The 144179-nt window shown below is 37.9% G+C and overlaps 3 protein-coding genes across 7 annotated transcripts in view; 2 read left to right on the plus strand and 1 right to left on the minus strand.

Annotated features, from left to right (window-relative positions):
- The window catches only part of ASB15 (ankyrin repeat and SOCS box containing 15), a 19868-nt gene extending 6379 nt beyond the window's left edge, over window positions 1-13489 (plus strand). Inside the window, exons 5-9 of the mRNA XM_028104845.2 lie at window positions 2512-2757; window positions 4674-4845; window positions 6435-7005; window positions 7523-7676; window positions 13317-13489. Coding sequence (XP_027960646.1) covers window positions 2512-2757; window positions 4674-4845; window positions 6435-7005; window positions 7523-7676; window positions 13317-13489 — 1316 coding nt within the window. The remainder of the gene's footprint in view (window positions 1-2511; window positions 2758-4673; window positions 4846-6434; window positions 7006-7522; window positions 7677-13316) is intronic.
- A 15666-nt stretch (window positions 13490-29155) lies between these two features.
- LMOD2 (leiomodin 2) lies at window positions 29156-36248 on the plus strand. Its single transcript, XM_028104846.2, has 3 exons — window positions 29156-29428; window positions 34371-35696; window positions 36222-36248. The coding sequence occupies exons 1-3, from the start codon at window positions 29156-29158 to the stop codon at window positions 36246-36248; spliced, it is 1626 nt and encodes a 541-aa protein (XP_027960647.1).
- On the minus strand, window positions 32439-119280 carry WASL (WASP like actin nucleation promoting factor). Of its 5 annotated transcripts, none has more exons than XR_015766807.1 (14): window positions 118805-119280; window positions 84498-84632; window positions 82291-82377; window positions 80781-80877; window positions 76537-76560; window positions 69689-69857; window positions 68391-68433; window positions 66983-67136; window positions 61420-61940; window positions 57916-58024; window positions 55301-55391; window positions 48262-50575; window positions 32939-32995; window positions 32439-32651 (listed from the first exon to the last, which is right to left on the minus strand). XR_015766807.1 is itself a non-coding variant. In XM_088018685.1 (12 exons), the coding sequence occupies exons 1-11, from the start codon at window positions 118919-118921 to the stop codon at window positions 55330-55332; spliced, it is 1518 nt and encodes a 505-aa protein (XP_087874811.1). In that variant the 5' UTR covers window positions 118922-119280; the 3' UTR covers window positions 48261-50575; window positions 55301-55329. The 5 variants fall into 5 exon arrangements, 1 of the variants encoding a protein (XP_087874811.1); XR_015766808.1 differs by adding an exon at window positions 95451-95552 and having other exon boundaries at window positions 32439-32995; window positions 118805-118891; XR_003609544.2 differs by having other exon boundaries at window positions 32439-32995; window positions 48262-48367.
- Between the last annotated feature and the right edge of the window lie 24899 nt (window positions 119281-144179).

Here is a 144179-nt window from a genome sequence, read left to right on the forward strand (position 1 = left end):
AGGAAATGTGCCAGCAAACTATAAAGTGTTCAAAAGTGCCTATAAACTATGAAAAGTCTCTAATTCCCTAACTCTTCAATTGAAGTTTGGTTTTCTTTTTAAGCGTTATTGTTAAGATATGTAGATATATATTTATTTTTACTATGTAAGTTATTTAAGTTTTATTTTACTTAGTTATGTTACACAAATACTGTATCTGTGCGTTATTAGTTTTCATTATGTCAGCCATTTATTGATTAAGAATGTCTTCACAGGTTAGGTTGGGAGGGATTCCCCATGATTTGCATTATTATTTCTAGTTCCAAAGCAGTTAAATTGCATGTAAGGTTTTATTTTTAAACTTATTTTAAGTTGTGGCCTATATGTGATATTATTTTCACGAAGAAAGACTAATATCTCTAATCAACATGTTTTCTGAGTCAGACAAAAGGAAAATAGATCATGATGGAAGAGATTCATTATTTTAATATGTTTTTTCTAGAAAAAAATGCAATAGGAGCAAGAAGATAAATGAGGATATGTATCTCTTAGTTCATTTCACTTATTGATGTTTTTCTCTGCAATGACACCACCTAGGATGAGGTCATTCACTATAATTAGAGCTGCCAGTGGCCGGTGGGCGATTCAGAGGAAGGCATTTGTCAACGGACTACTTAGTGAGCAGGAGAAAAACTGAAATCTCACCACGGTGATGGCTTGCCTGCCTCCAAATGAAGTAGGCAGAGTTTGTCTTCGTCCTCCTGTGGGAGCCCTTTCCCTCACCTTGGCCTTTGATGCTTTCTGTGTTCTGCCTCCTGCTCCCCAGGATGTTCTATGTGGCCCCGCATCTTCTGCCCTTCCCAGCAAAGACCTGGCCTCGGAGTCTCTCTTCAAATAGAAAACATTATAGGCTTCTTCCCTAGACTATAGATTCCACGAGTGAGAACCAAGTCTGCCTTTTTCCTGTTGTGCACAGTGTAAGACAGTGCCTTTCATACAGCCAGAGGGCATGAACTGAATGAGTGAATGAATGAATGAAACTGTATTTACCTCCATTAGCAGGGAGTAGCCCTCGTCCTTCTGTTTCTTACTAAGATTTTACTTACTGGGACACCTGGGTGGCTCAGTCGGTTGAGCGTCTGACTCTTGGTTTCGGTTCAGGTCATTCCTCATCTCAGGTTCGTGAGACTGAGCCCTGCATCAGCAGGGAGTCTGCTTGAAGTGTCTCTCCCTCTGACCCTCCCCTCATCCCTCACCCGTGCACGTGCATGCGCGTACTCTCTCTCTCTAAAATAAATAAATCTTAAAAAAAAAAGATTTTACTTACTGATAAGAGAAAAAGACATTACATCTTCCAGAATTATTTATATCTAAACTGGGACAATCTCTTAATAACTCAAAGTCGGGGGAAGGGGGTGCTTTTAACTGTAATTTTATCTATTAGAAACAGCAGAGGGGGGGTGAGACCTCTGATCTAGTGGATCTCTTACATTGTAGTACATTATCTGTCATATACTTCACCTGTTTACAACAGCAGACCTACCTAGATTCTAAACATTCTCATTGCTGGGGTGCCTAGGGAGCTCAGTTGGTTAAGCCACTGATTCTTAATTTCGGCTCAGGTCCTGATCTCAGGGTCATGAGATTGAGCCCCGAGTGGGGTTCTGCACTGGGCATGGGGCCTGCTTAGGAGTCTCCCCCTGCTCGTGCACTTTCTTTCTCGCTCTCTCTTGCTCTCCAAAAAACCTAAAAACAGGGGCGCCTGGGTGGCTCAGTCGTTAAGCATCTGCCTTTGGCTCAGGTCCTGATCCCAGGTTACTGGGATTGAGCCCCGCATCGGGCTCCCTGCTCTGCAGGAAGCCTGCTTCTCCCTCTCCCATTCCCCCTGCTTGTGTTCCCTCTCTTACTGTGTCTCTCTCTGTCAAATAAATAAATTTTAAAAATCTTAAAAAAAAACAAACCTAAAAACACTCTCATTGCTAACCTCCCATTAAGATCGCAGAAAAGAGAAGTTCATTTAATACTCGATGCTTTGTTTGGTGGAGGAAAACAAAAAAATCTTTCCTGGGGGTGGGGAGGGGGCTTGATAAACATTATTTACACATGTAGCCCCAGGATCCTAGAAGTGATGAAATTAGATTAATAACGGTTATAATTTATTGAGCTCCTAGTATACACTAAGCATTTCCATACATTATTTAATTTATACAACCCAATAGTGGAGTCTATTTTCATTTCATTTATTTTCATTTTCTAAAGTTTAGAAAGAGTATACACAACATCCTATTTTAGGGAAGAGCCCTGTATTCCATGAAACTCTTGCCCCGCCTCAGGCCAGGGTCTTAAAGAGAAGGCAACATCAGTTGGGTATGAGAAATACAAGGGAATGAAAACTACAATATCCTCCTGTAGAAGAAAAGCGAATAGTAAATATCTATTTTCATAATAAATGTCATAATTCGTTTCATACCATCTGAAGGATCCAGGTTCATAAGCCTACCGTTGATATTCTTTTTTAAAATCACCTTCCAGCTGTGAAAAAGGGCTCCTATGACATGGTGTTCACTCTGCTTAAACACAACACCAGCCTTGACCAGCCCTGCGTCAAGCGATGGTCGGCAATGCACGAAGCGGCCAAACAGGGCCGCAACGACATCATAGCCCTGCTGCTGACCCACGGAGGCAACGTGCACCTGAGAGACGGATTTGGCGTCACACCGCTCGGTGTTGCTGCCGAGTACGGTCACTGCGATGTGCTGGAACACCTCATCCACAGAGGTACATGCAAAGGAATCGCACGTTCTGGATGGTTCTCCCGTCTCTCCGTTTCCTTTTCTCCAGCCCTCCTTGGCTCCCCTTCCTCTCCTGGGTGTAACTGGGCATCGGGCTTTTGTACCCGGCTCCCCCAGAGCCCCCTTGAAAGCCCCCTCTTCCGTGACTCAGTGACACCCTCTACGTCACGGCCTACACGTCTGCACGGTCACCCCCTGGCTGCTCTCTCTAGAGGCGGCCCGGCCTCTCAGAGACGGCTCGCCAGGGCCTCACACTTAGCTTCTCAAAGCGGAATTTCTCTTCTTTCACACTTTTGACAACATAATCGCTCTCAACCGAGACGGAACGCCTAGACTTACTTCTACGCCCTCCATTGCCTTCCTTTCCAAATCCAGTCAACTGCCGAGTCCCGCGGGGTCTCTCCCACCTGTTGGCACGGGGACAGCCCCGTTGGTTTGCATCCCGGGCGGGCTCCTCACGTCTTCCCTGGACCAGGGCTGTTGTTCCTAACCGTTCGGCCCGTTTCCGGGCTCCCGGGCTCCCGGGCTCCCTGTCAGAGAATCCAGAGGACGTGCTGCAATCAGCTGCTCTCCCCGAAGGGACAGCTCCAGGGGCTCCAACGGTGTACTCGGAAAACGCTCAGCAGCTCCCCACTGCCTCTGAGTCACGCACAGGGCCCCACTGCATCATCCCGAACTGGTTTTCCGGGTCTGTCCCTCACTACTCTCAACATGTGTCCTGTACCCCGGCTGCACGACACCAGCAGGATTCCGGAGTATACCCGCATGCCGTCTGTCGGCACATGCGCCAGGCCCTTCCCCTCATCTGGAATATTCGCCAACATAACTCACTCTCTTGAGACACCTCCCCCCTAAAGCCTTTCTTGATTCTCCCAACAGGTTGTGACCTTGCCTTCCTTTGAGCCCTCCAAGGGCTGAACCACGAATTAAGAGACCAAATTCTTCAATTGGCTTCTATCACCTCCTTGCAGTCGGACCCTAGACTTGCTACAACTTCCGGTCCTCAGTTTCCCCATGTGTAAATAAAGGCTAGGACCCCATGCTCCCTCAAGGATCCTCTATGGGGAAAAGACTAACATTTTGGCAGCCGCCCACCATGAAACCTCATTTAATTGTCGTCTGAGCCCTATGAAATAAGCAGCATCCCTCTAGTTTACAGACGAGGAGATGGATATTCGTAGAAGTAGCTTGCCCAGGCTCTCCCAGTCGCGCAGAGCCAGAACTCAAACACAGACCACCTTCTACATCATGACTCCTACTTAGTCTTGATGTCACATGAATGTCAAACGGTTTGTGTTCTTTGATATTTTGTTTCATTTCCCCTCTGAGCTGCTTCAGGTAGTCGTATCTATTCATTTTAGGACCTTCTGCTGGGTCACACACAGCACCTAGAGGGCAGTTGTTGAAACGAAAGAGAGGGTTAACATTGTCTTTTAATTTGAAAAGCTGGGGCACCTGGGTGGCTCAGTCGGTTAAGCGTTTGCCTTTGGCTCAGGTCCTGGGATCGATCTCCATGTCCGGCTCCCTGCTCAGTAGGGAGTCTGCTTCTCCCTCTCCCACTCCCCCTGCTTGCATTCCCTCTCTCCACGTCTCTGTCATAAATAAATAAAATCTTTAAAAAAAATTTTGAAAAGCTAACTACCCCTTTCCCTGGGAGCATTTGTCTACAGCGTAAACTGACTTGTTGATTTCTCAGACGTTGTTGTGATGCAAAGATTCTCTAATAAAACAAAACATGCACTCATAATTGTTTATTGAAAATACCGAGAACACAGATGTTCTTAATCCTATATTTTTAAGTCCTAGCCAGAAACGAAAACAACAGGTTATTTTTAAGGGGACTATCTTGACAATTTCACGATAACTCCAGTTATCACTATGCCATATGTTTTACATTGCCAGGTGGTGATGTGTTTGCTTTGGCGGATGATGGGGCGTCAGTGTTGTTCGAGGCAGCAGGAGGGGGCAATCCCGACTGCATTTCCCTCCTGCTGGAATATGGAGGAAGTGGAAATGTACCCAACAGAGCAGGCCATCTTCCAATACACCGAGCTGCCTATGAGGGACACTACCTGTGAGTAATAAACCATAAGATGATTGTTTTCAGTTGAAAAATACAAAATTGTTTATATAGTAGAGTCTCAAGTCTATCTATGTAATACTTCCCAAAATCTGAAAAGAAAAAGACAAGTATAAATATTTGTTTGATTTTTTCCCTTTCTTTTTATTTTCACCTACCTCATGAAAATTCCATATTGAACTTATACTACTTTTATGATAAAAATTTTTTCTTTCAGAAGCAAGTAAGTTACAACTGAGCATTCTGCACAAGCCACCCAAATAAGACTTTCTGTTTTGTTTTGTTTTGTTTTTCAATGTGTTTAACAAAAGGCTACAGGGTTTCTAAAACTTTTGCCTCTGGCAAAGGATCTTGTGATAATATTACCAGTATTACTCCAATTTTTACTAATACCTACAGATATTATGATATGATGTCAAATTCATCCTTGACTAGAAAAGTTTCATAAGTTCAGGTTTCTTTATTCAAAAAAAAAAAAAAACATTGGATAGATTTTAAATCACAATACGTGCCACAATCAGTGCATCAATTGAAGTCTATAATCACTATATTAAGCTACCCACCATAAGAGGACGGCTTTAGGCAATTAAATATATTTTATAAGTTCAAAAACTTTGAAATCATTAGGCTTTATCATTTTCAGTGGCCACATTGGCTAAGTGGCCAATGACACATAATTGACGCTAAGTGACATGTTGTTAGAGTTTACCTGGATTTACTCCCAGCATTCATAAATTCACACATGGTAGCTCTGAATTAGGCACAAGAGATCAAGTTATCCTTGCCTGTGGATAGTTGTTCGGTCAAGTGTGAAATTCACAACTGTTTATCACAGGTTCTTAGAAACATAAGCTGTAGTTAGTTATCCCCATTGGACTGATAAAGATTGATGGAATTATAAAGACTCTTTTTGTGACTGATAATTCAATTGCAAGTTTATGGAAGCAGGCAGGACATGCATGGCCACTCCTGAAACATAGACTACTCAGGAAGCAGTGAAAGAGAAGTAAGGAATGAGAATTCAAAAGGCCTAAACCCTCGTCCTTGCTCCACATCCAACTGTGTGACCTAGGACAAGTCATTTCACCCCTGCAGACTTCCTGTTGCCCCTCTGTTAAATGAGGGGTTGGATTGAGCAATGTCCAAGGTCACTTCCTGTGACTCCATGATTCTCATGGTCAAGATTATGAAGCATTCTTCTATGGCATCAGATGCTCCTATCTTTCTTTTATATTTTTTCCACTAAATAGCTTTGGTTGTTTATAAGTATCATGTTGTTCCGAAAAGAATTGGAAGTTGGGGAGAGTTCCTGAGGAACCACAATTCTAGGACCAAACATAGGACCTCCAGCATGTTCCCCGGGAATATTTAGAATGGGAAACTAAAAACAAAACTAGATTACACTAAACTAAGTAGTCACCCAATGGACAGAGGTTAAATGTTACATGTTTTTGTATGAGGTTATCTAGAGAAAATAAAAGTAAACAAACTGCATTCACTTGTCTAGTGAGGAAGCTGGTTTATTTAAATTCTTCATTTTCTTCAGGTCATGTGGGTATTTGATTTTTTTTTTTTTTTTTTAGTGCGCTGAAGTATCTTATCCCAGTAACATCCAAAAATGCAATCCAGAAAAGTGGGCTAACACCAGTCCACTCCGCAGCAGATGGACAAAACGTGCAGTGTCTCCAACTGCTCATTGAAAATGGCTTTGATGTCAATGCCCTGCTCGCGGACCACATTTCTGGGAGCTATGATGACGAGCGGAAGACGGCGCTGTATTTTGCCGTCTCTAACAATGACATCCAGTGCACAGAAGTCCTTCTGGCTGCAGGTGCAGACCCAAACCTAGACCCCCTCAACTGTCTGCTTGTGGCAGTGAGGGCCAATAACCATGAAATTGTCCGGCTGCTTCTCTCCCACGGAGCAAACGTCAATTGTTATTTTATGCACGTAAATGACACGCGTTTCCCCAGTGCCATTCAGTATGCCCTAAATGACGAGGTGATGCTGCGCCTGTTGCTGAATAATGGCTACCAAGTGGAGATGTGCTTTGAGTGCATGCATGGGAACATCTTTGGAAATTCATTTGTGTGGTCAGAGATAGAAGAAGAGGTACTACCGGGGTGGACATCTTGTGTAATAAAAGATAACCCGGTGAGTTACATCCTTTTCTTCTTCCTGTTGGGTCAGCATCCTAACGTTTGCTCATTTAGGGATGTTACAAGGAAAGAAAAATCAACTCTCATATTTTTCTTATTCTTGAATTTGGGTTGGCAATAATATGGGGATATAAGCATAAAACTAGGCAAACAAGATTACTTCTTTTTCTTGAGCTGGAAACTGAACGTGGAAGCATGTGAAAATGTATGCAATTAATAATTTATGCTTCTTTGGTGGAATATTGGGGATGGAAACATGGAGAGAGAAATACTGGAAAGAAACATGATTCTTCCAGGTTATGTTGACTGCTGTAACAGCAGAGTCCTGCATATAGCTTCAGGGCTCATAGTTTCACAGATACAAGCAATTTATTTTTCTTTTTCGTTCACTGCAAGAAGCGTACTTTATTTTCTGTAAAAAGACAGACAGTAATTTTTCATAACAAAATTGAGTGCTTATGTACATAGTATAGTAAATGTATTACTAAATTAAATTTTATCAATTCTCTCAGTTCTGTGAGTTTATTACAGTTCCTTGGATGAAACACTTGGTAGGCAGCGTTATTCGTGTGTTAATCGATTACATGGATTATATTCCTCTGTGCGCTAAGCTGAAGTCTGCATTAGAAGTACAGAGAGAATGGCCAGAAATCCGTCAAATACTAGGTAAAAAAAAAAAAAAAAGTTTTGCCTATGAATTTTTTTTCCTGAAGAATGTATATAGGTGAGGTCTCTCAATGTCATCCTTGATACTTTTTCAGTGCTACTTCATTTTCAGAATTACCTGGGTTTTTAAATCATCCTTAATACTTCCTCTGATATAAGATGCTAATTTTTTGCTTTTCTTGATACTTTCCAACTCTTTAATTGTGTAATGAGTACTCCTAAAACTATATCAACATTTTGGCTAGAACTTATTTTTTAAAAGGTTACTCTTATACCACCCTAAGATACCTGGACTGTAGTCTCCATGTGAACAGGCAACTATTTTGTTTATTTTTGTATTCTCAAGGCTTTGCATGATACCTAGTGAGTAATAAATAATAAACACTGAGTAAATGAGTGAATGGAATGAATTCGAGTTATCCTTTTTGATATGCTCTCTCTCAGGTGTTTATTGACAAATTCCTATCAAAAGTTTGTCTTATAGGCAGGCCATTTTCTATTCTCTAGTTTAAAGTTCAGTTATAGTCATAAAAGTGATTCATATTATAAATACAAAACTAAGGCTGAAGGGCGCCTGGGTGGCTCAGTCGTTCAGCATCTGCCTTCGGCTCAGGTCATGATCCCAGGGTCCTGGGATTGAGCCCCGCATTGGGCTCCTTGCTCAGCGGGAAGTCTGCTTCTCCCTCTCCCACTCCCTCTGCTTGTGTTCCCTCTCTCGCTGTGTCTCTCTCTGTCAAATAAATAAACAAAATCTTTAAAAAAAAAAAACAACTAAGGCTGAAGGCAAGTACCAAACAATCTGGGCCCTATAACTTTTTTTTTTTTTTTAAGATGTTAAGTGATTCTGAAGCTCACTAATGTTTGGGAACCAATCTTTATTTTATTTTTTTATTAAGCAAGCTTTATGCCCAACGTGGTGCTTGAACTTATGATCCCAAGATCAAGAGTCGCGTGCTCTACTGACTGAGCCAGCCAGGTGCCCCTGGACCCTATAAAATCTTGAAACTGACCTGTCAAGCCTCCCTTTCTGAGCCACGGCCTGCAATGGGAATAAAATTGAAACCATAGGACAATAGAGTCATGAGAAAGTCCACATAAAAAGAGAGGCAGCAAAGAGAACAAGGCAACTTCAGGCAGCAAGCCACTATTTTGGATCATTACTAGAAGATAACAGAATAGGGAGTTCTGTAAAGTCAGAAGACCTGTCTTGGACCAAGTATTCTTCTAAAACTTCAGGACAACTAACATCACATCAAAATGAGCAACAGAAAATTATCACAGTCAAGTTTCATATAAATTTATTATAGAAAGAGGAACAGTGATGGACATTGGGGAAGATATGTGCTACGGTGAGCGCTGTGAATTGTGTAAGACTGTTGAATCACAGATCTGTACTTCTGAAACAAATAACGCAACATATGTTAAGAAAAAAGAAAAAGAAGAAGATAGCAGGAGAGGAAGAATGAAGGGGAGTAAGTCAGAGGGGGAGACGAACCAGGAGAGATAATGGACTCTGAAAAACAAACTGAGGTTTCTGGAGGGGAGGAGGGTGGGGGGATGGGTTGGCCTGGTGATGGGTATTGAGGAGGGCACGTTCTGCATGGAGCACTGGGTGTTATGAACAAACAATGAATCATGGAACAGTACACCAAAACAAATTATGTAATATATGGTGATTAACATAACAATAAAAATTAAAAAAAAGAGGAACAGAATAATATCCCCACAGACCAGAAAGCACACCAGAAATCATACCCTTAGAACAGATGAAAACTAAAAATTTCGTTTCAAAACAAGCTAAACGGCATAAGAAAGATGATCCAAGATATGAAAAAATGCAAGTTCAGAATTACAAAGATTCAGAAATGAGGTAACAGAACTGAGGGAAGAATTAGAAATAAAAAGAAAAAAATAATTTCAAATTTAAAGACTGAACTAGAATGAAAGCAAGAACTAATAATGCAATAGATAACATCTTCAGAGAACCAGAAGCTGAAATGGAAGGAAAATGTTTAAATAAAATAGAAATGAAGGAATAGATCAAAGGATTTGAAAGACAGTGGCAGATATTGAAGACAAGCAATAAAGAGTGAAGAAATGAACAATAGGATTCCTTAAAAAGGAAAACCAAATTGAGGGAACAAAACAAATACAAAAACCTATATTACAAAAAATATCTGTGATAAAAAGAAAAGGCAAAGCTACAAATTACAAATTAACATGTCCTTTGGTCATGTAGGCAAAAAGGAAAAAATCAGATTCCCTCAGACAATATTGTTCCTCTGATTGCCTTCTGAAGAATCCACTAGAAAATGAACTTCAGACAGCCAAAATAACTGGAGAAGTAATGACATAAGGACTAGTACTGAGCATTAGACAGAAGACCAAGACCAAGTGTGAGCTAAAAGGGAGGAGATACAGTATGTAGGGTTGCATGGTCAGATAATGTGGATACGACACAAATATTTTAAAATGGGGAGAGCACACACAAAAAAATTTTTTTAAAGATACCAAATTATATGGTGTTGGCATCATATTAATATTGTTATCTGAGAATGAGAGGCATTCAGTAAGCGAGTGATTGTGGGATATTCTAACTCTATTATTCTTTGTATCCTTGAGAATACAAAGGATTGTCAGTGTGGAAGAAAGAAAATACAGATGTAATAGGTTAAAGAAAAATCTTGTAGTCCTGAACTTGAATTGGAAGTATCAATATGAACTCAAGCTATTTTACCTGGGTGTGTCTGTCTGTCTACAGTAAAGTCTTAGAAATAATGGCAAACTGAGCAGCAATGAACATCCCCAGACTGTGGTCTTCAATGACCATTTCCTAGGAAAAAAAAGAAAGCATGATTTCAGGTCTCAGGAAGGAATGTGCAAGATGAGCCTGGAATATCTGTCATTCTACATTGCAAAGAAACTGTCAAAGACTACCAGAGCATGCCAATAGAATTTAGGACCCAACTTGAAGAAGCTCCTACTGGCCAAAGATGGAACAATTCAGCTTCCAAAGGGTAATTATTTTAGTGAATTGAAACCAACTAAATATGCTTAAATATGATATTTAAAAAATCAGTCTGCTCTAGAGAGTAAGAAAATCAATTCATTATCTTGAAAATTGATAAAGGAAAAGATTTGAGCATTTATTCTGCCTTACCTATATGATTTGTGCCACTAGTAACCAAAGAGTAGATGAGCACAGATGTCTCTTTATAAAAGTATTCCAAATAATAAATGAAAAAGAAATAGATGTCACCACTTTGCAGCCCCCAGTCAGCTAATGGACATAATCATTGAACACCAGCTGCTCCTAATATCTCATTATGTGGCCCTGATGAAAGAACACAGCACCATATATAGTTTTGCCAGAGGAATCAAACCTGAGTCTGCTCAAGTCTCTGGATCCAGCCATCAGTTTGTGAGAAATAGAAATGGCAGTGAAACATGGAGCTACACCATGAAAAGGCAATCAATCAGCAAAATTTAGGCTGTGGGAAACTGCAGGGCTTTTTGGTTCTTCAAAGATGAATTGAAAGAAAGACAAAGGGATGGAGAAAAGAACCTGTGGATTAAGAGACTTAAAGGTCTTAACAATTTTTTTAAAAAATATTGTCAATACAACCGCATAGGGATAGCACACTTAGATGTTAGAGCTCTAAAGGAAGTGATTACCTGGGGCGCTGGGCTGGCTCAGTCGGTAGAGCATGCAACTCTCGATCTGGGGTTGTAAGTTTGAGCCCCGTGTTGGGTGTAGAGATTACTTTTAAAAAAACAAAATCTTAAAAAAATAAATAAAAAATAGAAATGACCATAAAAGTCTGAATAGTGGTAACTTATAGGGGAGGAAGGAATGAAGATTGCAATGGATTATGGAGGGAATTCTGGGATGACTGGGGAAATTCTTCTATTCATGGCCTGGGAGGTGATTAAAGGTGTTCATCTCATAATCACTAATAATAATTCATGAAGCTATGCATGTATGTAGTTACTTTATATTTTATTTTGCAATAAAAAGGTTAAAACATTTTGGAGATTGTAAGAGGAAAAAAAAAAACAACAACCCAGAAGTCTTAAATACGTGAATTACCCAAAGTTACAGACCTAGAAAACAACAAAGCAAAGATTTGAACCCTTGTCTGTCTTACTTCAAAACACTCTCTCCAACAGCACTGTGCTTCCTGTCATAGGCAGAACAGAGTTTGCTTCTAACTGGTAATTAATTGTCCATGTGTTTTTATTACAAAAGAATAACCAATTCTGATGACTGTAGAAAGGCGATCTAAGGAAGAAGACCAGGAAGTTGTGATATTGTTTCAGTCATCCATTAATGCAACTGGAGTGGAAGTCAGTTGAATGCTGTGAGTGTGATTAACCACTGGATGTCAGGATTCCTCCAGACATATGTAAGACCATGTATTTGTTAAAGAAGAAAATAAAATGTATTTTTTTTTTAAAAGATGGGCTTATTTTGCCTATTTCAGTAACAATAATTTTGCCTCCATAGGTTTTGAAAAACATTGTTTTAATTTTTTTTAAGATTTTATTTATTTATTTGACACAGAGAGAGTTAGCGAGAGAGGGAACACAAGCAGGGGAGTGGGAGAGGGAGAAGAAGGCTTCCTGCTGAGCAGGGAGCCAGATGTGGGGCTTGATCCCAGGACCCTGGGATCATGACCTGAGCCAAAGGCACACGCTTAACGACTGAGCCACCCAGGCGCCCCATTGTTTTAACTTTTTAAGAAGATAATTTGTTTATAATCACAAAGGCAATGGAAATGTGATGTCTTTTATTACTGAATTGAGTGATAGTTCACATTATTGAGTGGTTACAAAGTGCCAGGCAGTTTTTCACTAGCTCATAGTGCTGGGATAATATGTCAGTGTTGTAATATAGATAAAGTAAGAGTTGAGAATAAAGACTAATATCAAATATTTAAATAACGTTAGATTTTTTTTTTAAAGATTTATTTATTTATTTTGAGAGAGTGAGAATGAGAGAGAGAGAGAGTACATGAGAGGGGGGAGGGTTAGAGGGAGAAGCAGGCTCCTCGCTGAGCAGGGAGCCCGATGCGGGACTCGATCCCGGGACTCCAGGATCATGACCTGAGCCGAAGGCAGACGCTCAACCGACTGAGCCACCCAGGCGCCCCGTTAGATTTTTTTTTAAATATAAAATATTTAGGTGTCAGACACTGAAACAAACCTAAGATTGAATCATTTCTATCACGTTTCCTGGATAATTATGCATTAGAAAGATTGGTAGACAAGAGAGGAAGTAAATAAATAAAACTCTACAGTACTCAATTCTAAAACATAAATAGGAGATGTGAGCATTTGCTTTCTTAAGTCAATTCCATTCATTCATTTAACATATCCTGGTTGAACACCCACTATGAGACAGGCTCTTCCTGACACTGGAAGAAACTAAATGCTTGTCTTCACGGAGACTGCATTCTGGGGAGGGGTCTGCGAAGCTTAATTACACTTTGAATTTCTTTTAAAATCGCCAGTTGCCAATGGGTACATACCTGTTTTTCAGAATGACACTATTAATGTTATTCTAAAACAGTCTGTATCTTACAGGTCAATCTACTAATATTGTTTTTATTTTTTGCTTATTTTTTCCCAACATTTTAGAGAATCCTTGCTCATTAAAGCATTTGTGTCGGTTAAAAATTCGAAGGCTTATGGGACTCCAGCGACTCTGTCAGCCAGCCTCAATGAAGAAGCTCTCTCTACCACCAACCATCCAAAGATATATATTATTTAAAGAGTATGATCTCTATGGACAAGAGCTAAAATTGCCATGATTTAAAAGATAATATTTTAAATGTGATTTAAAAAATATTTTAAAATGGGGTTCATTCAGAATTTCTTGGAATCATTTTACATCCTTAAGTGTATTTAAATCCATTCACGATTTTATAACGATTGTGTGTTCTTATGGGGACACCATATTTTACATCTTTAAAGACTTTACATTGTGATGTAAAGTAAAAAGATTTACATTTTTAAAGCTGGTCAGTATTTTGTATGTGAATTTCTAATAATTATCTTCACTTCCAACAAGTCTTCAAATTATCCATCTCTCCTGTGTTTATAAAACAAAGAACCACTTTCTCAAACCCCCATCTCCAGCCAGTTGCTGGCTCTTTCCTTTCTTTTATACCCACACTGAGCTCCTTCCAGCCTGCAGATGCACACATGGTCCCCGGGCTTGGGCTCCCTCCACCGCCTTGCTCAAGGTCTTTAATAATTGCCTTGTCGCTAATTTCAGTGAGCATTCTTAGTCCTTTCAGCTGAGTCCTGCGCATCTGTCACTGCTGTCTGCTCCCTCCTTGAAATGCTTTTCCCTTTGTTTTCAGGACACCTTGATCTCTTGTCTCTCCTCTCACCTCCGCGACCAAGCGTTCTTGTCTCTGGCTTCTTTCTGTGTTGCTTATCTCCTGCCAACCCATTAGTATGTCTTAAGCCCTGTTTTCTTCTTATGCTATGTTCTCTGGGAGAAATGTCATCCACGTCTATGGTTTCAATAACTAACTGTATGCTATTGGCTAGACAATTTATATCAGAAGTTCAACTCTTTCTCTCGTCCTATGTAAACAAGTGTTCTAATGGACTGTTTTTTTCTAAAGATTTTATTTATTTGAGACAGAGAGAGAGAGCACAAGCAGGGAGGAGAGTCACAGGGAGAGGGAGAAGCAGACTCTCCACTGAGCAAGGAGCCCAATGAGGGGCTCCATCCCAGGACCCTGAGATCACAACCTGGGCCGAAGGCAGGTGCTTAACCCACTGAGCCACCCAGGCGCCCCTCTAATGGACTTTTAAACACAAAGTCACCTTAAACTCAACATGTCCCCAAATGAACCCACTACCTTCCTCCACAAAAAGGCTCCTTTCCTGCATTCTCTAGCTCACTAGTTAAGCCCAATTATGGTCAGTTCAGTTTCCTAAGAAAAAAGCTGGACGTCAGCTCTAACCATCCCATTTTTCTTACCCAGTACAGCAAATCACCAAATCCTAGTAAGTTTGTCTCTTGAAGACATCTTCTTCCCCTCAGTCTTACTGATTTGGCCCTAATTCTACCTCTCTATTATCTTCTTTTTCCCAGGATACTATAGTGCTGCCTAACTGGCCTTCCTTCCTGTTGTCTTGCTCCATCCAACACACAGTCTACCCACAACATCCCAGAGTGATCTTTTACAACTCGAAGTAGAGTGTGACTTCCCTGCTTAAGATCATTCCCGTTGCTCTTAGGACAAAGTCCAAAGTTCTTCCCGGCCCTTCCCTATCCAAATCGTTGCCTTCCTCCTTAGCTTTATCTCTTGACTTCTCCGTTATCCCTCTCCTTTAACCGTATTAGACACCGGTTAGAAGTCTGTTCTTTGAACAGTGATTCCCAGATTTTCAGATTTTATACACCTGTAGTTTTTGTTTTGCTCATTTCAAAAATAGGGTCATCTATTTTTTAAAAAATCTATCATCTACTATCATTGTCATTTTATAAAAGAGGGACCATCTTAATGCCAGAAAGCCAGTTGGTCTTAAACCCAGTAATTAAAATTGAGTGACTTTAGGTTTAAAAAGACTTACCACACTGTCTTCATTTACCCATTGATGGGTGAAAATTTCATTCTGCCCCAACAAATATCTGAGGTCCTTTGGGAACCACTGTTGTAGAAATAGACCATGCTCTCTTATACTTCGGGGTCTTTGCATTTTTTTCTCTCTGTGCCTGGAATCCTCTTTCATCTCCTTCTTCCCCTGTCACCCCTTCTCCTCCAGGTCTCAGCTTAGATGATCCCTCCCATGGGAGGGGAGGCCCCAGCACAGCACTTCTCAGGCTGAACCGGAACGCCCGTTCTCATCCGCCTGCCCCACTAGACTAGAAGCTCTACGAGGGTGGGCTCTGTGTCTGTTGTTTTCCAGTGTTTTCTTAGAGCTGAACACATTTCCTAGAGTACAAAGCTCAGTAATTATTTGTTGAATATAAAGAATGAGTACATTTTGTATAATACCCAAAAATAATCAGTGACCTCCTCACTATCATGGTAAATTGATAGTTCTGAATCTGTGAATTGGCTATGTAACCTTAATCGTTTTAATTATTTAGATTTGGTTTTCTTAGATTTTAATAATGTGTTTTTCTTATATTTATTTTTATCTTTAGAGTTACGGTATTTTTCCAATGGCTGATTGGTTTGTGAATTTTTCAAATTGTATTTAGCTTCAGTTATCTCTAAAAGATAAATAAGCATAAAAAAAAACCCTGTGCAATTAAAGCTATAATGTAAACTTACTGTGTTCCCTAGAGATATATTTTTATATAAATTGTAATGTATTGTATTCATAACCATAATGTTTTGTGTATAGTATTGCATGATTCCTCTATTGTTCTCCTAGTTGTGGCTAAAGACATTGTTACCTATAAGTAGTGCTCTAAGTAAATAAAAACTAATACTGCGGATATAAATCTGCTATCTGAAATTTCAGATATTAAATAAACCAAAGCACTGACACTTTCTTTAATGTAGTTTTGTGTAGGTACATTCAAGCTGCTTCAGATAGTAAATAAAGTCTACTACACTAAAGCTGTGACATTTTTCTTTAATGCGGTTTATGTAAATATATTCATGAAACATTTGAATGTAAAGATAGAAGCTCCTGGCATATGTTAGCGGTTTTGCAAGTGGGTCTTCTGTTACTTGTGAAGCAGGAGAGAGATGTTTTCTATGAACCTGACACAATTGCTGTATCTGAAATGCATTTGATCTTTTTTTCTTATATTTTGAAGTTTCCTAATCGTGCTTTTGTTTGTGTGTGGGCTGGGTGGTAAGGGGAACTAATTATCACATCAGGGCTGTCTCTCCCAGAATATGTCACTTTATCTGGGAGAGGACAACAGCTACTTCTCCCCACTGAGCCGGAGGAGAAGCCAAACATAGTACCGTGGTGCCCGTTGAACCACTGTGGGATCGACGTGCTAGAGTTTTGATGACATCGTCCCATGCTGCCAAGATGTGCATGGTTGTTTGGGTCACTGGGAATTTTGTTTTATATCGGACAGACAGCCTGCATGCAAAGAAGCAGTTCTGACCTCTCATTTGAGTGTGTTTTGTTTAGTTTTTCAGGAGGCAATCTTGAAAGAGTATTTCCATTTCTGACTTAAAATAATTTTATAAGCACATTGGAACAAAGTGCCTCCTAAAGAATGTGGTTCGGTCATTTCAGTTGGTCACAGGACATGTTTCTAGGCAATAGGATGACAGTGCAAAAGATGGGAGAAGGAGTGTGTTAGGCAATGTCATACAGCAAACTTTCATAGGTAACGCTCCCTTTGAGGCAGGTTTTTGACAAATCTGAACATATGGGTCAGACAGCATGGAAACTACAAAAAAGATGGAGTTTTTTATGACCCAGAGAACACACTTAAGCCTTGTCATTGACTTTTGCCACACATTCCTATCCAAATTTTGGTTTCAAGTCACATTATTCTCATGTATATAGTCACCTTCCAAGTCAGAAATTATGTAGGACATATAAAAACTCTCAGCTGCTTCAAGTTTTTAGTGGGTCAAAAATGAAACACTATATGCCCATGTCCATACTTTCAACACACACACAGTACATCTATGTGACAAATACACATATATTCTACATACATACACGAGAGCATTGTAGTGTGGTATTTTAGTGCCATATAGTGCAGGAGGTGAAAATATGCACCTTGTCATCAAACAGACCTGAGTTTGAACCAGGCTCCACAAATGATCAGCTCCTTGATTTTGAACAAGACATGACATAAGTATACAAACACCAGATCTAACCTAGAGTGAGTGTATGTGAAATTTGAGTTCTCACCATTATTACTACAGAGCGGCGGCGCCAGTGCCGGACTTGCAAAAGCCAAGAATCTTGGCCTTAGGATATGTCTGCCAATTGTCGTGCTTGCATGTGAAAATATGAAAAATAATGTTAGAGATGTACATGGCATCTCACTATCATCTATAAATACTTTAAGAAAAATCACAGAATGAAAACTGCAGAGGATTGTCCCAAGCACATAACACCCCACCTCTGCTTTTACTAGGAAACTCCTGGTCATCAATTGTTGAAACAGAAAGAAAGGTTTCTCAGGGGAGAAGATGTGTAGAAGGAATACTTATCTGACCTCAGTGGCCCATGTTTTGCAACCTCAGGGAGTGCTAGAGATGTCTGGGGATTTGCTGTTTTTGGAAGGGGACAGTCTAGTAATTTGAATCTGGGCACTGGGAACGCCTGAATTCTAATATCAGATTGGCTCATGATGCCATCCGAGGCACTTGACGGGTACTCACATTCTGTGCTTGAGATTCCAGTAAACTGGGGACAACCATTTCTCTGGCCTTGGAAGTCTTCCATCCCAGATCTCCCAATGAGATTTAAGATAAAACTCCTTGGAAGCAGCCCATAGTGTTGAATAAGGTAGAAGGTGTGGAGGGCGCTAAATGTGGTACTTACCTTGGGTTTGAGTGGGTGTGAGATACCAGTATCTGGTTCTTTCTGTCTGAAGTGAAGTCGGCACTGGCTTCTCAAGAGAAGTTTTTTTTTAATGCTTTGTAGAAGTCAAGTAACTAGACAGGACATTCAGTGGTCAACAATCTACGTTCCCGAATGTCTGAATACCCCTGATCTAGTTACCCCAACTGGTTTAATATTGTTTCAGTGAAGTGACAATTTTAATCCCCTTTGACTGGAGGATGATAACATTTGCTTAAGTTTGACTCATGGGAAGACCTTCAGCCTGGCTCAGCTCTGCTCCCAGACCTTTCATCAGGGCTCTGCTCTGCACTGTCACCAGAAGTACCCAAGAGGCTATGTTGAATTGTGGATTGGAGCATTCCCTGATCAAATCTGACCTTCTACTTTACTGAGTCCGATTTCCTACAGGGATTCTAGGAGATCTGAAAACCCTCCCTTCAACAGGAAACACAACCTTTTGTTTGACAATAAAAAGTAAGGTTTAGAATGCAAGTAAATTTAAGAGAAGTGGAATGATATTAAAAGCCTTTCTAAGTAACAGGCTTTAGTGAAGAAAAGATGGTGAGACCCCCAAGTCTATAGAAGGAAACAGGTAAATATTTTCTACAGATCAAAAGTTTAATCATTTGTTCTATGAATGTGGAAAGACTCTTGAGAAACAGCTAATTTATTTTAATACATTCTCGAAAGACGACTTCAAAATCAGTGACTTTCATTTGTTCGGTGTTTTACAGCTCACAAAGCATTCCACAGACCTCATCTTACTTGATTCTTAAAACTCTTGGAAGAGCAGTGCAGGGAAGGTGTTAACTATCTGCACTAAGGAAAACAATCTTAGAGTTAACTAAGGTAGTAAATACCAGAGCTAGAACTCAACCTGAAACTCGTGACTCCAAATCCCAAGCTCTTACCATCCCATCATTTTTAGTTCAGATTAGGAGGGTATTGTTCATAATAGCCAAAAAGTGCAAACAATCTAAATGTCCATAAACTGATGAATGAATACATTCAACATGGTGTATCTATACAATGGAATACTATTTAGCAACATGCTACAAACATGGATGAATCTGAAAAACATTAGGTTAGGTGAAAGAAGTCAGACACAAAAGAACACTATTGTATGATTCCGTGTATTTAAAATGTCCAGACAAAACAAATATATTGAGACAGAAAACAGATTCGTGGTTGCCTGGGGTTGGGGGTGAGAACAAAGGTTGACAGCAGAGGGGATCTTTGCGGGGTACTGGAAATGTTCTAAATTTACAACTTGGTAAATTTACTGAAAATAATCACTGAACTTTAGGCTTACAGTGAGTGCATTTTATAGAATATAAATTAATCTGAATAAATTGCTTTTAAAAAACAGGAGGCACATGTCTCTCACTGACAGGTGATGCCATGTTTACAACCTCACTGAGGTAGCTCAGCTAAACAATGGAATCATCTGGCTCAGACAGAAGCACTTGGTTCTTGCGCTAGCAGCACGTGATTTATTAGTTTTGCTCTGCTGATAAGACCATTAAAAGCCGATGACACAGCATTCAAGGGCAGCCCCATGCTTGCCGCCTTCACCAGTCTTCCTGGCCCTCAACCCAGGCAAATGTAGCCTTTCTGCCAACCTCGGAGATTTCGTGCTGATTGTAATACGACTTTCCCATCTTTTATTATTGTTGTCGTTGTTGTTATTGCTATTACAAAACATCGAGAAACATACAAATTGGAGAGCTAAAAATGAAGGTTTCCTGTTCTATTGAGGGCATGAATTGGCAAGGAATCATGTTACCGGTGGGTTGGGGCTTTTGTAACACCCCTGAAAAACAGCTCCAATTCCCTGGGGACACCATGGAATGGGCAACAAGCAGAAGGGGGGGGATGGCATTCTGAAATGAGGGCCAGGGGAAAATGAGACAAGGCAATCATTCAAGATCTCAAAAACACAGGGGAGCTCTGAAGGTAAAAGTCAGTGAGGATCTGTGAGTCTGGGAAAAGACAGTGCCTTTGATTTGATACAATTGCAAATGAAAAAGCTCAGTAGCTAGATAGCAGCTCTCAAGCAGGAACTGTCCCGTCATTGGGTACACCAAGTCGCCATACTCCTGTACTCTCACTCTGAATTTACCTTTCGAGACAATCTTCAGAGCAGGATGCCAGCTTTTCTGCCCTTTAAGATACCACTTCCCTGCAGGACTTGTCATGAACCTGACAGGGGAGCCATCCCAAGGGAAAGATCCATGTCTTGGGAGCTGGCCCTCCATCTACATCATTCTTTCTGATACCACAGTGAGCAAATCTGTCCAGAAGGGTAATATCAACACTCAAGGTAACAAATAACAAGTTGCTGAAATGAGTGGAAGCTTCAGACCTTCCAGGACACCCCAGGGAAAATTTCCTTTATTAGAACTTCATATGACATATATCAAATATATCAAATCTGCTCTTGCTTTGCAAGTGCAATTCCATACCCATGATCTGCAGCTTCAAATGAAAGACCTGACTGATGAAGTTCAGCTGTTCATTCCTCACTTTGGAATTTTTTCTGGAGATGGGTTTTTTGCCTTCACGGTTTTCACATTATCAGTGTGTCTGTCCATCTGCTTGCATGGGACTCATTTCTACATGTTCAAATTAGTTCAACAAACGAAAATTGCACCAGATGCTCTATTAAAAATTCCTGTCTTTCATTCCATCTGTCTTTTATTTCGGTACATTTTGAAATGACACACGAGTAAATATCAATATGAGAAGCAGCTTGGACTTCTGATACATAACCACAGTTATCTCTTACTAGCTGGGTATGATTAAAGAAGTTTTTGGAACCTCTCAGAGCCTCAGAACCCATTTCCGTCCTTCATGAAGTAGAAGTAATAATACCTCTTTCACCAAGGGCTGCCTTACCCGTGGTAAGTGGGAGCAACACACAATGACTCCGCGGAGATTGTATTAGTACATAAGACTGGCTGGCACATTGTATGCAAAAGCATGTTGTGAACTGCAGATGTTATACAATTGCAAGGTATTATTTTTATAGATAGCTCTAATAATTTTAAATTTGACTCATGCTCACTACCGTAAGCTGGCATCGCTTGGAGATTTGCTTGCCCGCCAGGCCTCAGAGCGAAGACTTGATAAGGGTATTGCCAGTTCTCAGCTGAACCCCGTGGCCTGTTGGGTTGTTGTTGTACAAAGCCTGACCTTTGCCTGACGTTCCCCCCCCCCCCCCCGCCCGGGGAGCTAATCTGAGACACTCCGGCAGACAGGGAAGTCGGAAGCTTCACTTCCTTAGGGGTCATTACACTAGTCCAGCACCCTTGTGACACACCGTCTGTAGGAAATGTTGAAAACCCAAATCCTTCTGTGTAAGTATAAAATATGTTAGACCGAGTTCAGAAAGCGAGCTTGCACCTGTACATTGAAAGGGGTTAGATAAGCCTTAAGGCGGGGTGGTGGGGGTGGGGGGCAAGGGTGGAGGGAGGGTAGAAGTGAGGAACAACTTGTTAAAGAGTGGAGAGACCCTTGACATTTGTGAGACTAAGAGAATTGCCAGTTTCCCAGTTTTGCAAATGACACGATCATGTATGATTTCTGTGTTTCCTCACTGGCAAATTGAGGACAATTTAAATAAGAAAGGTCTCCATGAAATGAGCAGGAATGCCATTCTGAGATACGACCATTTCTGTGGCTAGCTGGGCTCGTTCATTAGTTGGGGACCACACTCAGAGGCAAACTGGCCATAAAGCAGGAGCTTCTGTGCCCCTGTGAGTATTGGGGTTCACAGGAGGAGTAGGGTGTTGTGGGGGGCCGGGGAGCCGAGAAGCCGGGTTACAATTAGGCAGCCCTCTTCTATAAGCCTTTTTGGTAAACTGCTAAAAGAGTCCTCAGAAGAAAGCAGCTCAAATCATCTAAGACCTAGTAGTTCGTCACGATTCTATTATGGTTTCAAATATAGCTTTACTTTCATAACTAATTTTGTATTTATAATTTTATATTATTATTCTTAAAGAAGGCGTTAACACTGGATAATCTTCAGACTCTATAAGACTTGGATCCACTCCTGCCTATACAGTAATTCATCTGGTTTGTTTTTTTAAACATACTTCTTGAACACCTAATAACTATGCAAAGCCTTGGGGACAGTGAGTGGGGCAGGTGTGGCCCCTCCCCTTGGAGAAAATGCCTTTAGGGCAAAGACCAATTTGAAATAAGCCATCCTAAGTGGGATGCTGCGGAATGCAGTCTGTGGGAGCTGGGAAAACTAAACTGGCCTCCGGCATCAGGAGAAGCCTCTCCTTGGGAGACACACTTAAGCCCTGAGCCCTGCAGAAGAGGCAAAGGCATTCCGGGCACAGGGTGGAGCATGGACAATAGCCTGGGGATGATTCAGCAGATGTGGGGAGTTCAGAAGCCCAGTGTGAGAGTTGCAGGAAGTGACCCCAGCTGAGAGTTGTGATGTCAGCAAGGCCTGGTGCTGGAGGGGCCAGAGGGCGCAGTAAAGATTCTGTCCCGAGGACAATGGGAGCCATTCAAGGATTTTAAGCAGACAATGACCCAAGGAGATTTCTGTTTTTTAAAAAAGTTACTCTGTTAAGAGTACACTTATCTTGATGAGCACTGAGTAATGTACAGAATTATATTGAATCACTATATTGTACTAATATAATGATTGAAACTAATATAGTGATTGAAACTAATGTAACACTGTATGTGAACTATCCTGGAATTAAAAAAGAAAGTTACTCTGTCTATACTGTGGAAAAGGGAAAATGTCAGTCTTCCAAGAAAATGAGGACAGCAGCTTACACTCAAGTCAGACAAAGAGGAATAGTCAGAAACGAAGCAGGAATTCAAGGGTGGTTTAAAATCCAGTAGTCCAGACCTTGTGATTGAATACGCCCAGGTTGATGAGAGAGGGAGCCAAAGGTCACACACCGGCTCCAGCAACTGGGGAGGGGGGGAGGGATGGAGGGGGGATGGGGCCAAAGGTCACACACGGGCTCCAGCAACTGGGGGGGGGGCGATGGGCGGGGGGGGGGGGGATGCCATGAGGATGCCACTTCCAGAAATGAGGAAGTCTGCGTATGGGGTAGGGGAAGCAGAAAGAGGGAATTCAAGATACTGGTTTGGGATAAGTTGAGTTTTAGGTGCCAGAGAGACACCCAGATGCAGATAAATTTTAGCTCAGTAAAATAAAATAACACCTCACTGTAAATCTAGATTTTTGAAGTCCTTTCACATCACTGAAACTGCTCATATGAAATCTGTGACTGATAAGGTCCAATTGCAGAATAAAACAGAGGACCTGTGGAAATGAGATTTTTATTAAAGAGATTCCTACCATGCATTCATTTCACTCTGTTATGTGGTTGTAAATAGAAATGCGTATATATTTTGAAATACAAACAATTCCTAAAATGACCAAATTCTTCCAGCAATTTGAAGGTTATTAAAGAAAACACAGAAACAATCGGTAGGGCCTCACAACACTTCCAAACATTGAGAGCCAAAAGTACATAACCCACAAGCAAAGTAATTCGCCTTCAGGCAGAGGGTCTCCTGCCTCGTAGAGTGTTAGGCTGACGTACTTATTACTTACAAGAGGAGGTAGGAGGTCTCCGATGACTGCCTACAAATAGTATTTACTGAAATACCAGATCTGCTGGCAGGACGGGTATTGCTGAGTTTTGAAGGTGCTGATGAATTTTGCTCCTGTTGAGTTTCCATTAATATTAAGACACTTGCTGGGATTAACAGTTGCCTGTATTTAAGAGGGCAAACTATAGCTTGGGCAAAATGTCAAAGACTTCCATTTAACAGTAGATGATATTGAAGTCCAAAACTCCTTGACATGGCCTTTCAAGTAAAAAGTATCCAACATCTTTATGCATCTACCATGATGCTGGTGGCTGTTAAAAAAAAAAAAATAAGAAGGGACGTCTGGGTGGCCTAGTCGGTTAAGCATCTGCTTTCTGCTCAGGTCATGGTCCCAGGGTCCTGGGATGGAGCCCCGTGTTGGGCTCCCTGTTCAGCAGAAGCCTGCTTCTCCCTCTCCCACTCCCCTTGCTTGTGTTCTCTCTCTTGCTGTGTCTCTCTCTGTCAAACAAATAAGTAAAACCTTAAAAAAAAAAAAAGTAAGGTTGGGGGGCAAGATACCAAGGCATTTCTATTGGAAATAGTCCATGAGCCAGGGTCAGTTTCTGCCCATCCCCACCCCGATGCGGAAGAATGTCCTGGGTTTTGTTTTTATTTTTGCTTTCATACTCCTATGCGTTTGCTCAGAGGCTGCTATCTCTGCCTGGAAAGCTCCTTATCAGCTTCTGTGCCTTCTCCAACTCCCCCCGACGTGGGCTGCTTTGCTTCTTCCTCTACTCCACGTCTCTCCTTTTGCTGGCACCTTGGCAGAGCTGTCCCTGCACTGTGTTACTGTCAGCTGTCTGCCTCTCTCCCAGGAGTGTGAGCTCCTGAGGGCAGGGACCAGATCAATTTCTATTTTTCTGTTTGTAATCCTAGCTTCCAGCACAGTACCTGTCCACACAGCCGGCGCTTGGTAAATGTGTGTTGAATAAACAAACAGATGATAGCATTTTCAAGAGGATACCAAAAGAGAAAAAAGATTGAAAGGGCAAACTCTGTTCTTACTAAAAAGGAAATTGCTGATATAATGTGAAATTGTGTGTATCTGATTGTGAATCAAGAACTGTGAAAATAATTCTCCCCAAGATAGATATTTTTTAAGCAAAAGATGCTAATCATCAAAAGGCTTGTATATTATTGACTCTAAAAACAATTCAACCCCAAAAACAATGTAATCAAGTGAAAAAAACTCCTGAAATAGAAAGTGCCGATGCCTGGAAGACATTTCATCGGATTTTTTTCCTCAGGGAAAAAGGGTTTTTTTTTTTTCTCAAGGTAGACAAAGTTGCAAAGAAATCTAAATTATTCATTATACTTAAGTCTGGCCAGGCTCAGGTAGTCATGTTTAATTGCTCAGCACAATTTCATCCAATGGATTTAATGTTTGTGGAGAATACTTAGAGGGGGATCCAGTGAACTAAGATCATCCATGAATTATAATTATTATGGTAATCAGAGTAATTTGTAACATATATACTAGGATATCTAAGGACCACTGTTCTGAAAGTCCTGTCCTTGTGAGGCCATATTTTTTTTTCCTCTGTTATGCTGTCACAGAGCAAAACTCTTCCAGATTCATTTCCAAAGTCGTTCATCAGCCATCCAAGATTTGAGAGAAGAAAGTCACGTAAGACTACATTTATTCTGGGTTGTTCCAGTGAGAAAACTGAACTATATGGGGTGATTTTCAGGAGATCGGTTTCAACACAATAGAAAAAAAATTTTTTTTAATGATTTGAGCTATCCAAATAATGAAATGGATTTTTGCTAATATATAATTTTCACTGGAAGTATTCAAACAAACCCTAGATGACCACTTACAGAAGTGGTAGAAGATTAATGTACTTCAAAGTCCCTTTGAATGCTGAGAGTCTGTGATTCCAGGAGTATCTGAGTAATTGTTTGATAGTCAAACTAAATGTGTCTTATAATCTGCATGCATCAAGCCAGGTGTGTGCTCAAACGTCACCTTATTACAGAGATCTTACCTACATGAAATATTACCCCACAGTCTTCTTTCTTCTCTCTTACCCTGCTCTATTTCTCTCATATGTTTTGTTTTTGTTTATTTATATATTGTTTCCCGCCGACTAAAGAATGTAGGGACACCTGGGTGGCTCAGTCGGTTAAGCGTCTGCCTTCAGCTCAGGTCCTGGGATCTGTCCTGCATTGGGCTCCCCGTTCAGCGGGAAGCCTGCTTCTCCCTCTGCCTGCCGCTCCCCTTCTCCCCGACAAATAAATAAATAAAATCTTAAAAAAAAGAAGAAGAAGAAGAAGAAAGAAAGAAAGAATGTAAGCTCCATGAAGGAAGGGATTTTGTTGGTTTTCTTCACTGCTCTAACCCCAGCACCTAAATTGGAACCTGGCATAAAGTGTGTGTTTAATCGATTATCCAATAAAAATAATATTAAAATGTTACAGAAAAATTACAAACATGAGAGAGAGAACAAGAGGAAGGAAGGGAGAGAGAGAAAAACACAATTCTACTACTTCTTGGTATTTAATTATATACTCCTTGTATTTTCTTCTCATCTCTTTGCTTTCAAAGAGGTTTTTATATAGTTGTAATCATCATTCATCTCTTTACCTAAAATGTTTTATACAGCTGAATAATTCTCATCTCATTCACCAAATCTGGCTATAATGATTTGATGTCATTTCTAAAAATCAAACTCATTTTCATATAAAAAAAGGTGTGACCAGTAAAAAGGTGACCAGTAAGGCTACACAAGAGGTGTATGCCACAGCCCAAAGAAAACCAACAAACTCACCATTTCTAATTTCATAATCATCTCTCTCATCAGTATCATTGAAAAGAGTCATAGTTATTTTTGGAGGCAGAATACCATCCTGAGTGAAGATCATAATAGCCAAAACATTCTTGCAAAAAAAAAAAAAAGTTGGAGGACTTACACCTGATTTCAACAGGCACTACAAAGCTATAGCAATTAAAGCAATGTAGTATTGGCATAAAAAATAGACCTGTAGATCTACAGAACAGAAGTGACTCTCTTGAAACAAGCCCTTACATGTATGGCCAGTTAATTTTCCACAAAGGCACCGACAAAATTCAATAGAGGAAAGTATATAGTCTTTTCCCAAAGACAGGCTAAGCCAATCAGATATCTGTATGCAAAAAGATTAATTTAGACCCTTATGTTACACATACGCAAATATAAGTTGAAGTGGGTAACAAACCTAAAATACAAACACCTAAAACTGTAGAACTCTCAGAAAGAAGACACAGGAATGATAATCTCTGATCTTGGGTAAGGAAAAGATTTCTTAGCTGTAACACCAAGAGTTCAAGCAGTAAATGAAAAAAAAATTGATAAATTGGACTTCACTAAAATTAAAAGCATCCACATTTCAAAAGACACCAATAGACAATTCACAGAATGGAAGAAAATACCTGCAAATCATATACTTGCTAAAGTCCAGAATATATTCTAGAACTCTTACAGGCCACTAATAAGAAGATGACTCAATTTTAAATGAGTGTAAGATTCCTTTCAAAAAACATTTTATCAAAGTAGAAATGAACACATGAAATTATGCTCAACATCACTAGTTATGAGAGGAATGAAATTAAAACTGCAGGGAGATCTATTTCACACCCACTAAAATGGCTATAACCAGAAAGACAAGCAGGAACAAATTAGGATGTGGAGACACTGGAACTCACATCATTGCTGATGGGAACATAAAGGGGGGGCAGCCATTTTGGAAAATAGTTTGGCAATTTCTTGAAAAGTTAACTGTAAATATACCATATAACTCAGCAATTCCTCTGTCATGTATCTCCCCAAGAGAAATGAAAACATATGGCTACACAAAGACTTGCACATAAATGTTCACAGCATTATCTGTAACAACCCAAACCTGGAAACAACCCAAATATTCACCAACTGCTGAATGTAATAAACAAAATATGGTCTATTACACATGTATTAAGATGTGTATATTTCTATGCATACACATTTTACCAGCTCTTTATCTATCTGTATGTTAAAATGATCTATTGATAAAGTCCTGCAAACCGTGTATATATTTTTCACACTCATAAGAATATGGACACAGGGGCGCCTGGGTGGCTCAGTCGTTAAGTGTCTGCCTTCGGCTCCGGTCATGATCCCAGGGTCCTGGGATCGAGCCCCTGCATCGGGCTCCTTGCTCGGCGGGAAGCCTGCTTCTCCCTCACCCACTCCCCCAGCTGTGTTCCCTCTCTCGCTGTCTCTTTGTCAAGTAAATAAATAAAATCTTTAAAAAAAAAAAAAGAATATGGATATATATATATATATATAATTTCATGTTAGCATCTCTTCAGTTTTTGGCCCAGACACAAATCTGGAACTTCAAAAGTAGTTCACCACTTTTTTAGCTCTGTGGCTGTGGGCTTGTTACTTAACCTCTCTGGGGCTGTACTAGTAAAATCTGGAGGATAATATACCCCTGACAGGACCTTGGGATTAAATGAGATAAAATGTATAAACTGCTTCGCACTGATAAGCCAGACCCAGTATTGTTATCTGTCTTTCTGGAGTTTTATTTGCAAGTCTAGTTGTTGACCAATACTCTTGGTTGAGGAGAAGGAAACCATGCCGTGCAGTGGAGAAAGCCACTTCTGTCCTTCTAGCTGTCTGACTTCAACGTTTTCATGTAAACTCTCAGAGCTTCCATTGCCAAAATCTGTAAACGAGGATAATCATCTCACAGGACTTGTTACCATTAGTGCCTTGTAAACTGCGAAATACAATAAAAGTTTAAGGTGCTGTATCAGCATAGCCTTCTGTTAACCATCAATACCACCCACAGTATGTTTTTAGAAGAACCCGAATAACCACTCATAGAGTGATGTGTAGTCATTTCTCAGCCTCTGAGATTATCATCAAAGAATCTCTTCATGGCCATGGTGGTGGAAGCGAGTCATTTTCAAAATAAATTTTATTCTCCTGTTGCTTGAATATAAAGTGAGAACTGTGTTACTGCCTATCTGAAACACTCTCTGCCTGTCCTCATGAGCTATCAGGCTCAGCTAAATATGTCCCTGGCCAGTGTGTTCATAATCCCCACTGGTTCTGAGACCTTCCTCCACCACCGATGTGACATTCTTTGTGTTCAAATGTCTAGCTGACGTCTGCTGCTTAAAACAGCCCATGCTTTCACCCCCTCTCTGCATTGTCACGGCCCTGTATCACCGCTCTTAAAAGGCCACTCCTCGCTCTGGTTGCTGACCAGCCTGCCCACTTGCCTCCCTGCCTGTTTCTGGCCGCCTTGAATGCCTGCTTCTTCAAGCTCCTTGTGGCTCTGACAAAGCAGGGACCATGTCTACCTTTGGCTACAGGAGAGGACTTAGCAAATATGAATCCATCGATGAGGATGAACTTCTCGCTTCCCTGTCAGCTGAGGAGCTGAAGGAGCTAGAGAGGGAGTTGGAAGACATTGAACCTGATCACAGCCTTCCCGTGGGGCTAAGGCAAAAGAGTCTGACCGAAAAAACCCCCACGGGGACATTCAGCAGAGAGGCACTGATGGCCTATTGGGAAAAGGAGTCCCAAAAACTCTTGGAGAAGGAGAGGCTGGGGGAGTGTGGAAAGGTAGGCTCTCGGGTTTTTCCTTAGCTACTCCCACCCTCGGCCCCCCACCCCCAACCTGGGAAACCTGTTTTCCCTAACTTTTCAGTCCGCTTCACTTGTCTTTTCTCATAACCCATTTGCACCTGCTACAGAACAATTCCTCAGGCCACCCAGTGGATCATAATATGTAATATTTTTAGCTGGGACCCTTTGATTGACTTTAGTCAATCAAGACGGGATTTTCTAGAGGAAAAAAACCCACAAGCAAGGCATGGGTTTAGATATATTGCCAAACATAAGTCTAATTTGAGCTGTGAGTTACTAATGAGGCATGATATCTGTGACTATATATATATATATAGCAGTTGAGTAAATTTATTTCCTTTTATAAAGACAGAAGTGGGTACTCTGGTTGCTTTGACTGTGATGGTGGCTACAGTAAAAAAAATTCCTTTTTTCCAACACCAAGAAGTGAGCAGAGGTGGAAAGTCTGTGGGACTGAGAGCCAGGGGGCCTTATTTTGAGTCCCTCTGCTGTCCCTAAGTTGTTAGACTTTGAACAGGTAGTCATCTCTGCAGGGTTCTTTTTTCTATCTGTCCCTCGAGGGAGTTGAATCAGGGTTTCTTTTGTAAATCAAGAACCCCTTTGAGATTTTGATAAATTACAGATCTTCTCCTTAAGATAATGCATGTGTGCTTGTACATACGTACACAAACTTTTACATCGAATTTCAAAATGATAACACACATCCTGAAGCCCACCTGAGGACCCAGGTTAAGCACGCTTGCGTAGATGACCCCTAAGATTCCTTCCAACTTTATAATGTTGATCCTGAGCCCTGGAAATGTTCTTCTATTAGAGCTCACGTTAGAGCTTTTGTTTTCTGCCCAGTAAACACTTACTTTGAATTTTAAGTTATTTTAAGTTACTCTATTTGCCTAATAAGTCATTAACAGAAGAAAGTTCAAAAGTCTACGCCCTGGGAAAATAATAATGGCAATAACAATGTTAATGCAGTATAACAAAGTCCTGAATTTGTGGGAGAACACAGGTCAGGAGCAACAGTTTCAAACCTCTGGGCTCCACTAGAATCACCTAAAATCAAAAGGGCCTGAAGCCAATGGCAAGACTTCCACAGTACTAATCTAGGCACTGTTAGATGATCTTGATGATAGGGTGTGTGGGCCACATTTGTAGCAAGGTATGTGTGAGCCTTGTTCATGTCAATCATCTCGGGAAGGGCCACTGGGATCAGGCCAGGGTCTGCCAAGGCCGCGGTGGCTTCCTGCGCAGAGGGGCAGAAGGGGGGCGGTGCAGAGTTGGGCTGGTCATTTCCTCTACAACCTTGATTTTCAGAGGTCTTCCCCCCCCCCCCGATGTGGGAATGTGTGTCAAAAATCTGATAAGATATATAAAATATAACATTTCTATTATAGTCCTTAAAGAATTTCCTTGGGTCAAAAGATGAAAATTGCCACCGAATATCCAGGACAGATAGCCATTGTAGCAGTAACCCAACAAAAGCATTTTCATGTCATGGTGCCTTGAGATCAGTGGGAAACCAAGGGCAAAGGCTGTTATCAGTTATGAGGGAACCCATCCTGATTCTGCCAAAGGTTTTGCTGATCCCTGCCAACAGCTTATCAGCTCAATTAGAGAGGCTGCGTGTTGATGAACTTTGGTTCCTTTCTCGGGAGTTAACTTTTCTCCCACTATACTCCCCCAGCTGACCAGCCGTCTCTGTAGTCACACGGAGTGCTGAGCAGAAGCCTGTGGGTAGAGGGTGTAAACCCATCCCCACCACAGGACAAAGCTCCAGGCAGCGGGCAAGTGGGTGGGGGCGGGAGTGGCCGTGTAAGTGAAGAGCAGTGCAGAATGGACCAGAAGGAAATGGGAGGCTTGGTTATCAGGCTGTTGGCTCTGTAAAGGCTTAGGAAATTCATGTTCAGTGCCTGTTGAATGACAGCCTCCGTTCACTCGGGTCCACACAAATTATGCTGCCTTAAGCTCCAAGGGGCCTTGGAGACCAGAGGGTCTATAGCTCCCCCAACTTGAGTATCTGCTGGGTGTCAGGCATAGGTGCCAGTAAGTTTACTCACATTATTTCATTGAATTCTCACCTTCTGCCCATGAGAACTGAGACCAGGAGAGCTTAAGAAATTCAGTTGAAATGAATAGCTTATAAGGTCTGCTGGTGCCAAGACCACAATGCTCAAAATGTGGGTGCCCAACCCTTCAGCATCACCTGGGAATTTCTCAGAAGTGCTCATTCTAGGGCTCCCCCAGATCTCCTGGGAGTGGGGCCCAGCATTCTGTGGTCTCACAAGCCCCCCAGGTGATTATGACACACACTGCAGTTGAGGACCACTCAACTAATACCGTAGTTTCCCTGAGACCTCTCAGAGCTTTACTGATTTGACTAAAGTCAACCAGCTCTTCAGGGATAGACCCAGACCCAGAACCAAAAGCCAAGCCTCTTGCCTCCTTGTTTATGTAATGATGCCAGGGAGGTGATCAGGAGACACAGTTGGCCCCTTCTTGTTGCCTTATTTATTCCCTAAGAGTGCCAACATTTGCCTTCTCTAGACTCACCCCTCAGGCTTCACCCCATCGCACCTTCCCACCCCCATTCTCACAATGTCCAGATAATACAGGAAGGAGGCAAAGATTGTTTTTTCGCATCCTCTTACCTCCCTCTCCAGACCCTTTTCTCCCTTCTGGTGTCCTTCTAGATGTCCCCCACCTAGGGCAGCTAACCATCTCAGATTGTCTGGGGCTATCTAGGCTTAAGAACTGGAAATCCTTCATCCTGGGAAACCCCTCAGCCCCAGGCGAGCCAGGACAGTCACCCACCCAGCCCAGGCCCTGTCCTGATCCTCAGTGGCTGGTAGCCAATTGTCAGTGTAGATCCATTCAGTCAACAAATCTTTATGGAGCCCCTAGTACGTGCTAAGCACTGTGCTAGGTGAACAAACCAGACATGATCCCTGTTCACCCAGCTAACAGTCTTTTGGGAAAAATGACAAATAAGTAATTAAAATAGGTACTTTATTGGGGGCACTACAATGCCATACATGGCAAGGATAATATAAGGGGACAACACAAGGAGGTGTCAAAGAAGGCTTCCTGGAAGAAGTGTCATGTAGATATTACACGACGACTCACTGCTGGATAACAGTTTCAGATTTTGTCTCTCAGACGCATTTTGAGGGGAAAACATCTCTTGAAGATAGAGCCTAAAGGTCTTTTAAAAACCAAAGGGGATAAAATTTAATGGTGGCATGAAAGGCAGTATACCTTAGATTTTGAGACAGATCCCTTTCCTCCAAATACTGAAACAGCTAAAGCTTCACACAAACACACAGCACACAGCATCCCCCTTCCTTCTGCTCCTAAAGAAGGGAGTAAATAAAGACCAGACAACCATCCCAGGAGTGGCTGACCCCTTCCCCAGGCCATCACTTGGTGCCTGCCACTCCAAACAAGTGGATAACTGGAGGCTATTTTGTGGTAGCAACTGGGCAAACAAACCTGGAGACAGGCAGTGTTTTCCAAAGCTCATTCCACATGCCTCAGGCAGCAGGAGCCCTGGGGGTGAAAAAAAAGAAAGTTGCCAATGTAGAGGGAGTACCCAAGGTTCTGGGGACAGAGGAGGGCTTGGGGCTTCAGAAGAGACAAAAGAAAGGACTAAAAAGATTGCATCAGGAGAAACTGGACTATGTCAGCAATTTCCAGAAAAAAAAAATTTTTTTTTTTTTTAAATCAGAAAAGATAGTAAGAAAAAAGAAAGAAGGGGTCACTTGGCTTCTTAGTATAAAGTCTGGTAAGCAGGAAAGACAAAGATAGAATTGAGACTGTATTTGCCTGAAAGTCTTTCATAACTGATACATGGTAAATAATTTAAGACCATCAGGCTGGGGCAATGGCTTGCTTCAAGATTTTCTACTGTCCTCTGCTGTTTCATGTTATGGTTAGACTCTAGTTGGTGCCAGGGGTGATTATCTTTCCCACCCTGTGTCTTCTGCAGTCCATCTCCTTTAACCCTGCGCTAGCATGAGATTTCAAGTTGATTTGCAGCAAAGGGTGACCTGGATGCTTTTCTGCAGAGCTAGGTTTTGACCTGCTGCTTGCCATGAACAAGCAGCCCTGCCCCCTCGGCTTCCCTTCCCCACAGCAGCCAGGGACAGCCGCAGGTATCGCGTGGTGTGGGGTCTCTGAGACCCTGTGCCGGGCTCTACCCCAGAGGTAGATGAATGTTGGAAAAACGAAGGACCCCCCTGCCTCTGTCTGCACGTATACAAACCAGGGCATAGAGCACCTGGCAACTGTCGCAGCTGCTACTGGAGGCAAATGGGATGAAGACTTTTTGAACATTAAAAAAGGGAATCCATTAACATGTTGTGTATTTTTGTTGTCATTTCTTTATTTGAGGTGGCAAAATAAGGAAGGATAGAGGAGTGATTCTAGAAGGGAGGGTTGAATTTGCTACATTTGAAATAGATAGGGAGTCAAGAAGTTCAGAACAAGTAGTTCAGAGAATGAAAAATGTACCAAGGGTTTTCCAAAGCTGAAGTTCCAACCCATTTGTTCAAATTGGCAAAATGATAGTAAATTTTCTTAATATAATAAATAGAATTCTGGATATTTATTCCACAGAAAACAAAAGAAATGTTTGTTTAAAAAAAAACTGTTGGAAGTTATGCAATGAAATGTTAACGCTGGTTGCCCCAACTAGAGAGGTCAGAAGCAAGCGATGGACTTTTTCCTTACACGCTTTTGTATTATTTGCCATGTGTTATTTCCCTTCTTTAGTTACTGAGATATAATTGACATATAACATTGTTTGGGTTTTAGATGTACAACATAATGATTTCATATATTGCAAAACCATGTGTGACTTTTGTAAATTAAAAAAAAAAGTGCTTAAAGATGACCAACTTCATGATGATACCGTGCTCTTCAGGTTGCTGAAGAAGACAAAGAGGAGAGTGAGGAAGAGCTCATCTTCACCGAAACGAACAGTGAGGTTTCTGAGGAGGTGTATACGGAAGAGGAGGAGGAGGAGGAAGGGGAGGAGGAAGAGGAGGAAGAGGAAGGAACTGAAAACGAGAAAGGTATTAATGGAACTGTAAATTATGATGGCATCGATTCTGATAACTCTAAGCCAAAGACATTTAAAAGTCAAATAGAAAACATAAATTTGACCAATGGCCACAGTGGAAGGAACACAGAGTCGCCGGCTGCCATTCACCCTTGCGGAAACCCTACGGTGATCGAGGATGCCTTGGAAAAGATTAGGAACAACCACCCTGACACCACAGAGGTCAACTTGAACAACATCGAGAACATCACGTCGCAGACCCTTGCCCGCTTCGCTGAGGCCCTCAAGGGCAACACGGCAGTGAAGACCTTCAGTCTGGCCAACACGCGTGCGGACGACAGCGTGGCCATGGCCATTGCGGAAATGCTCAAAGTCAACGAGCACATCACCAGCATCAACGTGGAGTCCAACTTTATCACGGGCAAGGGGATCCTGGCCATCATGAGAGCTCTGCAGCACAACACGGTGCTCACGGAGCTGCGCTTCCACAACCAGAGGCACATCATGGGCAGCCAGGTGGAGATGGAGATCGTCAAGCTGCTCAGGGAGAACACCACGCTGCTGAGGTTGGGCTACCATTTTGAGCTCCCAGGACCAAGAATGAGCATGACAAGCCTCCTGACGAGAAACATGGATAAACAGAGGCAGAAGCGGATGCAGGAGCAAAAACAGCAAGAGGGCTATGACGGAGGAGCCAATCTTAGGACCAAAGTCTGGCAAAGAGGAACACCGGGCTCTTCACCTTATGCATCTCCCAGGCATTCTCCCTGGTCATCCCCCAAACTCCCCAAGAAAGTCCAAACTGTGAGGAGCCGTCCACCATCTCCTGTGGCTCCACCTGCTCCTCCTCCGCCGCCACCCCCACCGCTTCCCCCACAAAGGCTGCCGCCTCCTCCTCCGCCACCACCTCCTCCACTCCCAGAGAAAAAACTAATCACCCGAAACATCGCAGAAGTCATCAAACAACAGGAGAGTGCCCAGCGGGCATTACAAAATGGACAGAAAAAGAAAAAAGGGAAAAAGGTGAAGAAACAACCAAACAATGTCCTAAAGGAAATTAAAAATTCCCTGAGGTCAGTGCAAGAAAAGAAAATGGAAGACAGTTCCCGACCTTCTACCCCACTGAGATCAGCTCATGAGAATCTCATGGAAGCTATTCGGGGAAGCAGCATAAAACAGCTAAGGCGGGTAAGTAACCCAAGAGCAGATTTGGGGCACGGATATAGTACGTGAGTGAGCCTCCACTGCACGATGGTACCGAAGTCACCTCTAAAAATGTTTATTAATGTTTAAAATGTTTTAGTATGCAAGAGCAAGCCTCCAAATTTTGAACACCAGGAGCAGGTCACCAGTGAGCACATTTCCATTTGAGACGTGTGCCGGGACCACCTTCTTAGGATCTCCGTTCTGGACGGACCAGGACTATTTTAAGACACTCCAACACTTAAAAATCCTGATTTCCTTAATAAGAAAATGGGGGAATATAATTTACATTCCAAAAAAGTTTCATCACTTGTCAACATTTTTACCTGAGTTGCAAGTGATTTACAACCTCATTTATAATATAAAATTTGAATATCGAATAGCACACAGGAATAATCAATCTATATCCGAGTTTGTCTCCAAGAATACTGCTTAGAGACTTACGCTACAAATATTTTTCACTTTATCATTTGTGTTGTTTTATTGAAAGAAAATCCCCTATTTTTATAGGTGGAAGTTCCAGAAGCTCTGCGATAAAAACATGATCTTTAGAAGAGGATGCAGAATCATTCAGTGGTATTAAATAAGACACATTGTGAGATGTTTCTAAAATACCTTCTTCAGTTTGAAATGTTTCCTGACTTTAAAAATAGCCTCACCCATTAATTCCAAAAAGAATTTTAAGAAACAATCGGCATGTTTCTTCTGTAAATATGAAAATAAACTACTTTTTTTTTATGTTACGAGATTTGTATTGGCAAGAAGCAGGTTATTTAAAGATGCTCTTTTATCTCTGGATGTGTTGATAACTCTGAGCTGTAATGAGTTAATGAAATGTGCTATTTTTGTAATCCCAATAAATTTGGATTGAAAAAAAATTTTTTTTAAACAATTTTTATGTGTGTGAGTTGATACATCTGCCAGGTATGTATGTAACATTGCCAAATATTAAAAATATGGCATTCTCACCCAAAAAGGGCTTGGGTCCTTAGCATTTTCCTTTCTTTGTTTTTTCATGTCCAAGAAAATTCGATCAGAGCTCTTTCTAAAAAGCCTGAAATCAAAAATTTTCTTTTTAAAATTTTTTTTTAAAAGATCTTATTTATTTGATAGAGAGAGAGAGCTCACAAGCAGTGGGGAGGGGTAGAGACAGAGGGAGAAGCAGACTCCCCACTAAGCAGGGAGCCCAATGCAGGACTCCATCCTAGGACCCTGGGATCATGACCTGAGCTGAAGGCAGCCACCCAACAGACTGAGCTACCCAGGTGTCCTGAAATCAAAAATTTGCTTAAAAGTCTTCTTGGTAGTGAGATAAAAGCTCTAGAAAAGACCCCAAAGTGGCCGTTATCATAGTGGGTGCATTGACCTTAGATCCAGAATGTCAGCTGACATTCCCACATTCCCAAAAGGCTGATAGGTATCAAGGAGTCAACTCAATATTTACAACTCTTTCTGGAAGAAAAAAAAAATGAAGGAAAGCTTCTTGGTAGAGGAAATGGTGTCAGGGGAATTCCTGGAAAATAAGCCCTGAATTCAGAGCTATGTTGTGGCTGATACTAAAGATTCACAACTCTCAAGTAGATGAGCCTTAGTCCAGTGGGCCTCAGCCTTTTTGTGCCCTACACGGATGGTAACATGGACGTCCTTGACACTCATCCCAGGACAAAGGCACATGTATTTCTGATCCCCAAATATCATTCAATCCCACTTCCCTCTTACTCAAGGAAGGTCTGAATTAAAAAAAGGGAAAGACATTTCCGAGATTATCTTCATCCCACTCCAGTGCTCCACTCCAACTTATGAAAGCTATAAATCTCTTCTAAAGTCCTTTGTATTAACTATGATTAGCAATGTTTCCTCTGTATCCTGCAGAGTCTAACAGTGGTCCTGCCAAGCTCTCTGGGCCACTCATTCAATGATTGTTTGCTCTATGTACAAAGCTTTGGATTATCTCCAATCAAGAGGATTATGTTTCACTAGGAAATTTATCCAATAGTTCTTGGGTCTGTTTCTTTTAGTCTGTTTCTATTGTTCTCTTACTTGGTGAGGACCACCTATATGATCTCTGAAGGAGGGGGCCAAAGGCCTGTGAGCTCAGTCAGTGCCCTGGCTCCATGTGGGGAGTGACTGACGCTTTCTGAACTATCTGAATTGTCTCAGGTATACTTTTCCCAAAAAAACATTAAAAGGGGCAAAACAAACAAAATATTATAAAGCCCATCATAAGACAGGTATGATGTGATCAGAGACTGAGCGGGGACATTTATCATTGAGGAAAGACACTGCTAGAAGGTTATTTCAGAATATAGTGCTTAAACATTCAAGGTGCTATGACTCTATTCAGCACAGGACAGGGATGAGTTCATCCTGCCTGCAAACTCATAGAGTTTGTATGGAAACTAATTAGTTCATCCTCTATAAAGAGCTTTCAGCTCACAGGGAGAGGAGTGTCCAAGACCAGATGAAGTTTTGGGCTGTGATTTATACTTGCACATTAATCTCTTTAAGTACACATCATCCGGGTTTGAAACGGGGCCAGTATCCTGAGTCTTACTGCGTGTCAGGAACCCGGCTGCCCCAGGCATTTATAACTCAGTGTCAGCAGAATGTTGATTTAATACCTGCCCTGATGTAGTTGCTCCAAGCGAGAGAAGGGTAGAGGTACTAACAGGCTGCTGAGATGCACTGAGGAGTAGGGCAAATCCATAGATTCTTGAAAAGATTCCTTTCATGACAGAGTTAACACTATCTTTTCTTTATTTCTCTGAGGCTTGAAAGGTGGAGGCTTATTTTCATTAATCATCCAATAGCATGGTCTAAAAGACTAAGACTTGACCTAAGAATTACAGAACTCAGAAATACAGTACAGTGTTAATGCCCTTGACAATGTCCACAAAGATTTTCTAAGGGCCTACCATGTTCAAGGCACTTTTCTGGATGCTGAGGATACACAGTGAACGAAGGAGATACAATCCCTGTCTTCGTGTAACTGACATTCTCATGGAGGGAGCTCATCATGCATTTACTTACCAAGTGTCTCTGCTCAGTGCTGGGGAGACCAGGTTAAGTTAGAAAGTGTCCCCCACCTCAGAGCAGCGGGAATCCTGAGAAAACCATCCCTTCCCAAATATGTGGTAAGAACTGACTTACAGACAGGTGTAGGGTCCTATGTGGGCACTGAGGAAGCCTCATCATCTAAAGTTAGTGTTAGCAAACTTTTTCTGTAAAGAATTAAGGAGTAAATATTTTAGACTTTGTGGGCCATTTGGTCTCTGCCAAAACTATTCAACTTTGCACCTGCAGGGCAAAAACAGCCACAAGCAATATGTAACTGAGAGAGCATGTGTGTGTTCTAATAAATTTTATTTATAGACATTCAAATTTCAATTTTATATAACCTTCCTGAGTTGTTAACTTTCTTCTTTCAATTTTTTCAACCATTTAAAAATGTAAATGCTCTTCTTAGTTCACAGGCTGTTGGATGTAGTTGACTTGTGAGCCACAGTTTACCATAGACCCTTGACCAAAAGCAGATAAGTGGTCAAGAAAAGCTTCTCAGTGGAGTGCCTGGGTGGCTCAGTGGGTTAAGCATCTGACTTGATTTTGGCTCAGGTCATGATCTCAGGGTTGTCAGATTGAGCCCCGAATCGGGCTCCACACTGGGTGTGGAGCCTGCTTGGGATTCTCTCTCTGCCCCTCCCCCACTCTCTCTCTCTCTCTCTCTCTCTCTCTCTCCCCCTCTCTCTTAAAAAAAAAAAGGCAAGAAAAGAAAGGCTTCTCAGGGACAGTAACACATGATTTTTTAGCCAGGCTAAAAAAAAGGAGTCAAATGATGGGACTAGGGAATAGGAAGGATATTTAAGTTTGAGGAAACAGGGCAATACAGAGAGTAGTTGAAAATCAGGGTTTAATGTAATTCTGTAAAAACAAAGATTTGGTAGAGTTACTGAAGTAGTAACTTTGGTGAATTAAAATTAGAACTATTGTATATTTTCTCTATGGGCTTCTTTTTTACAAAAATAGCATGTGATCATTAAGAAAAATCAAAATGTACAGGAAGCAAAAGAACCTAATGAATCCCCATATTCCCACCCACACAGAGCACCCACTGATGACCCTTTAGTGTATATCCTTTTAGAGTCTCCCTAACATATTTAAATGTACATATTGCTATGTTTTCTACAAAAAGGGGAAGATAGCATACATACCATATAATGGTATGTATGCTATCCATATTTTATGTAAGAAAGTTCAATAACTGTTGGATATTTAGGTTATTTTGATTAGTCCTCTGATGTTGGATATATAGTTTGTGTCAACCTATCCCTTTGAGTTATTCTGACTTGAAACTCTTCCAGAAAGCCCTTAGAAGAACTGACTGATGAATGATTGATAGCTAAAAAGCCATTTCCCAGATACACAAGAGTTGGGAGCCAACATTGGGGTACACCAAAACTGGAAATTAGGTCTCAACCAAATTCTCATGTTTACCTACTTTCTCACAGCCAAATTATATGCCCATCTGAACCGTAGAGATATGCATTAGTAAGATGCTTTCAAAAAGTTCATACAATTGTCTACTTCTGAATAAAAAGGCTGGGATGAATTGAGAGTTACAGAAGCCCAACCTGAACAACTTAGTGCAAACTAAGGAATGTGGACTTAATTATGAAAGTCCCGGGAGCATCAAAGAATTTCAAGAGGAGGAGTGACATGATGTTTATATAGGTTTTGAAAATATGACCTGTGTAACCAAGAGAAGGATGGATTCTGTGAGGTCCAGGCTGGTGGCAGGAAGACCAGTTGGGAGACCATTATAATCATTTAAGAATGAAGTGATACAAATTTGAACTGTGAATGCTGCATAAGTGTAAAGGGGTCCAAACAGAGCAGAGACTAAGAAAGCACCTACTCCACAGAATTTAGTAACTGACTAGGTGTAGGGGGTAGAAGGCAACGAAAGAGAGGAGTCTATGTTGACACCTGTGCTCCTGGCTGGGCCATTTGGGTGCATAGTGGTGCCAAAAGTGGGACAGGAGCAGGTGTTGGAGGAAGAAGATGACTTCAGTTTTAAGTACATTGTGTCTGAGGTGCTGGTCCATTTGAATGTGTGGGTGGGTCTAGAATGATGGGGGTGTGATTCCTGCTGCAAATAGGGGCTTGGGGGTCACATGCCATGAGTGGCATTTAAAGATGGGGGTTTGGGTGAGGTCACTCAGGGAGTGTGGAGAATGCAGAGGCAGACTATAACCAGACAGAAGGAGAGGAGAATCGTGTGGCAGAGCAGAGAGTTGCACTAAGGAAGGAGCTGTCGGTGCCATAAAGTGTCTCAGCAAGTTCTGGAGCCTGATGTTGTTCACTTGAACTGGTGGTCAGGTGTGAGCAAGTCTGTGGGAGTGGTGGAAATGGACATCGACTGTAGGGCTAGGGTGGGACACTCACCAGGAGGAAGACAATAGTGCAATGCTTCGTTAGAAGGTATGCTGCTGGTGTCCCCAAATCTCGGAATAAAAGAGGCACATCCTTCTGGTATGTCATTTTTACTTGACATGAGAAACAAAAGTTACATTTTATACACACACATATACACATATAATTATTTTTACTTGACATGAGAAAAAATTATATTATTTATATATTTATATATAAATTTATACATATATTTTATGTCAAGCAAAAATATTATATACTTATATATAAATTTATATATATTTTTTATGTCAAGCATATGTGTGTGCATAAATATATGTATCTCCTGATTTTTTAAAGTTTGCATTATGCTACTTTGTTTTTATGGAAGATGTATATTAGTACTTGTTTTCACTGACCAAAAGGAATCCAAAGAGGATTGTCACCTTTACAAAAAAGTGAGAATAACCATTCAGTGTTTGTTTGGCAGCGAGCTGTTGCAGAGGTAGCATGCACCCCAAGCAGCGAGAGGGCCCCCCAAGTCCCCTCCCCAGGACCTGCACTTGGCATCTCAGCATCAAGCCTCCATAGCTTTGAACCATGTCTGTGAGCATCTGTGCTTTATCTCAATTTATTCTGTACATCTCTTAGGAAGATGTGTATTAGAAAAGCCTAAGAAAGGTTATTTTTGGGGTCTGGGAATACTCACAAGTTTTTCCACATAAATTAAGTCACTGCTTCTTTGCTTTAGGCCATTTCTGCATGTGGAAGTTTTTATAGGAATACTACTTTAGGATAGTGGGGGAAACCTGTGTGTATGTTCTAGATAAAGTCAACTGGAAATCTCATCCCTTCTCTGTGACAGGCCATGGTCTTCTGCAAGATTTCTGAGAATTCCTGGGATGGAGGAGAATTCCTGCTCAGAGTTGTCTCCGCATCCCTGGTTCCAAGCCCGCACCTTGCCAACCTATAATTTAATGGCCCTGTTCCAAATTATATTGACCTAATATGGCAATTAGCCCTCTTTCTCCATTTCCACAGCTTCAACATTGCATGACAATTTAGGAAACGAAGGAAGGGCTGACATTACAGCAACACAAAAGACTTCAAACCAAACACGAGATGTTTCTGTTGTGAGAAGTCCTCTGTCTCACTGACCATCACAGATTTTTTCCCCACTGGCTATTTCACCCCACTTAATAGTCTGTATTTTCTTGCTAGTGTATCACTTCCTTCCTCTCCCCTCAAGCTTCTGCATCACTACTGTCCTCCTATGTTACCCTTGGGAATTCCAGATCCATTTCACTCTATTAGGCACAGCAAATTCAGCTGTTTCTGGTCCCCTCCCAAGGTGCAGTTCCTGTCTACCTTTGCACCTCCAAACTCATTAGTGGGGTGCAGATGCCAGGAGCCTTTTATTTAACAGAAGCCACCCCTAGACTTACGGCTCTGAAGAGAATTTCTTCCCCCCTGGAAGATGGTATACGCTCTTTGAACACCACAAAAACCCTCAGAGTCACTCACAATCTGTTAGCTGGACTGTTGCTTCTGAGCTGGTTTCTTCCAAACTGGCTCCTCCACTTCCATTCTCACTCCTCCCAACTTGTCTTTAACATGCTATAGTGGGATATTTTTTTCCAAAATGCAATTCCGATCACAGCAGTCACCTGCTTGAAATTCTCCATGGGTAGCCCATATTCTCCAGAATGAAGTTCAAATCCCTTAGCATGGCAAACATGGCCCTGATTATGTTTCTGTACCACTTGTCCTCATGTATCCTGTGCTTAAGCAGGACTGAGCGACCTGCAGCTCATTGGACAAGTGGTGCCCCCTCTTGACACACCACCTTTCACATACCTTCTTACCTGCCTGGAGATCCCCTCCCACCCTTTAAATCTGGTTAGCGCCTAATTCCTCCTTCCAAAGAGGCCTTGAAAGACAAGTAGCTTATTGACCCAAGTTGATGTAGACAAGAGCATCCTTCCAAAGAGCCTCTGTTCTTCTCCACATTCTCCTGGATGATCTCATCCAAAGTGCTATCTTTAAACACTACTCATACTACATGACCCCCAAATCCAGCACAAATAAATGCCCCCCCCCTGTGATTCTGAACGCACCCATTCAGACACCATGTATTGAAAACTGAACTCATCTTCCTCCTTCAACACCTGCCCTTGTTATAATCAATTTTCCACAGTCTCACAATACATTTTGCCTTGCGTTATATAGTATTTGTGTACATGTCTTAGTCTCCCCACTATCTTTACTGAACTATATATCCTGGAGATCAGGGACTGTATCTTATCTTTGTGCCTAATAAACACCAAGCACTCCATACCCATATTTGAATAGACGGATATATTAGCTACTCAGCAACAATGAAGAGACAATATGACAGTATCTTTTCATCATTCTTCCTGGAGCGGCCAACAGTGGTCTGGGATCAAAAAGGAACATGGTTGAGAAATGAAGTTCTAGACGCAAGACTTGTCCTAGGTCCTACACATGGAGCTAAAGGGCTCCAGTGAGCACCCAATGGTACCATTTCCTTTGTGCATGTTGTAGGCCAGAGTTCTAAGAATATTAGAATCCACTCTTGCTGCTCCTTCTCCCTCAAAGCGCCCACGCCTTTTCTATGTGTGATCTGGAAGCAGTGGTCAGGCTATCGTCAGGAGTGGCTATGCAATCTACCGTCAGAAGAGCATTTGATCAAGCCAGGAAAAATGGGAAAATGAAAGTCCTATTCTCTAAATGAATGATCCTGAGGTAAACTTAGTCTGATCTTTAAAACCCTAACGACAAATTTGCATTCTAAAGTGGAAGTTTTGTTTTGTTTTGTTTTAAGATTTTATTTATTCATTTGAGACACAGAGATACAGAGAGAGAGAGAGCATGAGCAGGGGGGGAGACAGAGGGAGAGGGAGAAGCAGGCTCCCCGCCGAGCCAGGAGCCCGACGCAGGGCTTAATCACAGGATGCTGGAATCATGACCTGAGCCGAAGGCAGACGCCCAACCATCTGAGCCACCCAGGCACCCCTAAAGTGGAAGTTTTTACTTGGATACATTATCTATTTGTATATTAGCTATGCTGCACTAATTTTCAGATGACTAATCACTTGTTCCAGACTGAAACACTGTGTAATTAGCTATATAACCTTTATTATAAACTAAACAGTTTCTTAGCAACACAACTTTTGTGGGGTTACATATTTGAAATTTTAAAAATTAGACATGTAATTGAAAAGCATAGTGATCTGTGGTCAAAATAGTGTTGACACTAGCACAAACTGCTAAATTTTCTCTCTTCCTGAATGGAATCTCAGCTGATCCATCTGAGTGATCACTGTCACATAAACACAAAAACAGATGATCAAAAGTCAGCCTCAGGTTACAATTTGCAAGTTGCCCTCCCCGAATTTATCCTGTATTAATTCCTTTTCAAGCCAGTGGCCAGGTGGTGGCAGCACCCCAGATTAAAAACCAGTACATCCATCTGAACATAATCCAACAAATAGCGGCTCAGAGGAACTCTTTACAAACTCTTCAGCAAAAGTGGGAAAATTAAAGGACATTTTTTTGGATATTGTTTTTGGCCTTTGGAAGGAAGAATCGGAGGGAAAAATATATGTCTTTATATATATTTATGATTGTCTTTTTAGAAGTTATAGTCTTCTGCAGCTTTACTTTTTATCCACATGGTACCATCTGGGAGTTGTGGAGCCTACCCAGGAGACCAGCAGAAAGCTGAAAATATCACATTCAGGAGAAGCAAGGTAATACTAACACCCTCATTTATTTTTCTCTAAATGCTGCCAAGAATTTTTCTGTGACTCTTTTCAGAGACACTCATAGGAAGTTTAACAGGAATCTTGATTTGTTAGAAAGGATAATTATGCTTTTACCCCAGAAGCTATTAGTGGTGAATGCAGTTTTTAAAGAAATGTGAATTTTTTTAACATAAGCAAAAAAAAAAAAAAAAGGCAAAACAAATCCAATTTTGTCTCCACATATGATATTCTTAAATTAAAAGTCACCATTGGGGTGATAAAAATATGAAATAAATGGAAAATGCTTAAGGAAAGGAGACACACTGGCAGAGATTACTTGGAGTTCAGAGAGAGGACTCTGAGGTAATTCCAAATAAATTCTTGTGTCATCATTTATTAAGCATTTGGGATTACTCAAACATGTTAGTTACCTAATCTAATATTTCAAATGGAAAAAAATATTTTAATGCTGACGGAAAGGGGAACGGGGGCTGGGGATGAGCAAAACAAAGACAGATTATAAAAATACTATATTCTATTCACTGAATACTCCCAAATATGAGCCTGTACTAATCTCACAACTTGCCTTGTGCCTTGGCTTGCTTCAGTTGCTGCTGGATTAGCTGCGTGATTATAACATATTTTCCTTTCTGTTGATTTTTTTTTTTTTTTCCTGGAAAACAGAGAATGACAGCGTTTCCCTTTGGGCTTTGCATGTGCATAGCCAGAACAATCCCAAGCCTTCTACATTTGAAGTAAAGCTTCTGGAGTAATATTTTTATTTTTTACTCAGACTATCACTGATGACTTAATGTACCTGCAAGGCAGGGAACCGTAGTGGTAAAGGCACAACTTGTGCATTAAGACAGACCTAAGTCTGAGCTTAGGCTCAGCTCTGCCAGGTACCACCTATTTAACTTTGTGCAAATTGTTTAACCTGTTTTGTTTGCCTTGGCTGAAAAATTGTGACAAGTTCCTCATGTAAAATATTTTGTGCAGTGTCCAACTGCATGTTAATAAGTGCTCTAATAAATACTGGATAGTATTAAAATGGATACTTTTAAATATGACTTTCCTCAAAGGAAAAATATCTCAAAGGAAAAATAAATGGGCACAGAGTAAGCACGGCCATGGGGCTTTTGGAAGGCCCCTTAAATGGCTTCATCATTATCATCAAAAAGTAGCCCAGTCTGAAACTGGATGAGTGTCCACTTTACAGTTCACCCTGCAGAAGGGAGACAGGGTTGAGGATGTCTCCGCGAGGAAGTCAGAGAGAGCAGTGGACACTGGGGATCGTAAACTAAGTGGGCAGGTGTTGACTATGCCCTCTGGGAAAAGTGTTTATTAGAAAAACACTTGTAGCTATACTGGAATTAAAATTAAAACTAAATTTGGGGTGCCTGGGTGGCTCAGGTGGTTAAGCAACTGCCTTCGGCTCAAGTCATAATCCTGGAGTCCTTGGATCGAGTCCTGCATCTGGCTCCCTGTTCAGCAGGGAGTGTGCTTCTCCCTCTGACCCTCCTTCCTCTCATGCTCTCTGTCTCTCATTCTCTCTCTCTCAAATAAATAAAATCTTAAAAAAAATTAAAACTTAATTAAAAAAAAAAGTGAAAGCAAAAAAAACCCCAAAACACTTGTACGGGTTAGTAAATGTATTGCCGATATTTCTTCCTCTTACATGAAGTCCATGGGATCTTCACTGTGCTACTTCCCAATATCAGCTCACAAGTTTCAAGAACACACACATGCAAACCCAATCCTCTTCTGTGCATTTTATATTCCTAGCCCTCTTAATTACCTGACAATTACTGTTCATTTCTGTGATGGGGGAAGGAAGTAGAAGGGAATGACAGGAACCATACAATAAAAAATTGTATTAGATAATTTCTAGGAGGGGTAAGCACCAAGGGAGGTTATTGCTACCATATTAAGAGAAAGAGTAATGCTGGAGAGTGATTTAAAGGGACAATGCTTTCAAGAGAAACAGTAACTCAGGAAGGCAATCCCCATAATTTTCTGAAACCTGTTGTTTCTTCTGGTTTCCTATTCAACATAGTGCAATAGTTTCTATCTTTGAGGGAGATGCTGTGAAAAATTGCCAATGGGAATTTAAATCTGGAAACCAAACAACTTGGGAAAAAATTTTCTGTATTTTGAAATTTACACAGCATCATTTTTGTTCCTCCAAAAGATTTGCCAGAACAGCTCTGGAAAGTCAATTAATACCATTGTCAAGGTCACATTAATCCAGGCCACTGATTTTAGAAGAAATAGATTACAGTCTACATGTTGTCAGCATCTACATTTTGCGGAACGGTATGTTGGCTATTGACAGCCTGCATGCCCAAAATGCCATGCCTAATGGTTGGTCCTTTTCCCCAATTACAAAAGAAAAACAAGCCATGGAGAAATCCTGACTTAGCACTGACGACTCTTAAAGGATATACATGTATTTCCTATGTTATATCAATGACTTATTTAAACTCTAGCCATATTTATAAATTATACAGTAGACTGATATTAACAATCCTGTTTTCAGTAGCCAGTAATCGGCGAACCTTGAAACTAGCCTAAGTCTTCACCATTTAATGCGTTGCCAGTCTTGTGGGTAATGATTACAAATATAAATCTTTTCCTTATCATTTTGTTTCCCCCCAAATTTTCTCATTAGAGGCTGAGTGCATTAATGTAAACTTTCTACTAATCCTGACCTATGGCTCAAATGCTAGTTCTCAATCTAAATGGAGCCAGTCAAGTCCTTGTGCACTAATTCCTCCTTCTCCTACCTGGGCAAGCTAATTTCTGCAGGTCAGGTGGTTCCATGAATACATTTTGTATACATCAATATACATAAATGTTCCTGCTCATGCCCACTAACACAAAGACAGTTTCTTAAATAACCTTAAATGGCTCTAAGGTTGCATCTCCAGTGACCTGCTAGAGCAGACCTTGTATTTTGAGACAGGTTTGGAAGGGGCTCACATGCATTGGTAGCCACACAAGAGAATCTCCAGCATCCAGTGTCAAGGTTTTTCCAGCCTCCTTTCCTGTTTTACTGGTGCATGCCTGTCGGCCATTCTTTCATGTTCGATCATGAGCACACCTTCTATTCCTAAACTATATCAAGGTGATTTAATAAACTACCTGTTACAAAGCTGGCAGGGGAGGTGGGGAGCCTGATTTCTCAGTGGGTCTTAGCATTATGTGGCCACATGAATTTCTATTTTCCTGATCTAGAGATATATTAGTACAGAACAACAGATTTGTTTTATTCTGGGGCCTACTTCCAATTTACAGTAACAATAATTCATTTTAAGTAGTTTGGCTAAGTATAGGACATCAGGATAATAACACTTGCATTCAAGTGCACTCACCCAGTAGCTCCGAAAATAAGATGTCGGAATTTTTGAAGACTCGGGAACTTGATACAGGAGAACATTTCCTTATGTTCCTGTTCCTTCTTGCTTTAGCCACCAGTTCCTATTAATATTTAAAAAAAAAACTTGTGTATTTGGAAGCTTTTTGGGGAAAAACTCTCAAAAAACTCCTGCATAGTTTTTACACTGCCCATCCCTATCCTCAGTTTTGTGGTATATCTTGTCACCGTGAAGATACAGCAGTGGTTCCCCAGTGTTGAGAGATACTTGCTTTGGCACCTGGGTGGCTCAGTTGGTTAAGCGACTGCCTTCGGCTCAGGTCATGATCCTGGAGTCCCGGGATCGAGTCCCGCATCGGGCTCCCTGCTCAGCAGGGAGTCTGCTTCTCCCCTCTGACCCTTTTCCCTCTTGTGCTCTCTCTCTCTCTCATTCTCTCTCTCTCAAATAAAGAAAATCTTTAAAAAAAAAATATACTTGCTTTATTATATCAAGTAGTTTGTGTGTGGAGTCATTACTGCAATTCTAACTTACCATGCATCGCAAACCAAGACCCAGATACGAAGAAAATGCTACACCTGTGTTAACCAGCCATGTGGTGGAAAAAATACATTCCCCACCCCCCAAGTTATCCTATCTTTTCCAATGACCCGCCAAATCCCATCTGAGTTCAACTGTGCATAATGATTAGAGAAGTAAGCTTGACAAAGTCAAGACTGAACTCAAATGCCCAACGTACTTGTTTCTCCCTGCCTTTTCTCTTGGTGGCATGATGCTTGGCTTCATATTTAGAGTTGGGAAAGGAAGAAACATCTATGAAAAATAATACAGCGACTTGCTATCAAACCAGGTTTTCTGTTGTTCTGGAAAACCAAGTGATGCAAGTGGAAAATAACAGGAGGATGTTGAGAGGGCTCCGTGGCACACGGAGCTCTCCACACCCAGTCTCATGGCTTAAACCACATCAGACTGACCCAGACATGGTGGCTGTAAACGTCTGGGCTCTGGTGATGCAAACCTAAAGCAATTGTCTGGCTCAGGATCAACTCAAACTTTCAGAACATTTTTAGGCATCAGGTCCTTACAAACATGTTCTATAGCATCCAAGCATTCAACCAGGGACAAAACAAGGTCACTTAAATTTTAGCAGAATATGCAATTTAAAAAAAGATGGCTTTTCTACATTTATAGCCTTGCTTTTTAGTTTTTTTAGAATTTAAAAAAAATTTTTAAAGATTTTATCTTAGGAAGAGACAGCCAGAGAAAGAGAGGGGATGCGTGAGTGGGAGGAGCAGAGGGAAAGAGAGAGAGAATCTCAGACTCCATGCTGAGAGCCCGAGGCAGGACTCGATCCCAAGACCCTAAGATCATGACCTGAGGCAAAATCAAGAGTCCAATGCTTAACCAGAGCCACCCAGGCACCCCTATATCCTTGCTTAATAAGCAAACATAAACCAAATACCCGATTTCATTAGCTTAACTAATTATCACCCTTCAAAATGGAGATTTTAACACTTAATTTTACTTGCTAAATGTTTTCCCAATCCCAATCTTTAAATAAAATCTGCTTGCAAACAAATTCTCTTTTCTATTCTCTGCTTCCTTAGACTCCCACACTAACTAAAAAAATAAAGTTGTTTCTTTTTAGGCTTAGAAGCTGATTTAAGGAACTAATTAGAGTTCTCTTAACAGATCTCTACAGAATTGAGACATTATGAACAGCTTTATGTCTTCCTATAGTTAACTGGACCTGATGATGCCTTTTCCTTTCACTTAGTTTCTTTCAACACTACCAACACTGGAATACAAGCTTTATTTTCCTGCGTTTTTTTCACTAAGGATGAAATACATGCTACTAAATTAGAATCTCCCCTCTCACTAATAAGAAAACCAGGAAGCTGGATTTAAAGTGTTCGGTTTGTCCCTGTCCTCTTGGAAGAACTCCTGGTCTTTAAATTGACAGTGCAGTTGTTGACTGAAAATTATACAGAAAGATTAATACATTCTCAAACCGATTTTCTGTCAGGCAAGTTGAGTGTTAAGGGTTTACAAAATACTTACGTCTAAATAAAGGCAATGCTCTTTACATCCATAGGAAATAAACAAAAATAATTTCAATGTAGAATATAAAGCTCAATTTTATTAACCCAGCACTAAATGACAAGAGTGTCCTGTGATGACCGAATGCTTGAACAATGTAGGGTGTCCGCCATCACTGAGCCAAAATACGATCACATGCTTCAGAGTCAGAGGCCGGTTCCTCAAAGCAAGCCAGCTTTCCTCGGCAGAGACGAGAACAGGATGCCAGTGGCTTCTATCAACACCCAGATGACAAGTGCGAAAGAGTGAAATTTATAGCCATAAATCTTTCAGAAGCAAAGTAAATCTGCAACTTATTGGTAATTTAAGAAAAATACAGAAAACAAGGATAAAAGTATGGTGCACAGAAAAAAGCAACTGAACTAGTAGTCAAAGCTGAATTCTAATATTAGCTCCTTCTAACAGAACGCAGGCGAGCCCCTCTACCAGTCTGATGAGTTGGCCTGATGGAACTTGATGGTCTGCAGCTGTCTTTCAGCTGTGAAGTATGCATTTTAGATGTAAGGAGGGAGGGGATCTACCTGACTGCAATTATATTTTAATGTCCATCACCTATTCAGTCTTAATAAGTAATTGGGTAATATGGCGATATTGATGCTTAAAAATTCTTAGACTTGGGCTTGGATGAAAATCCTCACACATCTAGCCATAACCAAGATAAAACTGAACTCAGGTCAAGACATGCCAACCAGTCCAAGACAGAAAGTGACATCAATATGACACCTGGAAATGCCAGTTCCATAACATAATTTGATAGTGTTAAAATGGAACTTCCTCTTGAATAGAGAATTTAAAGAAAATCATTACTAAAGTAAGTATAAAAAATGTTTGTGGGGGCACCTGGGTGGCTCAGTTGGTTAAGCAACTGCCTTCAGCTCAGGACATGATCCTGGAGTCCCGGGATCAAGTCCCGCATCAGGCTCCTTGCTCAGCAGGGAGTCTGCTTCTCCCTCTGATCCTCCTCCCTCTCATGCTGTCTCTCATTCTTTCTCTCTCAAATAAATAAATAAAATCTTAAAAAAAAGTTTGTGGTTGTTAAAAAATTAAGGGACTTCAAATTTACTAGAAATTCTCCAATACACAAATACCTCACTAACCTAAAAACCACCTATAAGCTTCTTAACTGTTAAATTTTACTTAAAAAAATTGTGTGCTGTTCATATATATTGATTTGTCAATCTTGATGGTGGTACAGACCAGTTTAGATTTACACTGGACTTGTGTGAAATTAAATACTGCATCAATAGTTAGGATGACCACTGATATAGACTAAAAAAAAAAAAGATATGGCTGATTTATGTAGACATGTTTTGTTATAAAGCCAAAATTTTCAACGCGCTCCTTCATGCAAAGGAGGATACGTGTATCACATGTAGACGTAAAGGCAGTCTTAGCATTAACTGCAAAGTATGCTCCCCATCATATCCATAACACCCAATTTATTACACCTTTTTCCAGGGGCTTCACTAAAAAGCAAAGGTTAAAAAAAAAAATCCATCAATGAAAGACCAAGAGATTATAAGAGAATACTGTATTTTGGAGGTAAAATCTAACAATGTCAGTAAAATAAGTGTGCAAAGTGAAATTTCTCTTTTCCATAAAGAATTTTCTATTGTATATAAATAGACCTTATTTCTATACTTGTCCTTTAAGAACTCCATTTCTAAAGGACAGTAAGTTATTTCAGGAATTTCTCCTTTGATTAGATAAATATAATGTGACAAGTGCAATTCTGAGGCATTTGTCTCTCAAAAAAAATTTTTTTTTAAAGTTTGGTTAATACATTCTTAAGTGTTCACATTTGTACAACAGAAACGAATTTTTAATAGAACATATTATTGAAATGTTTAAATTTGGCTAAAGTTCTTAGAAGGCATTTTGTAGCATCCTACACACTAGATTCCATAACTCAGTTTAATCTTCAGACACCCACTTGTGCCAAAGTCAGCAGCACAGAAAATTCTATTTATCAAAACTGAGGTTCCTGTTTAATGTACCGTCTTTGATACCATTGATTAAGAGCTATTTAAGTCCCACATGAACTGCTGTATTTAGCTTTTACTGAAATGACCAGTAAAGTGCAGTATCATTCTGATTTTAGGGAACTGCAACATTTTCAGTATGCTAAACAGCTCCAGTTTGACCTTGCAATGTGAATGCTCTGTATACCACAGCAGGGGCTTCCAGGGAGCTGAGCAGCTGTCCCATTTCCCAGCAGAACAGGGTGTAACATTCTTTTTGCTCACCGTGTTTATTTAATGGCACACTCTCTCAGGGCATGCAGTCTGCTGAAAACTTCAACCATCATCATTCACTGCTGTGTACCCTTTACTATAATCTACAGTTAAAAAAATGTTTTTATCCATTTTAATCTCTTCATAATAAAGAAAAACACAGCATTTTAGCCTATTTGGGTCAAATTAATTTTATTATGCTCCATGATGAATTGCCACCAGTGCAACATCCTATCACTATACATTTCAAAAAAATTCACATACTAAACAAAATTTCAGTTGATAAATGGAAATGAATGATTGAAAAGTCTTTATGAATCTCACACATACAATATGTGGCTAGCTGAAATTGTCTATCACGTAGCATATAAAAAGCCTCATGCTAAGTTTGTTAAATGCGAAGGCTATCAGACAATCATTTAGCTGCAGAATATATGGGAGGCTTTCAGACAACGCACAGGTATAGTGCTGCCCACAGTGCAAGGTGGTGGAGGACCGAAACATGCAACCTTTACATCTACAGTGGATCTAGTCTTTATGCCTGGACTGAACTCCACAGCTGCTGTGTTTCAACCAATAGTAATTTAGACTTTGTGCAACAACAATAACAGAAAGCCTTTTTTTCCTCAAGAAGAATAAACTCAATTACCTTTGGCAAATTTTATACCCATCTTACATGTTTAAAATTGTTTCCAACTCAAAGAATTGATATCCTTTTATTCAGAGCAGCTCCTGATAAATATTTATCACACCGAAGTTAGCTGGAAAACCCTGAATTCCTTGGCCAAAAGATAACAGAGATCTTAAACTGGCATTACCTTAAAGACATTTCTAGGATATTCAAAATGTTTTTTATAATGTCAAATGAAAAAAAAGGAGGATGCTTAATATTACTTAAAATAATTATAATGTTCTATTTACCATTTGCACAAATTCCTAACTCCATTGGTTAGTAGTTGTCCAGCCTCATCCACACCAGACTCTGTCACTGAGCTCAAGCCACGATAAAAATGAGAGTAAGCAGAAAAAGGTTTCTAGCAGCAGAGGGCACTGTTTTTGCAAGAAACAAAAAGTCTAGAATCTTTCCCATGTATTTAAATTACTCTTGCAAGAAAGGTAACATTCTTTGAATAACTTAACTATCTTACTGCACCACTTACTGCTTTCAGCAACAAAACCTTTTAAATTATTTATGATAACTAGATGATCATTAGAGATTATATGATAACTGGTTAAAATTCAAGCCATATCTTGCAGGTCCAGCCTGTCAAGATCATGCCAAATACTAGATTTTGGTCGGTACAATTCTAGAGAGCTTAATTTTTAGTTGGATACTGTGATTATAGTACTGAAATACATTTGGAACTACATTCTGCGTATGACTCAATGTGAGAAAAATACGTGTCTGTATTTAAATCAGATCGTTTTCCTACCTAAAATTTAAAGTAGGTAGGTATGATAATTAGCACTATAAATATGAAAACAACCACCTTTAGGCAGATTAGTGTATTGTAGAGAGGCAAGGAAACCCTAATTTTAACACATCATTTAGTATACATAACAAATGTGCAGGTTGTAAAGTTTTATTTAAAAAAAAGAATCTATCATTCAGTTATGTGTTTCAAGAAATATGACACTGGGACCACCAATCTTTTAAGAAAAATGTAACCCTTCACCTGACATTTGACAAAAACCTTGACAAATTATAAAAAAAATTTTAAATAGCGTTAATAGGTTCACCATTACAGCGTTGACCTTTGCCAGCTAGACTCGATTTGTATGGCTGGTATTTCTGAATACCTCAATCCACACAGACTACACAATAAAAATAATTCCACATCATTTTTATAATGTTCTAATTTTTATAGTGTATTTAACCAGATACTGAAGTAACCATAATGTACAGCCTCCTTCAGTTCAAGTAGAATATTAGCCCTAGAATCCCCCAAACTGCAAAAACTTAAAACTGTTTAAGAGTAATACCAAAAATATTTTTAAATTTTTGCTAAAAAGAGCCTGACACATTTGCTATAGCATAAAAATAATCTCAGACAAGTACAGGTATGCAAGGTCTCCTTATGATTCCAGCCTCCAAATACCACTTCTGTACAAGAACAGGCAATATTGTTCTAAGAGGTGTGTTACTGATTTTCCCAACTAGCGTCTCTGTAGTGACATTATGCAGAGCATACTGCTACAACTTGAGAAAATGCATCAGTGTAGTGATGTCTAGAGAACTGTGCAATGTGTCAGCTTCAACATTCATGTAGCATGGTGTTCAAAATGAAGGGGCTAAATAAACTAAGGTCTGTATCACTTAAAAAAGAATGTAGTGCTACACTAGATTTTAATAAGAAAATTTAGGTACAGAAAAAGTAGGGTATGAAAATAGTGTTTTTCCTTCTGGCATTATAACTAAATTACATTAAGGTTTTTGTCAGTCTCACAAATAATATTTAAACTCCCTTGTTGATGGAATGAAAAATATTCACAAATTAAGTGAGCATCCTGGTGTAAACTTGCACACAATAACAGGGAGTAGCTTTGTAGAGGATTTTGACAAACCTTTACAGATTAAATGAGGTATTGCACAGATTAATAAAAAAAAAGCAAAAAAGGCAACAAAAATATACAGCAAATTGGTAGAACATTTACATGATAATTTTACAGAATCCATAGACAGAAAGTAGTGTTTAGTATTTCACCTTAAAAATATATATATATAATATATAGATCAGTCTTCCCATTCATCATCATCCTCAAAATCTTCTTCGTCATCTTCATCTTCATCTTCATCTGGAAAAAAATCACCAAGGCAAACAATCAAAACATATGTATAAATAAAATAACATTACATGATTCTTGGATGATTCCTCCAATTATTTAACTTCTGAAACAAAACCATTCGATTCTGGAGGAATCTGGTTACTAGGACAATTTAAAATGAATCAAATAAAATACATCTAAAGAGTAGGATGGTCAGTTGAAGATTAGAACAGGAGTCAGAAGACTTGGGTTCTAGTTCCGTAGTATCTATGTAGTGAATTTCAACCAGTGTTTCTTTATATGAAAACCCACATTTGTGTTGGCCTCTCTGAATTTTCACACATCTCAAATCCAAGAGTGGCCCCTTTAATGACTATTTTTGAAGAAAAGTTGTAAAAAATTACACCTGATTGTTCAGCTACCAATTCCAGTTATAATTCTAGTGACAGGCAGGAAACTCATTGATACTGAGGACACTGAGCCACTAACGAACAGAGCAGGCAGTCCAAATACCCAGCCTTCCCTTCCTACCCTCCTATTCTCTCCTGAGCCCAACGACATTGCTCTTTCCAGGTCCCCAATAACCTACTGTTGCTAAAGCTAAAGCTCAAGTTCCTGTTCTCGCTTTCTTGTCCAATCACATACATTTGACCCAGATCGTCACTCCATCCTCCTTCAAACACTTCATGTGGCTTCTAAGACACTGCACTCTCCAGCCTTCAGACCTTATTACACCTTCTCTTTTCACATCCACTTCTTTAATGATCCCATCCCATTCTGTAACTTTAAATACCACGCCTATTTTAATGACATGCAAAATTTATTTTAACAGTCCAGACCTCACCCCTCAACTCCAGGCTCATAACCAAATGCCTGCATAACATCTACGTTTGAATTTTTAGTAAGTATCTCAAATTTAATATTTACAAAAACCAATCTCCTGATCTTTCCTCTCAAACCTGCTCCTCCTAAATCTTATCCCACTCTGTTAATGAAAATTTCTCCCCTTTCATGCTCAAGTCAAAAATCTTGGGAGTCATCCTTCACTCCTTTCTTTTTCCAAACCTCACTTCCAACCCATCAGCAAACTCAAGGATCTCCACAGTCAAAATATACCTAGTACCCAATCCCAGCTCACTGGTGCTACCAGTCTGATTCAAACCTTTGCTATCTCTTGCTTGGATTATTGCCATTCCAGTGGCTTCCCATCACATTCATGGCCTCCAAGGCCTTACTACTGGCCTCCTACCATCTCTCTTACTTCATTACCTTCCTATTCTTTCCTCAGCCACACCAGCCTCATTGATGTTCCTCAACCTCAGGGACTTTGCATTTGCTGTTCTTTCCATCTGAATGAACACATTTTCCCCAGTTTTCTGTATGGCTTACTCCCTAAACTCCTGGTCTTTTTTCAAATGTCACCTCAGTTAGGCCTCATCCTATTTCAAAATGAACTTCCCTCCCATATCCTATAAGTCCTTATATCTCCCTTTCTGCTTAATTTTTGTCCTTAGTACATATCACCATTTAACATATATTTTTCTAACTTTGTTTACTGTTTGTCTCCAATGCATCCATTCATGCTCCATGAAGGCAGGGATTTTTTTTTTATTATTATTATTCCATGATAAATATTTGCAGAATGAAATAGCCTATTCTCTCTTTATCACACAGTATGAAAATAAATATGTCTATTTAAGGAAAATAAATATTGGTAATAGATCCTAGATATCCACATTCTTACAGAAAAACACAGAGAAGAAAAATGACATTTACTGAGCACTTACTATGTGCTAAGTAATCTGCTGGTTAGTTACATATTATTTTATTTATTCTTCATATCAATCATGATTCATGAATTCTTTCCACATAACAAATAAGAAAACTGAGGTTGATAGAGAGTAAATAATAGATTTAATAAGAACAGAGATCTGATTCTGGTACATCATGCTGGGAAGCTCTTTAGTAAACCTCAAGTGTTATATCAAGACCCACTGCTTTCTCTTTTGAAAGTAATATCCACTTATATGGTGGTATACATATGCTTAATAATGGCCTCAGAATAGGGACAAGTTTATTCAAATAAACCTCTTAGGAAATCACAAGAGGACACAAAAAACTTCAAAATACTTTAGCAAATCCCAGAAAACCCAGTTTCTCAGCCCTGATTCTCACAAATCAGGGAAACCGGAATTTCTCATGTCACAAGAATGTCACAGGAATGAGATCCAGAGTCTCAAGCCTAATTTAGAGATTTGCCAGGCATTCTATTAGTATTTCCAGTATAGGAAATGAAACTGCTATTTCTCTGAAGTTGTTCTTCCAATTTATGGTTATGGCTATGGTGTCCTGGAATCCATTAAGCTTCAGACAGACTAGTCACAGTGGCAGTAACTTTTAAAAAATTTGTCCTAAATTTAAAAAAATTTGTCCTAAAATCCACATCAGTGTTACTCAACAGCAGGGGAAAAGCTAGCAAAGACTATCATAAAATCAAAAGAAAATAGAACTTCAAATATTAAAATTAAATATACATATGTACATGTAAATATACCTGAAGAATGAATGGCTTTGCTCCTTTTCTGCATCACTTCCATTAATGCACCCACAATTCCTGAAGTGGGTGCAGGTGTTGGTGGTGTAGACTCTTGGCCATCAGATACCTTGGAAAAAAAGTTAGCAAAATTTAGAAATAAATTCTTAGCAAAAAATTTTTGTCTCCAGAAAGTCTGACATTTTTAGAATCACTACCTATTTAAAAAAAGGAAAGGGATTAAAAAAAAGCACACAAACCCAGGACAGGATTAACTAAGTTAGGAAGAAATAAACTGCTGCCTTAAAATAATTATTCATATACTCCTTAATGTATAAAGCCAACAACACATTTGTTATTAGAATAACAAACCCTTCCCTAAATAATACTTGTCCTTGCAGATGGATTACTTCTGTTCATTTTCATTCTAGTACACAAAGCCTTAGCTGATGAAACTTTAAAACTATTATCAAGGAACATCATTTCAACAAAACTAAGGTAATGTCCAGATTCCTGGAGTTGTTAGGTGAGGACACTTAAGATATCTAAGAGCAAATGAAGAGACTTCTGCTCTCCTAGAAAAACTCAGCTTTACTAACAAGCTTTATCACCTTATATACTATATTTATACCTATATAATTTTAACTCAAAATGAATTTTCTTTCTCATAGCATTATGAGAAGTTAATCTCTTTAAGGAGATCAGTTATGTAGCTTTCAAAATATACCTACCTCACGAGGCAACCAACTATACCTAACTAAAGTACTTCTATCTAGTATAAACTACATTCAAGGGGGGAAAAAAAAATCAACCTCAAGGGGTCTCATTAAAATCTAATTTCTATACAAAATACTCCCTGATTCCAACTCTCATTAAAAAAGAGAGAATACAGGAAATCTGTTGAGATTCAGGGAAAAAAATTTAGAAAGTACTCCTCTAAGTGTACTTTGACTAAAATGAACAGTCATTTATACAAAATAGTCACTGTGTTAATTTTGTCTCTGGAATTATATTACCTTTGTAAAGCTAGAATACTGGTATAATTAAAAATGAAATCACACAGCTGTTTCATTTCAATTCTAAGTCATCCCCCCACCCCCACCAAAAATTACTTTGTTATGGCAAACTTCTTATTTTGGTCTTCACAGCTCTTCTCCTAATACTATTTGTCTTTCTGGATTTACAGATCTTTTTCTTTTAAAAATAGTCGAAGTAATTCCCCATAAAATACTGACTCATTCATTAGTATTTAGGTTTTTAGAGACCAGATGTTAACTATTACTGGTATAGAAATGCCACAAATGAAAAAGACAACAGAAATAGTTTCAGAGCTCTGAATGTCAGCATGAGGCTCTCAAAGAAGTATAGCAGCAATAAGGAGAAACAGACTCCCCTTAAGCAAGCTGGTAATACGGGGCAGGGAGCAATGCAGGAGCACGACACTGCCTTAAACACGTTTTCTAAAGCACTGACTTAGACATGGTGCTGTCCGAGGTACTATGAACATGGAATTCAAAATATATACAAGTGAATACTTACACCTTTCCTGCCAGCTCTTTAAAGTAAATCTGTGATCTTATGTTAGTAATTTTCATCACTTAATAAATGATTTATATAGACTGTTTAAAGAAACAGAGAAACTTCAACCACAGAATGGTTTCTTAAAAAGGAAATAACATTATGGACTCAGATCACATATATAACATGCTAATCATTCACTGATTTATGCCCTCTAGGATATTACTCAGCAGTTAAAAAAAAAAAAGGTGATTATTTAGGGTAAGGATGGCCTACACTTAGAATGGAACACACATTTCTTTTTCTAAAAGAAATGCAGATATCAATTTACAGGGTTTTTTTGGACAGAGAGAGAGTTGGGATGGGAAGAAATGATGATGGGGAAAATAAATAGGGAATTTAATTTAGCAACTTTTTAAATTAAAAAAAGAGGACAACTTAATTCATTAAACTTAACACCTTATTAGTATCAGCAAATGAGAGAAAGAAACAAAGTTGACTGTGGAAGAGAGGAAAGAGAAACAAAAGGTAAGTTAAGAGTGGCAGATGTGGGAATGAGTGACACATAAGTGGCACAGATTCTAAGCTACAAGTTTAAAAATGACTCCATTAAAACCTGTTATTCACCGTGGCTGTGGGCATTTTGACACTAATTCTTCCCACTAACAACTGTTCAAAATTCTTCAACTGTTCCTGAGAAACCTTTAGTCTAAACTAAAGGGGGAGAGGGAGCAGACAGCTTAATCACGTGGTAAGAAAAAGCTCTAGATACATTTAAAAGATCAGAGTTTTTTAAATCTGTGCTATGCCAATGTTTAAATGTTTTCATTCAATTAGCTGTGTTCCCTATCCACCATTCTCTTCCTAGCTAAAGTTTTGGTGATTGAGAAAGTTACCATAATTCCCTAGATCACAAAATAATTTTCAATCAAAATCCCCTTCTTTCATCTTTATTTACTGCATAGAAAAATCTACCGTCCGTTACCTGTCTGAAGCCCCGCAGAGCAAATGTTCCTGTTGGAACTGACAGACTACATGTACTCTCAGAAGGAAGTATCTCAATGCAGGCAGTTTAGGTTCTAGAAAAGCAGTGAGCAAACTATTGCCCATGGGCCAAACCTAGTGTGTCCTATTTTTTGTAGAACTTTTTAAAGTGAAAAATGAGTTTTACATTTTTAAATGGCTGGAAGAAAATCAAAATAATAATATTTGTGACATGTGAGAATTATATGAAATTCAAATTTCAGTGTCCCTAAATAAAGCTTTATAGAACACAACCATGCCCATTCAATTATGCATCGTCAATGCTGCTGCTTTTATGGCACAACACCAGAACTGAGTAGTTGTGACAGAGACCACATACCCTGCAAGCCTAAGATATTTACTATGTGGTCCTTTCAAAAAAACCAGTTTGCCCACTTCTGCCTCATCCAGTACAGAGATTTCTTTCCTTTTTCTGCAGAGTCGGATTTTCTACTAATCTAATTTTCAGAACACAGGAACTTTAGAATACAGTTTAGTTTTTCATAAAGGTAATGGTCTGAACTTACCAAGGTGATTACAATTAGTTATAAGTAGGGTTTACTTTTCTATAGTTTGAAGATTTTTCTTTAAATTTTAAAGTAAATTTTATTCAGAAGTGAAGTCTAGAACAACAGCAAACATGTTGGAATATTCCACTTACATGAGGTTCTAGAACAGGCAAAACTAATCTACGGTGACAGAAATCAGATTGGTGATCTTTTTGAAAGGGGGACTAACTGGAAAGAGGCATGAGGGAACTTTCTGGGGTGATATTTCGATTACAGAAGTATGGGTTACACTGGTATAGGTATAAATGTGTGTGTTTTACCGTATGTAAAAATATCAGAAATTCAAAGGGTTAAAAATATGAATACCAAGAGAAAGAGCAAAAAGTGAAATAAAGACTTTCCAAGTTGTCTTATAAATTACTTTAAAAATTCCATTAGGACAGAAAGTCTAAACTGAAAAGAAGAGATTACTTACAGATTTCAGCTGAATACCCTGTCGTATCTGGTCTAAAAGTGCATCCCTTCCAGAGCAGGATACCGGTCGACTGTTTTGTTCCACTTTTTTTAGCTGAGCACCCTCTCTAATTTGATCTAAAAGAGCTGCTTTGTTTCCTGCAGGAGTTGGAACTTGATGGTCACCATCAGAAGGGAGGCCAGGGGGAGGTGGTGGCCCCGGTGGAGGGGGTGGGGGTGGGGGCGGGGGCGGTGCTGCTGACCCCGCCAACGACAGAGGCGGAGGTGGTGGCGGAGGCCCTGCCGGTGCTGAAGAGGGCAGGGCTGGAGGTGGAGGAGGGTACATCCTATTTGGCGGCGGTGGAGGGACTCCTACACCTGGCCTGGATGGAGGCGGTGGTGGAGGTGCAGCTGTGGGAGCTCTAGACGGTGGTGGAGGAGGCGCGCCTCTCCCCCTGGCAGGAGGGGGGGGAGGGCCTGAGCTATGCGGAGGGGGCGGAGGGGGAGGCGGCCCTCCCCTAGATGGTGGTGGAGGAGGTGGTGCTGAAATAAAAACAGAAAAAAAGAAAGCATACTTTCTCCCCCACAAACATCATACTGGAAAAAAAAACTTACTTCAACATATATAAAAAAAATTATACGAGGGAAAAAAAGGCCTCATCTTTGTATCTTATTTTACAAAGATATGTGAACACAGATGATATCATTCTATTTGGGAATACTCAACTTAAGAGCACCTTCTTGTCGTTTCTTGAAAAATATTAGCTAAAACTGTAGAATTTAGTTTTTAGGAATCAGCATCACTTCTGAAGGTAAGGGAATAAGCACCTTCTTAAATAACAAAAATATCACAACAAAATTAAACACTTTGGTCAATTAGCATTATTTAACATTTTCATAAAAATTAATGGATACCTTCCCTCTTTAAAGAACTGAGTGTTAGTTATTTTATAAAATTAATTTACATTCAGAATTAAATAGCTGATGTAGCATAACATACCAGAGTTTATTCAAGTTAATCTGAGCTAAACCCAAACTGAATACTTTTTCTTTTAAAATTTTAAACCTTTGCCACCTTATGTTTATATTTTATGTCTTCTATTTTCTATACAAGATGGTCAGTAATTCTAGTGATGGCAGTAAGGGAGGCTTACTCAGGTGAAATATTCAACTACTTATTCAGAAGACACAACTAACTATTAAAAAATTAACAGAATTTCTACACACTGAAAAACCGAACTAAAGTTATTAATAAAATATTAAGACTATTCTGGTATTAATGATATTCACATTCTTTTTCTCCTTAAGTAAAAATGTAAGATATAACAAGGAAAAAATTCAAGGTACACATTTATTATATTTCTGGAGGCATGATTTTACCAACAGTATACACAAATTTACATAATAATGAACTTCATTACTTCTCCATTCATTTAAACACTAGAGAGAAAAATTGACTATTTTTAGGAGTAGAGAAATCCTAGAATTCATAAAAACCATCTGTATTTACTGATATAAACTATATCATTGAGGGATAGTTCTACAATCTTACAAAATACTAATGCCAACCCTAACTACAAATAACAAGTACCTTTAGATGTTCAATAATACAATGATACCAGAGAAGGGGAAAAAGCCCTCATTTCAAAGGAAATAGAAGGTATCTTCTAATTTAACTTGGGGCAATCATGGGAAATATGCTACCAAATATAAACATTAGATAAAATATGCAGAAAGACCAATACTCACAGGGTATTGTCTCCCTGCATACAAACTTTTAAAAGTAGAAATAATATATATCTGCAAACAGGAGAGTTACCCCACTTAGATGTCAGCCATCACAGAGGGAAGTTCCTATGATTTACATTCAAGGCACACTGGAGGTCTGAGTGTTGCAGCTAAGGTCCACCCAATTCTCTCACTGGATCCAAAGTGAGGAGACTTATTAAACTTGCTAAAAGCAAAGTCCTTTTCTAACATATTTTCTAGTAAAAGAGCAAAACCAGGAGGATATGACATAAATGTATTACATACACTCTGAATAGGGTCAGTACATCAAATCCTTCCAGCAATTTTTTTTTTTAAGATTTTTATTGGGGCGCCTGGGTGGCTCAGTCGTTAAGCATCTGCCTTCGGCTCAGGTCATGATCCTGGGGTCCTGGGATCGAGCCCCGCAATGGGCTCCCTGCTCAGCGGAAAGCCTGCTTCTCCCTCTCCCACTCCCCCTGCTTGTGTTCCCTCTCTCACTGTGGCTCTCTCTGTCAAATAAATAAAAATCTTTTTTTTTTTTTAAGATTTTTTATTTATTTGACAGAGAGACAGCAAGAGCAGGAACACAGGTAGGGGGAGTGGGAGAGGAAGAAGCAGGGTTCCTGCCGAGCAGGGAGCCCAATGTGGGGCTCGATCCCAGGACCCCAAGGATCATGACCTGAGCCGAAGGCAGATGCTTAATGACTGAGCCACCCAGGCGCCCCTCCTTCCAGCATTTTTAATCAGTCTAAGGTTTATATTTCAAATAGTTATGATTTACTTGTTTGTTAATTAAGAGGAAAATACCCACCGTATCCTACTATAAAAAGTATTAGTAAATCATTTCTCATAGTCTCATTGAGGACTCTGAACCCACAATCTTTTTTATATGTAAAATAATCTATTTCTTCAGTAGAGAGAATAAAAGTTCTTTCGAACTTGTAGTAAGTACCTTTATTGGAATACTTTGCACTCTAATTATTATTCATTGGAATGGACATTAAAACCATTGCCTAGGGGAAAGGAAGCCTTAACTGACTGTGTGTAAATTATTAACTGCATCCAGTTTGGGTACAGCACAAGTTCAGCATTTCTATGATCTTGAAAAGTGACTGGAAACATCTCTTTATTTTTATGAGGAAAATCTATTACCAACTTTCTATTTCTTTATAGTCTGTATTACTTCTACGTAAAAATAAATATGCAAAAAACATGCCTTATCCCAATGTAAAAATGTGAAAGAATTAAAAAAGGAGAGGAAAGGGCACAATGGGTGTTAGATGTTTCCATGCACAAATATGCCTGCTAAGCAGATACCACACAGACCAAGAGAAAATCTGATGGCCTAGAGACTTGCAAAACTCTATGAGTCACCACAAACACCAGAATCAGAATGACAATACTTCTTAGATTTCTAAAAAAGAAATAAAGTGAAAAATATGAAACAAAAGTTACAACCAATAAAACTTCTTACTATCAAAATTTAGTTAAAAAGGAAGACTGACACTTACAGAAAACCTTGTCTTGAGGTTATACTACAAAAAAAGCTCATATAGTTAAAAATTATTATTATTGCAGATCAACATTAAGAATAATAGATAACTCTCTAGATATTTGACATTTACAGGTATTTTAACAGAAATTATAAAGCAATATAAATATAACTAATATTTAAAAGAAATGTAGTATTATAGAATTCAGGAACCATTAAAGAACTGCTCTCATGTACTCTCATCAAAGTAAAGCAAACAGAAAAATGCTACTCAACACAAATTTAAATTTATGGGAATACTGACAACTCCCTGAGTAGAACCGTATTTATTTATATTAAGTACCCCCTCCCTAACCCAAATTAATGTAAAAATCTAAGTATATCTTATTCAGGTTACTGAAATAACGCCAAGTGTGAAAAGCAATCACTAGGAATAAGTATAATAAGCAACAATAAAAACAATGGTGCTGTGGGTAAGAGGTGTTTTTAAAATATCCACATAATTTCATTACAATTATCTAAAGTACAGATGAAATATGAGCTCAGACTCATACAGAAATAAATTTGTTTGAGTAGAGGACAAATAATCTCCCTGGATGTTTGGAAGCAAGATAAATGAACTCTAGCTTCTTTGAAAGTAAACATATCAAAGCATGCATAATTTAGAGCACTGGGTCAAATAACATCCCACATACATACCACTCCACTATGGTGGACCTACACAGATGATTGAGTTAATGGCCTTCATTTTTTTTTTTTTTAAGATTTTATTTATTTATTTTGGCAAGAGAGGGAGAGAGAGAGAGAGCGAGAGAGTGGGCACGAGCAGGGGGTGGGCAGACAGAGGAGCAGACTCTCCACTGAGCAGGGAGCCCGATGTGGGACTCAATCCCAGGACCCTGGGATCATGACCTGAGCCGAAGGCAGATGCTTAACGACTGAGCCACCCAGGCACCAGAGTTAATGGCCTTCAAAAAACTGCACAGACACACAAAAAATATGTTGGAAATCACAAGTCTACTACTTTTATAAACCTGATTACATAACTTTACAAAACAAGTTTCAAGAGATTTGATCAGTAGATTTTACTACATATATATTATATATTTTTTTTACAAAATATATTTTTAAGGCAACTTCATAAACTTCTCTAATTTTTTTTATACTTTGAACACATTATATGTTCTGCCTGGAAAACATTTCCTTAATAAATCATTAGTCTTTTTACTCTTCCTTTGAAAAAATTTACCTTCTATAAAATAATTCTTTGGTGTCTAAAAGATTCCACATTGGGAGTTAGGTTCTTGAGTATGACAAGAATTTAACTTTGTTTCCAAAGCATGTTTTTTTAATGCCTGTATATTTTTTTGTTTTAGGTAATTCAACTGAGGAGAGACTTTGCCTAATTTGATGCTTTAAAAGCAGCTAAAATAAAAAGCAATCACAATAAAGTTTAAAAAACAAACCCAATCAGGGTAATATAATCAACTCTTAGTCACCGGAATTCAGGTTTGAGGGCAGATGTACGGATGGTCTAGTAAACGTCAAGAGTGACTTATAAACTTAAAAATTCAGAGAGCTCAGAGAGATGCCAGGCGACATCTAGTAGAGTAACGCCAAAGTGTGTGGTAACAGTGGACAAAAAGAGAGTCAAGGAACACACTAATAGTAAAAGTGACTCACTCTGGGAGCATTTAAAAACAACAATGGTGCTATGCCCAAGGTGTTTTTATTAAAAATCTATTCTGGAGATGTAATTTTTTCAAAAAATAAGAAATTAGCATCACACTAGTTTCATTAAAACTAACAGTGTGTTTCCACAATAGCAGTTATTGACTATATGTTTAAGTATCTGTTTCCACACTAGACTGTAAGATTTCTGAGGACAGAAAATGTTTATTTACATCTAAATATCCTGAGTGAAGACAAGTGCTAACATAATAATGTTTACTGAATATATGAATGAATGAAAGACCGAATGAACATCAGTAGTGAAAAAGATACAGGTAAGTCAAACCCCTAATTTAAAATGACAGTTAAATTCTTCAGAAGAATGCTTTAACTAGAGCTTTTGTTCCAGTACACAAAAACTAGGAAGAAGAAAAGCATGCCCAAATGAATAAGGTGGCAAAGAAGAGTTTTTAATAAGAAAAACCTTATCAAAATTTAAGTTATATCAAAATAATGCAAAGCAGCCAGGCCAAGCTACTTATCTATAAATTCAAATATTCTGCTTAAGGAAAGTTCACATGAATGTGTGTAGCTGTCTTCCATGAAACTGACCTCAAAAGATTCACAAGGGAAAAAAGATTTGAATGCCTGAATAGAAAAAAAAAAAAGTTACCTTGCCTTCTTAGTTCATTTTTAACAGCTTCTACACCTCCTGTTTTTTCAATGAAGTCATATATAACTTTTGATGTTTCTCGGTCTTTAAGTTGTGCCTCTGAGATTCCACACATATCAAAAAGATTCTTCAATTCTGGATCCAAATTATTCAGCTACAACAGATAAAGTAACTGTTAACTATAAAATCTATCCCAATTTTTAAAAATAAGCATGATCAAATTCAAATTTAGTTCTCACCTGTGCCCTTTATGAAATTATTTTAAATTTATACAATTTTAACATGGTTAGATTATTTATAAGCCAACTAAACTTTCTTATTTAAAAAACAGAAAAGATAAGAACAAAGAATAAATTTTTCTTTTTTTGTTCCCTATCTTCAAAAAGAAGGCATCTCATTTAGAGTTTTACTAACCCATTCCTGATTCAGACATCTCCAGTGTTCACCTGTTAACTAAATAAGATTTAGGTATAATCACAAATAAACAAAAAAAAGTAAGTCAATTTGAAAATTTGAAGAAAGGACCTCCTTATAACTTCAGCATCCTGTACAGAGCCCAACATAAAGAAGCATCCAATAAATGTTGTGGAGTTAACATTGTAGTTAATAACAAAAAAACCCAGAAGGATTTCTGACCCACAATCACAAATAATATTTCTCTTCAAAATAATTTTTCCAAATCCTGATTATCTGTCAAATGTGAAATACATATTACTTAAGCAACCAAAATAGATTAAAAATGTTAAAAATGCTTATTTTTGCCAGCAGTTGCCTACCTTGCTCATAGTGCTAAAAATTAAATGACAAAACTGCCCAAAAGAATAGAATGAAAAGATTTAGATAATTTAACAACTGGATATTCAGAATTTGGTTATAGTACTTTCCAGTAATTTGGTATACATTCCTCTAAAATGATCAGTTAGCAGAAATAATTTTCTTCTCTTGGCTGGCAACACACAAGAATTTTATATTACAGTATATAAGATTTTATCTATCTACCTATCTATCTATGAGAGAGAGAGAGCAAGCAGGGGAGCAGCAGAGGGAAAGGGAGAGAGAGAATCCTGAGCAGACTCTGGCTGAGTGCAGAGCTGACACGGGGTTCGATCTCACGACCCTTAGATCATGACCTGAGCCGAAACCAAGAGTCAGGCTGAGCCATTCAGGCACCCCTGTATTACAGTACATAAGTACTGTATACTCCAAGGAGTATAAAACCTTTGTCTTTACAGACATAGCCATAAATGACAGAACAATACTAAGGTTTCCAACCTCAGTGGTATATATACATAAATACATTCAAATAAATGCTAGAATTCACAAAAATGAATAATAAAAATCTATCCATAGGGCACAGCATTACCACATATTTAGAGCAATAATATTTATGGCTTGAAAAGACACTTACATCAAAGCCAGTATTCGGATCCCAACCAACATGTCCAATGTGCCTAAAGAAGTAGACCAAAAATACATATAAATAAAAAATAGAAAATACATAAAAAGCATTTAAAACATAAAATGTATGAACTCCAATCCAACCAATAAATTTTGGGCCTGAACTAATAGTTCTCACAGACATACCCATATTCAGGGAAAAAACTGTGTGAGGAGTCAGGAGGCCAGGATTAAAACCGAGTTTTAACATTTTTGCACAATCTTTCTGAGCATCCATTTCCTCAACTGTCAAACTAGGAGAAGAATATAAGCATATATACATGAGAGGATACGAACTTTGTAATGAGCTAATAAATGATGTATATGAAAATGCTTAAAATATGTCAAATAAATACCAAAAGTTTGATGCCTACTACAGACTAAATGTTTGTGTCCCCTGAAAATTCCTATATTGAGACTTAATCCCCAATGTGATGGTATTTGGAGGTAAGGATTTGGGGAGGTGATTAGGTTTTGAGGGTGGATTCCTCAAGAATGGGATTAGTGCCCTTTAAAAAAAGGCCCCCAGAGAGTTCTCTTACCCTCTTCCTCTTTTTTTTTTTTAAAGATTTTATTTATTTGATAGAGAGAGCACAAGCAGAGAGAGAGGGAAAAGCAGGCTCCCTGCTGAGCAAGGAGCCCAATGAGGGACTTGATCCCAGGACCCTGGGATCATGACCCGAGCCGAAGGCAGCCGTTTAATCAACTGAGCCACCCAAACGTCCCTCTTGCCCTCTTCCAACATGTGAGGAAGACAGCTAGAAGACAGCTGTCTATTAATCAGGCAGTGGAACCTCACTAAATTTTGCCTGCCTCTTCCCAATCTCCAGAACTATAGAAATAAGTTTCTGTTGTTTATAAGCCACTCAGTCTATGGTATTCTGTTATAGCAGCCCAAATGGACTAACACAGTGCATCTAGGCAATTTCCAAATACCATTTATAGGGAAAAAGTGAGAAATCATTATGTCCAACAGTTATTTAAAGAAACAACTTAATGTGATTTTTCTTTCCTGATGAGTAGAAGGGTAAATAAACTGTAAGATGCACAGGAAGTCTACTGAGCAATAGCCTTAAAAAAAAAAAAAAAAACAAAAACACATACACACACAAAAAAACCCAAGTCCAACAAAATCTATAGCAAAAAAAGTATGCAAGTGATAAATGTAAGGGTCCTCCCAAAAAAGAAAACAAAATTTTCTAACAAGGTAAAAACCAAGAGCAGCAGTGAGTAAATGAAAAGATAAGAAAAACAAAAGAACTCTCTTACTGGAAATTGCTTGGTGTTCCAATATCTGCCTTGGTTAATCTCTTCTTTTTAGCTTTTCCTTTTTTCTTTTCTTTGGTATGGGAGATATTGTTGACTTGTGGACCATAAAATCTATTGGTTGTGATTTCTGGATTTTTTATGTCAACTGTTGCCATGGGTAGATTAGGACCTGCAAAACAATATGAAAAGGATATAATTTAAGATAACAATTACGTTCATAATTTATAATTTAAATATCTTTCTCTGAAGTAGGACCACTTCACTAATTTAAATTTTAAAGTTGCATGTTAATTTTTTATAAAATAATGGATAAAGTACTGCCAAAATTTCAAAAGCCTATAATAAATTCTTAAACACATTAGCATAGATGGTATTTCAAAGAGAACGTATATTTTTGTAACATTAAATCTCATGGAAAATAAAAATTTTCAGTAAGAATTTAAATTTAATTGGTCCAAATCCCTTAAATTTTGACTATAATAGCCTTACACACATCCCATTACTTGTTGGTAAAGTGGTATATATGACATAACAAGCATAATAAAACTTAAAAAGAGCATATACTTTTTTTTTTTAATCTGACACAGAAATGTAGTCTTACTTCTTTGTTTCAACTTTATTAGTCCATAAGGGAAAAAAAGTACTTATACAATTATTACTACTATTTTTTCCAAAACTACCATATGTAAGTCCAATAATATTTTCCCTATCAGTATATATACTTTGACTTTGGAAGTACAGGGCTCAAAAATGAGATGGAAAAATTCTCAAAACACTCATCTTCCACAAGAATCAATAGTGAAAATCTCCAGCATCTTCAGATATTAATAATAGCACCTTTGGGAGTGACACTAAATATAATATGCAAAACCTGTTTCATAATTCACAAAAATATCCTTGGCTTTAAAAGCATGACAATCTAAATGAAATGTATTCAATTTAAAAATTCCTTATAAATTTAACTAAATGGCATCACATGTTCCTTAGAGAGTCCATTTTAATATAGGATTCTCTGACAAAACCTCTTACTAGAAAATTCCTCTGAGATGAGTACATTAATGACAACTTTCAAAATGGTGTATAAAATGCAACCACTATTGCGCAGAGAAACAGTTAACACAGCAGGCCCGAGACTGCCATCCTTAGAAAGGGCTGCTTGTAAGATTTCCTCTGAGCCGGCATCTGGAAACTGGGATTGCAAGAGGGTTTTTATCATTCCCTGATAAGATGGGCTCATTGTGCCTCAACTATTTGTGCTAACAGTGTGCTTAATGCTAAACACCTGCTTTCCTTCTGGGAGTCTCGTATCTTGGTATGTGCTAGAAAGAGGAGGACTACGTGAGTAACCCCCAATAAACTCTGGGCACTGAGTCCCTAATGAGTTTCTCTTTTAGACAACATTTACCATGTGTTTTAACAACTTACTACTGGAGGAATTATGTGCATTCCCCACGACTCCAATGGGAGAAGACTACGGCAAAGTTGTATGTGGTTTCCCTCAGACTAACCCAATATGCCTTTCCCTTTGTTGATTTTGTTTTATATCCTTTCACTGTTGTAAATCTTTGCCATGAGTATCCCACTATATGCCTGGTCCTGTTGAGTCCTTCTAGCAAATCAGCTGTGGGGTGGTCTTGAGGACCCCTGACACAATCATAGAATGGAAAACAGAAATCCCAAGAAATTACAGGCTAATGTATATTAGGTGATAACTAAATGCTATTTTGACTGTATTTCTTCAACTGCATTAAAAACCTCAAATGTAGTCTATTCATTAAAGTTATATGAAAGAACAATGTTTATCTAAATGGGTAAATTATATATAACCCATGTTCTCTCTTTCAACTCTACTATTCAAGATGATATAGAGCTAAAATAAATTTACAAAAGCCACCTACCACTTTATCGGACAAGTAAACAATTTGGAAAGATTTGTATTTTTAATATCACCAAAATTCAGCTATTTTCCCTCCATATTCAAAGTCTACTTACATGTAAGTGTCTAAAAGTTCTATTTGTATTTTCATATAAAATTCCATGGGAAGTTGCTCATATCGGCAAGAAATAAAGAAACTGTTATTTGAAAAAAATGGAAGCTAGTGAATAACATGGATAAGACCATTAAAATACGCTGATTCAGTGTCAAGGAATAATAAAAATGACTGGATCAAAAGTTAAAGGTTAGTTATGCAATACAGAAGGCTTATGAAATAGTAGATAAAGGCTGGATTTTCAAATTTGTTCAGGTATCAGATTTCAGTGTTTACTAGTTTCACAAAGTAAGGGACTTATTGAGAATACCCAGAACTCAAGTATTGGAGGGTTAAATTGGTGCCACACTCAAAGGCTTATCTACTGATCTGTTTTTACTTCTCTTCCTTTCTTTTCTGCCTTCCCTCTTATTATTTAGCTTTACAAATCAGTATCAGCAACACCATCCATGGTAAGATGCCGCAAAACACTACTTACTCTTATCTTTATACTTAATAGAATTTAAGAATTAGCTTAAGACAGATTTAGGAGTATCAGAATGAGGCACTCTCCTTATACATTACCACCCCTCCAGAAACAGGTGTTCAAAGAGCAACTATAAAGAAGCAACCAGATTCACCATTTAAAAAATAACAAAACTATTATTAGTTTTTAGAAAAAAACAAAGATGAAAATATTTTTATGCTGCTTTAGGTTATATAAAAGTTATTATTATACCATGGATTTTTAAATGGTAATAGAATTGGGTAAAGTGAAGTTTAATAGTTTAAATTATCCAAGCTAATAAATTCTTTTCTGGGAAATTTAATAAAGTTAAGATTCTTGTAAGCCTGATTCATAACTCACTAGAGAAAATAATTCAGCCATCTCTGAAGAAAGTTTAAGGATAAAGACAGGAACAAGATATAAGTGGTATGTGGAATGAATAACAAAGTTTAACTCATACTGCAGTCAGACTGTTTTCCCTCCTCCCTCTACCCCAAAAGGAGGTGTGGATATATTGTTACTGCCACGCAGTTTATAAAGCCTTTGAATTAGCTATTTAGTGTCATTACACATGAATTTCATTAGTACTGGTTAAAACATTATTTAAGTCTATACAGGAAAATTCAAATTATACAGATATACAGAAAATTAGTATTAGCTGAGATATCAGAGTGTTTTTCTACACTTTTCATCTTATAGATAAAAACTAAGGATGAGAAGAGTCAGGTGACCTGTCTAAAGTCACACAATTAGTGACAAAAGCAAAGGTGAACTCTGCTATCTTGGTTCCTAGTCTACTACCCTATTAACTACTACTGTACTTTTTACACTAAAGTCAAACCATAAAGTGATTGATAATGCTAATGTTACCAATGTTATCATATATCATTTCCTTACCAATCAGTTCTCTCAATTTGTATAGTTCAACAGTTCATCATTCAATAAATATATCAAAATTTAGAAAAAAAATTCCTACATAATCATGGGATTTAGGTACTTGGTTATTTCTGTTGACAATAGTCATTTACCTTAGAGTTTGAAGATGTTTGGAACTAAGTTTAAAACGGTGTACTAAAGCCCAATTAAATATTTGTTTCAAAAGTGACAACCTGTGTAAGGCACAGGGTCATTTTTTAATAAGGTTTATGGAAGATCTGGTAATACAGATACTCTTAAATCACTTCTAGTAAAAATTAATTTAATTATTCCATTTATGAAATTGTACTCTTCCTAAGAACATATACTAAGTAAATATATAATGGAAGGGGCTGTTTCCCTTCTTTAAAAAAAAAACAAAAAACAGTCAAATGACAAATCACCATTTTCTGATTAAAGACAACTGTCACAGAAAAGGCTTTTTAATATTCTCACTGAACAGCACTTCTAGTTAATCTTTAGAACTAAAAGAACAAACTAAAGTCTTCCCCTTAATTACATAAAAAGCAGAGAACTCTCACCAAGGTAAAATAGTTGAGAAACAGGTGGCCCAGAGGCCTCTGATGTCAAGCAGTCATGAAGCTGAGAACAAATCATTGGAAAGCGTCTAAGCTAAAAGGTGAGACTGACCGATAAAGAAAAAAGAAAGATGTATGGATTAGGAGTTAGTGAGGAAGACACTGAATTGCATTTCAGGAATATATGTTACTTCTACATAAAGTGTCTTTTTAATAGTTACAATTTGACAAAGTCTACTAAACTGATAATCCAAATGCGGATTTAAGACAAAGCACCTGCATGGACACAGCAAGATGGTTAAGCTGTCCACTGTGCCTGATAGTGTACCAAGTGCAGAAAAGTAATATGCTGCCCTCAAAACAGTAGTCTCCACATAGTGGGGAGAGCAAGACAAATGACTGCACTGCAGGAAAAAAATATGAAAACTTCTATTAATTATTTCATCCTTTATTGTGTACGTAGTATGTTAATACCATATTATATGTATATTTTATAAGGAAATACACAAATGCTGGCAATACATGCCATATAATTTTGCCTTTTAATGATACTATTTTTTTAAACTCTAATTTAATGAAAAGAAGTTTGGGATCACTGTGCTGAAGGGTTAAAACTACAGATCTAAAGATTTAAAACCAAGAGCAATCACAGAGAAAGAAACTCTAATTACAAGTACCTCTCCTACTAGGAGTAATAAAATTGCAAGACACTACTGTCACATAAAGAATATCCAAATTCAGGGCGCCTGGGTGGCTCAGTTGGTTAGGCGACTGCTTTCGGCTCAGGTCATGATCCTGGAGTCCCGGGATCGAGTCCCGCATCGGGCTCCCTGCTCGGCGGGGAGTCTGCTTCTCCCTCTGGCCCTCTTCCCTCTCATGCTATCTCTCATTCTCTCTCTCTCAAATAAATAAATAAAAATCTTAAAAAAAAAAAGAATATCCAAATTCATGAGGTACCTGGTAGCTCAGTCGGTTAACTGTCAGACTCTTGGTTTGGGCTCAGGTCATGACCTCAGCAGAGTCGGCTTGTCCCTCTCTCCCTCCCCCTCTGCTCCTCCTCCCACTCAGAGCTCGCTCGCTCTCTCTCAAATAAATAAATAACATCTTAAAAAAAAAAGAATATCCAAATTCTGTGTATTAATGGATTAGGTGCCTCTTCAGAAGTACATTTTATATGTACTGAAAACTCCGTAAAGTATTTATATTGTTAACTTTAATTATATTATTTATACAACATCTACACTTTAAAATCTCAGGTTACTTTTCCCAAAGATGCCACTTCTAGGAAGCCTTCCCCACTGGTACTCAACACATGCTTACAGAATGCAGAATAATAAATTCAAAAAGGATTAAAATATTGAGCATGAAACAAGGGAAAAAAATTCTAACACTGCTGTAAGAGTTCACAGATGAAGGACTTCTGACTCAGCTGCTTCTGCTTCCTTTGCCTCTGCCTCATATCAGCTGTGTAACTTAAGGCATGTTATTTACCCAGTCTAGGTCTCAGTTTCTCCTTCAAAATCTTATGGACATAGCATAGGGATTAAGGGGCCAGGCTGTGGAGTTAGACTGCTTGAGACTGAATCCTGCTCTACCACTTACTAGTTTTGTGACCCTAAGCAAGTTACCCACCTTTGCCCCTGTTTGCTCTTCTATAAAATGGGGATAATAGCAGCCATTTCATAAGACTGCTGGACAGTGCGTGGCTGGTAGTAAATGATCATTACATAGTAGCTGCTAAAAAAATTATTGTTGTCATTGTCTTCATCATAACCAGTATTTAGTTATACTATGCTAAATACTTTGATTACTTTGTTTAATCTCCACTGCAGTCCTATAAAAAAGTATTAAAATTTCCACTTAAAAGACACAAAGTATATAATACTTGGCACAAGGTAAGTCTTACTGAAGGTAGTCATTTTTTAAAAAATTATAATAAGGTAAATAATCCAAAATTTAATACAGCAATATTTGGTTCATGTTTTTATATCAGGAAAACAAATTTAAGGACAAAATCAGAAATATATCTGATTAAGAGAAACAAACCCTAACAATCACCAATAGCTGTCACATATTGTTTGTTTCCTGGAATAAGCTATCTAAATTCTAATGAGAGGATATGAGATGTTTAAAAAAAAAAAAAGCCATATTTTCTATTATAATTAAGGTTCCTGGAGCAATGGTTCCTTACCTCCACAGGGTCAGGGATGCAATTTAAATGTGATGAAAGCTCTGCATCCTCTCTCCCCAGAGAAAATATATACACTTGAGAATTTAGCACACTATTTCAGGGAGGGTTTATGGAGTCCAGGATGAGAATCTCTGCCCTAAAGACTTAGGACTTTGTCCTTTCTATTTTGGAATTCCCTTTTATTTTGGAATGTACACCTTTCTGGTATACATGTTTTTGTTTTTTTTAAATGAATTCTCAATACTTCAAGTGCTCATCATCAAATTAAGGAGGGTAATATACAGCTACTATGACTTCTAAACACACCATTAAAGTCAGTGCTCATGAAACAGAGGCTAGTTTCATACTACCAGTGTGAAATAATATTTCAAAAGAAAAAAACAAATCTTAAAGTAAAAAGGGAACAAGTATGCTACACAAAATTCACCACCTTTAAGGAAGATATTAAGTCAAGATTATACAGTTTCTAAACTTAACCAATTGTCAATATAGAATGAAGACGTAATAGTGATCTTCACCCTACATAGTCCTCCTTCATCCTATAAAAAAGCCAAAGAATAGTACATTTCTAAGACTCATCTTTGTTATTTTAAAATGACACAATAAACTACAGTATTTGATCACAGATATTAAATATTAAGTATTAATGCATGATACATGTTTCTAAAAGGATTAAACAACCATCCAAAATCTTCTAGATCAATAATTTGTATCAAAGAGCTTACCATTTGGGGGGTCTCGTCTCTTTTCTGTTAGAAAATAAATTAAAATAGTATTATTAGACATATGCAATACAAAAATCAACATAAAAAATTAATTCACCTAAACTCTGTCTTATTCCTAAATCAATGCATAAGTGGCTAAGAAAGGTTTCTCTTAGGAACTGACATCTGAATAAAATAAGAGAGGGAACAACATATTTAAAGGCCCTAGGAAGGGAACAGCATGAAGGAACATCATGAAGCTTGGAGTACAGTGAGCCAACAGAAGAGTAAAAGGAGATAAGTCAGAAGGAGACCCAGGATTTACCACAAAGATACAAATGTAGGGATCCGAAGGGGTACGTGCACCCCAATGTTTATAGCAGCAATGTCCACAATAGTCAAACTGTGGAAAGAGCCAAGATGTCCATCGACAGATGAATGGATAAAGAAGAGGTGGTATATATACACAATGGAATATTATGCAGCCATCAAAAGGAATGAGATCTTGCCATTTGCAATGACGTAGATGGAATTGGAGGGTGTTATGCTGAGTGAAATAAGTCAATCAGAGAAAGACATGTATCATATGACCTCACTGATATGAGGAATTCTTAATCTCAGGAAACAAACTGAGGGTTGCTGGAGTGGTGGGGGGTGGGAGGGATTGGGTGGCTGGGTGATAGACATTGGGGAGGGTATGTGCTATGGTGAGCACTGTGAATTGTACAAGACTGATGAATCACGGATCTGTACTTCTGAAACAAATAATGCAATATATGTTAAAAAAAAAAAGAAGAAGAAGATAGCAGGAGGGGAAGAATGAAGGGGAGTAAGTTGGAGGGGGAGACGAACCATTAGAGACAATGGACTCTGAAAAAGAAACTGAGGGTTCTAGAGGGGAGGGGGTGGGGGGATGGGTTAGCCTGGTGATGGGTATGAAAGAGGGCACATTCTGCGTGGAGCACTGGGTGTTATGCACAAACAATGAATCATGGAACACTACATCAAAAACTAATGATGTAATGTATGGTGATTAACATAACAATAAAAATTATTAAAAAATAAAATAAAAAAAACAAAAACAGAACTAATGATGTACTGTATGGTGACTAACATAATAAAATAAAATTAAAAAGGAAAAGAATAAAAAAAAAAAAAAAAAGGACACCCAGGGACTGGATCATATAGGGTCCCACAGGCCATGGTAAGGAATACAGATTGTATTCTACACATGATAGGAAGCTCTTATAGGGTTTTCAGTATGGCCAGTGACATAATCTAATCTATGTTTTTAAAAGTTAACTTTGGCTACTATGTGGAAAAGAGATCGTAGGGGGCACTGAGTGGCAGCAGGGAGACTAGTGAGGGAGTTATGGTAGTCCAGATGACAGATGATGGGGGCTTAGATTGGGGGGGGAGGCAGCAAAGGTGATGAGAAATAGATCCAGGATATGTTTTTGAAGGCAGAGACAACAGACTCACTGATAGGATTTATGAGAGACCATGGTAAGCCAGAGAGGAGCCTTTTACCAAGTTGGGGAAGATGTGGAGAGGAGTAGGAACAGGTCTAACTGGGGTTAGGGAACATGGCTCAAATGTTCTGCTCAGACATGTTAAGTTTGAAGGTTATTCCGATGCCCAATTGAAGTAAACAAGTCTGAAGGTCGGGGGAAAGGTCAACAAATTTGGGGGGCATCAGCGTATGGACAGTTTTCAAAGCTATGGGACTCAATGAAAGCACAAGGGTAATGAGAATATTCAGAAACATCCGATCACTAAAGCAGACCAAAATGATAATAAAAAGCTATAGAAGATTAGGAAGGAGTAAAACGAGGAGAACTATCAATCCTTTGCACTCAGACTCTTACACACCAACTCTGATATCATTTTGGCTTTAAGAAATTCAAAAGTGGTTGAAGAATTTTAAACAAATGTAATTTCCACAGATTTTCTAATACAAAATTGCCCAAAATTATAAGAGAAATACCCATAAATAATGATATAATAATTAGTTTATAAACAGCCATAAACTAAAATTAATAGGATTTAACTGGGGGACAAGTTAAAAAATCCTGGCAATGGGAAACACAAATTTATTACTCCATCTGGTGGTCTGATGAAGTAACTTTCTGAAACAGTGGACATAAGCAAGTCCTAACTATGTCAATGAATGTCAATCTCCCATTTCCCAGGTGATGTTATCTCTGCAACCAGAGAGGAAATACTTCTTAAACTGATAACACAGATATGGAAATATACTGAGATAAATATAAAGTTCAGAGGATAAGTTCTAAAAAGTAATTTACAAATAAGACACTAACCGGGCTTGAGAGCCATTCATATGAAAAAAGGGAGGGTTTGGTTGAACAAAGAAGAATGGGAGCTTTTGGTGTGAGGTATTTGCTAGAAACATTTGCAGAACAGTATTTAATCAAATCAAGAGGTATTTTAGTATCAACTAGTAAAACTACTTGTGGAGTACTATGTTCAAATATGACCACAGTATTTGAAGCTGGATCATTTCTTCAAATCTGGGCCATCTGAAGAAGTCATAAAAATCTATAGTGGATTCAGAGCACAGTATTTGGGATGATGCGTCTAGAAACTACATCATGTGAGGAGTAAGAAATTGAAACTGGTTAAACTAAAGAAGTAAAGGCATGAGAACATGATAGATGGCTTCCAATATTAAATAGCTACTGGGATGAAAAGAAAACAGACTAATTCTTTGTTGCTCCAAAAGTCAGACTCCATGCATCTAAGAAAGAGAGGGGAGGCTGGAGTTTGACTTAGCATGAAGCACTACCCAATGATCAATCAGCAGCCTCCTTGATCTTTCTGCTTCTGAAACACCATGCTTAAAAGTTTAGGAACTACATAAAACAAAATTCTTGTACCAGCTAAAGGTGTAAAGACACCTTTAAGTGACCTTCCTATTTCAAAGTCAATTAGTCTATATTTTAAGAAATATTTTTTACTTGTTTTGCTTTGGAAATGTCACATATTTTGACTATAAGGAGCCCCAGAGAGCCCCTGGTCTAGGACCTGACTATGTCACTGAAGTAGAGCACTGAACCATAAATTATTCTATACCTTTAAATCCTTTCCTAGCATGGAATCAAGTAATTCATGTCCTTGGTCCCAAAAAGAAGTAACAAAAAACAGGTCCCTGATAATTCTATTTACTCATTACAGTTGAGGTATAATAAGAAGGCAATTGTGAGGCAAAATTAGTTCATTTTATTTTCATTTTTTATCTCACCTCCCTCTTGAAAACCCATTAAAATAACAATAAAGATGTACAAAATAGAATACATGATTTTACATTTCTGTTTTCTGGATCCAATGTCTTATTTTTTTCAAGGCTTAGTTCCTCTTAGTGGTAAAGCACATCCTGGAATACAGTGATCTTCAAAACTGTGGTAACATGTACCCCCAGATGTACAGAAAAACCTTCCAGGAGCGTACGGCATAGCTAGCTTGAAGGCGATCCATTTGGTGATCGCAACTCCCATATGTCCTTTCTCCTAAAACTGATCTTCTTAAGATGATGATTTTAGAGAGGTTCACCTTTCCTAATCACCCTTCTCCCATCTGATGACAGAAAGGCCTAGTACACTGTTGTCAAATATTTCTATATCAATAAATTTAAAATTCTGTACTAGACTGCATCATTCTCTAATTATTTTATATGTATTACAGTCTCATGCATTAAACTACATTCCTTATGATTTTATAATAGACAACATAGGAACAAAACAAAGACAAAACAATGCTAACAGATTTTATTTGCAACTTTGCTTATTTGCTTCTAGGCTTGCTTAAAAGTCTTTGTTCACAAAGTATTAAATATTCTAAGAATGTAAGTTAAGAACAATGCCATAAAAATGCAAGTTTGAGAGTCAGTATACATGGAATGTTATCAACAAAAAAGGTTATCAGAATGAGTTCTTCAGTAAATTTGAGAAAAATTAGTTCTTAATAAAAATATTTCTCTTAAGGAGTAGTGCATTTTTTTTTTTTTTTGTAAGGGGCCAAGAAAATAAATATTTTAGGCTTTGTGTGCCATATAGTCTTTGTTGTAACTACCCAACTGTTGTGGCACAAAAGCAAGCCATTAGATGTATTATACAGACAAAATGGAAACCACGGCGTAGCTGTGTCTTGCTAATACTTTATTTATAAAAACAGGTGTGGGCCAGATCGGTCCCACGAACCATAGTTTGCCAGCTCCTGTTTAAAAGAATTAAAAAAAAAAAGTTTACCAGATTTCCTTTGTCGCCGGCCCAATAAGTCTGTAACTGCTTTTCGGAATTTTTTTGCTTCTTCTTCATTGGCAAAATTAAGAGCAACTTGACAAGTCTGAAATATTTTTATCAAAAAAGGTAAACAACAAAAAACATGAGCCTAGCTTTATTTAATAAAAAAGTTGATAACAAAGTACATTTCTAAAGAAGGAAAGCTGAGTTTACTAGCAGACAAGAGCTTAGTTTAGCTTAGTTTTAATTTTATCTGAATAACTTAAGAATACTGAAAGCACGGAGAAGGCAAAGTAAAAGACTACTATTAGAAAAGTTGCCTCTCATAGTAGACATTCAAATATTAAATGGAATACTCCATCTTCAACAACAAAAACAGCAAATTGAATTCGATCTTTCAATAGAACTCTACAAAATAATTTGGATTTTATTAAAGGCAAACACTGGAAAAGCTGGTCAAATGCAGGTCAGCTCTATCTTCACTAGGTTGTTTTTATTTTACAGCCTAACTGTATGTATTAAATTATAACCTTAATTCAGATAAATTATTAAAAATGTGGGAACACACTGACATCGATTATGGCATTTTATGCACACTTTTATATATGTACATATATTTATATTTTATTAAGAAAAATGTGAAAAATAACAGCTAGAGAAAATACTTTTGAAAAGATATATCCTCTAAACTTTTTTTCTCATTATACAAAATTTAGGAAATACAAATATGCAAGTAAAGAAAATTAAAATCACCTATAACCTAGTCAGACAATCCCCGTGAGCATATAGTATGGAAATGTTTCTAACATCTTCCTCAAGTTTATGCAATAAACTTTTTAAATTCTATTCTCCCCTTATACGCATCTATTGTATTTTTGCACTCTTCTAGGCCATGAACTATTCTTTCACAAAATAATTTGAATGGCAATATAACATTCAATATTTAAAAGATACCATGGATTAGTGGGCAATTAAGACTTCATTTTTATGCATAAGAAAACTAAATACCAGAAAGATTAAGCTATCTATCCAAAGACAAAGATGGCAAAAAACCAAATTTCTTTTCTACATAGCAAATTATATTTACAGTACTCTTTGGAATCTTTTTTTTTTTTGGCCCTTTAAAATCTTAGACATTTCTGGGGCACCTGGGTGGCTCAGTCATTAAGCGTCTGCCTTCGGCTCAGGTCATGATCCCAGGGTACTGGGATCGAGCCCCGATCGGTCTCCCTGCTCAGAAGGAAGCCTGCTTCTCCCTCTACCACTCCCCCTGCTTGTGTTCCCTCTCTCGCTGTCTCTCTCTCTCTGTCAAATAAATAAATAAATAAAATCTTTAAAAAAAATAAAATCTTAGACATTTCTTCCTATTTAGCTACACTGTCTATGAAGAAGCTTTGTATAAAGTAAAAAGAATTATTTTACTTTTAAATGTTTACACAGAAAGCTCATAAATGCTTTCCACAGACAAATATAAAAACAATTACATTAAACAGGGCAATAAAAAAAAATGACTTACATCTCCAGCAAAGGTATGAAAATATCCTCTAGGACTATTATATACAAAGTTATTGTATAGCTCTTGTTCCCACAATAGTTTCCCATCCTAGAAAAAAGTTAAAATAAGAGTTACCAAAAAGATAATCTCTAGGAATAAAACAAAACAGATGACTCATATTCAGGGAATTAGCTTTTACATGCACAGAAAACACACGTGTATAAAACATAAATAACATAATTTAATCAGTAATTTCTTAACAAAAGAGTAAATTCTGGATGTTTCTTTCAAAAAACTACATAGCAAATGAGTTTAATTCAGTATGCTAAGACACAATCTCATTAGCCTTGTATTCCCAAATATAGTTACTCAAATACAAAACTAGAACAATTACTAGATCATCAATGTCAGACAGCAGGACTAGAATACTGTTGTACATGCAATGATCATCAAAGCACAGTTCCATCAGCAATAGACTATGTGCTACCAAATATTACAGGAACAGTTCATGCTCTCTTCCACAATTCTGTAGATGCTGGGAGGGTCAAATATACCTTCTCTGTACAAAACATTAACAAGTGTTGAATTCCTAACTTTTACACAGTGACCCTCTAATTAAATACTGGTAAAAGCAGTTAGTGTCGATCATGTGCAGAAAAACACTGATGATTACAGTGCACCGAGGTTAGAGTGTAGTTAAGAGAACCATGGATGACGGCATTGTCATATCTATGGCTGCCACAGAAGAAATACAATGAACCTAACACCAAAGGTGGCTAACTGCAAGTATTCAGCATTGGTTATCTACAATTAGAAATAAGTGGTTAGAGAAATATAAGTATTGCCCTATTCCGAAATCAAAGTTCTACCTAGACCATGATTTAAAGATATTCAGAAAACACTGTACACACATATAAAGCAATTCCTTTCCTCTCAGTGGAGTTATATACACACTTGATTTCTAAACAGTGCTTCTCACTGGTGATGAGAAATACGTCAAAAAAACTAAACAGTTTCTTTCGAAACGTGCATGTGTTCCCTATCCCCTAGAATCACTGCCATAGTGAGCCACCACTACAGGAGTATGCCATGTCTCTCAGCTGTCCTGGGGAATGGAGAAGAAGCACGAAGTTACAAAGTACAGTAACTTAAATCTTATTCAATCTCAGGGAAACACTTTGCATTAGACCCAAATGGTTCTCCCATTTTACAAATAAATAAGCCAAGGCCCAGAGAAGTAAAACAGTTTGACTACAATCTATCTATCCTTAAGCATCATCCAGGAGAGTTCAAAGTCAGTTTATTTTTGGTAATTATTCCATTATACGTATTGCCATATCATATAAATATTACAAAAGCCTACCTATAGAAAAGGTTTTTTTTTTTTTAATTTATTTGTTAGAGAGAGAAAGAGAGAGGCAGGCAGAGGGAGAAGCAGGCTCCCCGCTGAGCAGGGAGCCCAATGTGGGACTCGATCCCAGCACCCTGGGATCATGACCTGAGCCAAAGATGGACGCTTAACAGAATGAGCCACCTAGACGTCCCCTATAGAAAAGGTTTTAAAAGATAAATGGAGACTTCATCTCTGCACAAAGGTAATTACTTCTACGGTAACTGTAAGAGGGTGAATACCTGAGAATGGGCATTGAATCTGGGACAATGTGGATTTGTGTTTGAATGTGAGAGGTACAAAGCTGCGAAAATCTGAACATACCTATGTTGAGACAACATAAGGAAAAATGGGTAGCAAACACATTATTATAGATATTGCATCATGCTTTAAACCTAAGCTGAAGTAACTAACAGTACATACTAAACTAAAATATACTTCTATAGTTCCCTGAAAGGACTATATATGCTACTCTGTAACGGACAAAATGGAATAAAAGAGTACCATTAGAAAAAGAGAAAATATAAGGAAAGCCCAAGATGTAAAGGTATTAAAAACAAAAACAAAAAAATCCTTTAATGTGTGGTGGCTGTGGAAAGATAAAATAGGGAACTATTCATGTTCTGGCTTATGACCTATTCCTGTTTGGTTGCAATGCCCATGCTTCATTATCTAAAACCAAGCTTCACTCTTCTAATATTAAGTATAATTTAACAATACATACAGGATGAACAAAAATTATATATATAACAATATATATAAATATATATAAAAATTATAACTGAGGTTAAAAAATCTATTCACCTACAGTTTAAAGTGGAAACAAAACAAAACTCACCTTAATATCAAATATTCTTAAAAAATAAGATCTCTGTGGATTGTCCTTAACAAGACAAGCGACACCGCTGCACTTCTTTGACCACATACAGTTACGATCTGCTGCATATAACTGTACCACTGCTGAAGACATAGTCTGGAAAATATAAAATTTATAGCCATTAGGTTCAAAATAACATTCAGATGACCACAGCCCCTGCTGACATCTTCACTGCAACTTCATGAGACACATCCAACAGGAACCACCCCGCTATGCTGGTCCTGATTTCCTGTCCCACAGAAACAAGGAGATAATATTAACATTTATTGTTACTTTAAGCCATTACTTTTTGAAGTAATTTCTTATGCAGTAGTAAATAACACAATATTTACACTAAAAATAACTATGGAAAGCAAACATTTACTGATGCTTAGAATGTGTCAAAAATCGTGTTAAGCACTTTTAAATACAACTCCATTTAAATTTATTACTATTATAATCTCATTTTATGCTTACAAACCCAAGGTTAAAGGGATAAATAATTTGCCTCAAATCACAAAGCAAAGTGGCAGAGTTCCAATGAAGGCAATTTGTGACTTCAGATCCTGTATTCTTACTCCCTGTAATATACAGTAGTCCCCCTTTATCCATGGGGCATACATTCTAAGACCCCCTGAGTGGATGCCTGAAACTGCAGATAGTACAAATCCCATATATACTATGTTTTTTCCTACATATCTATGATGAAGTTTAATTTATAAATTAGGCATAGTAAGAGATTAAAAAAATAATGAAAAGTAAAATAGAACTATTACAACTATTGTAATAAAAGTTATGTGAATGTGGGATCTCTCTCAAAATATCTTATTATACTATACTCATCCTTCTTCTCGTGATGATGTGAGATGATAAAATGCCTATGTGAGCAGATGAAGTGAGGTGAATGGCGTAGGCTACTACTGACCTCCTGACAATATGTCAGAAGGAAGATCATCTGCTTCCAAACTACTGACTGATCATGGGTAACTGAAATTGTAGAGAGCAAAACCGTGGAAAAGGGAGGACTACTATACCATTTCCAATACAGTGAACATTTAAGTAATGAAGTAGTAGTGTTAGTAAAGGCTGATGTCCATAGAGCAGTTAACTACTTTAGTACGGTACTAAATCAAACCTGAAAGCAAGATTTGAAGGTACAAATTACAGTGCTGGGCACTTTGAACATATCATCATCCTGGAAGATAGATTCTAATATCACCTTTTTTATTTATTTAATTTTTTTGAAGATTTTATTTATTTGACAGAGAGAGAGAAAGAGAGACAGAGAAAGAGCACAAGCAGGGGGAGCAGCAGGCAGAGGGAGAGGGAGAAGCAGGCTCCCCACTGAGCAGGGAGCACAATGCGGGCTTGATCCCAGGACCCCGGGATCATGACCTGAGCCAAAGGCAGACACTGAGCCACCCAGCGCCCCTCTAACATCACCTTTTTTAAGGATGGCAAAACTAAGGGAAAAAAGACATTAAGTGACTTGCACTTGGCCATGCTTGAGAGCTATACATGAGAGCTATACTGAAGAGATGAAGAATTATTTGAGTTATTATTGTACTAATTTTCTCAAGGATATACCTAACTAGTACCCTTCTGGATGTGTAAGAGAAAAGCTAATTGTTACAAGCAAGGAACACAGCACATTAAGTTTTACCATGTTGCCGCCTCCCTCGTGGCAGCATCATGAAATAATGGAAACTTTAGTTTAATTCTAAATTACAGTTTTTTTGTATTATAATCCCGGACGTAACTATTCGATTTTAGTTTCTGTAAGAGTGATACACAGCACTTACAAATCCTCTGAAAATAATAATCATGTTTTCTGGTCTAAATCTAGTGATTTCACTCCAAAACTGGAAACCAAGGAAATAATTTAAAATACAACAAAAATTTATTATTTGTAATATAAATATGAAACAAAATATCTATATAAATACATTAGTTATGGTTTTTAAATAAAAGGAATTTAAATAACCAGAAGTGACTAACGATTTAAGTAAGAACAGTACATTAAAAAAAAAAAAGAAAAGAAAAGAAAAGAAAAAAGAACAGTACATCAGTTCAGTGAATACTGGGCATTGTTAAAGAAAATAGACTACATTAAGATTTAGAGATAAAGCTGTTTTGGGTTACTTAACCATGGCTGGGGAATGCCCTCCTTTGATAAGAGGATTCTATTTTTTTTTTTTTAAGATTTTATTTATTTATTTGACAGAAAGAGCGAGACAGCACAAGCAGGAGGAGGGGCAAGCAGAGAGAGAGGGAGAAGCAGGCTCCCCGATGAGCAGGGAGCCAGATGCGGGGCTCGATTCCAGGACCCTGGGATGAAGGCAGACGCTTAACCGACTGAGTCACCCAGGCGCCCCTGATAAGAGGATTCTAAAGAGCTAACATATATATTATACACACACATACATATGCAGGTCTTTTATAGTAATAAAGTCAAAAATGTAAGATCAGTGTACTTTTGGGGGCCAAAAATATAAAGACTTTCCTAAGTAAAACTACTCCATGTTATGTTTTTAATTTTTGTAGACCAAACTCATCTTTGAATTTCAGAATCATGAATAGGACACAAAGCAGCAGGAAAATTTCCACAAGAGCCATTGAAAAAATTATGAAGACAGCTTAGAAACATAAAAAAAAATGTATATACTAAGATACTGGGCTTAAAAAAGGACACTGAAGAAAGTTGAGTATGCTTTTGGCCTGCTCAAAACATAACTTTGTTCTTCTGCAATTGTAATACATATCATCATCTACTTGGGCTCCCTGACCCCAAACTCCTAACATTAAAAACTTAAAAAAAAAAAAAAAAGGATTTTGCATATATTATCCAAAGGTATTAAAGACCAGGCTGAAGGATTCAAAATCAGATAAGTAAATTCATTCTAAGTCAAATTCATATAAATTAGAGCTCTTTTAGTATGATGCTGTCAAATGCATTCATTTCTAAAAAGAAAAACAACTAGGAAAATAGATACCAAGAAAAAAAACATCAAAAAATCCTTTTAGGGGCACCTGGGTGGCTCAGTCGGTTGAGCGTCCAACTCTGGATTTCAGCTCAGGTCATGATCTCAGGGATCATCTGATAGAGCCCCGTGTCTGCTCCCCACTCTGCAGGGAGTCTGCTGGTCTCCCTCTCCTCCCTACCCCTCCCCTATCTCAAGCGAGCATGTGCGCACGCTCTCTCTCAAATAAATAAACCTTTAAAAAAAAAATCCTTTACTTTTTTTTTTTTAACCAAAAAACAAGAAGTAACAGCTTGAGAAAGAAACAACGTATTATCAAATAGAGTCTGAAATTCCATTATGGAAATTCCCTTGCCAAATAACCAAATATTAATATGTACAACACTGAATGCATATGTGAACTTAAAAAAAAAGTAACAAAAAAACTAAAAATCCACATTTAAACATTTATATGAAATTCTTAAAACATCTGCTTAAGAAATAAAGACTTGTGAAACAGTTCAGTAACATTCCACATAAACGTGGTTGGTACTATAAACCTCATTCTAAAACAATTTATAAAATTTTAATACTGGAGAAACCACCTAATCATAAGCTTTTTGCAGTAACTGGATTTTCAAAATTTTGCTGCAATCGTATTATCAGTCTAAATATGCCCCTTTCACTCCCTTTTATCTTAAACTAGCAAAGTCTGAAAATTATATAAAGCCCTTTCTGATTAATTCCGGAAGATTATAGTGAATGCAAGGATAGCTTACACGCATAAAATTTAATATATAAATGCTAGAAATATAAAAACAGTGACTATCCCTTAAGCTCTAGATTGACAGTGGCTTAATTTTTTAAAAACATTCCTTCCATTCCTTTAAAGTAATTACAGCTAATCAACTCCATTACTTCTTGTCTTTCATAACTGAGAAGGTATTATTAAAACAACGTTGGGACAAGTGCTTAGGAAAGGAAATCTATTAGCCCAATAATGTTAGGGTTAAAATTTGTTAATTAAAGGAAAAAAGTACTGTATCAACTTTTGTAGAAATAGAACCTGTCCTATCTTATGAATTCCTGATATTTCAGTACTAAGTTATTGCCATAGCACATTCATCCTCAGAACTTTGTCAAGGGCGGAAATAAGATAAAGGATGAATTCTGGGATGTGACTCCTTCCCACTGTCCTTCAACGGGGCAATTTTACCTCTCAGGCTTACTCTGCACCGTTAGGAACGATTTCCCTGATTCCCTATGTTAAATGACTTTTTTTTTTTTTCATATTTCTAAAGTACAGAATACCTTGTGTAAATCTTATTACATCACAGATGTTATTCTAAAATAGGGTATTTTTTTCTACTGATTTATTACCCATTAAGTAGACTGCTTAATTCCCTTAAGCACCTAGTTTCTATACCATAGGATAGAAAGTATAGTTTCTAGACTATACTTTCACTTCACCTACACTTTGCTCAAAGTAAGCATTTGCTAAATTAAAAATTACATATTCTGATTTTGATAATACTACTATGATAATGCCCTTGATTTTAGGATCCAGATCTTGGGGACATCTGGGTAGCCCAGCTGAGTTGGTTGAGCATCCGACTCTTGGTTTCGGCTCAGGTCCTGATCTCAGGATTGTGATATGGAGCCTGGCAGAGCCTGGCATCAGGCTCTGTGCTCAGTGGGGAGTCTGCTAAAGTTTCTCTCTCCCTCTGCCCCTCCCCTCTGCTCGCTCACATACACTTTCTCTCTCTCTCACATAAATTTTTAAAAGGATATGCATCTTGAAGTATTCATAAAGGGTATCATATTGGCAACTGACTCTCAAGTGATTCTGAAAATAATAATATGTATGTGTATATACATAGAAGAAACCCTGGTAAAATGTTATAAATGCTTGACAAATCTGGATGAAAGATACGCAGGAATTCTTTGCACTATATTTGCAACTTTTCTGTAAGTATGAAATTATTTTGAAATTAAAAAATTTTTAAAGCCCAAATGATTCATAGAAGTGTAAGACTCTCAGCCTCCTTCCACAGCCATGACAGTCTTGGGAAGGTGGTTCTCTTCTCAGAGCCACTGCTACCTGTCCATATATAAAGCACCACCCACACTGACCCAAAACTAAGAAAACTACCACTTCTTCAAATTCCTTCTATACTGACACCAACTTTGTTAAAAGAAACTTCATCCTGAGTTAAGACTTAAATCACAAATACCCGCCACTTCTATAGTTTAAATTCTTTTCACATTATCAGAACAACCGTGTTATATAACAGGTCAGAATAAGAATTTTTGATGAGGAAAATAGATGTTTCTTTTATTACAGAATCAGCTAATAACAGGAAAAGACTGGAAGATACTAGGTCTTACAGATTCTTGCTTAACAACCAATCACCTACAAGTACTAAGGGGACTTAACAGTGAATTGTCTACAACTATTATTATTTTAATAGTCCAATAAATAAACAATGTTGTTAGAGGAAATAATTTTTAAAGATATATATTCAATTAATATCCAAAATAAACTGAGTGTGGGGGAAAAAAAAATCACATGATTGAATAAGTAAGTCTTTTCTATGGTCGCAATGGTCTAGATTAATAGTCAAAACATTCTAGCTTTTATGTGTGTTGTGTGTACCCAAGTTCCTAAACACTAATACAGAAAAATCCACCCTAAGTTTTCTTACTATATAAAGCAATTTTAAATATGTTCCTAAATACTCTGATGACATAGTCATGTGAAATGTCCCATGAGTATCATGAATATGAAATTTTAATATGAAGCATAAGAGGAATCACAAAAGTAAAGAAAAATAAAGAATTTGGTTGTACTTCAAATAAAAATTAAAAATTATTTAAACAAGGAATCTGGTTGAATTCTTAAAATTACTTTAACAATGCAGTGATCTCAAGGAGCCATTTTCTAAATAATTAAAGTATAAAAACACCTCAGTTACATGGCCACCTAAAAAACCCAATACAGAAACCAGCAATTTAAAAAACAGAAGCAAGAGTCCTGATTGGTGAGTCCCAGTGAAAATTATACAGAAAAAGAAAACACAAATAATTTACTCTGGAAAGGAGAGATTTTATCACCTGGTAATTTCCACAATGTGAACCAGAAAAAGGAAGAAAAAACAACAGAAAAAGGTAGAAATTAAAAAAAAAGAATACATCAAAGATAGAAGACTCCACAAGAAACAGTAATTTTTAAAAACGCAAAGTTGGAGGACTAGAAGAGGAAGAGCACGAAAGCAGTGACAGAATCTCAACAGTGGGAAAAAAAATGGAGCCACGTGAGAACAGCTGCTGTCTCATGGATCGAGCAGAAATAGTCTTTTAGGCCTTAGGAGCTGTTTAAGAAAACAACCATGTTCGGCATACTCATTTACCAAATGTTTACTGAGTACCTATGGCATACATGGAACTGTGATGAATGGGGGTGGGTGGGAATGAAAGTGAGGTCGAGTAAAAAAGTTTATTACACAGGCATGGTCCTCATGAAATGGGTTCTAATGGGCACACAGACATTACTAAATATTACAAATGCTATGAAGGAAAAATTCAGTATGCAGGAAAAATGTAAAACCTACCCAGCATGGGAAGGCTTCCCAAAAGTAACAATTTACCTAAAGGATGAAACTGAGTCAGGTGAGCAAAGGGGTGAAGACAGCATTCGATGCAGACATATCAACAAAGATCCTACCACGGGAATGTGCTAAGGGAGTTTGGGGAGCTGAGAAAGAGAACAGTGGCATGGAATGAAGCTAGAGACTTCATATTAAAGTAACATAAAAAAAAAATAGCTCACCTCTGGTTTAGAGAGATAAACAGCCACGTGTAGTTTGGAAAACCTTGTCTGGACATGTGGTACAGTGGTTTATTATTCCTATAATGGCTTTTGATGCCTCTTAGTATATCAGTTCTGGTATACTCTCCTCCCCCACTGACCCTGGGTTTGTCCATATCACTTGCTTTGACCAATAGGACCTCTGCAGATGTAAACAGAAGCTTGAAAAATACTTGTACAATGTGGCTTGCCCTCTTGGAATTGCTGCCCTAAAATCTTGGGGTGAAAGAGCATATGGAATGCAAGGCCCCCATCATATTACTTGACTTTGCTGAGTCCAGTTCCAATGAGACCTGCCAGCTGAATGTCACTGCATGAGTGAGCACAGGTGACAAAGTAACCACTCCGCCAATCCACAGAATCATAAAAAATAAACCGATACTGCTTTAAGCCCAATGTTTTTAGGTGGTTTGTTTGCAGCAATACGTAGGAGATTATTTTTTAATATAATAGATGGTGCTAGCTCCTTTCTCCCATTCATTTATATTGAACATGTGTTTAAAATTACCAGTGAAGTCACCAAAATTTTTTATCTACAAATCATAAAGTTCTAGAGCTCACTATCACTATCAATGCATTTTCTTTTTTGGAATCATTTTTAAAATGCACTTTATATCCAAAAGCCTTACTAAAAAATATGTACTGAACAAGAGACTAGGCTCACTCACTAAACCACTCAGAGACACACATCAATCTCATATGGTGCCTGTGATTTAAATTCATGCATCAAAAAATTATAAATTATGTGGCAAAGACCTCTAGCATTACCTACAATCAAAATTATAGATGCTAAAACCACAAATGGCAAGGTTTACTGTACTCTTAATTTTCTACTTGAAGGATAACCATATATAGATAAAGGTGAGAGTAATACTGATTTCATTACAGACTGGGTTATGTTTGCGAACAGGTGAGGACACTGTGTTAAAAGAGCAACAAACAGGTGTTGGCTTGCTCTCCTCCGCCTCTCCCTTCCCTGCAGGATAAGCGGACCTGCTGAAAGGAGTTTTTCTTCCTTCCTCTTCTGTCTCCTCTTCCCTTTGTCTGCCTCTCGCTTACAAGGTCAGTAAAACCGATGGTAAAACCTGAAGTGTGGGTTTCAATCTCAGGGAATGAAGGTAGAGGTAGGAAGGAGGTTCCCTAGGATTACCACCTCAGCTGACCAAAGGTTAACATTTACCGGTTGAGACCCAAGCCCCGGTAACAATATATGTATAAAGTGTATAAAATATATTATACAATTATAAAATACATAAAGTATATTATGTTTCATAAATATACATTAGATATTTATAAAATGGTACATATATTTTGTGTATAAAACCTAAGTATATATATTTATTATATATTTTTATTATAAAATATACAAATTTATTTATTATAAAACTATATTTTTTATTCTACCACTTTCCTGTGCAAATAATAGTTTGGGAAGAGAAGGTGGAAAGGTAGGTACTTTGGTCACTGATAGGATTTCAGTGTTCCTGAACCTAATACCACTTCACCATAAATTTACCCAGAGTATAATCCAATCCCCTCATTTTACAAAAGAGGTCAATTTATTTGCCAAAGGTCATCTTGGTCAGCTCTGGATGAATTTCACAATCAGACGCTCATTTTATATTTACCATACACTACTTACTGATTCATCCCAGTTCCTAATTTGTTATATTTTTGCCCTATCCCATCTAAATGATTCTCAAAGAACTATATATCTTTAATATAATTTTATTGCTCTACTAATCCCATTTGGTTTACCTTATTTTGGGGGAGTGTAGGGGGAGGTTAGTGGTGGTGGAAAACAAAGGATTGGTAGTGCATGAGAAGAAAGGATCTTTATGAAAAGAAAAACTTCAAATAGATACAAGTTATACGTCCTGGGGACATAGGCAGATTTACCATGAAGTCAATTAGTTTAAGCTTTACTTGGAAGCTTTAAGCTTTACCTTTACTTGGAAGAGCCCCTTACAAGGTTTGGCTCATTCTCCTTTGGGGAGCACGTGAGGTAGCAGCAACCCCAGCCTCACGTTTAGGGACTCTTCTCTAGCTATCCTTGAAGGTTATCCTGGTACTGCCATCAAGGCTGTACCATCTCAACATCTGCCCAGCCCCAGCAAATAACCTGTCCCCTCTTGGACCACAAAATGTATCCAGACCCAATCTTTAACCCCAAGGAAAAGGTCTGAATGAGTGCTGTCTAGCTCCCTGCTGGGGGTGGCATACTAAGACCAAACTTCATGAACACTTCTGGGGATGGGGGAGTGGTCCAGCCAACTGAGATCAAAGGGCTGGAGTTTTCCCCAGGCAAGAAGCACCCTCTAAACAAACTGAAGGAAATTAAAGATGTATTATTACCAGTAACTGGTTTCAGGAAATTTCTTTCAGCTTCACAACTATCAACATTTTGATCAAACATACTAGAGCAGGAGTCTTTTTCTGTAAAGTGCAGTCAGACAGTTAATATTTTAGGCTTCGCTGGCTATTTGGTCTCTTTTACCTCTGCCGCTACATGTGTACAAGAGCAGCCATAGATAATTTGGAGATGCATATGTTCCAATAAAACTTTATTTACAAACACAAGAAGGCTGGATTTAGTATGCAGGCTATAGTTTGCCAAGCCATGTGTAAACGGAAAGGTTCTCTCCATAAAAAATATAAAATTGTTGTCATGTAAAGAGGTGTTCAATGAATATATAGCTAAAATAGACAGGAAAACAGTATCAAGGTGTATCCGTCAATTAATAATAACAGAAATAAGTTATAATAATAAGTAATAAGCTATTGTTCTGGATTTTGTGATGCTTATGGTATTTTTTTGTTGTGATCTTTTCTCATACTATGTAACTATTCATTTTTATATTAATTTTGGATTCTTTTTTTGAAGAGAATCCCTCCAAATTGTCTACGTTTCAGGCCACAAAACCTGGATCAGCCTTACTTGGAGTAAGAAAATGATGCATCAGTTGCAGCAACAGAACTCTGTATCTAAAAAAAAATGAATTATCTAAGTCAATATATCCCTTTTGCCTAACTAAACTTAATGTAGTAACTTTTTAACATACAATGACCTTGCCCACATCAGAAAACTGTGGCCAAGCAACTTCAAAAAACCACTCAATAAAAAAAGTGTGAAAAGCCAGTGGGTACATATGTGTGTATGTGGATGGGCTACAAGTCTTTTATAGTCAACCTTCTATCCAAAGTAAAAATCCTTCGTATAACATTCTTAATAGATGATTAAATAACATTTGCTTGAATGCTTGCTGTAATGAAGAGTTCACAACTTGAGGGGAAAAAGTCCTATTGTTGAGCAACTCAGAAAATTAATACTGAACCTAATCCTGTTTTCCTGGCAACTCCCACTCATAGGTATTTAATTTTTAATCATTCATTTAAATATCTGTTGAACATGTGCTATGTGATAGGCACAGGGCTAGTTACTGCAGCTATGCTACAAAACTGGAAATGTACACTGTTCCCCACTAATTGCAGCATACTTGTATCTGTGTAATGGTAATAACATTTTCACTTCCATAAAGATGTATGTGCTCCAACAACCCAACTTCTCAGGTCATCTCTTTTTCAGCAGGAATTTATTTTGATTATTCTTCATCTGACCTGATTTATGGATTCCTTATCAGTCTGGTAAAATGAAATAGATAATATTTACATGTGGTCTGAACAGTGCAGAACGTGAACAAAATGACGGAGGAAATAATTTGTTCCTAATTGCAAAAAGAAATGCATGTGCAGCCTCATTCTCCTCTATCATATGGTATACAGAAGACACATGGGACCATCTTTTTCTAAATCATTATCTGCTCTCACCTCCTGATCTTCCATTTCAATTCTGTGCTCTCAAAAACAAAACACTCTCTCACCATCCTTTTCCCTGGCTAATTCTGCTCACCTTTCAAACCTCAGTTCAGATGTCATCTATCATATCCCTTCCCTGACTTCCTCAAAAAGTGTTACAACTTAACCAACTGTTAATATAACACTATTTCTTAGAACAACAACATGAGCTCGCCTAACAAGACACTTTAGTTAGCTTCAGTCATTAAAACTCAGAAGGAGGAAGCAGTTTTTCTTTTTACTCGGCCTTACCAAAGAAGATTCTCTTCAAAAGTCAGTGGACTGGTTAGGTAATTAGGTCCTCTCAAACTACACCAATGGTCAGGTTAAACATTTTTTAGTAGACAGGAAATGCTAAAGAATAAAATGAAATATAGAATTAAAAAGTCTATAAGCAAACATGCTGGGAAACTTAAAGTTCATTAAAAAAAAAACACAAGGAACACAGTCAATAATATTGTAATAACGTTGTATGGTGACAGATGGTAACTACGCTTTTGGTGGTGAGCATATGTTGTATACCTGAAACTAATATAAGATTGTATGTCAACTATACTTCAACAATAAATAAATAAATACTTGGAATAGGAAAAATTATCATCTCTGATATAGCTAGTGTAAGAGTTTTCTCACTAGCACACATAGGTACTAATAATAACAATTCTCTGAAAGGAAGCCCAGTTGAGTGCTGCCTGGACAGAAGATCTACCATAAATCCTCTGCAATAGAGCCCACATACTCAGAAAATATAGGCAAGCATTACTCAAACAATCTTGCTTATGCAAGACAGTAACAGATCTACAAGATACTGAGATAAAAGTATCTAATAACTAACATGGATGAGAAGTATTACATAAACAAATATAATATAACATACAGTGTGAAAGAAGAGCTATAACTGACTGGCAATAACCCTAAAAAAGTTAAGTCTTAAGCATAGGCAAAATGAATAAATTAATAAGATGCAGCATGATATGACAATTTGTATGCTACAATAATGGTACTCTTCCTTTGGAGCAAAGAAACAGAGCATAGTAAAATATATGGTACCCAAATTGTTCACATAGATGATCTAGTTTATCATACAGAAGTTAAAATAAGTTTAGTAATCTGTTTGGTCTATTTTACTGAACCACACGAAAAGAGTTAGAAAGCCTTCCATCAAAATCACTGGAATACTTCAAATCTTACATTTGTTAATTCAGATTTTCAAAACCTTAATATTATCCAAAATTATTCAGGCAACTGGAATTTTCTAGGTCATCAAGAAAAATAAACACTCAACTCATTAAATTCAGCTATACAATGAGATACTATACCGCTGCTAAAAAAAAAAAAGAGAGAGAGAGAGAAAGGGAGAATGAAGAAGTCCTAGTAATGATAAAAATTCTCAAGATACATTGTTATGTGAGAAGAAAGCCAGCTGTAAAATGAAAGGTATAGAATGTTAACATTTGTGCACAACAGCAGGAGCAAGAATCTGTATTTTTCTCAGTATGCATAAAACTGGAAAGGGAAACAGTAGCTAGCTGTTTTATGTATGTACAGGGTGTTTTGTTAGGGAAGAAAGGACTAGGCAAATCCAAGATAGGATGGAAAAGAAACTTTTTACTTTCACACATTTTGATTTTAAACCATGTGACTCTTTAGCTTTCCAAAAAACTAAATATTGATTTGAAAATGCACAAGACAAAGAAAAAGACCTATTCAAGTCATATCTTATAAGTCTGGGGGAAAAAAGGTCTTTGTGAACTGTAACTCCGGAAGAATTTCTAGTAGCTTTTAAAAAGCTTTCCCCTTAAAAATTAAAAGTGAACACTGCTCGGGGCGCCTGGGTGGCTCAGTCATTAAGCATCTGCCTTCAGCTCAGGTCATGATCCCAGGGTCCTAGGATCGAGTCCTGCATTGGGCTCCCTGCTTGACGGGAAGCCTGCTTCTCCCTCTCCCACTCCCCCTGCTTGTGTTCCCTCTCTCGCTGTGTCTCTGTCAAATAAATAAATAAAATCTTAAAAAAAATAAATAAAAGTGAACACTGCTGAAAATAACACTATACTAACATTAACATACTGTAGTATCTGAAGGCATAAAGTAATAAAAAAGCAAACTTTGGCTACTATAAAGAGATAGCCTATGACTTAACGAAGGCCAAAGTCTATGCTGTCTTTGACAAACTTTCCCTCTGAGTCTTCTGAACTTTTAAACATGATTAATCAAGACAAGCGAGTTTAAATAAAATTCAATTGGCTTTGTCTTCCCTATTTGTTATTCTATATGCAGCAACTCATAATTATCCAAGCTTTTATAGTCACAAGGATGTGTGTACATATTATAGATACATATGTAAATATGTGTGTACATATATTAGATATATACACACATTTCTTTTGTACACATTATATATTATATACATAAACACATTTAATTTGCTTGACTTTCATATGTACAATCTAGGTGGGGGAAAGACATGCAAAGAGAAGGTTAATCTGAGAGTAAACCGATAGTTTAAATTCAACATACAACCTAACTAAGGACTTTAAATTCAACATTTGAATACACTTTTTTTTTAAAGCAGACTATATTAAAGTAAAAGGAAGATCATGTTATTTTTTCTTTTAAAACATCTTTACTATTCATAAACCATAAACTTGGGGGGCAGGGGAAAATGTTAAGATTTTATACACTATAATTCTACTCTCTAATATTACACTAAGTGCTGCTATAAAGGCAAAAACAACACGCTAATGATTTTCTCTCTAAATGGAATAAGTGGCCTGGATCTCATGTAAATATTTAATAACTTGAATGTTTTATTTTTTTAATGCTTAAATTATTTGGGAACTAATTAACTTTGAGCCAAACAGATTTTACAATGGTGGTGTTCTCTCCAGGTGAGTGCCTTACCTGGTTGGCTATGCAGGAGGTGGAAGGGTACTATTAGGTTCTAGATTCCTCTCTGCTCTTTGGAGCTGCACTAATAAGGAGGTCAATAGCCACACAGTAGCTATTTAAAGTTGAAAATTCAGGTCCTTGGTCATACTAGCCACGTTTCAAATGCTCAGTAGCTATGGATAACCACTTATTAAATGGTACAAAATATGTCCACCATTATAAAAAGTTTCATTGGACAGTACTGCTCTGGAAAATCCTAGGGAAGAGATTTTATATAAATACTTTCTTAGAATAAGACACGGAATTTATAAAGTCAAGGGTAGAAGAGAGTTGGGATCATTAAACAAAGAATATTCATAATAAAAAGAATAAAATCATATTCATGAAATGTCTGGCTAACTTAGAGACTAAGTTTGAATAATAGGTCATTAAATTCAATTTAACAGATATTTATGCTATGCTGAAAATGGAAAAACAATTAAGGGCTGGTCTCTGTCTTTGATGAGTTAATAACCTAGTTAGGGAGATATGTTTAAATAACAAAGTATGCTACCAAATAAAAATGTACCACATGAAATGTACCCAAATGAAAGCAGAAATAACGTGCTCTGGGAAGGCTGAGAAGCAAAACCTGAATTCTCACTGGGGACAAGGTGAGGGCAGAGAATCAGAGATGTCCTAGGGAAGAATGATGCGAGGACTAAAGCACTAACTCTGGGATAGATCTCACCACTTACTTGCTAAGTGATTTTAGGTGATTATGATCTTCCCTATCCATTTCCTGATCTGCAAAAAGGGGATAATATTACTAACCTCATTTTGTGTTATAGAGCAAATTAATTAATACATGTAAAGTGCTCTGAACAATTTCTTCATCATAGGGTGATTAAAATTAAATAATACACAGAAAGTACTTAGAAAATTGCAGGTCACTGTATGCACTTACTGAATGTTATTATGACATTGCTATTATCAGATTATCAGTTGCTACATTTCCAATCAGATCATTTTAAAGCTCTACTACTAGCTTATAGAAACTAGTATTTAGAGGACTAATATTTCCTGTTTTCAGCAAGTTGGTCAATTAAAATAAGGAGAACGAGAAAGAACCCTAAGCTTGCAAAAACATGTAAGACACCCTTACACCTTCATGGTCTGCAAATCTAGGATCAGAATTTTAACTAAAAAAGCACCTCAGTTAGAGTAAATATTTTTTTTAAGATTTTATTTATTTAAGAGAGAGAGAGACAGAGCTGGGGGGAGGAGCAGAGGGAGAGGGACAAGCAGACTCCACCCTGAACACAGAGCCCAACACAGGGTTTGATCCCAGGACCCTGAAATCATGACCTGAGCCAAAATCAAGAGTCTGACACCCAAACGACTGCACCACCCAGGCACCCCCGGTTTAAGGATGGCACCTAAAGCAGGTTTAGGTCAGTAACACACCAAATAAATAATCATGTTCTAGATCTCAACAGAATTTTCACTTTTACACACATGGTAAGCCTATCTTAAGCAGGGACTGCCTGTCCCCTATCCCTAATACTTCTGATGTTAGAAACCCACTGCCTCTCTCCAGGGACAAGCACCTGTGTTGAAGCTCAACAGAGATTCTCTCCCCAAAATTCAGAATTATAAACTGAGTCATAGGACTGAGGGTTGAAGGAGGAGATGACTGGAATTGAGAGAAATTCCACCAACTCCTGCTATTGTTCTCAGAACTTCCCAGCCTCCTGCTGTTCCTGAAGTTTTATTGTTCAATTCTGTTCCGGATTCCAAGGGATCCTGATAGCCAATAAATTCCTTTTTGCTTAAGCCAGCCAGAACTAGTTTCTGTTATTTATACCAAAGAACCTTAACTAACAATACACTTATTATATTTTTATATTCAATACATTCTCATACCTCTGAGTTCTTAATGGAACAAGAAAGGACACATTTTCCACTATATGTATATGCACAACTGTATAAATGGGGATCTGAAATTTATACTTTCCTTTGGCCTGAACTATTTTAATAGCCTAAGAGGACCCTCTGCTTTTATTTTATTTTCCATATATTCTTGTCAATTACCTTTTTAAATGTTTTTTTTTTAAGATTTAATTTGAGAGGGAGGGAGAGCAAGCGCATGCACAGAGAGGGAGAAGCAGAGTCCCCACTGAGCAGGGAGCCTGATGCAGGGCTTGATCCCAGAACCCTGAGATCATGACCTGAGCCTAAGGCAGACGCTTAACCGAATGAACGACCGAGGCACCCCGTCAATTATCTTCTAATGTACAGAATCATGCTCAAAAACCATAATAGGTTCCTATTTGACAAGAATAAGGTCCAACTCTTCGGCAAGGATTCAAGCTCTTTCTTAACCTGAGGTAATTAACAACTTTACCTTCATCTCCTCCTATTAACCCAATATATATCAGATAGCAACCAAATAATCTGCAGATGCCCATCCATACATACCGTACTTCTCATCTTAACTCATAATGTTTGTTTACTCTGCTGTAATATTGTTTGAAACTTTTCTAATTCCATATACCTAGTTCAAATATCACACTCTTTGATCTAGTTTTTCCCCAGTTTCCTCAAACACTTCTCCCTCTGCATATTCCCATGTTTCATTTACACATCCAATGAAGCACATATCATTGAATGACTTGTGATAGGTCCCTACACAGGGTCTGCTTCACCAATACACCATTCATACTCTGAAAACAAGGGTCATGCATTCTCCAATTATGTACACTTACCCTGAGGAGAGTATTTTATATGCATTTTGCACTCATTCATTAGCTCAACTAAACTGAAGGGGTGTCTTTCTTAGTATCATGTCAGTTAGTGCTACATTACCAAAATTATTTTAAACAATTTTTCTGAAAGGTAGAAATTGCTAGTCTGTAGTATATACATTATTTTTAGAAGAATGACAACAGTTCTCTTCTTGGCATTTCAATTAGTCATAAACATCAATATGAAATGGTGAAAACCCCAAATTAATGCATACCCATTTCTAATATTTTAAAGCCACAAGCCATAGGAATTTGCTTCCATTTCAACCTCCATTCATAGATGAGAGAAGCAAGCCTTATCCTTCATCACTGAATTGACTTGGAATCTTTTTTCATAATGCCAATATAATAATGATTTGATTATTGTAGCTTTATCAAAATCTTAAAGTCAGGTATGGTGAACCAACATTTTTCTTCGTTCAAGACTGTTTTGGCTCTTCTAGGTCCTCTGAATTTCCATCTAAATTTTTAAAAAAGTGTTTCAACTTTTTCCTTCTGCGATTTTGGTTGGGATTATGTTAAATCTTATTGATCAATTTGGAGAGAATAGGTATTGTAACAATACTGAGTTTTCCAATCTATGAACATATCTCAATATTCATTTATTTCTAGGTATTTTCTTCATATGCTATTGTAAATGGTGTTTAAAATTTTTATTTTCGGGGTGCCTGGGTGGCTCAGACGTTAAACGTCTGCCTTTGGTTCAGGTCATGATCCCAGGGTCCTGGAATCGAGCCCCGCGGGGAGCCTGCTTCTCCCTCTCCCACTCCCCCTGCTTGTGTTCCCTCTCTCACTGTGTCTCTTTCTGTCAAATAAATAAAACCTTTAAAATTTTTTTTTAATTTTTTATTTTCTAATCACTAACATACATGCAAGTATGTAGTACATTGACCTTGTATCCTGAAACCTGTTAAACCTGCTAAATTCAATTACTAGTTCCAGTAGCTTTTTTTTTTAAAGATTCTGTATTTTTTTAGATTCTATAATACTTTTATGCATATAACCATGTCTTCTGTGAATACTGGAAGTTTTATTTTTTTCCTCCCCATCTTTATGCCTTTTATTATTCCTGCCTTATTTACCTAGCTTGGATTTCTAATACAATCTTGAATACAAGTGGTAAGAACACACATTCTATCCCTGTTCTTGATATTAGTGGGGGAAAGTATGCTTTTGTCATAGATAACCTTTTTCAAATTTAGGAAGTTGCTGTTATGCTTAGTTTGCTGAGAACTTTTATCATGAATAATGTTCAATTTTGTCAGCTGTTTTTTCTGCATCTATTGAGATGATCTATATGATTTTTTTTCTATTTTGTTAATGAGGCAAAGTACATTGATGACCCCACTTGGTCATGATTCTTTTTCATGAATTACAATTATCAAATGAGTAACTGTATAGAAAAAAATGAATCTCTAAAGAAAAAAACCTGAAATGATCATCTCATCTGACCCTTTCTGCACTCCATATACAACAATTAATTAGAGATGAAAATATTAGAAATGAAACCTAAACATAGAAAGTTAGAACCACAAAACTTCTAGAAGAAGCATTTAACTATCATTGTAACCATGGCATTGGCAAAGACTTCTTAGAACACAAAAAGCGTTTTCTGGAAAAGAAAAAAAAGGTAAATTAGACCTCATCAAAACTAAAAGATCCAACCCATCAATAGATATCACTTAGAAAATAATTAGGCAAACCACAGACTGGGAGAAAGTATCTGAGGTACATAAATGGCCTTGTGTCTAGAACAGATAAAGCACTCCCACAAGTCATTAATAAACAGAAAACTCACTAAATATATGAGGAAGAGTTGAAAAGCTACATAAAAAACAAAGATACATAAATGGACAGTAAATACATGAAAGGTTGCATAACGTTATTAACTGTCAGGGAAATGCAAATAAAAAACACTCTGAGACATTACCTCACACCTACTAGAACGGCCCAAATCAAAAAGACTGACCGTACCAAATGGTGAAGGAGACATGGAACAATTAGAAGTCCCATACATTGTTGGTCAAAGTGTAAAATGGCACTAGCCACTTAGAGAACTACCTGGAAGTTTGTTATAAAAGATAAATATATATCTTCCTACGACAATGTAATTCTTCTCCTAGATTTACCCCAAAGAAATAAAAACATGCATGACATAAAAAACTTGTACAAGAACATTCACAGAAGCCTGACTTGTAACTGTCCCAAACAGAAAACTTAAATATCCAATAGGAGAATGATAAATAAAATGATATATTCCTCAACAGAACACCACTGAGCAATAAAAACGAATACCTATGCAATAACACAAATGAATCTCAAAAACATGCTGAGTGAAAGAAGTCAAACAGGCAAAAACTAGGCCACTGTGATAGAAATCAAAAAGTGATTGCTAGGGATGGGGTGGGGGGTAAGGAGAGGTAAGAATTAGATAGTAAGTACTTGGACAGAGACATAGGAAACTTTACAAGGTGTTAGAGATATTCTTAATCTTTGTTATTTTTGGGTGCTGGTTACACAAGTGTATCACATGTCAAAATTCATCAATTTTAGTATTTAGGTATATAAAAATTAAGTATATAAATCTGTGTGTTTTACTGTATGTAAACTATACCTCAATTGTTTTAAAAGTGAAAAATACTTTACTGTGATGAGTTTTAAAAACAAACTACCAAATTAATTACTTATGTTTGACATAAACTTGTTTGCAAGGTGGCTAGATAAAATACGGGGAAAATTGTTAGTAATAAATAGTAACACAAACTTCTTACTTGCTTTATTTGAGAAAAACCCATAATATCTTACTTTACAAGGGAGATACGTAAAACTTTTACATTTATCTTCTCATTCATTCACTTTCATTTCATTTTTATTTTTTCCCCCAAGATTTTATTTAAATTAAAATTAGTTAATATATAGTGTAGTATTAGTTTCAGGAATAGAATCTAGTGATTCATCACTTACATATAACACCCAGTGCTCATCACAAGTGCCCTCCTTAATGCCCATCACCCATTTACCCCATCCCCCCACCCTCCTTCTCTCTACCCTTTATTCTCTATAGTTAAGAGTCTCTTATGGTTTGCTCCCTATTTTTATCTTATTTTTTTTTAAGATTTTATTTTTTATTATTTATTTGACAGAGAGAGAATGAGAGAGAGACAGCACGAGAGGGAAGAGGGTCAGAGGGAGAAGCAGACTCCCTGCTGAGCAGGGAGCCCGATGCGGGACTCGATCCTGGGACTCCAGGATCATGACCTGAGCCGAAGGCAGTCGCTCAACCAACCGAGCCACCCAGGCGCCCCTATTTTTATCTTATTTTATTTTTCCTTTCCTTCCCCTCTGTTCATCTGTTTTGTTTCTTAAATTCTACATATGAGTGAAATCATATGGTATTTGTCTTTCTCTGACTTATTTTGCTTAGCATAATACACCCTAGCTTCATCCATGTCATTGCAAATGGCAAGATTTCATTTTTTTTGATGCTGAGTAGTATTCCACTATATATCTATACACCATTTCTTCTTTAACCATTCATCAGCTGATGGACATATGGACTCTTTATATACTTTATTGCCAATTCATTCACTTTCATTTTAAAATTGAAAAATCTCTAATACTTAAGAAAAACCATATCCAGGACTCAGGAAAATCACATTTAAGAAATCAAAACATTTTCATGGAATTAAATTTAAAAAATTATTGCTATTTATATTTGTTTAGTGTTACTTAGTATTAATGGTCCCACAGGTAGGGTATATAGCAAATGGGCACTTTCAAGAACTACAAAGAACACACTAGATTATCATAATAAAAGGCACAAGGACAGTGTAATTTGGCAATATAAAGTCAAATTTTAAATGTGCTTATCCCTTTAAGCAATTCTGTTTCTTTGAAATTATCATAGTAAAGTAACAGATCAAGTCTGTGAAGATAGATGGAATATATGTATACACACACAAGTGTTAGAAAGAATGTTAGGAAGAATAAAAAGAAAAGAGAAAACTAACTGTCTATCTCTAGGAAGTTGCTCATTCTTCTATAATGTGTCCATCCACTGAAAACAGTATACTTACTGACATGAAACAATGTCAATAAAAAATTAGTATCTATATTTGGGGATGTTTGTTGAGAGTAAGTACATGTTTTTATTTATCATTCACTAACTCATGAAAAACAAAACCTAGAAGGATATACACAAAAACATTAATAAGAGTTATTTCTGGGTGATGGGGTTTATAGATGATTTTCCATTTTTATCATTATTACCTTGTGAACTGCTTAAGTCTGCACTGCCCAGTAAAAATATGTGAATCATATAAGCAATTTCAAATTCTTTAGTAAGCCAATATGTAAAAAGCAGATGAATTAATTTTAATAAATTTTATTTAACTGAATATATTTCTTAAACTATCATTTCAGCATATAACAATATTAAAATCTTTTTTTTAAGTTTACTTATTTAAGCAATCTTTACACCCAACATGGGGCTTGAGCTCATGACCCCGAGATCCAGAGTCACATGCTCTTCTGACTGAGCCAGCCAGGCACCCCAATATTAAAATCTTAGTGAAATATTTTGCATTCTTTTTGGTACTATGTCTTAGAAATCCAGTGTGTACCTCACAGTTACTGCACATCTCAATTTGAACTAATATTACCTCAAGTGCTCAACAGACACACGTGGCTAATGGTTACCAGGTATGTTATCAGACAGTGAAGGTCTTAATCTTTGTAATAAGCACTGTATTTTTAATGAAAAGGCAAAGTCATTTTTAAAATAGTCACTTGGCTTTTCCCAAAGTGTCACACCTGAATATTACATAGTTTTTTGAGTTATTCAAACTGTTTCCTAGCATTCTGTGGGAAAATTCTGTTTTTAGAAATGAACAGGTTGGTCTGAGCTCATGGAAGAAAGATACAATACAAAAATTAAATAAAAATGTAGCACTAACAGTCTTTCAGTATATAGGTGGGTGTATGCATAAAGCCAATTCCCTGATTTCCACATGTTCTAATAGTGAATTCCTGATGGATTAAAATTCAATAAATTCAATAAATATTAACTGATTAGCTATATACTATGAACATTATTTTGAGGTCTTTTTTTTTTTATTATGTTTTGTTAATCACCATACATTACATCATTAGTTTTTGATGCAGTGTTCCATGAGTCAGTGTTTGTGTATAACACCCAGTGCTCCATGCAGAACATGCCCTCTTTAATACCCATCACCAGGCTAACCCATCCTCCCACCCCCTCCCCTCTAGAACCCTCAGTTTGTTTCTCAGAGTCCATATTCTCTCATTGTTTGTCTCCCCTATTTTGAGGTCTTTTAAAGTGCGATTAAGATTATTCAGAGTATGTTTAATCAAATAAAGAATTAAAATAATTTCTGCTTTAGAAACTTCTCTGAGTTCTACAAAATAAGAAAAAGATCATAATCATTAGATGCATCAAACACAGGCTTGAAAAATTAAGGATTTATTCAGTATACTTTTAGGTAAACCTAAGAATTCCTATTGGAGGAATTTTCTCCTCCTACTGGAAGTAAGAATTGCATCAAATGTCTTTTCAGAAGCCACACAAACAAGAGAGTGGCATAAAATATTTAAAGTGCCAAAAGAAAAACCCACAATTCTGTATCCAGCAAACTTATCCTCAAAAGTAGATAAGTATTTTTAAGACAAATAGAAATTGAATTTGTTCCCACTAGACAAGAAGCCTACATGCAATAAGTAGTAAAAATTCTTAAGAGTGAAGCAAATGATCTAAGTCAGAAACCTGAATATACTTGAAAGAAAAGTGTTAGAGAAGGAATAAAGGTTAAATAAAACTTTTTATTTTTATCTAACAGATAACAGCAACAATGTATTCAGTGATTATGGCTTATAGATCAGTGAAATGAATGAAAGCAATGTTATAAGGGATAACATGGAAGAATTGGGAGTACTCTGTTAATAAAGTACTTATACTACCCATGAAGTAATGCAGTGTTATTTGATACTGGATTTAGACTGACTGTAAATGTATACTGCATGATGTAGGAAAGCCACTAAAAAATTTTTTTTAAGAAACATAATTGATATGTTGAAAGGAAAGAAAATGGAATCATATAAAATGCTCAATTAAAACCAACCAAAGCTTGGGGCACCTGGGTATCTCAGTCAGTTAAGCCCTCGACTCTTGGTTTCAGCTCAGGGCACGATTTGGCAGTCCTAATATCAAGCCCCACGTTGGGCTCCGAGCTGAGCCCATTGGCTACTTCAGTTTCTCTCTACTTCTCCCTATACCCCTCCCCCCACTCACATGTGCACCTGCTCTCTCTCGTAAATAAATAAATAAATAACTTAAAAAGAAACACAAAGCAGAAAAACAGTGGAAGAGAAAAAAGAAACAAAAAACAAGGGCAACAAATAGAAAATAACAATATAGTGGATATTAATCCAATTATATCAGTAATCACTTTAAATGTAAATGCTCTAAATATACTAATTAAAAGACAGTGCCTGTCAGAGTGGATTAAAAAATAGAGCCAAGTATATATTGTTTACCAAAAAAACCATTTTAATTATAAAGACACAGATAATTAAAAGCAAAGAGAGAAAAATATACTATGCTAACACTAAATGAAAGAAACCTGGAGTAGCTATCTTAATTTTGGGCAAAGCATACTTCAGGGCAAGGAAAATTATGGGGAATGAAGAGGGATGTTACATAATGATAAGGAGACCACTTCTCCAGGAAAATATAACAGTACTTAATATGTTTGCATTTAACAACAGAGCATCAAAATACATGAGGCAAAAGCTGACAGATCTGCAAGAAGAAACAGATGAATCCGCTATTTAAGCTGGAGACTCCAACACTATTCAATCCATAATTGACAGATCTAGCAGGCAGACAATCAGTGAAGACTCAACGCTATTCATCAATAAGCTGGATCTAGTTCACATTTATAGAATACTTCATTCAACAGCAAAATACACATTCTTCTCAGGTCCACATGGAATAATCACCAAGAGAAACACAATTCTGGGCCAAAAATGCAACTTAAATTTAAAAGAAGAGAGGGGCGCCTGGGTGGCTAAATCAGTTAAGCATCTGCCTTTGGCTTAGGCCATGATCCCTGGGTCCTGGGATTGAGCCCCTCATAGGGCTCCCTGCTCAGCAGGGAGTCTGCTTCTTCCTCCCCCACCCCCGCTCAGGATCTCTCTCAAATTATAAAATCTTTAAAAAAGTTAAAATTAAAAAATAAAAGAACAGAAATCATGCAAAGTATGTTCTCAGACAACAATGTAAAAATCAATAAAAGAAATTTTCAAAATATTTGGAGTTAAATATACTGCTAAATAACATAGGGGTTAAAAAGTCTTGAGAAATTTTTTTAAAATTATTTATTTATTTATTTAAGAGACAGAGCAGAGAGAGAGAGCACATGAGTGGTGGGGGAGGGCCAGAGGGAGAGGGAGAAGCAGACTCCCTGCTGAGCAGGGAGCCCCACATGGGGGTTCGATCCCAGGACCCTGGGACCACAACCCGAGTCAAAGGCAGATGCTTAAACAACTGAGCCACCCAGGGGCCCCAGGTCTTGAGAAATTTAAAAAATAATTTGGAATTAAATGAAAATGAAAATATAACTTACCAAAATTTGTGGCATGAAGCAAAAACAGTGCTTAGAGAGAAATTTATAGCATTAAATGCACATAAAAGTGAAAAAAAAAGGGAAACAGTCAGATCAAACCTTAAGAAGAGCTTTATATGAAGCCTAATTGTACTGGAGGGTTAGAGGGGTAAAAGGCTATTTTAACTTTTGACGCTATACAGTGCATTGTGAGTGTGTATATTTTAAACAATGAGTATAAGTGGATATTACTTTTGCACTCTAAAACAACTTTAAATGGCTAATGGATATGATAAGAAAATTATAAAACTACAGAATGAAATAAGAACTAAATAGTAAATAAGAGAGACTTGCTTTCCAACGGGAAGCCACAATATGTCAATTCTTCCTAAATTAATCTACAAATTCAATGCTATTCCAAATCAAAGCAAATATTTTCTGGTGGGAGGTAAGTCTTAAAAAAATACAAAGCACAGGCACATAAAAACAGCCAGAAGATACTGAAAAGCAGAGTAATGAGGGAGTTAATGATAATCAAACTGTACCATCATTATAAAGCTACATTCATTAAAATTCTGTAACAGGCAAAGAAATAAACAAATGAAATAAATTGAAGAGAATGCAGAAATACATGCAAGTAAGTACATGTGGAAATGTAGTAAATAATAAGGGTCGCATTTCAAATAGATGAGAGAAAAAATTGTTCAATAAATGGTATTGGGACAACTAGCCATTTGTAAAAATATAAAGCTGGATTTCTACTACTCTCATTTTCCAAAGTCATTTCCAGAAAGATCAAAGATAAGATGTTCACCATAAAAGTACTAAGAAAATTGAGTAAATATTTTTGTAATTCTAAGCCAGGACAGTATTAAATAAAAAGTTGATATAATAGGAAGATTATTATATCAAACTGTACAAAACTTCCGAATCCCATGCAATGACCAGAAACACCAAATATACCTGTCAAAAAATAAATGACAAACTGCCAAAAAAATACTGTAATATACAGTAACTATCCCTAAAGAATTCTTCAAATAACTAAGAAAAAAAACAACCTCACAGAAAAAAATGGTCTAAAGACAAGAACAAATAATTCACAGAAGAAATATAACAGACATGAAAAGATATTTAACTTCACTAAAAACTACAAATCAAACAAGATTTTTTTTGACCAGTAAAACTGTCAAAATGGAGGGACGCCTGGGTGGCTCAGTCATTAAGTGTCTGCCTTCGGCTCAGGTCATGATCCCAGGGTCCTGGGATCGAGCCCTGCATCGGGCTCCCTGCTCCACGGGAAGCCTGCTTCTCCCTCTCCCATTCCCCCTGCCTGTGTTCCCTCTCTTGCTGTGGCTGTGTCTCTTTGTCAAATAAATAAATAAAATCTTAAAAAACAACCCAAAACTGTGAAAATAGAAATGATTTTGCAATCCTAGTGTTGATGAGAGTATATGGAGTTTAGAAACAACTGCTTTGGAAAACAATCCAGCAGTATATATTAATTTTTTTTAAAGATTTTATTTATTCATTTGACAGAGAGAGAGAGCACAAGCAGGGGGAGCAGCAGGGAGAGGGAGAAGCAGACTCCCTGTTGAGTAGGGAGCCTGATGTGGGGTTCAATCCCAGGACCCTGAGATCATGAACTGAGCTGAAGGCAGGCGCTTAACCGACTGAGCCACCTAGGCGCCCCAATACTTATAATGTTCATGTCCTCTGACTTAATTTCTTAGAATTCATTCTATAGAATTAGTTTAGAAAGGATACATAAAAATATGTATTTGGATGTTCACTATAGCACTTTTTCTTTTTTTTTTTTAAGATCTTATTTATTTATTTGTCAGAGAGAGAGAGAGCACAAGCAGGGGGAGCAACATGCAAAGGGAGAAGCAGGCTCCCCACTGAGCAGGGAGCCTGATGTGGGACTTGATCCCAGGACCCTGAGATCATGACCTGAGCTGAAGGCAGATGCTTAATCGACTGAACCACCCAGGTGTCCCTTACAGCACTTTTTCTAAAAGCAAAAACTTGGAAAGTAAAAAAAATACCTATTGTTCAGGACTGAATTATGTCTCCTTAAAAGATATACTGAAGTTCTAACACCTGAATCTACGAATGGACCTTACTTTGAAAGAGTGGCTTTGCAAACAAAACCACGTTAAAATGAGGTCATTAGGGCTGACATTAATCCAATAACTGGTGTCCTTGAAAGAGAAAACACAGACAGGTAGAGAACACCATGTGATTACATAGGTAGAGATTAGAGTCATGGATCTCTAAAACAGGGAACATCAAGGATCGCCAGCAATGCCAGAAGCTAGGAGAGAGGCATGGCACAAATTCTCTCTGCCTCCAAAAGGAACCAACCCTGCTAACACCTTGATCTGACTGCTAGCCTCCAAAGTGTGCAAGAATAAATTTGCCTTTTCAGCTACCCAGTTTGTGATACTTCATTATGGTAGCCCCAGAAAACTAATACACCTATCAATAGTTAAAATAAGTTACAAGAAACTCACGAAACAGAGGCTGTAGTAATAAAAAGGATGCAACAGATATAAACATGGAAATATATGAAAGATATATTAATATAAGTGAAAAATTAAGTTTCAGAACAGCATGTATATCATTTTTCAGATAAATTAAAGAGAACATCTTACTGCCCCTCCAACTCCTCACTGAAATCCACCCTTCTCAAACACTGGCCAAGTCAAATATGGGTTAGACTACTTCCCTCTGTAATCATGACCTGAACTGACACCTTCCTAGATGGAATTCACTCCCAAGGCCTCAATAATCAACACTCTGCAAAGGATTCCAAAAGCTCTACTCCTACAATTCCTACTATCAGGAGTTTCTGTTATCATCTGCAATTCACACAGCCAACTAAATATTGCCAATTTTTTCTTCACAACATTTCTATTATATAGCCTTGGCATAGCAACTAGATTTCATCTATGTGAACTTGGACTGATTGGTAGTGGCTGCCTGTAGGGATATGCTGAGTATTCAGAGACCACATCTGGACATAGTAGGAAAAAATGCTGAGTGATAGTGGTGTCTGCCATGTACACAAAGACCATGGATTTACTATACCTCATAACCCTTTTTTTGTTCCAGATGCTGCTACAATTCAGGTTCCTTAGCCAGGCCAGGTCAGCTAAGATAATGAATATGAAAATGTTTACTAAACTTTAAACCATTACTGAATTATTTCCATTATGAATGTAATTTCTAGTTTTCCCCATCTCTAGATCTTTCCAGCTTGACACTTTTTGAATCAAAACTCTTTTTGACCCCTCACTACTTAAGGACTAAAGCTCAACCTCTAAGTCTGAAGGTCAAGGTCTTCCAAAATCTGGCCTCAATTTACCCTTCAAACTTATCATTCGTTATGTTCTCAAGCAAATATCATTCTCATTTCTAGCCAAGCCAGTCTATTCAATATTTCCTAATACTCCATGCAAAATTTCTACTCTAAACTTACTTACACATTTCCCTCTACTTGAACTGAGCTGCTTCCTTATTCCTGACCATTTAAGGTCCTCATATTCAAGTCCCACAATGATGTACCAAATCCCACTGTAATCTATCTTTCCTCTCTATTATTTAAATCTTTATTATGTGCTGGCTTGTGAAACATATCTTTTTGTGCATGATTTTTGTCTTCCCCAGCTAAGGTGTAAGGACTAAATCTTACTCCTTTCACGTATTCCAAGATACTGAGAGGATGTTATATTCTCATTAAGTCCTTAGTACTTGATCATGATGACATTTCATTAATAAAAACAGAGGAAATCATCTGGGTTTCTAACTAGCTTTATGCATTACATACAAGTCAATCAGCACCTTTACTATAATGAAAACTTCTTAGGCATTTAAGGATCCTCTAATATTTTATGGCAATAAAAATATTCATCATAGTAGAGGGACAATTTCACTTAAAATTTTTTATTTTGGAACCAAAGACATGATAAACAACTTCACCTCTATCTTAATAATTTAAAATACTAAATAGTTTTAGCTTCTCCAAATCTAATATAAAATTTAACTTTAAAATGAAACCTGAAAAATATTTCATTGTCCAAAGGTTACTATATATTTGGCTTATGATAATTTTGATTTCCTCATATCATTTTTAACAGCATTTTATATTCCTAGGTATCTTTCGTATTTCCCTTTTGTTTGAATTTATCTGGTGTTTAATGAGCACCCCTTTACAAAGACAGATTTCTATAGTAATCTTCAGAACAAGTTAAAAATAAGTTCAAAAAATCACTATGGTGGGGTGCCTGGGTGGTTCAGTCATTAAGTGTCTGCCTTCGGCTCAGGCCATGGTCCCAGGGTCCTGGGATTGAGCCCTGCATCAGGCTCCCTGCTCGGCAGGAGGCCTGCTTCTCCCTCTCCCACTCCCCCTGCTTGTGTTCCCTCTCTCGCTGTGTCTTTCTGTGAAATAAATAAATAAAATCTTTAAATAAATAAAATAAAAATAGCTAAACTTATGTTATTTAAAAAAACTCACTATGGCAGAGGAACCAAGGGGCCAAGGAAACTGGGGAACCAACAGAAATCCATAGTAAATTGAACTGTGAAGTTATTACAAATCTTTCATTTGATTCCATTTTCTAAAGGGGGCTTTTCTAGATTTGCCTCTTCAATATTACTCTAAACCCAATTATTTGGTCTCTTTAAAAAAGGGTCACAATTCCTCTATAACACATGAACTCCAAAGTGAAACTAATGTCGTCTAATTTCATTCTCCCAGATTGATATTATAGTCCTTAATCCTCCACTACTAAGAATACAGATATATATACAATGGATACAATATGATAAAAACAGGATATATTTCTGTTACATATATTTATGAATAAAGTTAAATACACCAAACATCTTCTAGTTACTAAATAATACATGACCACTTAAAAGTACTAGATGCTCAGTCATACACCAGTAAGAGTTACATTTACAGTTAACGATATATATTACTATGAACTTGTTTTGCTTCCAAAATCTTTATAGTGAAAGTGACCTCTATAATAATGCTGGGTTCTATAAACTCTTAGACAGATTAACTTTTCAATTAATTACCTATATCTGCTCTTTTATACCTCAACTTTGAATCAGTCTCTAAAATGACCAAGTCAGTTCACTATAACTGTTGAATCTAACACTTACACAAAAACTTTTTAAAAATCTTCTTTACCTTCTTTCACATGCTTCTCCAAATAGCCAGAACACTTCAGAAGTGGCAGCTACTCCAAGTGCTGTACATAATTATAGCATTATTCTCTGAAATCCTTGAGTAAGCCCATTTTACAAATCTAGACATTAAGGCTCATATTGGCTAAGAAATTTGCCTATAAGCTAAGAATAACAAGAAATAGGATTTGTAACCCAAATCTGCTAGATTCTTCTAAATCTCCTCCTATACTTATAGTTTATCCCATATGACACACACTTTTACTCACCTTTTTCCTCTATACTAGATGAGGTTGCCTTCTACGCTTTGTATATTCCAAATCCCATAAATATTAACCTTTTTTTTCTTTCCATACTCAAGGCGGAGTGGAGTATTCTCAGCCCTAACTTCCCACCAGTGCTGCCTTAATTCAGGCCCTCATCAAAACAATGATCCATCTAGGCACCTCTCCCTGTAAACCTATTTAAGAATTTAGAACAGAAACAAAGTAACTGTTGGACAGCTACTGTTACCACCTGTATTCAGCATCTGACTTAAATCATTTTGTTCTAATAAAGGAAGACTTAGGTCCAAATACAAACTGCATCAGAAACTGAAGATTTTAACAACCTGACTGAGCAATGAGAAATGCTAAATGAACTCCTAAGGAATAAAAGAGTTAGCAATTATAATTAATAAGTATTCAGTAATCTGTACACTAGATGTTATAAAAATTATAGAAAATTACATAGACATAATGTCTAATCTCCCAGAATTATATACAGGGTGAGAAAACAAACCAAAAAAACCAACAAAAGAATATAAGCAAGTTAAGACAAGTACTGAGGAATCAAAAGAAATGATGGTTAATAAAAATGGCTTCTTAAGCACCACTAACTCTTGAAACAAACCAGGTGAGCATGGCAGAAACAAGTAGCAGTCAACTTTACTAACCTCAACCCATTTGGACCAAAAGATGGTTATAGAGAGCTAGTATGATATTTTTCCCAATCCTTATTTCTTTTTCAGGACTATTAAACTTCACTTGGCAAGAGAGCATATACTCTATAGAAAGTAAATTAAATCATGATACAACAGAACTAACTACAAAATAAGACCTGATAATCTTTTTTTTTTTAAGATTTTTATTTATTTATTGGAGAAAGAGACAGAGATAGCGAGAGAGCACAAATGGGGAGGAGAGGGAGAAGCAGGTCCCCTGCTGAGGAGGGAGCCTGAGGCAGGGCTCCATCCTAGGACCTGAGCAGAAGGCAGATGCTTAACCCACTGAGCCACCCAGGCACCCCGGGACCTGATTATCTTTTTTAACTCTTCTTAATTATTCTAAGAAAATACTACCAGCTAATGAACTGCATCAGAACTATTCTTTTAAGCATATAACATATACTGATTTATTATATATAACTTTAAATGAAACCTCATCTTTCACAAAATCTATTTTTTAAAACTGTGGCAAAATAGATTTAAGATTTACCTCTTCCATGAAACCAATCACCAACCTGTAGTCTAATATAAGGCATATTTCCATTTAGTAAAGTATGTAGGTTTCTGCATACTTTTTCTGCTGGTGGTTATACCTGTCTTTAACCTAATTCTCTTCCCTCACCCACTAAATCTAAAGGGGATGAAATCCTACTAAAGACTTTTTAATTGTCCTGGAATTCCCACCAGCAGTGCCTTAATTTAGGCCCTCATATCTTATGTGCACTACTGTTAAACACCTACCTGATCTCCTTTGTCTCCATTCTTACAACCCTCAATCCACTTCCTACAGTGCCTTCACCTTTCTCCCCAACTTTCTAAAAGTCATACCTGATCTTGTGCACTAACTAGTGCAATACTTCCTCAACTGTATCTCTCTCTTACATCTATGAAATACACACTGATATCTTAACAGGTTAGAGACTGTACTAAAAAAAAAAAAAAAAACACAAAAAAACAAGACAAAACAAAACCCTCCAAAAATCCCTTTGTTTTAACTTAACCTTAACTCACAAAATATACACCCAAGATTGAAGGGAAACATATAAACATTTCAAATATGTTTCAAGATTACCCTATCAGAAAACAGTAAACTTCATAAGCTTGCTAAAAATAGAAATGCCCAAGTTCCCCCTCAGACCCAGTGAATATTATCTAGGAATTCGGGTTAGCAATATTTGTAATCTTCACAATGTTTTTAATGCATACCTAAATTTGAGAACCCAAGCAGAAAACCCTCCTTGCTCCATAACAAACTACTAGTAGGCCCCCACCTTTCCAAGCTGTTTCATTCCTCTCATCAACCTGGGAGCGTACTAATCTTAGATATTCAGGTATCACCCATCCTAAATTATTTTAACACCTCTTTTAAATCTCCTAAACTTTTGCAAAAAATAATATCTATATATTTACATATGGTCCTTCTAATCCACAAAATCATCCCATAAGACAGAATCCCTATTTTAGAACTGAGAAAACCAATTCTACCACAGGAAGTTAAAAAAAAGAGAAAACAAGAACAAAACTTGTCCTAAGTGACCAAATGAGTTTGAACTCTGGTGTGCTGACTACAAAGCCAAGACATTTTCCATTGTGACATGCAGCATCTTACGCATCACTCTGAAGTACTGACTTACTCATCAGTTTACTTATTTGTTTCCCTTCTGAGACATAGTAAAGCTCCTTGAGGGCAGGCACCAACCCTGATTTTGACCTCAACATTTAGTTACTCCATATATATTTGCTGAGTCAAAGAAGGAATGCAGCTCCTCCAGAACTGGGACTATAAGTATTTCTGTTTCATTCCTTGAACTCTTAGGTAGGGCTCTGAATACACTTCTTCCCTAACAAATTTGGTCTGACTTGTAAATGTTATTGCTGATTTTTTTAATGAGATAATGTATTTCACTATTATTTTAAACTACAAAAAGCTGCATAGTCGGCAAAGAAGAAAAAAAGAGTGTTCAAAAAAATTAAAATATTCTTATTTTACTCTCAAGTAACTGGAGACTTCAAATATTAAGGTTAATCTTCACAATAATTTCATACCATAAGAATGTGGTTTTAAATGACATATTCAAAAGGTAAAGGTGATTAATAATAGATGACATAAAGATATAGAGCACTGAATACTCATGGCTTATTCAGCAATCCACTTATGCTAACCAGAAAGCAAGGCTATCTTTCTCAATCACAGTATTCTTTCACATCTTTCATTTTTTTGAAACCAGTAAACATTACAGGTAAGCACAGAGAAATTAGTCAGTGTACTCGTGTTTAAATGTAATGTCCTTCCTCCCTAAAGTTAATGTGTCTGGTATGTAAAACATAATACAACCACTTCCTTTCTGACATAAACTATATAGCAAATGAAAACAAACCAGTGAAATTTTAGTTTTTTTTTCATTTGCAGATAATGTAACATTTAAAGAGCTGGAGATTTTCCTAAATTGAAAATATGCAAAACTTAGTGCTGCTTTAAGAATCTCACACTCTAATGATATCAAAAAGAAGTGATTAACATCAAAAACTAATAATGTAATGTATGGTGATTAACATAACAATAAAAAATTTAAAAAAAGTGATTATTCCTTTTGCACCACTTTTTGAAATAAGTCAATAACAAGTAATAAAAACCCTTCTAAAACAACATAATGTAGTGAAAGTACAACAGACTAGGCATCAGGAGTCCTGGTTTTCTAGTTCTGATTACATCACTAAATTGCTGTGTGACTTAGGGTTCACTGCTCAGTTTTCTCGTTTGTTTAAAAGCGGTGGGGGTGGGGAGGGGACCTGATTATCTTTAAAGTTTCCCAAAATATTGGTTTTAAGCCAGTCCTCTTATTTCATTCTTCTAATCAGTAAAATATGAAACTCATCTGAATTAAATGCAATGATTCAATCTCCAAGAGGATACAAAAGGTTGACTCCTATAAAGTTAACAATTAACCCATTGGGTAACTTTCCAGAAATTGTCTAATCCTACCTTCTTAAACAAGCAGATGTAGCCTAGTTTGACATATTTAACACTACTAAGAAAAGTTGTAAAATGGTACTGCTCTGTTGACATTTCAGTAGGGGTTTCCCGGGTTCCCATGACACATACTGTGCAGGTGCTACCACGCAAGGAGGGGAGAAAGAGACCCAAACAGCGTTTCAACAGACTCAACCACAGTTCAACCCAGCTACTGCAGTAAGATGCAGCCTGACAAGGCCTACACCACAGAGCAGAACCTCCCCACCCCCAGAAGTGCCAGCAGCCAATGTAATGAATGCTTCCGTCAACAACACACATTCCCCTTCCCACAGCAAACTGCTTGCTCCCAACCGGCCATCTGGGGTTGGAACAGGCCGCACAGCACTAACCTAAGAATCACTCTCAGGCCCCCAAAGGCCAAGAACTACTACAGACTGCGGTTCCCCTGCGCATGGTTGTGGGGAGAGCAGCACCTCCTCCCACCAATTAAAAAAAAAAAAAAATCAGTGGGGAGGAGAGCAGAAACCAGGCCTGGGAGAGATTGCTGGAGAAATAAACGCTGTTTCTCTGCAATGGGGAGCAGTAGCATTTCCTGCCCTCATTCTGAACCGATGCACTCGACTTCATTCCCTCCTGGGATCCTAAAGGGAGATCAAAAACCCCATTCTGGTCCTCTTCATTCATATCTCGGCTTCATTCCCCGACCTATCCACTCCTGAAACCTCTGCCATTGTCAAAGAAGGTACCCCCCCCCCCCGGATCAAACAGCAGGAGGTGAAGCGAGGGCCAGTACAGAGGCCCGGTTTTTAAGATAGAGCAGCTCGTGCATGAATAAAATCCCCTTGTGGCCTGAGAGCAAAGTTTGAACCAGCAGCAAGGGCGCAGACCCGGGCCCGGCCAGGCAGGGTTCCAGGACAGGGCTGCGGAGGTGACACTTCCCTGCTCACGGGCAGCTTCGGAAGGCGGTGTCCGCCCGCCCCGGCCCAGCCCGCACTGCCCGTACCCAGGGAGCCGGGCTGGCTGGAGGCCCGGCCGGCAGCCGGACCCTCCCCGCGCCGCTCCTGCCTTCTTCCCCACTCCCACTTCCCAGCCCTCAAGCCCGAGCCTGTGAGGTAACGTCGGGGACGACGACGCGGGTCTCGGCCACTGACCACACATTTCTTGCCGAGGAAGGTGAAGAGAGACTCATTCTCCTGCGGGGTGAGCAGCAAGGACCCCACATTGGTGACCCTCCGCGGTGGCGGCGGCTGCTGCTGGCCGGAGCTCATGGTTTCGCCGGCGGAGTTGCGAGTCCAGGGCCGTCTCCGGCGAGTAGGCGAGCGCTCTTTCCCCTCTCGGTGACAGGGGTGGGAGGAGGGGAATCAGAGGCGCAGCATCTCGCAGCTCCTCGGGCGCGGGGAGGAGGAGGCCACGGGAAGGAGGAGCCAACGACGGGCCGCGCAGAGAAAGGGAAGCTCCCTGCTCCCGCCCGGTTAGTCTCTGGCCGGATGGTCGTTGTCTTCGTACTCCGGCGACTGCGCTAAACTCCCAACTCCTCCTCCAACCCTCCTTCGGCGGCGGCGGCGGCGGCGGTGGCGGCCGCACAATCCAACATGGCAGCGGGGGCGGACGAGACCACAGGACGCAGGACGCGGGGGAGCGCGCCGGAAACGCGCGGCTGCGGCCCGGGCCCCGGAGGAGCCCCCCCGACCCCACGCCGCGGCCGGCCTCGCCGCGCCGGCCCGAGGCCCCGCCCTCTTCCGGCCGGGCGCGGGCTGCGAGGTGGGACGCGGGTTGGTGATCACGCGTGCGGGCCCCGGCCTCTAGCCTCGTTTCTGCGGTGTTTGGGCCCGGCGGCAGCCGCCTGCAGAGAACGGGAGCCGCCCGCCCCTGTTCTGCGGACGCACACCTTTGCGAAGCGTCAGTGAAGACCCAGGTCTCCCCTCCCCAGAATAGTTCTTATTTCTGGGGCACGGAAGCCGGACGTTCACATTGCAGGTCAAAAACATCTGGGATCTGGAGACAGAAAAGTGGAAAGAAGTGACGCGCTTCCCTGTGCTCCTCGCCGGTTTCGGTCAGAGCCGCAGGTGCCTGGGGTTTCTCAAACTTTGTCCAAACTTCAACAGTGGGAGTGGAGGAACAAACAGGCCTCTCCCAGTGTTGTGAAAGAGAGATCTTGCTGATGGATGTTAACAAAAACCAAACGCACTTAAAAAAAATTTCTACTGTTCGCCTGGAGTGTTGCGTGGGATAAATGTATTTGGAACATTTAAATTCAAGCTCTTTTCTTTGACGTGCCTTGAACACATTTTTCCCCGTCTTGTGGATTGGAAAATAACCCCCCCCCATTTTTTCTTTCTCTCAAACCCCAAAGACCCTGTTTTCTTTTTATCCGGAACGAATGCGCCCATTCGGGGATGTCACACAGGAAAATACGTAGTCTGATTTAATCCTCAGAAGTAAATCTCAAGAATTTTTGTTAAAATTTGTATGCCTCAGAATATTTGAAGTTACTTAGGATAATGCCCTTTGTTCAGTAAATTAAATACTAAAATATTGTTAAACGAAGTTTTGCACTTACCGAAATGTAAAGAATAACCTCTGCAGCAATAAGTATCTGACTTCTCCACTTTAAACATCATTTATTGTATAATCTTCGCCATTATGTTTGCTAATTATTCAATTTCAATAAACAAAGAAGTTGCCATATATTAAACTTGACATCCATGTTACGCCAGATAAAATTTGGTAAAACTATTTGATTTTAACATCTTTGATAGCTTCCAATACAAGTCTCCTATGTTCTAAAGAAATTGATAGGCCATTATCAAAGAACCTTGAAAATACTATAAAAATTCAAAATTAAAGGTGCCCTTATGAAACTAGCTAAGTAGGAATAAATCTAGAAAGGAAAATGAGGTATGTAGTCCTGGGAGTTCTCTTATAAAATACGGATATCTCAAAATTAAACTTGATTAGTAATGTTGGGGGGAAAGGGATTCAAGAAAAGCAAGCTGACTTTTTATAAAATAATTAGGTTTAGAAAGGCAGTAGAAATGTAAACCTGGAGTTGCCTCTGAATTACGAAGCTAACAAACAGACACTAAATCAGTTTGTCTCTTACATCAAAAGTGAGGTTCCTTTAAATGAAAACCACAGTGACAGCAGAAAGCAGTACAAATTCTTGAGAAATAATGGAAATCAGAGTCCTAATAATTGTCAAACCTGTGAACCACAGTGATAACAAATACACACTTTAGATAGGCCTATGTGGAGTTCTTGTTCTGCCATGTATATGTGTATAACCTTATGGACCTTGGACGAGTTGCCTCTCTGAGTCTGTTTCCTCATCTGTAAAACGAAAATAATTTCTATTTAATAAAGGTGTGGTATAGAGATAATTAAACCTACTTCAAAGTTGTAAAATTTACCAAGAAAGCATATGTGAAATAACCCGATACATAGTGGTTACTCAAATATTACTTGTTCACCATTGACCATCTTTGCCTATGGTCTCCTTGTCTTCCCTTTGTCTAAGGTCAGCTTCCCTTCCCTTAGCTAAGGATCAAAAGTTGGGTTGAAATGTGTATTTTTACCTTTGTGCTATCTGTGATATTTCAAAAACTTGCATTTAGAACTCTATGTACTTCTCCAAATATATAGTGGTAAATTTGGGGCATCATTTCTTTTTTAGCAGAATTTCTACTAAGGCTATATGTTATGCCACATGGACTATATATGTCCCACTATGCCAAAATTACAAACCTTTTAAAAACTATTAATCTAGAGACAGAATCATATTTGTTTCTAATATTATCTTTTTAATATTAAATAATATTTTATGATATATTTTCTAATATTATTTGTTAAGAAAAACTGAAAGGGAGCAATTTTTATGCTAGAAGGCCAGCTTTTAAAAGCTTATAGACCACCCAACTATTTTGAAGATGGGAGAGAGAGACGTGGAAGAGGGCTACGGGGAAAAAGCAGGCAGCATGGAAAGCTAGTTGAAGGGACATCAGCTATGAGTTAACTACTGGGTTCCAATCATTTCACGACCTCTTGTTAGCCTAGACTATGTATTGTTTTAATTGCTTTTTTTTCTTTCAGGAAATATTAAATGTCTTATCTATTTCTAGGTGCAATTTTCTGACTATTTGCCCCTGTTCTTTTTTGTTTAGAAATGATGATGGAAAATTATAACCACCATAGACTTTTTTTTTCCTCAAGCCCAAATCATTTTTTTAACTTCGGCTCAAGGTTTGAAATATAGTTATTTTGTCCACAAAATCGCAATCTAAGTTCTTATTTTCTACCCCTTCTTTGTTATTTTTGCTTTTCTTTGGCCTTTTTCCAACTCCCTATTCATAAAATGTGGAAAATATTACTGTGAACGTTACATTGGAAATATGACTTCCTTACTCTTATGAGCATGTGAACAAGCAATATTTGGGGTTTTCCCTTCCTAGGGTGCACACAAGGATTTTATTTTTCCATGCTCATCCTGAGACCAAGCAGTAGCAGCTTGATTTGTTTCAAAGTTTTAGCAAGTCTCTTCTTTTATTCTTGATAGTGTATCCTCTATTTGGCAGAACACAAGACATCTTTCTCTCTGTTTCCTTTGGCAAGTGATTTTCTTATCTCAAATTCTTTTTACCCAGTTTGAGAGATTGGATTTGGTCCAGGAAATAAGAAGGATTCTATTTCCTTTCCACTAAGTATCTTGAAGTTTATAAGCCAGGTTAAGAAGACTGTAAGGATTTTATCTTCATATGGGTATAAAATGCCTATGCTGTATTAAAATGTCTGAATATAAGAATAAGGCAATTCTTAAATTTAATTTCTTCCATTTGACTTTCCTTAACTCAGTTAGAATGTATTCTAACTACTTTTATTTTCTTCTTTCTTCACTATGATTCTTTAAGGTAAAGTCTTTATCTTAACAGAAAACATTAGGGTAGCTTATTTATGGAAATGAGAGCATAATTTCAGATGGATTACCTGCCATTATCATTATACTTTGCAAATTTCTCCTTTGTTAATCCACTTTTCTTCTTCACAGATATAATTGTTTATATACTATTGCAAGTCCTTTGAAACACCCTGTTCTCCTTGCTAATGTTAATAATTCAAACTGTAGTGACACCTACCATTGTAGAGGAATGTGGAGGTAGCTGCACGTGAGATCAATTGCATTCAGCAGCCATTGTAGCCTTAATTACCAGTACTGACTAGCTGCTTCACTTGGCAGAACTGAGTTACAGAGAGAACATCGAACCTGGATACTGCAGGGGTGATGAATGTGACTTCTACCATGCAACCTCCAAGTGCCTTGAGTTTAAAATGTGCAGATTGTAAAATGTCTCTGTGCATGTTTATGTAAATGTTGCCTGTAGCAATGTTTGAGAGAATTTATCCTAGTATTTTCTCTCATTAAATACTGAATGTTTTGTTTTTCATCAACTAAAATCTTAATGAGCTAGCAAACTATTTTCCCTTCCCTCTTCCTTTTATTTTTATTTTTTATTTTTTTAGAGAGGGAGAGAGGGGGAGGGGCAGAGGAAAAGAGAGAATGTTAAGCAGGCTCCACACCCAGCTCACAGTGTGCAACACGAGGTTCAATCTCACAACCCTGAGATCATGACCTGAGTCAAAATCAAGAGTCAGACGCTAGCCAACTGAGCCACCCGGGCGCCCTTTCCTCTTCCTTTTAAATTTATTTTGAGTATAAGCCTATCTGGGGCTTACTTTTTAAGAAATAGATAGCTTATTTACAATTCATTCTAATTTCTTACTGATGTTAGTAGAAAATTGAATTCTTATTCACGCTATGAATTACAGTGATAGTCCCTACCTCTATATGGCATAATCTCCAGATACCTAATACATACCTTTATTGAAGAAATTACTTAAACATCTAAGTGTGTTATAGTTCCCAGGGTGCTGCTTACTGTTTTTTTCCGCTGTTGCTCTTTAATGTTAATGAATATTCAACGGTTCTCAGTTTAATTATTTGAGGTGAAAGGGGGAGAAACATTGGCTCCTCTATTATAATGTGCTTGATGTCAGTCTACCTTGATTGAATTGGTAGGCATCTTGGATACACGTGATGATTTGAAGATGCCATGTATCCCATTACCTCACTAAAAGTATCAGGGTGAAGGATATGGTCTTCTCTATCATCCAATGTGTTGTTGTTATACTGATCACGTTTATTTGATTTTCTATTTCAATAATTTTTGTGTTTTTATTGCTCTTTTCTACTTCGGGCTTAGTAATTCGTAGTTCTTTTCCCATTTCAGAGTTGAAAGCAAGGCTTTTTTTTTTATTGAAATATGAGACATGTAACATTAAATTAGTTTCAGGTATAATGATTTGGGATTTCAGTATATTCCAAAATGCACTTTCTAAAATCAATTTTTAGCTTTATAAAAGTGATACATGCACAAATTAAAAAAAAAACAATACTACAAAGTTTCTAACAACAAAAAACAGAATCTTCATGCTTCCTTCTCTATCCTCATTTACTTTCCCCAGAGATATCTACTTGGTTTCTTCTGGTTTTTACATATGTATTTATAAATAATAGGTTAAGCTGCTATGTACTGATTGATCAATTTAAAGTATTATCTATTAACTTTCTATTATAAATGGTGAGGATTTATCTCTTCAACTACCACTCCCGCTTTTCTCTCTTCCCAGAGTTACAGCACAATTTGTGTTTAAGTCATTATCACACAGAACAATGTGTGTTAAGTCTCTAATAAGTCAAGTATTGCACTATGATTATATTTACATTCTTGTACTACTTTAACTTTGTTGGTTTTTTTTTTTCACCTCAATGATTTCCTCAAATTTTCTTTTGTTTAATTTTTTCATTTCTTCCATATTCTTTAACAGCTATAAAATCCCTCCCCATGCTATTTTCCAGGTAATCACATGTATCAGGAATCTATTAGATGTACTTATGTTGTTGTTTGTTTGTTTTTAGTCAGAGACCTCTCTCCCTGAACCCTCCCCCATCCTATGTTAATCTAGTCCATGGCTATCTTGACTACATGGCTGTTATCTGGGATTTACCTTCAACCCTTTTATGTCTTGGGCCCTCTGTTTCTGGATCCTATGTTATCTACATCGGTTTATTCCCTCATTTTGGTAGTGTATATCCATTAGTGACTTCCTGAGGAAAAAAAAATTGTAGAAAGTAGAATTTTTGACACCTTGCATATCAGATAATGTCTTATTCTAACCTCACCCTTGGCTGATAGTTTAACAGGATATAGATTTCAGACTGAAAATCCGTTTTCTTCAGAATTTGAAGGAGTTATTCCATTGATTTCTAATTTTCAATGTTGCTGTTGAAATATGGTGATGTTATTCTGATTCTGATCCTTTGTGTGACTTTTTATTATCTCTATAAGCTCTTAGGATCTTCTCTTTGCTAGTGGAATTCTGAAATTTGATGATATATCATAGTGGCATTTTTTATATATATACAGTCATTGTACTGGATATTCCAAAGGCCTTTTCTATCTAAAAACTCATGTTCTTTGGTACTAGAAATTTTTCTTAGGTTACTTTCTCATCATTTTCTCCACTCAGTTTTTCTTTTCTCTTTCCAGAATGCCTGTTGGTCAAACGTTAAACCTCCTGATGTATTCTTTACACAACTAGGAACTACACATACGTCACTCTTTGGGATTGCTCCAGTGAACTCTCAGCTGTCATCATCTCTGAACACAGAAGCCATAAATCCACTGCTAATATTGGGAACAAGAAACGAGAATCTTTTCTAGGTTTCTAAAAACTGTATATTACTTTTCTTTCTTTTTTTTTTAAAGCTGTATGTTTCTGCTACCACCTTTGCCAGAATGTATTCCTTTGCCACCCACTTCTTTGTGCTTTGCAATCACAGTTGCCCATGGGTTTGTCTGTTTAGAGAAAAGTCACATACCTGTGCCCTAGCTGCAAGAGAGCCTGAGATTTCAGGTTCAACTTTAGGGATCTACAGATTCACAAGGTCAGAAATTCCCTGAACGTAGGAAGAATATTTATAGGCACTCAGCAGTAAGTTGATTCAGTTGGAGAGAAGGTAGCAGTCGACAGGGCTTTAGGACACTGGATGACTAGAGAGGAGATCTTTTTAAAGACAAAACAATAATATTAAATATTAAATACAACTAGTATTTGCTTTCCAATTATATGAAGGTGTTAGCATTTGTACATGCATATCCCACACATAAAAAATTGTAAAACTGTCTCTAGGACGTAAGCAGTCCTTTTCATTCCTTTTTTTTTTTTGTCTTTAATAAGGATTATCAATGTTGTCCCCCCCCCCCCCGCCACCCTGACCCAGGTCAACTAGGTTTGTCCTTGGAAAGTTAGTAATGGCTGAAAGGATTGGTACTATAAGATTATACACTTTGATGTCATTCTATGAATAGCTGCTTTACCAGTCCATTAAAGAAAATTGTTGTGTGTCATTTTATAATATGCTGTCAAAGCCAGTGACATACAAATTTTCTATTTGGTAAATATAATTAGTTTGTAAATGTCTGTCTCCTCCATTATTAGCCTGAAGGCTCTGTCTTATTCATCTTGATATTTCCTTATTCTTAATACTGAACCTATACAGTATTAAATGTATATTCCTAGATCAAATGATCACCTCTGATTCAAGAAACAATATATGAATGTTTCTCATAAGGTACAAAGATAGTTACACATGCTCTGAAATCAAGACCAGAAAACTTACTGACTTATCCAAACTCTTCCACACAATACTAATCATGTAGTATTCAAAGAATATCTGGAAAGAAAATACAATACACAGAAATCTGCATACAACCTAGGGGGAGCAGGGAGAGGGGTTGTAACTTAGAGCAATAGACATGGATGGCTCTCACTTATAGGTGGCCCAGCAAATGAATTCAAGTCCAGAGCATGAAGTGATTTTTTTTTTTCCTGAGCAGTATCCAGAGGTCTGGTTCAGAAGAAATGTGGAATCTGTTGTTAGGGATTTCTAGGAATAATAGCTTTTAGCATGAATCAATTGCCAGAATAGTAAATTGAGGCCTGACTTGGTCTGGGAAAACAACTCTGAAAGCAAGTCCCATACCCAGGTGTATTAAAAATGGCAGTAAGAACAAGGGCCAGGACAAAAAGTCAGTAGACTGGCCATCCCTAGGGACTAGGTGAGATAGACCAGTTCTCAAAATGTGGTTCCCCCAATCAGAGGCAATAGAATCACCTGGGAACTTGTTAGAAATTCCCATTCTTGAATTAGAAACTGAATCAGAAACGATGGGGACAGAACTCATCAGTCTATATTTTAAAAATCCCTCCTCGTGATTACGATGGACTGACTTTCAAGAGGACATCTAGGGGGTTAAATTTACTACCAACAACTACCTTCCTCCCCCTCCCCCAGCATATAAGATATATAGCATTCTACACACTGTATCTGAATCCCATTCCTTTTTGGGGAGGGAACTAAAAACCACAGGGGTTTATTCTTGTCAGCATAAGGCCTAGATAGCATAGTATCTGTAGGCACAATGTCTTCATTGTTCACATCTGGCAAAACAGCTGCTAGGGCAAATGGATTAGCTATTCTAATCTGAGTTCTGATATTAACTAGCCATGTAATCTTAGTAAAGTCACTCAACTTCTGTATGCTTCCATTTCTGATTTCTGAAATGAAAGGAATGAATTAATGATTGCTAAGGTCCTTTACAGCTTAAAATTATATAATCAATCCCATATTTTTGGATTGAAAAGACATCCAGCATTTTTAAAAGTAAGGGGTAAAAAGGCGGTGCATAAGAGAATATAAGCAATGCTATTTTTTGCATTATTACAAATGCCCTTTGGTAGTATAAAAATGAATATATAAGCCTTATGATAAGCCCACCTCTATTGCGAGAGGGGCTGGTAAGAATTTCAATCCCCTGAGCATAAAAATCCTACTTCTAATAACCACAGCAGAAAGGAATGGGTAATTAGTGACTATGGTATCATGGAAATGTCACTCTAATATGTATCATTTGTATTCAAAACTGGATTATGCAAAACTTGATAATTGCTAAATCAGTCATGCTTCTTGATTTCCCATGGCTGAGAGTTAATATTATTAGTTTTTTTAATAGATGAGAAAAACATTGAACACTCAAGAATTTATCCAGAGTCAATGGTTATATTAGGATAAGTTCCTTATTCCCTGTTTGGAAATTATTCAGCTCAAATCCTTGTGTTAGAGGTGGAAGGGACCTTAGCAATTACATAGTTCAAACTACTCATTCATCTATGTCTAAAAATGGAAAAAGCAAAAAAGTATAAGAGAATATGTGGATATATTTGGTTTGCTACATAGCAATAGCTGTTGATTAAATGTATCTAAAAATTCCATTGAGAGGCATCATAATATAATGAAAATAAGGTAGACATTATAGTCAGACCTCTATTGAAGACCGGGCTGCAGTGGTCAAATTAACTTCACTGTATCTCATTTTTCTCATCTGTAAAATGGAGATAATACCTATCCCATGGGACTGTTGCAGGGAGTAAAATTGAAATTATGTATGTAACAGCATCTGCTACAAACTTGGCCTTTAACTGTTGCTCAGTAAATGGTAGCCATTACTACTTAATAGAATGTAAGTACCTCCCACAAAAAAGATTTTCAAGAATGTTAATCAAACTACTCAGCCATATTTATATGTACTTTATACATATAAACACGTGTAACCTGAAAACCCTACAGCGTGTAGATCAAGTTTTAAAACATTTCCTTGCTGTGTTTTCTCAATTCTTAAGTTACTCATCCAAGAAAAATATTTTGCCATCTCATCAATAAGTACAAATTTACCGTTTGTTTTAAGATTGAATCCTTAAATCTTAATATTAGGTTACTAATGATATCTTATTAAATCGTTACTGTCTTTCTCCTGAATCTATTTGTCCTTCTCTAGAAGTTAAAAAACAAAAAAACCCCAATAATTAGTGTTTGTATTAGACCGGGTTCCCTAGAAGCAGAGCCAGAGACAGGCATTCAGGCACACATGAGTGTTGAAGGGACTGTTCCTCAGGAAGCACTCAATAATGGAATGAAGGAAGCTGCAAGGGGGAGGAGAAATAGCCATGAGAATGACATCTCAGATGAGGTCTGGCCTCAGTTTGGTCCAGAGTATGAGGCTCTGAAGCATAAATTACTGCACAGAAATGTCACCTTGAGGCCCAGAGAATCAGCCTTTTGTGTGTCACATATTACACACTCAGCCATTGGCTTTGGGAGGAGGGAGCAGTTTGGGTGGTGACGCCCACTAGCCAAAGGCAATGTCAAGTCTCTGGAGAAGGAGAGCAACTGTGAGCCCTTGGCAGGCAGCACTTTCAACACTGGGAGCTGCATGCCTGGACTGGTCAAGGGGATGGGGGAGGTACACCAACAGGATAGCTCCTTCCAGGAAGGTTTCTGAATCCATGATTTTTCCTTTGCACTCACAGCATCCCGAATAATAATTTCTAGATTTCTGTAAGCTGAAATCAAGTTCACGCTCTATAGCCAAGTCGTGGGCCCCGGCGCCCAGAGGAGACACTTCTTGCTAATTCCTACAAAAGCACTGAGTAGACTAGTGACAGCCCTTGAAGCATAAGCTGCAAGTGAAGGGCCTCAGTACCCACTGCTCAGCAGGGCCAGGAAGGCAATACTGACAAATGTTTAAGGAAAAAATAATAGCTGGATATAAATTTTCCTTTCATCAAAGCCCAATAATTGTTTTTCTCTGTTTGGTTATCACTTAATCTTGATTTCAATTGTTACCAGTGAAAAACAATCATTTCTTCATCTTTAAAGCATCTGGAGGGGTGCCCAGGTGGCTCAGTCGTTAAGTGTCTGCCTTCGGCCCAGGTCATGATCCCAGGGTCCTAGGATTGAGCCCCGCATCAGCGGGAAGCCTGCTTCTCCCTCTCCCGCTCCCACTGCTTGTGTTCCCTCTCTCGCTGTGTCTCTCTCTGTCAAAACAAAAACAAAAACAAGAAAAACATCTGGAGGCTTGTATTTTGTTTGGGTTTAGACTCTTGCCTTTGGTTCTGACTCTGGAGTACTATGAGACTTCAGAGAAACTTTGGCAAAAAAAAACCCGCAGAGGGCCGCCTGGGTGGCTCAGTCGGTTAAGTGTCTGCCTTGGGCTCAGGTCATGATCTTTAGGTCCTGGGATGGAGCCCCATATTGGGCTCTCTGCTCAGCAGGGAGTCTGCTTCTCCCTCTCCCCCTGCTCCTCCCATCCCCCCGCTTGTGCTCTCTCTCTCTTAAACAAGTAAAATTAAAAACAAAAAACAAAAAAAAAACAATACCCATAGAGATGCTCATTTCAGTCATGGTCCACCTAAGGAATTATAAATGAAGTATTTAAGACAGAATGAATTTAACCCAGAGTAAAGATAATATGTAGAATCTGATTTTCGGTAAGTGATTTAAAAGCTAGTAATGAGCAGAAGCCCTGAGTGATCAAAGTCCAGTCAAGAGAAAAGGAATTTGGAAATATATATATATATCTTGCTATCTCTGAAGGAGACATAGGGACTGGGAATTTAGAAGGCTACATACAACCTTCTACAGTTATTTTAGCAAATAATATCATACCTGACCTTGAGAATTTGCTATCAAACAAATTTCTCACCCTTCCTCTGTTCTGTTCTGTATTGTAAGGGGTGACTCCTAGAAAGGTATAATTCCCAGCTTCCAAATCAGCTGATTTCCAGCTAGGTTCAGCTAACGAGAGGCACTTTCAGGACTGGAGGACTGGAGAGAGAAGTCAGGAAATTTCTCCCGTCGTTTTTGTTTTGTTTTGTTTTTTTTCCCCCGAGAAGGCCCTCTCTGACAGTAAACTTCCACTGAATAGGGCAGCTGAGGATCCAGCTACTGCTAGGTATCTCTGGGCCCTCCTTCTCCCTTTGTCTTTCCAGACTCAAAATTCTAGTGACTTTCTCTTTCTGCTAATCTCTGTTTCCACTGTCCCCTATTTCGTTTTTCAGTATTCCTAGCACCTGTGAAAACAATAATCAGATTCCACATATTACCTTTACTCTTCCATATTTTCCTATAATAAATAACTGTTCTTCTACAAAAGCTAATGTCCACACTGCCAAGTAGTGGTAGCCACGTTTATATTTTGTGACCTTGCCCTTAGAAAGTCAAATCTAACGTCTAAGACCCTCCCGAACATAGAAAATTGGGCCAGGGCTGAACATCTAATCTCAACTGGGCCAATCAAATTTGTTTCCTGACATGTGGGAATCATATGTGCCGGATGTTAGTGCATGCTAATTCCATAAACTGAGGACATATAAATGCAAGGAATGTGTGGTGACCATTTTCTACCGTGTGCATGAAAGAAGAGAAAGCAATTTGCAGAGAGAAATCAGAATGAAGCAGAATTAAGCAAAGATGGAAGCTCATGTGACACCCCTCCCCCCCCCCCCCCGGGAGGGAGATCCAGGGACGAGTAGCCTGCATCCCTGCTAGCAGTCCAGTTCCTACTTGAGACCCGGTATGATTTCCTGCTCTTGGATACTGAGAAATACTCCATTATCCTATATAAATTCCTCTTTTTTGCCTTATTCCAGGGAGGGGGGAGGTTCTATTACCTACGACTAAAAGATCCTTGCCTAAGCTAACATTTTAACTAATTTAAACAAGTAGTTTAAAAATTAAGATACGTATTTCCTTTCTATTTCCTTTTCTTCTCCTTTAAGATAGTTAGGAAGATACACACAGTGGAACACTGGTACTTTTTTTTCATCTGGATACTCTTCATACTGAAGCTATTGTATGTTTATGTTATATTCAGTTAGACTGGGACTTTGAACCAATGAAAGAGGAAAGCTCTAATAAGCATCAAAACTGACTTGGTGTGTTGATTCATTTCCTACCTAATGATGATATCTACATGCATGCACATTATAATGTTCTGACACACATAAGATCACTCTGTCACAATTTCCTGTTTCAATGAAGGTTCACACGACACATCCCCATCTTCCCCAGGCTCTCCAAGCACCATTGGATTTACTGGGCCATAAGAGACAATTGGCAGACCACTTTACCTCAGGCTGAACTTACTGGAGAGCCTTCTTTTGCTCTTGGCTCCACTCCAAAAGAGCAGTTTGCAAACACTGGCTAAATAAATTGAAATAAGGCACTCAATTATATCTACTGACATAACCATCCAAAGAGGTCCACACCAAGCCTCCTTTTTTACTGGAAAGACATGTTAGGAATGGCAACATGCCCTTCATTTTGAAGAAGATATTTTTACATGTCCTCCTGAAACGTCCCTATGGTATCAGACTTCTGTATTTGGTGGTATTCATTTCCCCATCACGTTCATTTATCTGACCAAGGCACCTAGGATACTTGCAACCTCCTGATCTACAGGTCAGTTTCAGTGTGATGTTGTTTTATGCAGTGAGCTAACCCGATATCAAGTGGAATGGGAACATGGTCCAGGAGGTCTGATCTAGGCTTGAGAAATGAGCTGATCTGTGAGCCTCACAATATCCTTCCAATAAATTCCTCTTTGCTTTAGTTATTCAGGGTCAGTTTCTATTGCTGGAACTGGAAACCCTAGGTGATTCTAACATTTCTACCATAAAGGTGGTTCTAACATTTCTACCATAAAGGTCAAATATAACCATAACATCATCATTGAGTTATTTGGAATTGGTTATCTGGCTGTGAGGGGCAAAAGGCAGTGAAACTGTCATTCACATTCTAAGTTGGGAAATTAGCAATGAAATAGCATTACATTATTGCCTATGTTTATTACAATCGAGAATTTATTGGGATTCCAGGAAGCTCTAGGGCAGGGGTCAGCAAATTATAGCTCAATCTGGCCTGCTGCCTGTTTTTATAAATAAAGCTTTTTTTAAGATTTTATTTATTTATTTGACAGAGAGAGAGTGAGAGAGTACAAGTAGGGGGGAGCAACAGAGGGAGAGGGAGAAGCAGGCTTCCCGCTGAGCAGGGAGCCCGACACCGGGCTCAATCCCAGGACCCCGGGATCATGACCTGAGCTGAAGGCAGACGCTTAATCATCTGAGCCACCCAGGCGCCCCTATAAATAAAGCTTTATTGGAACATAGCCATGCTCATTCTTTAAGTATTGTCTATGACTGCTTTCATGCTACAATAGCAGAACTGAGTAGTTGCAACAGAAACATGTATAACTCACAAAGCCTCAAATACTTACTATCTGGCCATGCACAGAAAAAGTTTGTTAACCCTTAATAGGTAACTAAGTATTTTTTTTTTGCCATCAAATAAAAAAGGTATGAAGAGTTCATAACTGTGAGACAGCATTGAATAAATTAACCAGTGAGAATGACAAGCTCTTGTCTATAAATTCCTGCCTCAGAGCACAGCCTGATACTCAGGGACATTCTATGATAATTCTGAAAAAATATCTCTCTTGAACTGATAGGACTATAGGACTGAGATAGCCAGAAGTAAAGTTCATAATTTTATCCACAGTTGCTGAACTAATGACTTGTGGATTAGAGTATCTTACATACTTTGCAATGAGATAGGAATAACCATTAAAATTACTCATAACAAAGAAACTGGCTATTTTATTGTAAATTTCTTATAAGAATCATTGACCTTAAGATGTTATACCTGTTTTGGTCTTTTTTTATAATATAGACAGCTCGAATTCTATCCTTCAAATGACAACAAAGGTAACTCAACACGCACTGTGTCTGGCATCTCTATGCTCACGGAAGCATAACATTTTGCCCTTCCTAAAGCCTTCCACCTGCTGTACTCTATACTTCCCTGTATTCTTTCATTGGCTTTCTCCAATCAATATATAAATATGCTCAAATATTTCTCTCTCTCTCTTTTAAAGATTTTATTTATTTATTTGAGAGAGAGAATGAGATAGAGAGAGAGAGCACGAGAGGGGGGAGGGTCCGAGGGAGAAGCAGACTCACTGCCGAGCAGGGAGCCCGATGCGGGACTTGATCCCGGGACTCCAGGATCATGACCTGAGCCGAAGGCAGTCGCTTAACCGACTGAACCACCCAGGCGCCCCGCTCAAATATTTCTCAAGTTAAAATTAAAACTACTCTGATTGTTTAGTTACTATCCTGTACCTCTCCTCTTTACAGTCAAGCTTCTAAAAAGAGTCATGTTCATTCACTGTCCCCATTTCTTCCTTTCTCTTTCACTCATCAAGCAATGTGAGCTTGTTTCCACCCCTAACATTCCAGGGACTAAGTTCACCAATGACTTAGTAACTCCTAAATCCCCCCCCCCAAATTCATTAGTTACGTGACATATTGGTAGAATTTGACATCTTCTCTTCTTTGCAGGCTCTCTACCACCAGTCAATACATTATCTATCTCTCCCACTAGTATTATCACTCACTCTATTTTCTCTATGGGCTCTGCATCCTAAAAAATATTGATCCACCCAGAGTTCTATCATTTTGCTTCTTTTCTTTGGCCTTGAATATAGTAGGAGTCCTAACAAGATCTGGTGAATAGATTAATTCTAATTTGTTAATCCTGTTTGTCAGAATAACATAAGCAACCATTTATTGAGGACTTATTACATGCCAGATACCGTACTGAGTGCTTTAGATACATTCTCATTTAATTTAATTCTTTCTTGGCTTATGGGAAATATTTTTAACATCTCTTTTCAGATTTAGACAACTTGTACAAGTCAGTGAGAGAAAAAAATCTGATTCAAAGCTGGTTATTTTGACAGACAGCCTACACCCTTAACAGTGACATTATTAATGTCCGTGGCTTTTTACTGTCATCTTTGTGATTCCCATGTATCTCTCCAGACTTCTCTCCTGAGCCCCAGATCTGTAGCTTCAACTGATAAGCTCCTCCAAGTCATCAATGGCAAATCTGAACTCATAATCTTTGTTCCCAATCTTTCCTCTTCAGAGCGAATAGCACTGCCATATACTCTTTCCCAATCAGAAACTTCAAAACCATCGGGTTCTCCTATCCCTCACGCTGTCCCTGTCCTCTAAACTCCAGTCACCATATCGTGTCAATTTTACCTCCTTTAAGCTCTCTATCCGGCACCTCTTTCATCTCCCCTGCCTGTGCCCCAAATCAGGCCATCCTTGACTGCCTTAATAGTCTCCCTGTTTTTACTCTTGCTGCCCTGCCCCCAATTCACCCTGCACATTATTGCCAGCAAGCACATGAGAAGCTCACCATGTTACCCTCTCTCCTAGAAATTCGTCAGAGGTTTTTCATTGCTTACAGGGTAAGATTTAAGTTTCTTACTTGGATGTATAAGGCCCTTCAGTATCTCTCCCTTCCCACCGATTCAGCCTCGCGCTCTGGTAACTTGCTCTCCCTCACCCCTCATACTTCATGCCCCATCAGTACTTAGGGTTGCCCAAATAGGCCACATTTCTTACCCCTTATTACCTCTGCTTGGAATGTCCTCTCTCCTGTTTCCTTGTCTGTCTGTGTGGCAAGCTTTCCTTCAACAACCAGGTTAAGTATTTACCACTTTTGTGAAGCCTTTACTGAATTTCCCAGGGGAGGTGCCCCTTTCTCCTCTATGCCCACATTGCAACTTGTGTGCAATTCCACTGCAGCTTAGGATGAATTAAACGTGTCTGTCCTTACTTGTTTCCTCATGTGATTCTAAAGAGATGGAGCCTGTATTTTTACATGCATATGTAGATTTTTCTTAACATGATCCCCTACTGCCTGGCACAGATTCTCAATAAATATTTGTTGATTAACAATTAAAGAAACATAAAAGGGAAGGGAGGAAAGAAGGGAAGGAAGAGAGAAGCAAAAGGAGGACTTTCAGAGTTCCAAGAAAAGACTACAGATTCCTTGTAGTTCTCTATCTCCTTTTCTTTTAAATAATCTTGGCCCTCCTGGTGTTAAATATCTGAGTCATTACTAACACTTCTGTTCTCACCCATTTGGATACAAATACCGATGCCACCCTCTGCAGCCAGGTAGGTTCCTTCAAAATTTTCCTATCTTTATTGGAAGATCTTTTGCGAGATACCAGCTTCTCCAATTTACTTCCTTTCCACTGACACTCCTGATGCATAACAATTTCATAAACAAAGAAAGCCAAACTTTCTTTTTGAAAGTGGCAATGATTCTTAATGACAAAAACACATTCAATAATAGTACTGGATTGACCAGGAATCATATATTATATCTAAATAATTTGTCTGAATATATTTCTACTGCAAAAAATGCAACATCAAAGACTTAGAAGCTAATCGTTTTGAACATCTTATTCATCATTCAAGATATATATTAATCAAAAAACTTGTCAATTCTCAAGGAAATTTTTGCATCTTATTTCTTTTGAATTAACAAAGCTACAAGTGATAAATAAAGAAAACGAGTTGTCATTCTGAAGGTGAATAAAGGTGGTAACCAAGTGGTGATGTTGCCTATATAGAACAATGTTCTTGCTTTCTGACAATTATCATATGGTTTCACTCATATGTGGAACATAAGCAATAGCACAGAGGACCATAGGGGAAGGGAGGGAAAACTGAAGGGGGAGAAATCAGAGAGGGAGATGAACCATGAGAGACTATGGACCCTGGGAAACAAACTAGGGTTCCAGAGGGGAGAGGGGTGGGGGATGGGGTAACAGGGTGATGGGTATTAAGGAGGGCACATGTGATGAGCACTGGGTATTATATGCAAGCAATGAATCATTGAACACTATATCAGAAACTAATGATGTACTGGCTAACTGAACATAAAAAAATAAAAAAAAAATAAAAAGCAGGATTCACAGTAAAAAAAAAAAATGTTCTTGCTTTCTAAGCACGTTGGGGCAGGGGTAGGGAAGAGAGACCAGGTCGGTATAGGTAAAGAGAGAAATTGACAGTATACAATTGTCAGGGAAGCAATATGTTGGGCATTTTTGCAAGTCAACAGTTTAAAACATAATCATTAGTTGGAGAAATCACTGCTCTTAACATACAACAGTACTGGATATCTGTTTATTCTATGGGAAACATGGTAAAAAAGGGACTTACAGTCTCTTTCTCTAATATTTTGCCCTTAATTCCCTTCTTAGTTTTCATAAATTTCTCAAAAGCAGTATCTGCTAATGAAATAGTTTGTCTTTTCAAAATTAATCCATTAGATGACAAATATTTATGTATGTAGCAGAAAACATAACTTTTCAGTATTGAAATGATCAAAAACTAAGACTTAAAGGAACAACTGCTTTTGCAGTCCCTCTTTCTGTAGTCAGCATTTCTTCAGCTAATGCACTACCAAAATAGTGCAGGCCTTTATCTTAGTCTTCATATTTATTTAAACCAAGGCTACTAGTGAAGCAAACAATACGCTCTTCCTGCTTCCTTAGTGTAACAAAACATTGTCCCAAGGAGGTTTATTCTCTGGATATTCTCTCACTCTCTCCTGTTAGGTCAGGTTTCATTTTTTTATCATTCTATTCTTCCTTTAGCTATTTTAATTTCCTTCCGAAGATATGCTTTCCAAGGCCAACTCCTGATATTTCTCTCATTTGCCCATTGCTGTTGTTCCATGACATTACTTACTCTTTTCAACAAATAGGTTCTTAAGTTTCCCACTCTCCAGCTTCTGTTCCTAGAGTTCCTGATTCACAGCGTCTACTAAATTTGGGTTACTAATAACTTATTTTCTGTTCTGAAGGATATTATGTTGATATCTTTCTTATTATGAAAATGTTCTAATTGTAGTTACTACAGAACTCTTTGTATCACAAAAAGACTTTTCTTTTTGTCATCAATAATAGTTGCCTTCTGTTCTCTTGATTTTCAAAGCATATGAGTCTGTCCTTAATACTCCAAAACCACCTCAGGCAGCATAAACCATAATTTTTTGCTATTCAGCTACTCTCAAACCCAGTAAGAAATGTGAGATTGAGAAAAGTTTTCAATGAAATGCTCCCCATTGAAACCCCTAGGTAGCCTAACTTTTAGTTTTGTACTCAGTTAGATCCCTGGAAGGCTACATAGTTGTACCACATTAACTTAAACCTCTTGCGGGATCAGAATGCACTAAGTTATAGTTTAAAAACTCTTGACTTCAATAGAAGATTTTATAAGAAAAAAATTCACTTTTATATTGAGTATAAAATTATTGTTTGTGATATTTTCCTTAAGTAATATGAGTTAGTAGGCTCTCTATAAAAGTATTTACTAAGAAATTTCTTTTGGAATTTAGTTGCAGGCTCTCCAGAAGTGGTGACATAATTGCTCTTTTCTGATAAGAGCTGTAAAATAATGTATTTCTACCCCATCCCCCAAAGTCCCCACCTGCCCCATCTCAGCCTAGTAGGACACTCAGAGGAAAATTTGAAACTCAATCACATGAACTATCAGTGTCTTCAAAATTTCTGACATTTGCATGATACCTTCTGATGTTTGCCATCTCCTCACCCTCCCACAAGAATTTATATTCCCACTTTAATCAGATCTCTTTGTTTCTGCTTTAACAAATGTATTTTAAAAGAACACTTGGGTTTGATTTGCTAGCTCTATTTTTAATTCACATTAAAATAAATATTAAGCTATTAAAATAAAAAGCTTATTATACACATCATGCTTAAAATCATCTCACATACAATCCATGGAATAATTATCATCCATTGGAAAACATTGAACTGTGTTAACTTTTAGGATTGACTTATTCTGGTTCTGATTTTCTACTTAATAACTTTATTGTATATATCTTTTGTTGCCTTAAGATAATTGCTAAAAGGGGACTCAACTACAGGTGGTAGATTTCTAAGTACAACAAGCTCATGCAAAACAAAAGAAAAAGAAAAAAAAAAGATTGGGTTTATTGGTTCTCATAATTGAAAAGACCAAGATAGACTTCTTAAGGCTTAGCTGGATGGTGTTTTTCTAACCTAAACCAGTTGGATAGTTTACTTTCATTCTTTCATTTGCTTTAATACTTGTGGAATAAACAATTATTGAAAAATTTAATATATTGATTTATTTGAGAATCTCTCCCTTGGATTGGAGAGCCACGTGCCTGTCGTGTGGGGTAGTGGGCAGTAAATCAGTTGCGATTCAGGGGACCTACACTCCATTTTCTACTTATTTATTGTCAGATTACCCTTGTCTAAGGTAATTGCTCAATTGCTCAGTATCAGCTTCATAATCTTTACAATGGAGGCGATGATAACTTAAAAGGATGTGGGGATCAAGAGAGATCATGTATGCCAAAGTAGCTCGTTAAAACAATAATTTGTTATATTGCCTCAATTCCCCTCCCTCCCATAAACACATTTTAACTTCTCAAAGTTCCTTGAACTCAGAGTTAGATTAAGGCGTGGGCAAGGACAGATTCAGCCCGGTGCCAACGTATAAAAGTGCTGCACAGCCCTGGATTACATTGGAAATATGTTGCCAGATAATGCAGGCTTTGACCCGTCATCCTTGGCAAAATGTAAATTCTTGGTTTCATTTCTGCCCAAAGAGGCGAACCCTTGAGTGGAAATAAAAATATAAAACAAAACTTCCCTTGCTAGAATTAGTTATCCATGCTGAACTTCCTTGCAAACAAGCAGTTACGAACAGCCACAATTCCAAGGTCCCCACAATGCAGGTCACAATGCTGCTTAATGGGGACATAATCAACTTTTTATTTAAAATTTTCATCTATGGATATATATCCAACTAAGTGGTCACATTCTTTCAGAACATTTTTTTTTTTTTAAGATTTTATTTATTTATTTGAGAGAGAGAGAGAATGAGATAGAGAGCATGAGAGGCAAGAGGTTCACAGGGAGAAGCAGACTCCCTGCTCAGCAGGGAGCCCGATGTGGGACTCGATCCCGGGACTCCAGGATCATGACCTGAGCCGAAGGCAGTCGATTAACCAACTGAGCCACCCAGGCGCCCCTCTTTCAGAACATTGACTATGCTCTGACCAGTAGATGTCAGTCAGTAAAGGAATTTGTTTCTATGTCAAATTTTTTTAAGATTTTATTTATTCATTTGAGAAAGAGAGAGAGAGAATGAGCAGAGAGGAGCAGGCAGAGGCAGAGGGAGAAGCAGGTTCCCCACTGAGCAGGGAGCCCAACTCAGGGCTCGATCCCAGGACCCTGAGATCATGACCTAAGCCAAAGGCAGACGCTTAACCATCCGAGCCACCCAGGTACCCCTCAAATTTTTATTAATATAATTTTCCATACCCTATAAATAAATGCTCAAGTAGTTTTTATATATTAGTTAAAAGGGGTGCCAAATCATCTGCCTGCCAATAATACTCAGATTTTCTTGCACTCGCTATGCTTTTCCACGTATTTCCATCTACATACATGCTGTCTTTACTCCACTTTGGTCACTAATCTTTTGAGTCAATTAAAAAATCAATCCTTATATGATACCTTCCTTTCCCCCTTAGTTCCCTAAGAGAGAATTTTGATATTTTCTTGATTCTAAGATAGCAGCTTTTTTTGATATATCAAAGCAAAACAAAGAGAATATTAAAGATAGGCATCAGTTTATGACATGTTCCAATAGAAAAATGCTAAAGCGATCAAACAAAATTTAAAATCTAGAAAATATTGTAGTTGGGGTGCCTGGGTGGCTCAGTTGGTTGGGCATCTGCCTTCAGCTCAGGTCATGATCCCAGGGTCATGGATTTATTATTGGATTATTATTATTGGATTATTATTATCCCAGGACTGAATCCCACATCAGGATCCCTGCTCAGCTGGAAGCCTGCTTCTCCCTCTCCCTCTGCAGCTCCCCCTGCTTGTGCTCTCTCCCTCTCTGTCAAATAAATAAATAAAATTTAAAAAAGAAAATACTGTAGCTGCTTACTCCTATGAGCACATAGTACACTCTCTGTTTTAGAACTTATCACACCGTATATATTATAAGGTATATAAATTTGCCACATGAGACTTGGATAAAACAAATGTTGTATTACCTTATTTAAAAAAGTCAAAATAAGGGGTGCCTGGGTGGCTCACTCAATTAGGTATCCTACTCTGGATCTCAGTTTAGGGCTTAATCTCAGGGTTGTGAGATTAAGATCAGCCTCATGTTAAAAAAAATCGAAATAAATCTCACTCTGAACTCGTCAACACCTTTAATATTAATTACAAGAGAGCCCTTCTTTGAGGTTGTTCATGATTCTACATCATCATGGAGAAAAGAATTCTTGACTTGAATTCATTCTAGCTGCCCAGTTGTCATGTCCATTGCTCAAGCACGTGACCTATTGGAAGGTAGTTACTTTTGTAGTACCCTTCATCCACGCTCAACTCAGACCCAAGGCTTGCAAGGCTACAGCTGTATAGACTCAACCCCCAGACAGCACCTACATGCACTCCTTACCACAGGTCATGCCACCTACTGGGATTCTGATTGGGAATAGGACCCTCGTCCCTACCCACCTCAGGAAACGATAATTCAATTCCTCTATCCACTCTTCTTCTGAGATAATCCAGTATAATCTTCCTCAATGGGCCTGAATGCCAAACAGTTTAATTTTCTGAATAGTTCTGTTTGTGTTTATTGGATGGGGGAGGGGCAGCTGTCATATAAAGAAAGACTAGACCTTACCTTTTCAGGTACAAGTTAGGAAAGGAGACCATTTATTTTACTATGGTGAATTGACAGCAGGGAAGACTAAAAATGATATTAAACAACAATCAAAATTTAAGTCGGTTTGGTGTATATGTTCATCCCCCGCCATAAACAGTTGTTTCTGAGGGTGTCTATGTTTTCTTCATGGATGGGTCTTTAGCATTCCACATAGGGCTATATGTTATCAGTCAATATTGGGTCAATGAACTGAGTATAGAGTGGATTATTATTCTTATCTTCTAGAGTAATTCCGGTTTTAGGAATTTTAGATGCATTAAAATGTAAAATGTAAAACTAGTTGAATAGAACTCAAGAACAAATCTCTGTCCTCCAGTCATACCATTTTGATGAATTTTCTCCCAGAGGTACAAGGAATATTAGATGTCAAACACACTGAATTAGAATTTTAAAATTATTTGATCTAAAATAGATTTTAGCTCTAAAGATTTTCCCCCAAGAAGTCACTGTATCTCTGTGCCACTGTGTCTATTTACATTATGTGAAGTTCGTAAAGTAGTCTAAATTTGGATGGAAAGTACACGCTGTTCATTGAGGGCACAGAAATATCTTTGAAAGTGAAATATTTGATGGATACACAGACATTTGTGCTTTGCTTTTGTTATAATTTTAGCAGTGAGTTTATATCACTGATAAATATCAGGAATATGTCATGGGAGAACAAGGAAGTACCTTGGTTACTGTATAGTCACCAAAGTACATTTCAAAGCCTGTGTGATTTTACTAATGAAAACCATGATTTATCAGTAACTGTTACCTTCAAGAAGATTGTCATTTCTAGAGGTGGGAACAGTAGAAACATACACATAACTATAATTCAGGACATAAAATGAATACTAAAAGAGGAACAGAGTTCAGAGGAGGTAGTAACCACTTTCGGCTAGAGGAATTTTGCATTTCAGCACACTGAATGGGGCTTAAAAGAATATGTTACATCCCATTTGGACAAAGGATGACAGGGAAAGCAGATATTTCTAATGCAGGGAATTCCTTGAACAAAGACACACACTCAGTCCCCAAAGGCAGATCAGCAACCCCAGACAATAGCAAACATTCTTGTTTTATCCTACTTTCTACTTGGGTATCATAAGTGCGCATATTTCATAAGAATAAGGGAAGATATTATTATGAAACATACTCTGTATTTCCTCTATATTCAAAAACTGACCAACAAAAAATATGTCGAGAATAAAATAGTATTTTATGAAGTTGCTTTGATTGCTTTCCACATTTTTCTTGTTAAAGTAAGGTCTTCATTCAGAGCAGCTATTGCATTAGTCAGCGTTCTTCAGAGAAACAGAACCAATAGGATGTATATGTGTGTGAATGCGTATCTGTGCGCACACATATGTACACACACACACACACACACACACACACACACACACACACCCCATATTGGTTGCACAGAGAGAGATGTATTTCAAAGAAATGGCTCATACAAATGTAGGGGCTGGCAATATGATATTTGAAGGGTTGGCGGGTAGCTTGCTAATTCTTGCAGGAGTTGATGTTGCTGTCTCGAGTCTGAAGTCAGTCAGGAGTCAGAATTCCCTTCTTTGGTGGGGTAGGGACTTCAGTTTTTTTCTTAAGGTCTTCAAATGATTGGAAGGCCTACACATGTTATGAAGGGTAATCTGCTTTACTCAAAGTCTACAGATTTAAACGATAATCATATCTAAAAACTACCTTCAGGGGCGCCTGGGTGGCTCAGTCAGTTAAGTGTCTGCCTTCAGCTCAGGTCATGATCTCAGGGTCCTGGGATTGAGCCCCTTGTCAGGCTCCCTGCTCAGTAGGGAGTCTGCTTCTGTCTCTCCCTCTGTGTGCTCTCTCTTTTTCTCTCTCAAATAAATAGAATCTTAAAAAATTTAATTAAATATTAAACTACCTTCACAGCAACATCTAGACTGATGTTTGGTGAAACAGTTGAGCACAATAGCCTAGTCAAGCTGACACATAAATCATCATAGTTCTCAGGAATCATGAAGATAGGGCACTAGTGAAAAGAGGGAAAACAGTATCTCTCACTTGTTTACATTACATAGTTTATTATAGTTTTATAAACATTTTTGCACATACAATTTTTAAAACCCTGTGAAGAAAGAAGGGAGCATTACTATCAACAGTTTCTAAATGACAAATCTGAGGCACAGAGAAATTAAGAATCTTAAGGGTTAAAGAGCTAGAAGTGGTTCTCAGAATTAGAACTGATGTCTTCTGACTCATTATCTAATGATTTTTTTTGGTATAATGATTTTTCCATTACACCATCTATTAGTGTTCCAATCCAAATTCCTATAGCATTTATTATCTGTAACTCTCTCAAAACTTAAAGATACCTTTATTGATATAGTCTGTTTCTCTAACCAAATTCTAAGACATGCCTGTTTACAAAAAACCTTGTTATATCCTATATATAATTAAATATTAATAAGTTTTTTTTTTAATAAGAGTGAATGCTGCCACACATCCTATTTATGCTGGGTGACAATCTGTTTATTTTTTTTTCAAATATTTTATTTATTTGAGAGAGGGAGAGTGAGAGAGAGAGCATGAGCAGGGAGGCAGAGGGAGAAGCACACTCCCCGCTGAGCAGCGAGCCCAATGTAGGGCTCTATCCCAGAACTCCAGGATCATGACCTGAGCCGAAAGCAGATGCTTAAGTGACCGAGCCACCCGGGTACCCAACATTCTGTTTCTATAGTGGGGAAGAGACTCCTTGAATTAGCTTTCAGGTCATGCAGATGAAACCTTCACAGGGCTTTTTATAAGGCTGGCAAGTCTGAAAGGCCTAAATTCAGGTTAAGAAAGGCTTTGAGTTGTGTGAACACGGGCAACTTGCTCAGCGTCTATGGTCTAATCTCTTTATCTGTAAAAGGAGGATGATAAGAGAACTTCAGGAAT

This window comes from Eumetopias jubatus, unplaced genomic scaffold, assembly GCF_037043125.1.
Source record: "Eumetopias jubatus isolate StellerSeaLion01/CBP00866 unplaced genomic scaffold, mEumJub1_p1.0 scaffold_14, whole genome shotgun sequence".
Classification (NCBI taxonomy): Eukaryota; Metazoa; Chordata; class Mammalia; order Carnivora; family Otariidae; genus Eumetopias; species Eumetopias jubatus.

Coding starts and splice junctions, on each gene's coding strand:
- LMOD2 (XM_028104846.2), top strand. CDS start 29,156: ATGTCTACCTTTGGCTACAGGAGAGGACTTAGCAAATATGAATCCATC. Junction 29,429..34,370: donor GGCTGGGGGAGTGTGGAAAG/GTAGGCTCTCGG, acceptor CGTGCTCTTCAG/GTTGCTGAAGAAGACAAAGA. Junction 35,697..36,221: donor GCATAAAACAGCTAAGGCGG/GTAAGTAACCCA, acceptor CTATTTTTATAG/GTGGAAGTTCCAGAAGCTCT.
- WASL (XM_088018685.1), bottom strand. CDS start 118,921: ATGAGCTCCGGCCAGCAGCAGCCGCCGCCACCGCGGAGGGTCACCAAT. Junction 68,434..69,688: donor GGAACACCAAGCAATTTCCA/GTAAGAGAGTTC, acceptor CTACTTCTTTAG/GCACATTGGACATGTTGGTT. Junction 61,941..66,982: donor AAATGAACTAAGAAGGCAAG/GTAACTTTTTTT, acceptor TTTTTATTTCAG/CACCACCTCCTCCACCACCA.